Here is a 121,892-nt window from a genome sequence, read left to right as displayed (position 1 = left end):
CAGGTGGGTATCACATACAGATTGCCTTTTTTACCCTATGAAAGGAAGTGATGGGAAGGAACAGTTTTTAGCCAGGGTGTTCTTTCAAACAGTTGCACAGCTAACTAGACAGCAGCTAAAACCCAACCAAATAAAACAGAGACTTAATCCTGTGGATAAGTTATATTTTTTTGGGTTGTTTTCATTTTTCTGTGGTAAGACCTATACCATTTTCAAGAAGGCAAAAGTCCAGCTTATGGTGATCCTGCAGCAGCTAAAGTAAAAACAGTGAGAAGTTAAATTCTCAAGTGCACACAGTTTTCTTAAAGACTTTCAGGCTTCTATTAAAATCTGCTTTGAACGCAGAAAGCATATAAAGGCAATTGATTTAAATTTAATTTTAAAAATTTCATTGGACAATTGTGTACCAAGAACTATCACAGCAACATTCTCATTAAAGTTATGATTTACTGCCAAATTTTGGAGGAAATCCTGGATAAAACAAATTTTGCATAGGAATCTCTCCACTGCAAGTCTGAAGAGCAGTAAAACTCCCAAAATGACCACAGGAAGCCAGGTCAAAAGGCTTTTGAACAACTGGTGGTTTGGTTTGAAAGTTTTAAAATATCTAAAACCATTTTAAAATACAATTTGATTTAAAAATCCTGAGAAAAATGCTGTTTTGAAAATCACCCCTTAAGCTTAAGTTCACATGGTGTATTCAAAGCTGGGCTGGGCAGCCTTCAGTCTGTGAATCCAAGATGGAAGGAGAAACAGAACTTACAAATATTTTCAGAATGGCTAAAAATTAGTGCCGCAGTTTAGGTTCTGCATTCAACACAACAAATCATTCATGAATATGTCACCAGAAGTGAAAGCTGGATGCCAAACAACTGAGAAACATCTGGTGTGTTCCAAAAACATAGCTAGATGCACTTATGTCATCTGTAATTTTTCAATTTGACATAACTAAAGATAAACCTATTTTTAAAGAACTCGCAATAGCAGGCTTCGCTGAAAGCAGAGGAGCTATCAGCTTCTCAGATCTATCTTGATACTTTTTTTTAAAGGTACCTTGCACTGAAAATAGAAACACTACTCACTTCACACCACCCTGCTCCGTCTCTCTTGGTCTTGTTTTTCGGGTCCTTAAAGTCAGTCTTTGGATCACTTGGACTTTCCTCCTCTTCTCTTCAGAACGAGATGTTCTGATTGGGAGGGGAGTGAAGCCAGGAGTTTCTGTAAACCTCTGTTGAATTTTTGCAGGTTATGTCATTCTTCTCTTGCGGCCATACTCCACAATGTATGTATTTATTGCTAGTTTGCTTCAGATGTGTCACAAACTATCCAAAGTGACACATTTCACACACGGTCCTACTAGCAGCATTTTCTATTATGCTATTTGAATACTGGTTTAAAGTTTCTTTCCCTTCTGTGTCCAGTCAATTCAAACCCCTATGATAACTTCCAACCTCTATATCTAGCTAGGCAAAACTCTAATACAAGCACAGGACCTTACACAATCAAGGAGCAATTCTGAAGGGTTATATGCAAAAAATCCAGCATCACTGGATTATGTCTGAAACCTGAAAAACAAACAAACAAAAAAATTAAAACCATGCTTTAGTATCACTGAACAGCAGAAGCTAACACAGCATTTTGGATGTTAAGACTTCTACCCTTGTCAGAAGTTCCCAGATCATAGGAAAGATGGACTAAACTACTATCACTCAGCAGCATTAATTTCCATGCTATCAGAGCACTAGAACGACATGGAAACCATCTGCTGACCTTGGGGCTGTGAGTAGTATCAAGAGTGCTTACAAGTGTCTAATAATTTTTGACACCACTGCTTGAGGAAGCCTTTAAGAGACAGCAGAAGTGCTACTACAATTCATCTGAAAGCTGTCACTCAAAACACTCCTCCGGGATAGATTTTATTTCACAGAAACTGATGACTTGACCCTTCATATAATCCCAGAGACTCTAAACTGTACTCAAGACTAGTAATTTGTATTTTCAGAGTGTTTCAAAACAGAAGCTCATTTATCTAATCTCCTCTGCTTTAATGCATTTCACTGCTTTATTGCAGCAGTGCTCCCTATGAACCTTGCTTGCCTTTTGTGCATCACTGCCCAACACTTGCCCTTGCAACATCACCACAAACTCAACCCAGAAGTTAAGCATTATTTCTGCTGTTTCTACAGAGAAGATACTCACATGCAAACACCAAACACACACACTGGAGTAACAGAAAACATACCTGCTTAGCTACCTTGCTACAACTCATTATCATGTTAAACATCATAGAACATGCCCACCACATCTACAAACACTGTTATCTGCTGTACCTCTGTACAGCAGCACTTCAGCCATCAGCTTTAGACCCTTACAGCTTCCTGTAACTACACATCTGCAAGCTAGAAACTGTCCTTCCATGTCTTTCCCTTGCAATTAGCACCTGAAAAATTATTAGGGAGCTTTTTCCTTACAAGACTACTTGGGACTAGTCACCCTGATTTCCAAATCCTAGCATGTTAACACAAAACTAGGCTACCTTTACACACGACTTTTTTGAGAAGTCAGGTGTCCTACGATTTTAATCTTTTATGAAAGTACTGATCTATCATCTTGACAAAAAACATGATTAACAGTGCAAACACATGAACTTCCTTTTGTGATTGACGTTCACCTGTCAAAGTTAAATACAATAAGCAGATATATATATATAGGGATAAAGAAACTCTAAGCTTTTTACCAATGTTACTTGGAAGTTTTTAATACATGCTACTATTCTATTTCTAAATCTACCTTTAACTCCTAACTGCTCTGCATTGCATTATTTTACCTTTGAACAAAACAGAATCAGTCTTGAATTATGAGAGGACTGTTTCCTGTCAGGACCCAATTCCACAAGATTCATTAGCCATGGAAGTATTTCACTCCTGTTCCACAACTGTAAGTTCCCTTTAACAGAAATTCCCTGCAGTACATCAAATGTGTCTGTGCACCCAACCTGCTTGCAGTGTCAGTGCCAAGATGACTGCACTACTTCAGGCCTGCACAGTTTTCTTTAGTCACCTGTTGTGTAGTTGCACTCCAAGTCCCATCAACCACTTATTGAAGTTACCCCTCCATTTACTGAAGTAATGCATTAATTGACAACTTAGGACACTACTGGCCATAGCAAAGAAGGCGATGGGTAGACTCTCAACATCAGGACACATACAATGCTTCCTTTTGTGACACCCCTACCAGAAAGCCCAATACCATAAAGGAGAAGGATCCCCTTCCAGTAGCTGCTTCACCAGTGAAACAGCACTGCTTAGTAAGGAGGAGGAAGGAAGGGGAGAAAAGTGAGCAAGACCTGCCCTTTATCACCCACCCACTTCATCAGCAAAAGACTTGTTTAATATGGAAGAGGAAACAGCTGAAAAAAAAACACAAGTGCACCTGCTCTGTTACACACCAATACAGCTGCCAACAACGCAATACTCAAAAGCACATTATCCACCACACTGCCAAGGCAGATAGAGTCCAGATCACAAACTTCCTAGGATCACAGTAAGGGCTAAAGGAAGTGATTAGACCCAAGAGCACGGCACGGGAAGACCCAAGAGCACTGTGCTGCAGGCAGGCACTAATGAGTAAACAGGCCAATCACTATAGTTATTTCTGATTACAGTTGGAGATGATTAAGAATGGCAGGAAATGGTTAGATTTAAAAAAAAAAAAAAAGAAAAAAGCACGCCCAAGATTTCCTCACGCAATAGCTTCCTTGCATCAAGTCATATCTGGTTGCTCTGAACTTCGCTTTGAAACACTGACACTCCATTGATGCTCTTCTCAGCACACACATTTGCACTCCTGGCACCTGCAATGGCTCGCCAGCTTTATTTACTCACTAGCAAAGAGTTTTAGAACACTTGGTTTGTGAATGGGAAAAGCCTTTAAAACCAGGTAAGGTAAAGCAGAGATCATTCCAAGATACTCTCCCCACCATACACCACGCTGAAGTAACTGTGGAGTGGATATCTTCTGCCTGACCACATGCAAGAGAAGCCTAGTGCCAGCACATTATGAGTACAAGCTTCTCACACGTATTTTAGTATGTCCTATTTTCATGTGCAGGAAAATTTTCCAGAATTAGGAAAAAAGATTTTATTCTCCTTTCCTATACAACCTCTGATCTTTAGCTACATACAGCTTGCAACAATCATCTAGCAACTCAAGGAGAAACAGAAAGAAAAACCAAAAAACCCCCAAACTTTCTCAGCCAGCAGTGACCATGAGAATCACCAATTTAATTAGATGCACAAGTGGTTAAGATATGCAAAAACTATTAAGCTAAGCCATCTGCCCACATATATAAGTAAATATCCACAGCCTTACTATAAAAATTTTAGAACTTCGGCTTAGAAGAAAATGGTAGCTATATGCCCCTAAAATGCTAATGTCCCGTTCCTCTTGCACCAGAAGGCACTCAGGACAAAGATGGATGCAACCTGCAGCACTGTTCCTGCCTTTGGAAATGTTTGTGGGTTTTTTGTTTTCGATTCCCCCAAATGCTTCATAGAAGAAATTAAGAGTATTAAAGTCATTATATACTTTCAGATTTTTCTAATAGAGAATAGTATTACAGGAATTGCAGGGATTTTCTAATCACCATTCAAAATTAAACCATTTTGGCAGACAGTCAGAAGCGCTCTTCTGCAAAACTCTTCTTAAAACGTGGAGCTGTAACTCAGAAGTAAAACTAAATTCCCATTTCTTCACAAAAACGTTACATTTTTGAACATCTTGTGGTTACAATTTCATTGTCCCATTTCTAGCACTAAGTCTGCAAAAACAGAACTAGTTGCATACACAAAGCACAGTAGTTAATTTTTATTTTTAATACAAATTATTATGCTGCTGAAATGCTTTATTTCCATTGTGTCCCACAGAATCACAGAACTGTCAAGGTTGGAAGTGACCTCACAGACCATCCAGTTCCAACCCTGTGTGAGCAGGGACACAAACCGTGTCCTCTGAGAACTTTTTAAAACACTGTTTAAGAAAGTCTTGTGCTTGAAATCCCTGTATATATGTCATTATATTTTTCCAGAAACGATACTATTATGGTCTCTTCCCATACTTTCAATCTGGCACACTGATCCTTTAAGAGATGAGCTCTTAGAAGGCCAAGCACCTTATCAGGTCCCCTGCCACCCAAATCCTTACCCAAAGTCCTAGTTTCATCTCACCTCCATGATCCTGCTTTGGCATTACTCAAAGAGAAAATATTGCAAGTCAGGAAGCTTCAGGAAGCTTGCTTCATAACGACTGCTTCAGAGTTAAGAACAATGTTGTGCAATTTGTTTTCTGTAGAAAAAAAAAATGGCCTCGTATTTCTCATACCCTCCACCTTTCAAGTTGAGTTTCCTTTCTTTTGAAAGTTTGGGCCATTTTGGTGATCCTTTTTATAAGGAGGTTCACAGAATACTTCTGGAAAGCACAAAAGGAGCAGACTGTGGTGCAGAGGTAGAAAGTGTTGTGCCAGATATGTTTGTGGGTTTTCTTGGCAACAGAGCACAATTACTTATCATTTAACTATGCCCTCAGATGATATTTCTCACTGACTTGGGAAGAGTCATATCCCGGGGCTGGAACTTAAAAGCAAATCATTTAAATTCAAGAATAACTTGGTGCAACTTCAACCATGATGCAGCTGCCTTAATGAAAGGCTTGGAGTATCCCATTTCTTTCTTTGTTTTTTCTCTCCCCCTTCAAACATAAGGAAGGCTCTGGAAGGATCAAGAAGGAAAAGAACTATTCATGACTGACTGACTTTAATCACACTGCAACTTCAGTGGGTTTCCTGCAGAAACAGACACAGTAAACAATTTCTACTTGTGTTGTATAGACCTGTATTCAAAAACATTGTTCGTCCTTCCATTCTCTGCTTAGCAGTGGTTGAGGACAGTGCAGGTCTCCTGATCATTACAGCTAAGGCTTACTGGCAAGAGTCTCCTGTACAAGCCTCAGGGTGTAAATGAAGCCCATAACTAACACCCCAGTCTGTAAAAAGCGTCTATCTTCCCTGACACCTACTAGGAATACTTCTAAGCCACTGTCTTGGACAGTGAACTCTATCTAGCTAATAAATAATGGGAAGCCATAAGTTTCCTTCCAACACACTGAAGCAGGATAGGAACTTTCAATTAGTGCACGCTGGAAAGTAAGAAACTGTCTTATTCCCAGGCTGACATTTACAAGAAAAACAAAACAAAACAAAACAAAACAAAAAAACCAACCAAACAAAAACCTTTTACTACAGTTTTAGTACCTTTGCTTGAGGGATATTTACCATGTTAAATCAACTTCACTCTTTTTCCCACAGTTCTTGTACTTCACCCATGAGTGCAACAGAATACTTAGTCCTCACCCATCATCTACAAGCTTAAAAGAGATCGGTGTCTCAACTGCTGCCTGGTAGAAGGACTTGAACAGAAAACCACGAACTACAAATCAACACAGAAAATAGGTAATTACACAGATCTGGATTATACTTCATTGAAAACATATAATATCAAATCTAACTTTTTGTAGCTTTTGAAGCTTTAAAAACTGTCTTGTAAATTGCACCCTTCATTTCTGCTTTAGTATTCCTCCTGTAAACGAGTTGGTTTAAAGATTAATCGACTGGTAACAATTTTACCGTTTAATTTTTGATTAAAAGGGGGTTGATCGTGGAATGAATTTGGTGCTGTAGCGGCTGGAGCAAGCTAAAATACAATCCCCACCCAGCACAAGCACTGGCACAGGGAGGTGACGCGGTGACCACTCCAGCTTTGCGCCCTACTACCAATTTCGCCCGCTGGCAGCTGTAGGAAGATGAGCCACGATGCTCCCTGCAGAGATGCAACCCCACCGCATTTCCGACGCTGTGCCCAGATGATGCATTTTCAAAAACGCACCCTGCAGCACATTTAAGGCCAGTTAACATAATGGAAACGCAACCGCGAGGAGGAAAATAAAAGTTTATTTTTGAAGTAGCGGTAAGATAAAAAACGAGTGAGGTTTTTCAGGCCACCACCACGCGGGCGATTAGACACAGCCCAGCTCAGAGATTCCAGCTGCTTATCCCGCAGGCACGGCCGCTGCCACCCGCGGAGCGCACCCTCCCTCCCCCCATACCCTCTACACGCTCCGCGCCACCCAAGCCGCTCCCGGCGAAGAAACGAGGACGGACCCGCCGCGATGCCGCTACCCGCCGGCCGAGCTCCGGGAGCGCTGCTCTGCATCTTCCCCCGGAGACAGGGAGGCGGCCGCGGGCCAGCTCCCTCAGCGGGCCGAGGCCGGCGGGCAGCTGAGCGAATGAAGAACCGTGTAAGGAGCACAGCGAGCCAGGGAGAAAGGGAGGTGCCGAGCGGGGTGAGCAGGAAGACCGGAGACGGCAGAGGGCCGCGGGGCGGCCGTACTCACCCGGCGGGCCCCGCCGCGGAGCCGCGGCCCCACTTCCTGTGTGCTAGGAAATGAGCAGGCGGGGCGTCTCCGCCGCAGCCCTTAAAGGGGACGGCACCGGCCGCCTCCGGCCGCCCCTGACCGCCCTCGGGGCGGGGTCGCGGGCGGCTGGCAGTGGCCGTGGTGTGGGGGTGAGGGTGCCCGCGGCACGTGGCGCCGGTGCCCGGGCTTGCCCGCGGACAGAAGGGCGGCGAGGCCGATGTCGAGCGGGCGTTAACGCCGCGGGAACGCTGACAGGGAGGGGCCGTGGGGACTCGGCGAGGGTTCCGCGACCTCCCTTCGTCCCACCCTACCAGCGCCCCGGGGGGCCTCGGCCTGTCGCCTTCTACACACATCCCGAGGCTGGGGAAGGGCGAGAAGTACGTCGCTGAGAGCTCGTGTTAGGAGTGTAACACACACACGTGTCACTGCTAATAAGCAACACGCAGATCCAGCGGGAAGTGCTGCTCCCGGCAGGTCTGCTCATCCCCGCAGCGCCTCAGGCCGCACGCACCGTGCCCAGAGCGCCAGAGGTGTATTCGGGCACGCCTGGCCCCGAGCCCGACAGCGAGCGCAGCGTGAGGGGCTTCCGTCTGCCGCTGCCCCGCGCCCGGCTCAACGCCGCAGACGGCAGCTTTCGAGAGCCCAGCTGACTGTGGCCCGGCGGTTAGCGGTCTTGTGCAGCCGCTAGGTCCGGCGGCAGCATAAGGGGAGCTGACTCTTCGACTGCTAACAAAACAGCAGAGTTGCAATGTAGCGTTTGTGCAGGAGACGCAGGGTCCATAACAAGCATAATTTACTTGAAATTATTTTCTATTTGCTCCAACATTTATTTGCAGTTCTGTGGTTCCAGAAGAACATTTATTATTATTATCATTACTATTTTAACACTTTTCTGCAGGGCTTGACTTGAAGGCAGACTTAGGATCTCATGGACTCTTCATCAGTCTGCATGAAGAGTGGCCAAAACAGTTTAAAAGGCTAAAGTCAAAAGCAGTGTAGGAAGCAGGTGAGGAAGTAATGTTCTGTCATAACTATACATCAGATGTTTCTGTCCCTGCGCATCAAAAACAGTTGTATGCGCTCGAAAGCAAGGGAAGGCTTATTCTGTGAAGACTTGCATCCCCTACTTGCCATCACTGTGCTAGTTTGGTGCGGCTGCCCGCCTGCCAGAAAGGTCTGCACCAAGTGCTTTCTATAGCAGAGTCCACAATGGTCTCTGCAACAAATGCTCTCTCTGTCACATTGTTGCTCTGTGAAGGTCTGCACATCAACATTTAGCACAGAGCACTCCTTTGTCTTCCAGCAGACTGAAACATGTTCATTCATAAATAACTACTCCACACAGCCCGGAAGGAGGCTGGGTGTCCAAGTACCTGGTTTGGTCTGGTCTGTCTATATTTCAAGGCATCAGACAACAAAAGTCTTTCCACGGAATACTCTAAATGGTGATTTTTAAATGGACAGGGAACCCTTATTACCCTTTGATGTCAGGCTTCTCTGTTCTGATCCATTAACAGGGAAAGCACACTTGGCTAATATGACCAGTTGCCCATCAGGGCACTTTCCTACCCTTTGAAGCTTATCATGAGGCTGGATTTCAGGAATTAAAGGTATCCATTAAAAATATATTTTAAGAGACTTACAGAGAAAACAGTTACCAGTTTTTTAATCTTCACATACGCACTCCTGAAACTAGGTAAATATGGGTTCATTAATTTTTTTTCCCCCTGAATAGTTTGTAAACTTACTACTATTTTAAACATGACCCCATGTGAAGTTTCAGTGTTGCATATTACAGATCACTGTTGAGTACCCCTCAGCTCCTGCTTCTGTGTTGTGTTAAATGGGTAGGAGTTCACTAGACACCCATGTTATTTTACTGATACTGGAGACTGCACTGTTCTGTAGACATAATGTTATTTTGGAAGTACAGGAAGATAACAAAATGAAAATTACTGAAATTAGTGATTTTGTTAACTACCACTACAATGTGTGTCTCAAACAAACTCTGACAACCCTGCATCACTCACTGGTTGGTCTACAGAGAGCAACCAGTCTGCACGTTGTGCTTCAAGGCTTCCTCCACACTGCTTTTCTGCACAAGAGCTAGTTTGCCACTGTATGAGGGGGATCTCTACCATGCCTGGCAGGAGATTGTACACAGAGTACTTCTTTTCAGTGCCAGTTTCCTCTCTTTACCAGAGTTCTTTCACTTCCAGAAAGATTTTTTTTTTTCCAGGGTGAGAGAAAGAAAGAAGATAGCTGTCTTAAACTGTAGTAATAACAATAGGTATTCATAGTAATCTCTGTACAAGAGGTCTACCACAATAGGAAAAACATTTTTGCAGTGGTGTGTACAACTTCAGAGTCTTCTATCAGACTGAGCTATTCCAAGATTCCTTCATAACTCAGACCTACAGTTATGCTGACAGATATTATAGTTCCTATTTGGAGCTAGTCTTACAGGCCTACAGACGAATTCCTTTTTTTTTTTTTCTGTGAGTAATGCAGGCAATACAACATTTACCAAAAACCTGTGTTTTAAGACACAGTTCATTTCAGCCTGGGGATTCTCCTTAGGCATCTGACAGCAGTATGTGTATGTATATATATGTAACACAGCAGTTTTAGTAAACGGTACTCTTAATGGTACAGTTAGAAGAAAGGAAGTGGCTGGTAGGAGCTGATTCAAAAGAGTTTTCCAGAACAGCATTTGCTCCAGCCTGTAGTGGTTTCTTTTTTTTTTTTCCCCTTCCTTTTTCGACTTTTTTTTTTTTTTTTTAAGCATGTATGTGGGCTGGAGGTGAAGAAATGATAGAAAAATGACAGAAGAGCTGCATCTAGGAATGTGATGCTAAGTGAAGGAGTAATGTAAATGAGACCAAAGGAGAAAAAAAAAGAAAAGAAGCAATCATTCATCAGTGGGTATTTTTCGTATTTTTTATCCTCTTGAGCTTAAATGAAATGTGTATGTGGAACAAGAAAAATGGTCTGTTATTCTGCCTGAAAATTCAGAGCTTTAATTGCCAAACAGTAGTCATTAGTTTGCCTCAACACAGGGCTTTTTGTCAAATACCACAGCTCATTCTTACCGATAGCACAATTACAACATGATCTCATGTGAAGCCCCATTGTCCTTAATTGTTGCAAATTATAACAGATACTGAACAATGCAACCAAAAGCATAAAGAATTTTTAACAGCCTGAAATAAATCATCCTACAGTAGTTTAATAATCCTGATTTATGTTTTCTTCCCCTAAAATCCTCATTTTGTTTTTTTTTCTTCCAAATTATATTCCATAACCCTTTACTAGATTTACTGGTCTTATTCAACCATATTTTGTTGCTATTGGTTATGAAATAAGAGGTTATAGGAGAAGTAGTGCACTACAGTAGAACCAACTTATGCCTGGCTTCGGGAGTGCTGACTTTGACCTCAGGCACTGCTGACAACACTATAGCACCAGCATCAGCTAGGTCACTGAAAGGCTGACCTAGGGCTCACTCTCTGTGTACCCCCCAAAGTAAAAAGGACACCATCACTGTCTTATCATTATCATGGGGCATTTACGAGTTTTAGAGCTGCTCAGAAGGTCTTAGAAATTTTACTTCAGTGCTTTAGAGGCTGAAATAATTTTTTGACTTGCGATAGGTTTAGGAGAGAAAGCACAAATGTAAATTTACTTCATACCAATGTACCAGAGCAACTCTAATACAGTATCCTTCCTATATTTATTGTTTCTGTTCCCTCTATTTTGCATTGTTGTGAAATTTTGATTTTGGTAATGCTTAAACTTTTGGCTTCTACATGTTTCAGTGCTGAAGGACTGCATTTATATGCTTTGGTATCAAACAAATTCTTTGATATTGTACTGAATTTTGACCCTGGAGACATATAATTTCTATAATGTTATAGATTGTTAATTCCTGCTCTTTTGGAATCACAGTTGCTAAATTACTTCTTTTCAGAAATTTTTGTTAGGAAATAACATGTACAGACTGTATCAACTTTAGATTTATATAGAGTCCTTTCTTAATGCAGACTCAATAATTTTTATATTCATTCATGAAAATATAATTTTATCTTATTGGAAAAGGTAATCAATACAATCACAGCTGTAAGTAAATAAGACTTAATTTTATCTACTACCTGAAAAAGATATTTTCTAATACCAAAATTCTTACTATAGTCCACTTGTTTTTTCTTTTAATGTGATAATTTAGTTAGCAACAAGTTAGGAACTTGTTAGCAAGAAGTGTTTACTGAGCTCTTCCATGGTTGCATTATAGAAACATTAGGTACAAGTGCAGGTGTGACTGTGGCTTGTGCTGTGCAGTACTAGGAACGCAGGAGGGGAATTGCAGGGAGCTACGCTGAGTGCCTGGTCTCTGCTGCCTTCTCCAGCTGGGAGCAGCAGACAGTGTTCTGCAGCGGTAACTGATATATTTCTTGGCCACATAGGCTTATTTCTTCTGGCAGTCACAATGGGTCGTATGTCCAGGGCTGCACTACTCACTTGCAGCTGCATCAGGGTATCACACCAGACTAGTACAGCACTTAGAGAAAGTAATCTCTGTATGTAGTGCTGGAATTCTACATTGTTTTATGTCTTCCAACACACCTTCACTATATGGCTTCCATCTGATGACGCTAAAAAATGCTTTAGGCATCTTTCAAAAATGAGCAAATAATTTTGCTGCAAATATGAAACAAAGTCCAATCAATTTTATTCTCTACCTGGAACAGAAAAATTAGGAGGACTTTGACTAGAAGACCCAATAGTATGCAAAACATACCAAAAAAGGACAGAGTTCTTTTTTCCCCCTTTCTCCAGTATTGCAGAACTGGTAGCCTGTTAAAACTAAAAAATAATGTATCTAAAATAAATTCCTTTAAATTACTTTTTGAACTGTAGACTTCATTATCTAGGATGCAGAAAGAGAAGTAAGTTATATAATTTAATCCAGACCATCTTTCATGAGCACTCCTTGTCTTAGAAGATAACTATAAATTAGCAAGGTCTTTTGGATGGTTATCTGATTTGGTTCCTTTTTTGTATATGAAAACCTCATGAACCAAACCTCAAGTTATTCAGAGATCTATCTATTAAATACAGGGAAGTACTTGGACTTCCTTAATCTGAAATGCTTCTTGTTTTATACAAATTATTCAATATGTCAGTATTTAATATGCCTTACTGCACTTCTATGCACTGGGCCTGTCCAGCAGCCAAAAAGCCCCCCCACCAAGACAAAACTGTAGGGAAATACAGAGCAGAGATGATCATCCACGCTGATGGATTAGCAAACAGTTAATACAAAATTGATGTTCATTTCTTTGTACAACAGATAGAACCAGAGACAAAAAAACTTCCCATGTGTTGTCTCCATAGTGCATATTGGCCAATTTTTGGCAATATCAGTCTCTTCCGCTCCACTTTGGAGGGGTTTCTTGGTAGTGTTACCTACATTTTGTCACTATCCCAAAAAGGTCCACCTCCCTTTCAGTCCAAACTCCAGCCAGTTCATAAAGTAAGTTATGTTTATTTCTCTTATTTCTGGTACCACTCATTGTTGCATATCAAGAATCAAGAAGGTTGGAAGAGACCTCAAGGATCATCGAGTCCAACCTGTCACCCTACACCTCATGCCTATCTAAACCATGGCACCAAGTGCCACGTCCAATCCCCTCTTGAACACCTCCAGGGATGGTGACTCCACCACCTCCCTGGGCAGCACATTCCAATGGCCAACAACTCTCTCTGTGAAGAACTTTCTCCTCACCTCCAGCCTAAACCTCCCCTGGCGCAGCTTGAGACTGTGTCCTCTTGTTCTGCTGCTGGTTGCCTGGGAGAAGAGACCAAACCCCTCCTGGCTACAACCTCCCTTCAGGTAGTTGTAGACAGCAATGAGGTCTCCCCTGAGCCTTCTCTTCTCCAGGCTAAACAGTCCCAGCTCCCTCAGCCTCTCCTCATAGGGCTTGTGCTCAAGGCCTCTCATCAGCCTCATTGCCCTTCTCTGGACATGCTCCAGCAATTCAATATCTTTCCTAAACTGAGGGGCCCAGAACATATACATCATTAAAATGTTTTTAAGTGCAACATTTTCTTATTTGTAAACTATTACTTCCATAAAATGGCACATAAGTAATAATAAAATCATATTACAACATTTTATTACTAGTACTTTACCATCAAGGACTGAATAATTCCCACAGTGTTGAAACATCTGTGAAACAGTGTGAGACATCACTAAAGGAAAATAGGATGTGCACTGTTCCCTAGTCAAGAAGGAAGCCTCCTGGGTACCTTAGAATATCAACAGATAACCATAAAAAAAAAAAAAAAAAGAAATTACCTCAGTTAAGGAGTTTAAAATATTGTCTTTAGTTTTTCACAGAAATTGGCATCTGTTCCTGTGGTGCATAAAAACAGTGGCAACTTGTAACAATTGTTTTTTTTTTTTTATTAAGGAAAAGCTTTGCTAACAAGATGCTCACATCCATTGGTAAAATTAAACTCTAATTCAAAGCAATATTTTACATTAGAAATGCAATCATAGGAAATCTGACTAGAAAGACACTTTGAAATTCGATTGAATTTGTTCCTGCTCCTTCTCAAGAGCAAGGAAAATCTGTTCCAGCTTCTTCTTTCCTGTTCCTATATTTAGAATCAGAATGTGAGAGAATTCATCTGCCTGCACCCCATTTAAAGTAAGGAATATAAGGTTCAGAAGTATTTAGTAGATAGAACTGAATGTTTATAAATGACATTTCTATTCAATTTTTAATTATTTTTAATTTAAATTTCAAGCATGTCAGTTACCAGTTCTGTGACTGTGCTAGACAAGCAACGATTTGTACTACTTAAAAAACCAAATCTTATCTGTGACAGCATAAGCACAGAGATAAAAAGATTTTTAGATTGACTGTTTCTGCAGATCAGTCATCTTAGAGGCTGCGAGCAGGCTGTGTTAAGGTTCCTGACATACACTCAAAACATGAGGATGTTCATTATGAATGCAGACAAAAGCAAATTATAAAATGTGGCCAGTCTAGCAGGTGAAAAAAAAAGGCAGCTTAACCTGTGAATGCTAACAGACTGCTGTAACATTGTGAACATTGGTGTGGGGCCAACATCTGCAATTTTGATCTCTTGGTTGCAAGCCTGCTGCTTGATAGCTACAACGGGTACAGACTGGCTGTAAGGTTTGGCAAGACCTGGGCTAAACACAAGCAGCATGTCCTGAATTCTCCAGCTAATAAAAAGACAGGAGGCAGAACTGGTAATTAGGATGGTGCTTGTACCTCTGCACATAGGCTATTCACATGGAGAAGACCTAATGGGGCTGGAGCTTTAGAAAGAGGAGGTGGTGCCAAAAGGTGGTGCCTGAGATGGGTAACTGTCAGCAACACCTCTGTACAAACTGCCACTACATTTTTGCTCCAGCTTCCCAGGCCAACAGCAACCTCCCTGGAGGGAGTTCAGGGCACAGCAAACCCAGCGCTGTGAATGGGGAGCCACCAAGGGACTGCACAGAATAAGCAAGTAGGCTAAAAGTTCTAATCTCAGTTTTTAAACTCCAATATGCAGATTAACTAGGCACTGTCATTTACCTGTGACATGAGGTGCTGAGAGCAAGTGGTATTTTTGTGTGCTTTCTGTTGGAATGTGGATTATTACAGGGGCAGCATGATAGGTGCAGTACTGTACCTTCTCCTTCTGCTCCCCTAATCTATGTTTAGATTTTGTATGACAAGGTCTTTACTGTGTATTTGATGCCTTTTATAGCAATAAAGATAATATGTGCTATGCATATTACTCCATTTCAAGGTCTACCACCATGAATGGTGTTCTGTTATGTGTTGCCTAATGAATATATAATTTGAAATGGTAACTATGAATAAGTTCTAGTTTAAGCTCTGTTTCAAAATTTTCCTTTAGCATTTGTAAGATTAGTGAATACTAATGGAGGCTCAGTTAAGCAAGTCAGAATGATTCAATAAGAATAATTTCTGTTTGGTTAAGAAGTTGTCTTTGATGACCAGTTCTTGCAATCTGTCTGCTTACTTTATCCTTGTGCCTATAAAATGGTAATAAATGTATTTCAGTACAAATTAAAACATCATCAGTAACGCTTTTACAAAATCCCACGTGATCCATTTCTTCTCATTATTTAAGAAATTATCACAGTTCATTTTAACAAATAATCCTGGAAGGGCAAAAGTGGGTGAAGTTCCAACTCTCATGTTTTAAAATAAAAATTTTTATATTCAGCATAATCTTGATACCTTTCTATGCATTTGCTATGTCTAGACCAGCCCACTGTTCAAAAAGCTGGTTTTCCTGTGCAGAGAGGCTAAGTAAGCATCTGAATGATATGCTGACTCAAGGCTAAAGTCACTCTCTCCTGTTAGCAGAATCATTCTTGTCTTCTGCTGTCAAATCAATTATTGACAGTGCTCACCAGACAAAAGCTTTCTTAAGAACAGTGAATTCTGCTTCTTGCCGGCTAATTCTTGAAGAGCTGCATACATATTTACAAAATAAAGTATAAATCTGGTATTGGTCTCCTGGACATTTCCATAGGCTTTTCCCACATCTCAGTCTTTACACTATTCTTCCAAACCTTTCAGTCATCTTAAAATGATTTTACCAGCTTTCTTAAGGAATGAGAACAGCCCTCTCAAGCAGCCTCCTGGTCTGTAGTATCAACCAACATTTAACCTTGGATTCCACCCTTTTGACATGTTCCTTCCCAACAGATTTTAATGAATTTACTGAATTTTAATGTTTTAATGAATTTACTCTAGATCTCTTGAATAAATGTATATTATTCTTGTTAGTGGTAGCAATTTGGTAAACAACTAAGATCAGTGTATCCCACTGTTTACTGATTTTCACTGGGCTACAGCTTACTTTTTCATAAAATCTCAGAGGAAGTAGTTTTTTTGTTTTGTTTTGGGCTTTTTTTGCCTAAAATAACCTTCAAATTTACCTAAATATAGGCAAGCCAGAACTTAGCAAAGCAAATGCTTATAACACAGGTTCATTTGATTTCATTTTATTAAAAAAATTAAAATACTTCCATCCTTAAGCATAGTAAATTCTGACAGGAAATTGCATTGGCAAGGAGCTATGAAAATAGCACATTGCAAATGAAAATTAGTGCTCACATCAAACTCTTTTCAACTATGATCATGTCAGAGGAAAAAGTGCTGAACAGCTCAAAAAAGTTGTAAGGACTTTAACAAGTACTTGTGTGACCTGAGGAATGCAGAAAAATCAGACTGGAAACTGCAAAGTTTGGTTGATATCCATTCTATCCAATTCTACAGGAACTCTGTGGCTATATCGTGGCCTAGAAAATCTAAGTTTGGCAGGACAATTTGAGTTCTAAATGAAATATCTACCAGCACAACGCAAAAACCTAGGGGAATGCGCTTGCTTCATTTGTGTCTGAACACAGACTGATCTGTTTCATATCTCAGAAGCCCCTAAAGATACAGAAAGTTCATGCTGGCATTTCCAAACTTTCCTTTTGTTGCTGGGAATTTGTTGAAATTAAAAATGCAAACTTTCTGGCTAGTGATAATTGCATATTCAGAGAGAATTCTATAAACAAATTGATTAACAATGAGTACCCAGTGTCAGAAGTGCCAAGGGGTTTTAACAGCTACAGTTTTCTGTGGAAAGATGATGTGTTAGCTACAACCCCATGGGATGATCTTCAAGGTCTTTCTCAACCTAAATGATTTTATGTAAGGATAACTTTATCATAGCCTCAGAGCTCTTGGCATATACAATCACAAGCCACACTATGTTCATTAGGTATCAACTGTCTCTTAACATCTGTGGGTATGTCTACACATTAGCTTCTCAGTTTAGAGCAAGATTACACTTTTAAAGTGAAGCTTCATTCTGTAACTGCAGATTGCTTTTGTTACATTGCATGGTTTGTGAACATGAGTGCAAGACCAGACCTGTGTTGCTTGGCAAGCCTCCCTGTAAGATCTCATGCAGTATCTTCTGTGTGGCCTGTGCGTGACAGACAGGACAGTTGTCTTCTACCAGTTCTGTGTCTGCTCACACAAGGTTCCTGTCTCCTGACCATCTCAAATCCTTCTGTCCCTGCAGACTTCAGCATATGGAAAAGTCTCCTGTGGGTAAATCTGTTTATTTTTATCTAGATCAGATAAGGAGTAATAGACTAGTGAGGCAATAGCTGAGAAAAAGGGACCACGCTACTGCTCTTTGCAGTCATCTGTTGACTCCTTGTCCAATGATGTGGTGCTAGCATGTTATGTAGCAGTTCCATGACTATGTTTTGGCACCAGTGTTATGACAGATTAAAATAACATCTCCCTGCAATATTCACAAAATATTTTGAAAACATTTTTCTAAAACAAAGGCCCTAGATAAGTTGGTTTACATTCTCATCTACCGTCCACTTAAGAGAATATTATAAAACCCATAAAACCTAGTCTCACTACAATGGACAAGCTTTCCAGCCGGGGACATGACAATGCATTTCTGAAAGTAAGAAATAATCATAATATCTGTTTCTGTTAATAACAACCTCTTGCAGAGAGGGTGAGAAAATGAAGCTGATGTATTAGCTGCCCCCCTCCCCATGTTCCTAACTTCTTATTTGTATGTCATCTTTCAAATACAAGAGGAAATTTACACAAAATGCTAGGCTAACCTGTGTAATCAACATGAAACATCTTCAGATGAGATTTTTATGGAATGCACACTATTGGTTCAAACTAAGGAACTATTTCAGACAAGATTAAAGGGAAGTCTACCTCTTTGTACTCATGTAGGGAAAGTCTTTTTACTTAATTTCAGAACATTATCAGCAAAATAAACTTTCATGACAGCTAAAGAAATACATTTTTAGCAAGAAAGCTGTGTTGAGATACTATGAAGCCTTTTATAAAAGCAGGTAAAACCAAAAAACACACCAGGAAAACAGAAGAATTATTCGTCTTAAAATGCATTAAGAGTATCTCTCTCATAATTGGAAGATGCAAGTTGCTGTTGCAAAGAATGAAAAATGAGAAACAAATACGAAACACAGCTTGCATGAACAACTCATCTTTACCGAAGAACTTGACGAACACTGAAAAATATTTCACTCATTGTCTCTTCTAGATATAAATTAGGTATTTGAGCTTACCTGTCTTCTATTGTCTAGTACCTGCTTCTAGAGTCAAGTTATAGTGCTGTGGTAGACCCAAACTGTTACTACTTTGTACATATTTTGCTAATACATTTTGTAATTTTGCTAGCAGTCCATGGGGATATTTGATTTCTAGACCAACAAATGTCCATGAATAATTTATTCATGAATGATCCCACTAACTTCAGAGGGGCTACTTAAATTACAGAAGTTAGATGCAGTGGACCTGAACAATTTAGGTTTTTCTTATGAAGATTTTACACATACCTTTATCCATCTGTAGGCAATCATAAGGGTTTGCAGGTTTTGTTTTGTTTTGTTTTTCAGTAAGATAAGCGTAGGCTGAAAAAGCCAAACCATTCATTTTGCTATGGACAATCTGCAGCATGCTTATGGGGCATGCTTCCTGGTCCCCTAGGAGCTGCTACTGATGAACATCTTCTCTAGTATTCTATTATATATTTACCATTGTAGCTGCAATGAGAGACGCAGGGCTTTTAGGTGGCCTGAGTTTTGAAACAAAGCATTTGAAAATTGTAAGCAAATTTTTTTAACTTTCAAAAGTTACAGTAGAAATACTCTTTTCAGATGTATTTTGAGGATTGCGTTATTCATGTAAGATTGATTATACAACATCAGGGAACAGAAATTTGCTTTTACTATATGTTTTTGAGAATTACTTAGGTCCAGTTGAGTGTACCATAGAGATTCATGCACATTTTGCATGACAAATTGTAGATAAACCCACTTGATTTCAGTATTACGTAGACTTTGAGTTTCATACCTCTGGAACAGTTTGTAGTAACGCGTATTACAATGACTTCCTTGTGCTGCTGTAATGACTGGAAGGAACATGAGCTTCACCCTCTTCTTTATTTGCCACAACTGACAGCACAAACCAGGTAAACCATGTAATTTCTGTGGGTATTTACAAAATGCTGGCAGAAATGATTCCCTCCAATCTGGACGTTTAGGTGAGTCATTTGTACCCTTCACATTTGCTTTCCTCAGGGAAATCAAGCACATAAGTATTTCTGGCACTGATGTAAATAATAACCTGCAGTATCGTTTTTTTTCCCACACGGGAAGTACATTTAGTCTCTCATGGGGAACTGAAACAAGATTGTCACCATTCTGACTAATGGCAACATAGAACAAAGAGGAAACACTTCAAGGAAAATAGTTATAAAAATAGTGTGCACAGAAGACATGAATACTTGAAAGTAATAATCTATTTCTCACCAGCACTCATAAGCAGGAAGGGAGTCAAAATAGTTGGATTAGAAAACACTTGTTAAGAATTTTTCATTAAGCTGCACTTAATACAGGTAATTATGTATGACAACTATAATTATGAAATGTATACATTTTATAAGAATAATCTCTCTCTGGTAACATAGGTGACAATAACTATTAGTGAAATATTTCACAGGAGTTAATGGTTGAAACAACATTGACTCATACTGGAAGGCTAAAACACGGAGTATTTTCTGCATCTGCTGGTTGTTTCAGCATCACTTACTATCCCATTCACCCTCTGTACAGCAATGTTGTTGCAGGGCTTTTCAGGGCACCATGCATCTCTCAGCTGAATATTGTTGCTGAAAACAGCTGATAAAAAAAAATTCTTAATTTAAGGAAGAATTAAAGAAAGTGAAAATCTAAATGCCTTGATTGCTCAAGGCAAATAAAGAATTGCCATTTATAGACATAAAAAAACAGGAAAAGGATTGGACAAAGCAAAAAGTTACTGCAAATGCCATTTTTCTCTCTCCTTTTTTTTTATAGATCTTTCAACAGAAAAAAAAAAGCCCATATAAAAATGGGCTTAATTTTCAGTGCCATTTATTTTAAAAGTATGCATTCTAACAGTTGTGTCATGCCAGCGAAGATCACCATTGTATCACAACTGAACTCCTGTATACATAGCTGTATCTGTTCACTGTACACAAGCATTACACAACATGGCAAATGTTTGTACAAAGAAAAAAAAAAAATCACACTGCTTGGTGCTTGTCTGAAACCAGGACACGATCAAGTATGATATCCAACACTGAAGGTGTTTAAATTCCAATACAGCGCTTTATATCCCATTTTTCATAAGATGAAAATCTGTGTTCAGGTTTGGGCAGTTTGACTCTCTTGTTTCTGAAATCACAGACTTTAATGGAAACAAAGCTGATACACAAAACAACATTTGAAAACAGCTAAACTGGATTGTGACAGGAAAGAGCTCTGGTAGAACTTGATTATTTAGAACAACCATCACAATGCTAACAAGAAGTCATTTGGGATTTATGTCCCAACATTTGTAGCAAACAAAAAGTTATCCTTAATCCTACTAAATCACAAATGAAAACAAAAGTAGTGCTGATCATTTACTTGTCCACATAGAACACGTGACCCACATTCTGACCATTCTGCAACATATCAAGTCAGTGTTGTTAAGCACAACAGTTTTATATTTCAGCTTAACAAATTCCAATGACATTTTCCCTGTACAGTTTGATTAATAGCTGGGGTTTAGAACAATTTCGCTGTGCAAGTGTTGTTTACTCAGAAGTTTCAAAGTAAAAGGTTTATTTGGAGTTATAGCAGTGTCCTGTGCATGGCAGTGTATCCAACTTGGAGCTGAGAGGACACCAATTCACTGAACAAGTCTGCAAACAAAATCTCCTTATCTGAATTCAATCTAAATATGTTGTACATTCTATTTTGAACTCATAAGAGGAATTATGATTGTACAAGACTGTACATATTAGCATTAGTAAGATGTAGTTGATGGAAAATAAATTGTGTCAGATGAACATTCTTGATTGCCATCAGTCTGTACAGCTTATCTTGTATCAAATTTATCTTCATTGTGCTAAAGGTAAGAGAAGTTAAGACTAGTGAAACAAACTCTCTTCTCATTAAGACAATACATTTTACAAGACTTCAAATGTTGAATCTCAAGTCCTCTACTGAGTTACTTAATGTTTGCTTCCAAACCAGGATACTGGCTTTGTTAGTGCCAACATCATCGTAACACTTCTTATTTGATAGCAAGCTCAGTAATTTGGGACCACGTTTTCCCCCCTCCCTTCCATATATTGTTTGTGCTTCCTACATAGATCAAGTGGTTGTATGGAAACAGCCACTATAAAAGTAGCAGTTCAAGTACATTTTTCCACTCAAGAAAGCTGTAACACAGGATAGTCTGAAAAACAGCAAGAATGAAGTACAAGGCCATTTGCAGTAAGTTGCCAAATGGAACCATATGCAAAATGGCAACCTAGAAAGAAGTACTGGAACTACGACTCTTATCCAGCCTGATATATTTTCTGAAAGGGGAAATCACCAATTATAGTCTTCAGCATGTGTAACGCATTTTAGAAACTACCAATAAAAGGGTTTGCCAATTTAAAAGTTAGTTGTTGATTGCACAAAGAATGAGCCAGTGGACTTTCCATTCTTTGCATCTTTCTTCCCCTCAGGAGTCCGTTACCTTTCACAAAGAAAATTTTAGCTATCAAACTTGTCCATAAATTTTGCCGCTGAGTGTGAAACCATCCAGTTAGCATATACACTATCATTTGCATATCTTGAAAACACAGAGTTAGTGCCATCGAATCTTGTGAGTGGAACGGGGCTCTCCTCAGGCCAGTTCGGGTATGACATGCCTAAAAATGAAAACAGATAATTTTTTCTGCACTGAAGAACCATAACTTCATGTGCAGACAGTAAGGCCCTTGGCAAAACTCCCTTCAATATTTTAAGCCAGTCCACTGGATTTTGTCCCAAATCAATTCACATAAATGATGTTTCAAAATCCCTGAAGCACAAATTCAGACGTAGGCAAAACCCCAGAAAAAATAAAGTGCTTACTTGATAAAAAAAAAAAAAAAGTGCACGCACACACAGTGCATAATAAAAAACTAATAATTTTTCTTCTGACGAGTCTCCAACTTTCCAGAATTTCCTTTTTTTAACAATCGTGTAGCAACATATTGCTTTGCAAAAGGAAGTTCTTGCTGTACAGGAAGTGCTCCAAGAATTAATAAACTTGTTTGGGACAGGATCCAAAGTCCATTCCAATGACTGAGAGTATTTCCATTTACTTAAATGGGTGACTTCCCTTTGGCTTCAGTGAGTTTTTGGGGACACTCTCACACCCTCACCAAGGATCCCCTGCTTAATTTTAGGAAATCTGAGGAGCACAACTGAGTAAAGTCCAACAAAGTCCTGAGCACTCTTGTCTTGATTCAGCATTTAAATGTATATTTCAGACAGGTAATTATTTGCATTGAATCGACTAACTGCCTCTCAGTTTAGGCACAAGTGATCACTGAAATGAAAGCGGAGTGCTTAGTACCATGTTGATCCAGCTGTACAAGCAGAGAACCATACCAGGGTGAAGATTTTCAAAAAACAGAAATATGATTTTGTGGTCTATTAAGCATTCGGCATCTGCCAACAGCCTTGGTGGCAACTTTTTATGTTACTGCATTCTTTTTAACAATCTGGCCACTAGGTGCCCCAAGGTGAACATGAGATGAGGGAACCTATTAAAGAAAATTATAGCTAGGGTATAGATCAAAAACAGACTCAAAGCCATGTCTTGATGGCAAGTTTCAAGTTAAAAGATACAACTTTTCAAAAGTCATACTGCTTGAAGAATGAGGAAAAAAAAAAATCTAAGATGTTAGTAAATATCTAAAAAACATGTAGAATATTTAATCAGGAGACAAAATGTAGGAGTTTTGGCAAGAACCATTTTTACTGTCCATCTCACCATCACAATATGAAAGCATATGTTCTTTTTAAAAACACTTGCTACATCATTCAATCAAATTTTAGTACTGACATTTTCATACTAAATCAAAGGACGTGAAAACAGCTGAGAGTATTTTCAAAATGCCCATTGTTAATTAATTTTGTTAAATAACATGTTGATGCAGTCTGTCTGTAATACTTATATACAGTATTTGTACCTTCTGTATGTAATACTCTGGTTTCATTCTATGATACATTAACTAGACATTTCAGCTTATGGATTCAGAATGTATTAACAACAGCTGAAATGTAGAAATCCATCTAGATGAATGAAAGATGTTGCAGATGGGTCTTACCATTGAGCTATAGCAAAAAACAGTATTAAAAAAAAAAACCCAAAACATCTATTGCTTAAATTAGAGCTGCAGAATCTAACATACTTTAAACATTCCCAGCCTCCCTCAATAGCATAGTTGAATTAGATACTCATTAACATTTTTTATTTCCCCTGAGAATACTTCCCTGATCTTTTTTTTTTCTTTTACTGTATGATAGCTAGTCATTTCACTTATTTTCACATCCTTTTAAAAACATTTATTTTAAACACAGCTGCAAAATGACTAAAGGATGATCCTGATGCAAACTTTGACATTTACCAAAAGAAAAAAACAAACAAACAAAAAAACCCAAAAGAAGCTTCCAAGCAAATTTTGATTGGCTTCATTCAGACAAGAAACACTGTAATGGGGTTACAGAGTCTGAGAACAGTGCAGAAGAATTTTTTTTTTTTTGGTGTTGCTAGAATCTAGTAAATGCATGTGAAATTCTACCATAGAGTTTGTTTTCAATCCATGTGGAAGGGAGGGTTCGAGGGAGGGGAGCATTATTACAGTCCACGAGTGGTGTCTCCTCTTCTGAGAGCCCATCATCATAAAGTAAGGAATCAGAAGGTGTGGAAGCCGCAAGATCTAAGTAGTCCTAAGAAGTGAACACAGAACAAGTTGGGTTAACATGTCTAGCAGCATTGCTGGTTAGGTGTAAAAGTTAAATGTGCTTCTGGTTTCTTCAGCACGGTTAACTACAGACCCCACTGCCTTTGTCTTTTGATAGCACCTCTGGCTCTCCCTTTCTGCAGCTGTACCATCTTTGGAAGTGTCTGATTTGCCTGTGCACCAGACACACCCGAGACATATTCAAACTTCCCTTACTTATTTCTGCATATCAGTAAAACAACCAAGAAGTTGTTAAAGGGCTGTACTAACTGATGTATTTGACCTTCAGTTTCCTGTATTCCTAATATATATCTGTATCTGTACATACACACATCTGTATATATAGATACATATATAGAGAGAGATAGATACACATAAAATATGAACAATTCTATAGACATGTTCGCTTAAAGGAGAAGGTACTCAGATCTTCTTCTCATTGTACAAAAGTTATTACATAACCATGTATAAAATTGCCAAATAAAGCTTTTGTTGGTACTGTTCTAAACCCAAATATTTAGGTCAAGCTGTAAGAATTCATAGGTTTTCATCTATGCTGCTGAATTGCTTTGATGAAAAAAAGAAACGTGAAGCATTTTCAACTAATCTAAAATATACTTTTTTCCTTTCAAAATAGCTTTTCTTTTGGACATTTACTGATATTGATCTTTAAAAAGGTGAAGTTACCCAATTTTGTAAAATAAAAGATTTTAAGAATTTTTCATTCAGAAGAGCAAGAAGAAAAATGACTAATTAGTCAAGCTCTATCTTGGACTGACTTTGGGTTTAATTATGATTAAAATTTCAGAAACCTTGCCAGCCTCTGTATTACAACTCTGTCACTGGACATACAGATCGTTTGCATACAAATTCTCAGCAGCTGTAAATTTGTGGTTGACAAGCTAGTGATTTAATGTACAGTCTAGACCTTTCACTCTGCCATTTTCAATGAATGTGTTTTCATATTCTAAACAAAATTGCTTCCATTTCTTTAATAGTCCTTTTTGCACCCAGTGTAAATGCCACCAACACTCTCAAATCATAGAATGATAGAAGGGCTTAGGTTGGAGGGGACCTTAAGGATCATCTACTCCAACCTCCCTGCCACCGGCAGGGATGCCTCTCAACCAGACCTGGCTGCTCAAGGCGTCGTCCAGCCTGGCCTTGAACACTCCCCCAGGGAGAAGGCATCCACAACCGCCTTCTGGAGTCCCATCACCCTTGTACTGAAGAAATTCTTCCTCAGATCCAGTCTAAACCTACTTTCCCTCAGCTTAAAACCATTCCCCCTTGTCCTATCACTAGGCACCCTTATGAAAAGTCTCTCTCCAGCCTTTCTGTAGGATACCTTCAGGTATTGGAAGGCAACTATAGGGTCCCCCCGAGTCTTCTCGTCAGCTCCCTCAGCCTATCCTCATACAAGAGGTATTCCAGACCTTGGATCACACAAACTTTCAAAAACTCATGTTTTCATACACTTACCCTGCTCTTCACCATCATTTTCTCTAGCTCCTTGCTGATCTCAGCAAATGTTGGTCTTTTATCAGGTTCTTGCTTCCAACAGCGCAACATCAGGTTGTACCTGTGACCCGCCGCAAGGTGGGAAAAATCCCAAAATTGTTAGGAGTCATGCTTCTGCTTAAACAATTTAAAATACTGAAGTTGAACTGTGGCATGAAGGCCATCCACAAATACATCAATTTTTGTTGCAAGTAATGTTAAACATCCCCTTGAATCAATAACTGTCATTCACAAGAATGGGCTTTTAGTTTTACGAATTTTTAAGAGTTCAAATGATGATGGGTCTTGACTGTCTTTGAAGGATTGTAGTCCCAGGTTTCTTAACATTATTTTCACTTTCTCCAAGAGCCACCTCATGGGTAGGCAGCACGGCAGCTTTTTAATTGACTTTGTTTGCATATATCTTTGAATAATTTTGTGTATCATCACTGCTGTTTTATCAGAAAGTCTAACTTTGTTTAAACTCTGAAATGTTTCCGTAAACTTTTCTTCCACGTGAAGCCTATCCTGAGACTATTTGCATAAACTAACATTCGTTTGATTACTTCTATTGTTGCTACTTTGATTACACCCTTATTCTGTCTATAATCGCTTCTATAGCATACAGCATGGAAATGAAAGGGAGCGGAATTTAAGTTGTACAGTTGTGTGAATGTCAGACAGACACTGGCTAAGTTCTGAATGTGTAACTTTCCAATCTGTGTGGCTCATGTTTTTCTAGCTCCAAGTATTTTCCTGACTGATGTAGTCATAAAAGTGTTCTAATTTTGGAAATAGTTGGCTACAGGAACTATGGAAAACTGTTGGAAAGCATTGCATTTTTTGTCTTCATCCATGATCTCTTTCTTACTTGACTAAGTAAAGCAATGAATGCAATTGAAGAAAAACGATCCTTAAAATGGGATTTCGAAGCCTGTCAGAAAAATATTTTGAGTAAAACAGAAATCTGAGCCAGTCAGAAAACCATCATGTGGTTTGAATAAAAGAACAAACTCAGATATAGACAACTGACCTAACTTAGTAATAATCAATGATATAACATATGTTTAAAGAATTTTCTTGCTTCCTGTTGAGATGAATGAAAAAAAAATTAAATATTAAGTATTTGCTAAAGGATATTTTCCAGCGACACTTGTAAATTTCTACCTTGCACTAAATTCAGTACCCTTCTTAATAAACCTGACCATGACCAGGTAGATTCCCACGCTGAACATAAAATTATGCCTTACCTCCAAATGCATTGGAAGAACCCTAGAGAAGATATTTCACATTGAGTGTATTTTAGTAAATGAGCAAATAAAATATAAACTGTCTCCAAATAGTAAAGAAATTGTGATGGGTTTATCTAGTCATGGAAAGTTTGTGTCTCCTGGAGCGTAGGTTTCTCTGTCAAGGAATCACTTCTCCTATGTAATGCCAGGACAACTAATAGCCAATGAGCAGAGATGGAACATCTATCTCATTTTCAGAAAAGTACTGAAACATTTTCTTGAATATTTCAGGTAAAACTGTGTTTTATGAATTTCTCCTCCTCCCCCAACCCTCAAAAGTTTTCAATATTCAAACTGTTTTAATTGTTTGGCAAACATGTTATTCAATATCCTACAAATGGTCTGGATGTAGCTGCAAGAATTCTCTTGGCAATTCTCTTCTTGCACTTTATTGTTCACTAATTTCATCATATTCAAGTACCACGTATTTTGATTATCCCTCTGAGATACACATACCATTTATGTGCTATTTACTTAAACCCTTTTGAAAAAAGTATTTATTCAAGAGATATTTCCTAAATTTAATCAGGTCAAGAGGTACTTACATTTCTTCACTGCAGTTTTCTGGTCTCTCCATTCTATAGCCTGTTTTCAGGAGGTTAAAGAGTCGTTCAGGAGCAATACCTGGGTAAGGATTGCCTCCTAAAGTTACAATTTCCCATAGCAGAACTCCAAATGACCATCTGAAAAAGAGAAAATGAGGTTTTATTTAGAGTGGTATGTTTCAGGAGCTTAGTTTGGTTTTCACCCAACAAATCTCTTTCTAATGTTTTAAAAACCTGCTCAAATTCACGTGATTGCTGGGTCAGAGGGGCCATAGAACAATGCATATTGTTCTCAAACACTGCTCATGAAAAAGATTAGAACCAAGACAGCAGACATAAAGGATACCCTTCTTTTATTCATTGTGAAAGCTAACTGTATCCTGAGAAAGCCCTTCCCATGGTGGCCCAGCCCAAAGGCTTGGGTTTTGTGTGTACAGTGCTCCTGGAGATGTCTCTGTTTTTCCTTTGGCTACAGAAAGAATTTAACCTCCCTAATTAGCCCTTATAGTCCTTTTCAGAAATAACTGTCTAAATTTACACAGTGCAGCTCAACCAGTTACCAAGGGACTAGTTTGCTGTCTTGATGATGAGGTTCTGTTTCTTCATATGCACAATGTGTTTACTCCAATCATAAGTAACACCTTTGACTTCATCTAGTCTTTTGAGCCATTTCAGTCATTCAGGACTTCATTTTCTTCTTAAAGGTGATAAAAGAAGAGGATAGATTTTTGTCTGTAAATAATTAATGCCTTAAATGTAGGTTAACATAGAATGGAATACAGAAGACACTGTTTTCTGAAAGGAACAGAAGAACTGGTGACGATTTTAACCTACTTTATTGAGGAGCTTGGACATAAAGACCTTGCTCAATGGGTTGGAAATATTTTAGATACATAGATTACAATAGTCCATTTTTGGAGGTCAGGTCAGGAAAAGAGAGGCAAAAATGTTGTCTTTTCCTTACTGGAAGGCTTTTCAAGACTTGAAGAAGCTACAAAGTGCTCTGGATGTGTTCAACTGACAGAAATGCCAAAATCTGGGTGTTCAAAATGCAGGAAATCAACCAACACTGTATCGTTCAAAGGGGATATTCAATGGAATGCATCAGGAATCAAAATTACATACAGTTTATGACAAATGTTAGCTTTAGTGCTCTCCTCATTAGGTAATTTCTGTGAAAACTCCAATTCTAAGAAGATTTTGGGAAGAGTTATACATTTAATGCCAAAACAAGCAGCCTTGTGTGAAAATTCCATCTCAAAATGTTAGCCACAAATGCCACCTCCTGTCTGAATCCATTCCACCTGTGCTTCTCACATTTTAAAGACCAATAGTAACCCCCAAAGCACAGCAATAAAACTTCCAAAATTGGCACAGAAGCCATTGTCTCGCAGTCCTAAGTGCTATGCTGCCATTTTTCTCCTTAATGCCATTCACTGAATTAATGTTTAATCACCCTGTACATTCTTGAAAGCTAATGAATATTTATAGCATTTTCATATACTTTATTAATATACCTCCTCATAAGCTTTTTGAAGCCAATTATGCTCTACTATGAGGTTATAATTCTGTCCAAGATGAACTGAAATAAACTTTGTAGCATGGCAAGTTTTATTTTTAAAATACATCTGCTTAAGATGAATTCTACAAATATGGAAGGAGGGAGTAGATTAATAATTTCTTAATTAAAGTTGTTTACTAAATGGGCATATAATAATAGAATGCTGTAGAACGCTGCAATGATTTCAAATCATTATACAAATTAAACACTGTGGGAGGAAAAACGGGAAATGAAAAATTTCCCATTGTGCTGTATTTTTTACTGAATAAAAATGTGATCAGAAGAAGCCAGGAAATAAAAATATGTGAGAAGGAAGACAGTGGATAGCTTTCCACTGATGTCATCAACCTCTGAAGCAAAAAAGGGATTTTGTAAATGCTGGCAAGTGGTACTGCTATTAAGCTCTGCTAACCACTAACTATATAGGAAGGCTGGAAAAGAAGGAAGCAACAGCTGGAAAACAGAAACATAAGGCATCAGAAACAAAGAAGAGCATATTGGAATGGTTGTTGGGCATATTAATATATACGTTTACCTGAAACAGAACTGCATCACCACAGCTGCTGCTGAAATGGCATTCATGGAACCTTTATAGTGAGGGCAACAGAGCACTGGAATGGGCTGCCCAGAGAGATTGTGGAGTCTCCTTCTCTGGAGACTTTTACAACCCACCTGGATGAATTCCTGTGTGACCTGCCCTAGGTGATCCTGCTTTGTCAGGGGGGTTGGAATTGATGATCTCTGGAGGTCCTTTCCAAACTAACATTCTGTGTGTCTCAGTACTGTTCTGTAGGGACTTGGCTAAATTAGGAAGGGCTAGATAACACTTTTAGATTACTTCATGTGCAATGACATGAATAGTGAAGGTGACCTAACCAGTGAGTCAAAGGCACTGTTAGAAGTGTGGCAGACCTTTTATGCCATTGTGTTGAAACAGACCTACAAAGTGAAATGCAGTGCTCTGTTAAGAATACCTGAGGCATCTCCAAGAAAGCTGGTAAATCAGCACGGATTTACATGGAGATAAATCCAGATCTGGGAAGCAGTAAAGCTACACAGCACCAGTGTGCTGTCCAGGGCTCTGAACAGGCTTGCTGAATGCCAGCTGGGCAATCTTTGTGTGGTGTTTTATCGCATATACAAGAGATGGGCTCCTAGGCTTACTAGAAACCATCAGGAAAACAAGCAAGGAGGAGTGGTATAGGATCCAGAAGAACAATCACCGATCACAGAGGAGGCAGTTACATGGCAACACAACCTGCTCTGGCCCCAAACCACAGTGACAAATCTGTTTTGCAGAAAATGACGAAATTAAAAATACACAAACAAGCTGTTGAAACGATTTTAACATTTCTCTGGAAAAAGTCATTCTGGAGACACAACTCAGCACAACAGATACTCTGAGAAGGATAGAGACCCAGAAAAACCTCTAAATAGACCTAAGTAAAGGCAACATTCTCCTGAGAATTACCCCAATCTTTTTTTTTTTTCTTACTCCAAGTGAGTAAATGAAAATAATTTGGAAATTTTGTAAGGAGTTCCCAAGGCAAGAAATTGTTTGGGCTTTTTCATTAAATCTGCTCTGACCTTCAAAGAGAAGAGTAAAAAGTGAATGTAAATAATTTTAGAAGTACAAACCAAAAGGTTCCTATTTGTATGTACCGTAATATCAAAGTATTTTCCCTCAAAGTGAAATGTCAGATCCTCTTTCAAGGGTAGCCTGGAAAGTATCAAAATCCTACCTAGCAAAAAATCAGGCACAAATACTGAGGCTTTTGAAGCCCCTTAGAGGTTAAACTAGTTATTTTACAGTATCTGTGCTTTTTCCCCTCATCTCCTTAAGCAAGTACACAAACCATAAAAAATACAAGAATTTACACTTACACATCACTTTGTGTGGTATAGATATGATCAAACAGGGACTCTATGGCCATCCATTTAACAGGTATCCGACCCTAGGAGGGAACAAAGGAACAAAGCAATTACTGGTCTGAAAATTAAGTTTCCAAGTGGAACACCAGGGTATTTCAAAACAGGTACTCTATCCATACTCTAATATTTTCTGGTGGACTGAATGATTGGGCATTTCATTTAAAAAAAAAAAATTCAAAGTGAGAACAAATTCATTTCATTCCACACACTTCAGTGATCTAATTATGTACAATAAGGTATTGTGTTTCTTTTTCCCAGATGGCCACCAGCTTAAGTCAGATAAACTCAACTCTCTTCTTAACAAAGTGCTGCATCCAAAGAGTTATATTCTCCAGATATGAATACCTGTCCTCCCATTACTTTTGGGAAATGTGCAAATGCAAAATTATGGGGAATGATGATTAAAGGAGAAGAGCTGTCTTACGTGTATTAAGGATGATGTATAAATGCAACCACCTAGATGTTTAAGATATTTGTGGTTTCAGAACAGCATCTGAACAGTTATATTTGGTTACTGGCTACTAAACTGAATCTACAAGTTGATACTAGCAGAAACGGATTGATAAAATCTGAGAAGCCTGCTCCAGATACTCCTAAAAAAATCTAGCTTTCCAGAATTTTCAAGACATTTCACAACCATCACAAGATCACTAGCATTCACATGCCTTGATTCTTGTGCAACTGTTTTGGTAGGATTTGAAACTTATCCTTCTTCCTTCCACTTTTTTTTTTTTCCTTTTCTTTTTCTCATTTCCCTAGGCTTTGAATAATACTACAGTGACAAATGTCTCAGAAATAAAGAGAAAATTTTTCATCAACACCCCACCAAATAAAATGAAACTGCCTTTATAAAAATGCATCATTCTTAAAATACAGAGCAACTGGTACAGATCAGTGTAAAACAGAAACATCTAAACGAAGAAAACAAAGCCCTTTTATATATGACTATGTCTTCCAAATTTTTTTTCCTTCACAACTCATTTTGACTTATAAAATATTCATACGAAGTGACCTGAAAAAACAGGGAAAGCTAAACTGAAAATTTGTAATATTTATGGAAATACTTTAATAAAATTCTAACATTTTCATATGCAAAAAAAAAAAATCTGTTGACAGGCCTTTCATACTAAGTCATAGAGGCATCTGAACTAACACTACTCATCTTAGAAGTCAATAGAGTAGTGCTGGTGAACATCAGAGTCTGGCCTCGGTTTGACTTCTAGAAGTTCTGCAGATGTCAGCGACAGGTAGATACAGATAGGCAGAAAGCAGGATTTGGCTTGCTGTATTTAACAGTATTTTTTACATGAATAAATAATGACAAGCCTTAACTTCTCAGTCTGAAAGTTGTTAAGCTCAAGCATTTCTTTTCAAAGAAGGAGTCATGTGACTCAATAAACCATCTTTCCATCAGATTTCCTTTGCCCTGTCCTAGTAGGTTGCAGCATCACTGTATGCTGAACACTGCCAGCAGGAAGAAATGTATCCAGGCACCAGACAATAATTTACTGTGACAGGCAACACAATTACTTTAAATAACCTCTGACAGATAGTATTAGCTCCTAACCTACCCTGACTTGTAATAGACAATTTTGATTAAGATTTGGTATCTTTCACACAGTTGGAAGTATTTCCAGGACACCTTTGCTCCGAATCTTTTGCACAAATGTGACAATTCTGGAAATTAGGATCTTCACAGAAGTTATCTGAGTTTTTTTAAACTCCTTGGGATTTTAAATAACAGCAGATCTGTCCTTCCTTCTCTTCACTTTTCACAGGATCCCAGAACTACTGAGATGGACAGGAACCTCACCCCTCTGTTCAGAGAATGGTCAGCCACAGCAGTTTCTGGAGACTATTTCCAGACAGGTTTTGATTACCTCCAGGAATAGAGATTCTCTGGGCAGGCTGTTCAAGTGTTCAATCCCTATTACAGTTAAAAACAAAACAAAACAAAACCAACCCACAAAAAAAAACCACCACCCCAAAATTTTCTTCTTTTTAAGTGGAATTCCTCATATTTAAAATGGCTCTCATAGCATCTTGTCCTGTGACAGGGCCACAATGAGAAGGAGCCTGGCTCTGTTGGTTTTATTCCCTCCCATAGGTTATTCACATACATCAGTAAGATTCCCCTGAGCCCTCTTCTCTTCAGGCTAAGCAAACCCAGGTCTGTCAGCCTCTCCTTGCATGTCAGATGCTCCAAGGCCTTGAACATCATAGTGACCATTCTTTTACTTTTATTAACTTCTAAGTATTAGAAATAAGCCAGCTTGGTTGACAAGTGAACAGAAAGAGTTGGAGATGGTAAAGATAACTTAAATATGATACATGTTTTACAGACACACACACTATATATATATATATGTATATACATACATATGTATGGATGGATGGATGTGTGTGTGTGTGTATATATATGTATGTGTGTGTATATAAATAAATAAATATTACTGTCCCACTGATTAAGCTCGTAATTTTGCTTCATTTTCATTTCTTTATTATAGAGAGTTTTTCTAGCTAAAAATCAGCTACTATCTTTTTCTTCTGTGCTCAAGTCCTGCAGCATAAAATCATTCTCTTGATTAGGTAATAATTCTCACTACTGTTTTTAGTATGCACTGTACCTTGCTCCTCTTGACATATGAATCTTCTTCATACACGTCACGGGAGAGGCCAAAATCAGAAATCTTCATTTTGCGCCCTTCTGCCACCAATACGTTTCTGGCTGCTAAATCACGATGGACAAGCTTTTGGAAGAAACCAACAACAGTGTTTATGTTGCTTGTGGAGGAACCAGCTGCAGGCATGACCATCTATCACAAGGACATGCTTGGATCACTGTTAGACTGCCCTACCTTCATTTCTGCAAGGTACTGCATTCCTCGTGATATCTGCCATGCGAATGATATCAGATCTCCCATGGTTAAGGCTCTCTCATCAGGGTTGTCCAAATAACTTGAATTTCTGTTGCCATCACTAGCCACGTAGCTTGGTCCTACTTTTCTACTCTCCCTGAGGAAACTGCGCAAGGAGCCATATTTAGCATATTCCACAATCAAATACAGTGGGCCTGAAACGAACAAACATACTGGTAAGTAAACAATTAATAGATAAATGTTACAATTTTTTTTTAAGTCTCTGCTAATTGACACGGTGTTTTGAACACTCACAGGACCAGGTACCTGTGGTCTTTACATAAAGGGCACTAAATCAGCCATGGAATAATATAGTATTTTTAGTTTACAGCTTCTGCGCAAGATGGAGGATTTAGTTTCAGCCTAAATCAAAGCAGAATTTAGGCTTTTGCCTGTGTTCCCCCATCTAGATAATTTCAGACTGAAAAAGAGACAACCAGATCTGTGAAACAGCCTAACATAGAGAAACTTAAAAAAATAAACATTTAAATCACAGTGATTTTTGGAGAGTATGATACTGATCTTACAAATTATCTGCTAATCCTGGTGTTAGATTTAAGGTGCCTTTACAGAGCACTTAAAAACATTCCATAGGTTTCTTCTCCCCATTACTCACATGGATAACACCCACTCTGTGCTTTAATGCTGCTGTATCAAAGCCTCCCACCTCATACACTAATAAATTAAGTTTGTATTTATTAAAAGCCTGTGACTCAGAAACAATTAACTTCATTTGAGATGAAAAAATTACATTGTATTGAAAAGGAAAAAAAAAATACATCTGTAAACCCTGCTGGTTCATTACCTTACTAAAACACAGAGATGACTCAGTCCTGAATTGTATTCTCTGTCTACAAGTAAAAGTGTCACTTGCAACAGAACTGGGTGGGTGAAGAAGGCAAGCCTTTGGTCCAGGGTTGCAGCATGCATCGGTACAGATGCAAAAGGAAGAGGATGTTGCTATGCAACTTCATTTAAAATGAACAAAAATTATTCAGATCAGTTCTTATGCATAACAATGAAAATTTGCTTCATTGCCAGTTTGTAATACTTATGTCTGAAAACTGACCCCCTTGAAATATACTTTCAATGACTGTGGCTTTTAGCAACTATTTCAACAGTAAGAGGGAGACTATAATAGTTTTGTGACAGAGGAATAAAACTATTAATCTAACTATCCAGCTTTATTTTTAAAAAGGATCTGTAGTTGTCTGGGGTGGGGGTTGGAGTTTTGTTTTTGTTTTTCAAAGGGAGGTCTCTAAGCACTGTTTTAGTAGGAACAGTAACAACAATAAGGAAAGCCTGATTAAACTTTAAATATAACCCATATTTGAAAACACTTACTGACCATCAACATAATATTAAAATATAGATTGGTTGGAAAAGAACCAGTAGTAAATTAGATTCACAATCAAAATGTGTACTGAAGAGAAGCACAGGAATAATGCTTAGCTACACTGAATTAGCATTTCTTCATCCCTTCATACATTATTTTTCTTGTATGTCCCTCACTTTACCAACCAGCAGCAAATTTAAAAGGTACTCAGCAATTATTAAGCGATGGCCCAAACCCATCTCTTTATTTACTTGCTTGACATTCTGATCTTTATAACAAGCTTTTAATATTTACCATCTTGACTGCAGGCTCCATAAAGTTTGATGACATGAGGGTGGTTCACCTGTTTCAAGAGGTTGAACTCTGAAAGTAGATCTCGCAGCTCACTCTGGGAAGCATTTTCTGCAGGAAATGTCGAAATACACAGTTGTGGTTGGGAGGACATTACTCAAAAGTTCTCTACATAACATCTGAAGTATGAGATCAGCCACTTGGAATTTGCAAGAGGTTGGAAAACTCCATGTTTTCCCACTGGAGGGAAAATTTTCTGTCTTTCAGTCATTTATTTCAAAGCCAAGGGAATGGGTCTGCTGCTGTTCTGGCTTGGTAACCTGATACAAATGACTACAGAAGGAGTAGGTCAGCCAAGATTCAGGACCAGAGTCTCCAATGTCTTGAAGATAATGACATGAAAGTTTTACAGATCTTTTCTAGTGTTCTAAACCAACTTTTTACGTTAAATCAGTGCAACTGAAGTTTCAGAAGTATACAAAAGGCAAGATTTTATGTTGATCAGACAAAAAAGACTCACTTAGTTAACTCCTATGATATAGCTTTGCTCCTCCTAAATACATTTTTTGGAGTAGAATTCCACTAGTCTAATAGTTTACACTTGTAGCACACATCCACATGTAGAGTTCAGAAGCTAAACATACAGTTCAGATTGATTTTACTAAGAGACACATATACAAACTTCACTGGTATCATAGACAATATACAGCTCCTGGAGGCTTTATTAGGCTTTCAAGCATTTTGATTTTGCAGAATTCTTCTAACAAACTTAGTTTTTTAACACACTGGGGAAATCTCTCATCATAAAGACACCACAGGTCAGAGATAACCCTTTTTCTAACTCATCCTTAACCTCTCTGAAACACAGAACCTCCCTGGACAGTGCCTACACAGTGTCAATTACTGTGCAGCTGACAAGTATGTGGTCATCTTCACATAAGGCTAATGAAAAACAAGCTCAGCTTCTGCTCTTTGGTAGTGTAGTATTGTACCTTTTCCCATAACGGCTGTGAGCACCAAATAATTTATTTACATAGCCATTTATAATACATGTGCTAATAGTTTGCCCTGGTCATGACAATTTTTCATTCTGTTCTAGTATATGTTTGTATTGGTACTATGCTGGTTTTTGACGTATTATCTGATAGTCTGAACCTCCACTCAGACTAGAGTCTTCTGCTCCAGGGAGTGCAATATTGGCTGGTCTTCCACTACTGGTAGGGACTACCAAAAATATACATTTATGTGAAACAAAAAATAAACAACATCAACTTAATGCCTGTAAGAACATCCTATTTTTCTAGCTCCGAAACTCTTTAACGTGCAGGAACAGACTGAAGTTCCCCATATAACATATTTGTTTGTCTGCTGGAAAAATAACCTTGATGTACAAATGGAGGCAGTAAGTTTTGGTGCTTTATGCCCCTTGTTTTTACCAATGGCAAATAATAGCCATTTACATATTGGTTGGTGTTTTCCTTTTTATTGTAGTGAGGCCACTTGTATTGTGCTCGAGGTCAGATTTAATTCATATGAGAAAGGTGGCAATAATGGCCTGAAACAAATATTCCTCTGTTACTTTAAACCTCCATTCATATCTCTAGGACTACTTTGGCCCAGCTAATTACTTACTACTCATTGCTGTCCCTCCCAGTACATAACGTTGAATTAACAAAGTAGGGAGAGCCACACCCTAGACTGTCCTTAACCACACATTGTGCCCAACTGCACAGCTCAGGCAGGAGATCTCTTTTATGGAATACACAAGAGGCTTTCTCCATTAACATACTGGTATACATACCCTTCCTTTTTAAAGACCCGGCAGTGGGGAGGCCCTAATGCTTGGACAAATTACCGCCTTTGCATCTGTTACAGGGAAAGGATAGGTGATGTTGGCCTGATCCAAAATAACTGTTCTTTATACTTGCTGACAGTATTATGAAGACCACTGTCTCCTAATGCAATGTTTCTCATATTTGAGTTGTCATGTGTTAACAGTTAAGCTGGTAACAACAGGCAAATATTTGCAGGATGACAAATGTTCTTCACAGTCGAGTTGGAAAATGGAATTTCAGGTAACTATCTGCAACGCAATTTACGTTACAAAGGGATTTATTAGCGCCTGAAGTATTACTGCAAATGTCAGATCAGTTTATTAAAATTAGCTGCTTAAAATAAGGGGTTGGCCCTTCACATTATCAATTTCGTCAATTACTTCCTTCATAACAGCTGGGGAAAGCTGAATGTTAAATTGTCTACATGTAAAGCAACATTTTTATCACTAGGTCTTGGAATCTTAACACAGTCACATGGTGTTAATGAAAACGGCTAGAAAATGCAGTGCCACTAAGGGCACAAATAAATATGAAATTAAATCACAACTAAGACATGTCTATTGATAATGATACACAGGTTGTTAAGTATTACAAGCAATTGTTAACTAGTCTTCACTTCCGAAGACTTAGCTCCTAGACTTCCTCCATATGACCTTTCTTCACTGTACCCCTTGCAGTGCAGTCACGCACCTCACAGTGCATTCATTTCCTTGGTAAAAGGATGGGATATGCAGGATCTTTGCTCTCAGGCAGCAGCAGATGTTGCATTTTGTGGTGTGTTTTTTTTTTTTTTAAACAATTTGCGGTAATAAGTAGTAACATTTTTTTATAATTACATGTTTTTACTTATAAGCAGCAGTGCAAGGTTGAGCTCAAGGTCTCGTGTTATCATCTTAGTGTTCTCTAGACACTTTGCTCTCCCCAGCTTTAAAGTCTTAGGGAAAACTGAAGACACCAGCAGACAGCACTGGGCTATTCAAGCCAGTTTGGCAGAGCTCCCAGTAATTGAAGAGCAGATCAGAAATTATAAAAGTGGATGGCATTTTCAATCAGAAAAGTAACTTGTCTGTTCTGTCTCTTGATGTGATTTTAACTTTCTTATTTAAAAAGCTCTGTCAAAGAAAACTGGGTGAGAAAAAAAAAATCAGAAAGCTTTAACAAACTCTTGCAATACTTCCATCAATGTCAAACAAAGTTAAATATATTTGCTATGTTAAGACAAGCTTCTTGCACATCATGAATTAGAATTACTTGTAGAAATTACTTCCTCAATGAATTTGATACTAGCTCCTAAAGTCAGAAATCTGTAAGAAGAAATAGAGGCTGTGACACTGGTTGTTTTTAGCTGACCTTTTACATTTGTGTTAGCCCTCCTCTTAGAATCCATTCAGAGGTTACAACAAATAGTTTTCAAATCATTTCAGGCTCAGATGGGAATGTACCTTTTAACATTTTCACTGCTACAGTTGTATAGCCAGCCCTTCCCTTGAGTCGAAATGCTGTTGCCTTGACGACCTTTCCAAATTCTCCTTCTCCAAGAGTCTTACCCAGAACCAGGTTTTTCCGAGGGAATTCCCACTTTGGATCTTCCTGCAGGAGAGAAAAGAAACCCTATAAAAGGTGAAGCAAGGAAAGGGGTGGCTAGCTAAACTGAAAGCATCACTGTTCAACAGGAAACCATTCTTCAGGAACAAGTGTGCTGTAGCGTTCAATGACTGGTTGCTCTTTTTATCAGTATCAGTGTATTCCTATAAAAGCTTCTGAGTCTCTAGGTAGTTTGCCAATGTTTCTTTTCTGTTCTCTTGAAAACACCTTCTTCAAAACAGGCTGTACATGTAGTCTATGGATAATGGATTGGGAAATTGGATACAAAATGAAGTGTTTAACGATAAATGCTTCCTTTTAGAATAACTGTGAATATATGATCTTGGACTTCACAAGGAAGTAAATCAGTTTTACTGGTAGAATAGGGCTTCCCCTAAGAAATCATCAGAGACAACAATTCTCCTCTTACTAAACTAGTGTTATTAAGCCTTAAGGTTTCAAAATGATGACAGATGTACAAAAGAGATAAGAAATTAAAGCAACAGAGCAGAAGGTCTGTGAAGACCTTGGTATCTAACATTCAAATAGATTTGATGTTGCCAGAAATGTCATACAAAGCAGCAGCGTTTCTCTACCACGTTGGTTGATGAAAACACACCAGCTGGCAGGCATCTTGGGTAGTATGTGATTCAACACGGAAGAAACTGAAAGTAACATAGCATAACTGGGCAAAAAAACTAAAATGTGGGTAACACTCCCACACCAGCTGACATCTATAGTCAGTACATCAGAAATCAAGAACAGCTCTCAGTTAAGTTTTTTGGTTTGTTTTAAAGTTATGCTTGTAAGTACTCTGGCTTATCACGGAGACTGCAAACCTGCTGATACTTCATTTGTATTTGGACAGTGCTGAAGTAAAATCACACTACTGTCAAATGCAGAGTTATATTTAGAAAAAAACATCAGCTCAAATCAGACCGAAGATGTTGCATATATGAAAACATAAGAAAAGTGGAAGAAAATACTGGCTTTACAGAGTAAATTACATGGTTTATCCAATTACTCACTCAATATCTTCAGTTCCCTGCCTGTCCACATGATTACTGATGTTACTTGAGTTGGGTGTTTCTATATACAGATTGCATCTCTGTAATATTTTCTGCATGCATGAACAAGGTTTCCTAGAACAAGAGAAACATCAAAAAGAGCATACAAAAAGATACTTGGCTTACTGGAATTTTGAAAGTGTCTACTGACACCTGGTTCTCCATGGAATCTAAAGAAGGCCGGCGGACATTGGTTGAAGAGTAACTGATGGGGTAGGACTGGGCTGGGCGCCGGAAGGTCATTTCTGCTGAGGCAATCGGAGGTTTTGGAGAATTCTTGTGGTAACGATGGATGAAATAGGAAGAAAGCAGCACGGAGATGAAGAAGGACACCAGCACTGCCACTGCTATCACGGTCTTGCACATGTCATCACAAAGTTGCTCTGTGGATCAAGAAGAGCTCTTAGAACCTTGATTGTCATCTCCTAATTTGGCAGTGCATATAATGCACTCAGGTGTGACAGAAACAGAACTCTAATTTAAAAACCTAGAGGAAAATGTAATAGCTAATAATTCTCAATGAAATTTGAGAACTTGCAAGTCAGGCTACTGCACCTACCTACATTTTTGGGCACCAGCAGGTAGTTGTTTGCCTGTGTGTGTAAATGTAGGGATAGGTAGCTAGCCCCCATGTTACTTATCTTTATAGACATAGGCTACTTACCTTTTTGGTTTTTGGGAATTTTTTTGGTTATAAGGAGACTAGGAATATTTTTCCTTCTGTTTTAACAAAATAATTGTTTCTGAAAACACTGCTTAGCACTGTAACTGCTTCTAAAGTAATATCCCTGCCTACTACTTCCCATTTTATGGAAGTACTTTCAGCATTTTACTTTGGAAACTAACTTTTTTTAAGCGTAAGTGCTTCCAGACAGCTTCCGTAGAGAATCATTTCCCAAAGAAAACTGTGAGTTACAAAATAATGTCCTTTGCACTGTTCTTCATCAGATAAACCTGACTTCAGATACATAGTTATCTTAGCTACATCTGCAGGCTGTACCTCAGAAATAAGTGGAAACAGCACAATACCTTTTTGGAATGGAGAAGAAAAAAAAAAAGGAGAAGTGAAAAAAAAAAAAAAGATGTTAAAAAAAAGAGAGAAAAAAGATAAAGCAAGAAGCTTTAGGCTTCCTCCTTTTTGTATACTTAGAGAAAATCTACTGAAAAGAGCAGTTTGGTTTTAGAGATACAAAATACTTAATGTTACATTTATTAGGAATAAAGAAAATAATTAATCCCCCATTATTTAATCCACATCAGTCTCTGATTTCAAAAAACTGCACAGAGCTTTTGTGTTTAAATAAAGGTCAATGAAAAAAGTAATCCGCTCCCTCTCTTAACACAAAGGGTGCTGACTGTCTCTGACATTTCGAAACCAAGATTTTCAGAAATGGTTAGGAAGCTGGAATTACTTAAGAGTAATAGAAGCTGTTCTTCTAATTTTCCTAGCTGTCATTGCAAATATCAGGTGAGTCTCACTGAAAGGCAAATGCTGCTGGAAATCCAAGGGTGACCAACCTGTTTGTAGTGTAGTAAAGGATAAAAATGAACCTTTAGCCAAGGGTAGAAATGATTCCTTTTGGAAATTTTCAGGCTCCATAGATACTATCTTTTAATTAATTTTCTGTTCGCTTATTAATATGTCCACAATTTTATATTCTTATATATATAGATAGTAGATACATAGGAATAGATTAATGTGAGAACAACAGATAATGTTTAGACTTACCCTTGATATCGTCTTTCTCACAATAACAGTTCTGTTTTGGGAAGCAGTAACAAATCCCATGTCCTGACTTAATTCCAAGATTCCCAGTGCCTTTCCCATGACCACCAATAATGTTTCCACCTAATCAAATATAGAGACAAGCTAAGACTGTCACATGCAGTTAAAGGAAAAAAATAACAACACTCAGCATTTTCCATGGGTTTATTCTAGTATGCATCTGAAATTTCACAGTACAGCAATAATGACAGGGATTCCTGAGAATTAGAGGAGGGTCTAAACTCTGAAATTTCTGAGATCCTGAAATGAGGGGACCTTGGACTGCTTGAACATTAGACCTAATTAGCAGTTATTGCCACTATAGAAGAATCTGGATTTAAATATTTGTATAATAAAAAAAACCTTAGTTCTCTTTGCATTGCATAGTTGGCATACTTTCCTAATTTCCTGTAACCCTTAATATCCTACATGGAATCCCATTATTTAATGCCAAACATATACCTCAAATGATCATCTTGAGTCTGTCCTGACTCAGTTTCCTCATAAAGCATTATGGTTCTATATCAGAAGTCATTTTATATTTTAAAATTTTCCCTAAAACGTCTACTCTAGTCTATTTATTTTAGTTCTCTCCACCATTTTCTTAGATACTTATTTTACTCATGAGCTGTGTATAGACCAGCAGTCTACACACTTGACTTCCATTTCTGGTTCTGATGCAAATTTCTTCTTATCTTGCAGAAGTCAGAATACTGTTCTAGATATAATTAGTTCTATTGCCAAACGGTAAAATGCTGAGCAACAGTCTGGGAAAACACTAAGTGCCAAGTTAAGTGACAAAAAAAAGAATCTTTTGTTTTCTAAAAATGCATTGTTTAATATTGGAAAAAATCCCTACAGAAACTCATACAAAACTACTCTTGACTTCAAGCCGGCATTCTTCATGCAGAGTAATTGCAGCTGCATATATTTTCTGCATGTATTATAAAAATTACCATTAGTTGTGACATTTTTCATTTATAAATTGCCTTTAGTCACAAGCAGCATTGTATAGACAGAAACCAATCAAGTTCTGCAAATTTAGCTGCCTCTCAGAAAAACTGCCTAAACTATAAAGGGATTCACAAGATGAACAAGGTTTTTTCAACATAGACTTTTTATTTAAACCCATTTTCCTCCATCCCATCTATGCTGATAGAAGAGCAAACGACTGTTTCTTTTACCTTTCTTTGGATGTGTAACATGATGAAAAGAAGAGGAGGATATTTTTTCATGACAAAGCCAAATATTCTCTTTTAGAACAGGTGAAAAAGGGACTTAAGCATTTAAGCAAAATGAATTTTGACCATCTTTCTAGGGAGGCCACACCTACTAAACTGTAAGCAGTGCACACCAGTACACTGTCACTACAGGTGTACATTGGAATCATGAAGCTTTCTATATGCTTTACACCAGTGCACTGGTGGTAGGGAAATTCCAGGAGTTATCAATATTATTTTGAATTTTGTGATGTTTTACATAGTGCTGTTTTAAATCCACTGTTTCAATTGACCTGCAGTGGGAAAGAGCTTCCCCTGCTTCAAGGTCATTCAGAAAAAGGAAAACTTGTATCCCATACCACACAGAAACTTCAAAAATTGAGGAAGTAAAAACACTGGTTGGAGAAAATCAAAGATGACACGCAACTATCGCTGAAGACAGACATGCAAAGCAAAGTAGAAGCCTAAGCACTCTATTACTTTCCATCATGGAAAAGCCAAAGTTCAAAGGAACCTACAAATAGCAGTCATTTACAAATATTTAGCCAGATTCACAGACACAACTGGCCCTAAAGCAGTTACTACAAGAAAGTCTCTTGCTCAGAAAGCAGTTAGGTTGCCTCTATTTGCTACAGCTACAGCACCAGCTATTTCCACTGAGTGCCCCTGAATGTAATATTCCAAGCGTTAGCATGAGAAAGCAGTTTTGGGATTCAATTGAGTACACAGCCACCATAATAATAGATGAGTTTTAAAAATAAGTATTTTAGCAACTTTCTGTACTTAAGGAACATCCTTGATCATAACACATCTCAAGCTTTCTAGTTATGCTTCCCATTCCCAAAGAAATGCCCCCTGCCAGTAAAAGCTGATACAGCAGTACTTCTGCACTTCTGAGCTCCCATACCATACTCATTTCTTTGTCTGTAAATACACTGCTAACCTTTACTTCTTAAGGATGATTTGTAAACTTGCAAGTATGAGCAGGTATGTGAGTGGAATGTAGAAAGATTAGAAAGATGGGTTCAACAGAAATAAAACCAAAATTCTTTCATAAGTGCTGTTCAAATGAATCTCTCCCCGTATCTTCAAATAAATCAGGCATTGGATCATTCTGATAGTCACCTGTCAAATAAGGCCAGGTGTATTTCCCAAAATGATCCTCTCTAGGCACATTTATTTTAAACTGAAATTTGTTTCTTCCATGTTTAACCTGGAGTTCAAATAGGCATGTTTTCTATCATATTGTACCAAAGTTTGGAAATAGAACATTAACTTGCCTAAAACCTATACCTGTTTCATCAAATACCCCCACTGAAAAACACTTCCTGTGAATTAACAGGAAGCAGAATGAGAATTACTGAGAAAACCTCATCTTTCTGTCACTGTTAGCCAATAGGTCTCAGCTGATGGCTTAAAGAACAACATTAGTCTCTATAACTTTAACTCTCTTGTGTGATTCGAATGCAGGTTTGACAATCTGGAAATGGTAAATATGTTGAGCTTGTAAATGTTTCTGGAAGTGGAACTTCAACAGTAATCAGCAGACATACAGAAAAGTTCATGCTAAAACATTTCCATACTTGTGCAGTCCTGGGGGCACACAGATGGTTCTTTGCTCTCAACCACGTCACAGATGCCATCCGGACAAGTCTTGATACTTGGGGTGCATGTGGAATAGTTTGTGGTGATCCCTGTTAATACACAGACAGACAGCTGCACAAATACCATGAGGCTTTGAAGGAAAGCTTATTGCATCTTCTCAGTGTATGCTCACACAGCAAAGGACAGGTTATTTTTCTTACATCTATGACAAGCAAGACAACAACTAAAAGCCATTGGAAGAAATATTTTTCACTGCCCTTTGGGCATGTCACTTGCAGTTACAGTGAGTAGTACTTGAAAAAGAGCTAACTGACCATTTTGAGACTGAAGAGTAGCTTTCACAACTAAGGATTCCTCTACACATTTACACACATACTTGAATATGAAAGTCACAAGTAGTCAAGAAGAATCTGTGATGCTCACACAGTTTGGAGGGATAAAGTATGGTCACAGAAGCATTGTTCTGGAAGAGCCAAGAGTACTGTCACCCATTGAATCTGTGCTACAGACCACATTAAACAGAGACGCTGCTTCTGTGTCTGCTGGGACATACCTGCTCAGAGGCTCATAGATATGTTCCAAACTCAATTCATGGTTGCAGATTATCTTGCAAGCCAGAAGCCACCTGTTTCAGCACCTGTTCCACTGCTGCAAACCCAGTTCATTACCTGGTGTTTTACATGTCATGTTCAACATCAACAACAAGACCAAGAATGACCATTTCAACATAACCTCATTTTCCTTGATAGTGGATGTTTCATTTGGGTATTATGATTTAGTATTTTGGCCACAGCTTCTGCATAGTTCACAGTGTTGTCCCATCAGAATAAATTAGTTTGTATCTATAGAAATCAAATTCACAATTACAACTTGACTGAAGCTTGATTTCACACAACAGAAATGTACCTTTTCCACTTCCCTGTCTCCACTGGCATCTTCCTGTTAGCACTCCTAGGCCACCACACTCTTCACATTCAGCGTGGTGCTTGCTCTGAGCACAAGAGTCAGGGCAGTCCTCTTCTTTTTTTAAAACTGTTGGGAAAAGTGTTTGCTGTCAGTTCAGGACAAGGAGGATGAATACACAAGCAAGTCAGCTCAGATCAGAAGGACAGCTGCACTCTTAGGGGATGACAGGAAGGAAAGGAGATGAAGAAAGGAGTGAAAGACTGAACACTGACCCAACTATCAATAAACTCAGATAGCAATTAAAGTCCAGGTGTTTCTCTTCTGTGAATGAAAGATAAACAGCAATATCATGCATGATGGCATTCTTATCTTTACTTAAGAGCACAATGTCAATGCCTATAACTGTAGAAATGTACTAACATATCATGAACAGAAAAATGGAGACCATAAGTACTTACAGCTTCAAATAAAAAGTTGTAATTAATGGAAAACACTTAGTACTGGGGCTAATGCAGCAGTAGTCTAAAAAGACAAGCTAGGAATGCGTGATTTCAGATAGCACGAGGCTCACGAGAGAAAAAGAAGTCCATTGCAGGCTTTTGTTCCTTCTTTTTCAACCCATTTGCTCTTGGCCCAGGAGTTCTGATACAAAAGTAGGGAGCAGAGGCAATTATCAGGTAGAATGTTAAGGTTTTGCATAAAGCGGAAAGAAAGGATTGTTCAATCTCCTTACTAACAAGGACTGTAATCCTCCTCTGCTGTGGCTGTTACAGAGCATTTCTAATATTCTGCTCTTACAAACTCCTCAGTCAAATGATAGTTATGCAAAATATGTTTGTGGGGTTTTTTTAAAAGGAAACATTGGAGAGAAAGTGGGGAGAAAGGTAACTGAATAAATATACTTTGGCCAGAGATTTGTGGTTTAGTATTATACATGTATGCACACACACACTCTAATTCCATAAGAATATGTGAAATACAGCATAAAAGTCACACAGACAAACCAAAGAGATTCTTCTAAATCAAATATTATCACAAACATTAGGAACTGCATAGGATACACCACCTTTCTGTGCTTATCTGCCACAAGCAGTGCAGAATCACAACTCAAAATGCAAATATTGTAGTCTGTATCTTTTAGCTCAGACTCATTTTCCTTGTTAATGCCATCAGTTTATAGAACACCCCACTAATGCCTAACTTAATACCAGGAACACTCACAAACAAGTAAATAGCTTTAATTTGACTCAGATACTTACGAGTTCCTTCCAATACAATAGTGAGGAGAGTTTTGGCATGTTTCCTGCTCTGCTTGTCTGTAGCTTGAATAGTGTATTGTATTTCTTTGCATTCAGGTCTGCTCAGCACAGAGGAATCATTCACATAAAGACTTCCATACTTGTCTTCTCGGCCTTGAAGTATGCTGACAGGATAGCAGCTTATGTTGGGGGACAGTAACTTGTAGGTGATGTTCACACCACGGAATTTCATACAGTTTTCAATGCAGATTTTTCCTATCTAGGCCCAAACACCAACAAAGAAATCAGAGACAACAGAAACAAAACTGTATGTCAAGAGTATTCTGTGCTTCTCAAGAAACATATTACACCTTGCAGAGTTCAGCATTTATCTGGGGTTCAGAGATTTGATATTTTACTTCCACAGCAGTATATGAATGCTTCAAATGTGATTTCTTCTGAGTAAAAATGAGAGGTAAAAGCAGTACCACTGTGTTGTGGCTAGCAGTGCAGAAATCCTTGACCCAGAGACGCAGTGATATTTGCTGCCTACTGCAGGAAAGTGAGTTAAGTCCCTGATCTGTCTGAAGCTGATCAGTGAGAAAAACTTTGGTCTCATTTGAGAAAGTAAAGAGCTCAGCATAAATAAAGCTGAGACTCTTTTCAAATAAGGTAGAAATTGCCAATACATAATTTTCATAATATTACAGTTTCTGGCCAGCAGAGTTCTCTGAAAGCCTAAAAAGGAGTAAGAACCTCATCATTTCCCAGTTGCAATTTAAAAAACATTTTAATCTGAAATATGAAAATATGTTGGTTTCTCATATTTGAACTTCTGCCTACCAGAACATCTACACTGGAACACTCTTCAGTCTGGAACAATTCAGCTTAGAAGCACAAGAATATAAAGCCCTGTCTCTGGTTCAGCTCCTATAGGAACTGATCCAAAGCTCACTTTAGTTTGTCCATTTACAGGAATGGGATTTGGATAGGGCATAGAGCCATTGGCTTTCCTTGCAAAGAAAACCATAATGTGAAGGGTGGGGTGTTATTGAAGGGAACTTGGTGATAGATTCTTTTGAAGTGTTGCAGTTAATATGCGTTTTCAAGTAACACCACTTCTGGTAAACATTTTGACTTTAGCATTCTTATTAAAAACCGTAAAAAAATTAATTCTCTTTTTGTACTTAGGACCTCTTCCTATGAACCTGGACTATATAAAGTCAGAGAGCAAGTTTTTGTAGTCCTTGAATTATACTTTGTTATAGGACAGTCCCATTTAATCTAAACTTATTCCCATAAACTGACTGGTCATTTGGCACCATTTTTGTTGGGGTTTTTAGGTGGCAGCACACATAAAAAGACTATTAAAGCAACCGGAAGCTAAGCCATTACTTCTATGCCATCTCCTCTCCACAACATGCTGTGACTGTCAGGAAGAGAAGGAAGACAAGACATTACTTGTTCATAAACAAGGTCTAGACAGATCCCTTCTATAACCACCTCAGCTTTGGTGCCGGATTGCAACTGGCAGTGTTCTGCAACTGCTTAGATGGTGTTTCTCTGAGGGAGCAGGAGAACAGAATGATGTTCCATGGCATCAACCTTTACATAAGACTAAACATTCTGCCTGCTCTGTCATAACTACTTCTTCCAGGAACCTTTCTTAATCAACAGAAATTTCCTTGAAAGGGGATCAACAAGACCCCATAAATTCAAGATTTCTGAAGAGTAAATTATCCTTAGAGTGGCTTATAACCCAGCTTTGCTTTTTCTGTATAGTCTTTGGTGAACCTACCAGTATCTCTCTCAAGAAATTTCTATAACCAAGATGGGTTTTCTCTTTTCACTTGATTCCACTAGGGAAACCCCACACTTGTCACTTTGTGCTGTACCACAGGTTCTGGAGTCATCACAACTCTCAGATGCAAGAGAGCACAGCTCCAGGGGAAGCATGTAGAAGCAGCCAGTTCTTTCTCATGAGGGCGGTTAAAAGTAGCTTCGTAATCAGAATTAACATACAGGGGAGGCACATACAAAGGTGCATTTTGCAAGACTCCCAATAGTTAACCCAGAAATACCATTATCAGAGATAGGAGCCGAAAAATCCATCTTCTGAGGTTGAGAGTTTAATAAAGTCTGGATAATGATAATCATAATGTTCCTCTTCACTGAATTCCAGGGACTTTCGGACATATAACCTGTCTAAAAATCTCAGCCAATGTTATTCATCATTTGTCTCGGTAAATGTCAATAGAGCTTTAAGTCCTTTGATAAGTTAAATGCCACTGGGCAAGCCTGTACCATCAGGCCATGCTTCTGTTATTCAATTCATTTAGCTGCTCAAATAGACAAATGGCATCAGCCCAGAAGTTAATCATTTCTTAACGCTTTTGTGTTTTCCTTAGGGCAAGAGACAGTTCAGCCTTCATATTGATTTGGCCCAGTACTTTTCCTCACTGCTCTGGCACGTCACGGCCAGTTATGCAGGCAACTTTAATAATGTGAAGTGCTGGGGACTACATTGCTTACACTGACTTGTGCTCCAAGTCCAGCACACTGTAAATCCAAACTCATCCTCAGAAGAAAGTGGATGACACTTTAACTGAGAACATCATCCCCAGAGCCAGGATGAGTTTTGCATTTTTATAGGTGAGAATCAGAACAAAATCTCTTTGTGAATTTGGACTTAAGGCAGCACAAAGAAAGATCTGTTCCCACAGATGGGAGGGTTTTTTTGCCAGGAATAGTTTTCTCTGCTATTACTGCCACCCAGTGAAACAGCATAGTTAGTGAAGAGTACCATTTCCAAAAAGCCTAAAATTCTCTTTCAGGTTATTTCACTGTCCTGACAATACATAAACCCAGCAGCTTTAAAAGTTTTGAAAGCTTTAAAAGCAGCTTTAACCAGTTTGTTGGGGCTTTTTGTTGTTTTGTGGTTTTCTTTGTGCTTTGATTAGTTGTTTTTTGTTTCATTTTTATTTCATTCTGAAAAAAGAAATCTATATACTCCCAGACTTCAAACAAATGTGTCAAGCAATCTATGCTATGTGCAAATAAACACGGTTCAACCCAATTTAATTTGGAGCACAGTCATTCATAATGTTAGTGTATGCATACAGCTATATATAAAATGCATGTTTATATTTTTATATATATACACACACCAAAAGTAAACAATAATCAATTCATCTATATTCATACATACCGAACAGTTAGGTTTATACACTTTCTGCAATTACAGGCATGTGGCATACATAGAGGACCCATGTATAGGTGCTAAGAGACAGATTGAGTATCTTACACACCTATGCTATTATTTCTTTTAGGAGGAAACCCTCTGGTTTCACCCTTTCTCCAGGCAAAAGCTCTTTTATACTGCTGACAATAAAGCTCTCACAATCTGGTGCTACAAAAAATCCAAACCTAAAAATATTGTGATCTGCAAAAAAACAACAGAATATGCTCTCAAGTTCATAACAGGCTGCAAATCTAAAAGTTGCAACCACAAGGCATCTTAAAATGTTATAAAGAATTGGCCTAAGTGAGCCCACTATGTAAGCACACTTGGTATATTTGTTTTGTTTAGAATATTCCGTGCAGACAACTGTCCCTTGATGTAGCAGTAGCATTTTTATTGGTCACATAAGGCCTGTTCCATGCTCCAAAGAGCTATCAAGCCATAGTGAATTTAACAAATTAAATATAAGAACACACATTATATCTAACTTCCCTTTTTCTTTAACAATTAGCCAGAGGATTAATATTAATAAAACAGATTTCTTCCTGAGAATTCTTCTAATGAATTGGTTTTCTCTAGAATTGGGATGATAATGTTTTAGTCTCAGTTCTCCTCTCTGCTACAAATACAGCAGCAGTTTCATAGCTTTACTTAGTTACAGGGTATACTTTCCAGCAGCTCTCTCCCAAAATGGCTCATCACTGATGTTTTTAATATTCACTTTTATAACATTAATAAGGAACTAGTTCGATAACAGTAATGTACATGTTCCATAGGAATTACATTGTAATTTTCACTTGATTAATGTCAACCTGTTAGAAAGTGTTTCTGGAAGGCATTATTAATGGCAATAGTGGTTATTAAGCTAAAATGAAGGTTAAATTAGGAAACACATTAATTACTAACTAGCCATTATCTAGAGAAAATCCATTAACATACAAAATATGTAGAGCTGGGATTCCAGTAGCTGGGACTTTTTTTTGCCCTTAATATTTTTCCAGTTATTTATGCCTAAGCCTCTCATGGTTGCAAGTCCTTCTGTCTATAAAACATTATTTCTCTATTTAATACTTTCATGCATGGCCCCTCCTCTGTTATGATGTGATGGGAAATCTCTTGAGGCTCTGGCCAGCCTGATCTAGTGTGAGGTGTCCCTGCCCATGGCAGGGGGGGGTGGAACTAGATGATCCTTGTGGTCCCTTCCAACCCTGACTGGTTCTATGATTCTATGATCTAGCATCCACTCTCCTGCTATTCATTATATTCAGCAACAATATGATATTGATATCATATTTGTTATTGATTCTATTTAAAACAGCTAAGCCGACTTCTTTAATGTGTCTCACCTCAGTGATATTTCTACTAAGCTCTAACAGAGTTAAAGTATAATTATCATGGTTCTTACTTGTGCAAAGCGTTCAGCATTTCTGTTCACTGAGAACTGGTAAGTCATGTTTGGAAACTGAATGCTGACAGGGAGGATGGAAACATTGAAATGAAGCATCACTGATCTTTCCGGGCCATGAAATTCTGTGTCATTCACCAAAACATCCAGCTGGAATGAACGATGGTCTGTGACTGAAATATTTTTATTCAGTACCAGTTCTGCAAAGAAAAGATTAGTCTATTACTGATCCACATTATCTGTAAATGTACATTTTGATACTGCAATCCCAACAAAACTATACACATCAAAGGTATACATTTTCAAAACTATTCCCAACAGGAAACAGTTTGGGTTTAATACGAAAATATGTTCCTACAAAGTCAGGCTCTCTGCCATTCAAGATGTTTGGAGAGGTCCTCCTACCTTCTACCTACCATCCTGAGAAACCACCCTGATAACCCTTTGCTTATCACTATACACAACATCATTCCATATGCTTCCTATCCCTGAGATGCACAAACCCCATTGTTTTGGTACCTGTTTAAAACTCGGCATTTGCTTAACTTCGTTTTTTTCAGCTTTCTTTGGATCAGTATTACAATATGCTTGGCAAAGTTCAAGAGCTTATAGGTCAATTACTAATAGGCAACTTCTTTACTTGAAGAAGAAAAAAACCCCAAACTTACTGTACTCATGTCGAGTTCCCCTCACTTGGCTACCATTTGGGCTGAAGTGGATTTCATCAAAGACATGCTCTACCCGGAACGTTTCACTTATCCAGGGATCGTCAGTAATGATGATTCCTGTGTATTTCTTTCTGCTGCTTTCAAGGGGATAAATAGGTGTGGTGTCTGCATCATATACAATTAGTGTTGCAAGAACAGTTCCCTAGAAGGAAATAACAAGTGACACTGCTTAATGACCTGAAGCTTTCTTCCTCTGATATGTGTTTGGGAGAAGAAAATATTGGTCAGACAAACCATGTAACTTGCATTCAAGCTCACTTTCATTCAAATTCTTTTAAAGGTTCAGGTTATCACTATTTCATGCATACTTGGTTGGGTGTGAGTTAGAAGTTCAAAAGAAGATAGCAGTTAAAATGAACTTGTCATGTAATCATTTGACTCTATGTCCAAACACAGTGCTACAATTTAAAAGCAGGAAATGATCACACGTGCACTGCTCTGGCACCTTTTTGTTTTTAGTATTATCGTACAACACTACTGAAAAAAGGAGGTAACTAATTGGCGCAAGTAGATGACATGAAATACATTCAGATAGGGTTTCAGATTTATTACCTAAATGACAGTGGCCTGGGTTGTTTAGCTTCTGCTTAGTCTACTAAGATTGCTGTTCTCTACCTCTGAAGCCACAAAGCCTTTAATATTTTATTAGCAATTCTGGTGTTTCAAGTTACTGAAAGACTGGAAGTTTCATAACATTTTTTTTCCCTCTTCACTGCAAAATACCAGTGAAATTCACTACATTCTGAACATATTACAGGCATGTAGTTTCAAAAAGAATACTTTACTTTATGAAACAGTTTTATAAGACCTTTGCTTTCTATCACCCATAGCTAAATGAAACTCCCATATCTCAAAATTATCAAAAGTGAAAAGGAATTACTTTATGACCAGGCAAAAGAGAAGTTTTCATAGAGCTCTCGTCAATACTTCTCCTAGTCAGGAGGTGGCAGCAAACTCCCAAAAGCATTCTTTTCTCCTCCAGACAAATGTACTTTGAGGGGAGACACGACTAAAAAAATTGAACCACATCGTCGTTGTGGAACAGAAGTCTTCTCATGAAAAAAGTGCCGTCTCTAAACCATGGACTTATAAAAGATTATTGTTCTGGTGGAAGAGCCAAAGAGCCCTCAAAGAGCCCTTCTCTACTGAGGCAAGGTGTGCACACAGACACCCAGGAGTTCAGACCTCTTGAAAGCTCACCTTGTTGTGGTAAAGAAAAAGTGGAAGGGCACCATTCAAGTAACATCCTGAGGCTCTCCCTTAACAGCCTGACACTGGAAACTTTAATAGCTTTGCAAGTGCTGTGTTTGTCTGCAGAAGGCAACCACTCCTAGCTTTCTGTTACTGGTACACATCCTAATGCACATTCTGAATCTAGTTCTGGTATCTTATATAAATTTGCACATATAGGAAGGAAAGACACAAGCACTTGCTCCAACAACATGGAATTTCAGTCACCTAGGGGAGGCAACCCTGTAAAAAATGCATGGCAATTCTGATTATAGACTTAGCTATGGTGAACCTGCTCTGGCAAGGTGTGTGTGGGGGTTAAACAAGCTGATCTCCAGAGGCCCTTTCCAAGCCCTATCATTCTGTGATTCTGTGACCTGAAGAACTGCTCCATACTTATTTTCATTGTTTAATTCCTAGCCCAGTAAGGCCAGAATAAGATATAACTCAGGAAAAAAGAATCTAAAATCTCAGCATTTTACAATCCCAAGTCTGTACAGTATCTCAGAACAACAGAATGTGAGGGGTTACAAAACAGCTCCAGAGATCATCTAGTTCAACCCCCCTGCCAAAGCAGGATCACCCAGGGCAGGCCATGTAGGAAGACATCCAGGTGGGTTTTGAAAGTCTCCAGAGGAAGAGACTCCACAACCTCTCTGGGCAGCCTGTTCACCCTCACTGTAAAGCAGTGTCTCCTTGTATGGTGTGGTGATGTGCTTTTTGCTGAGATCCATTACCCAGATCATGGTATTTCCCAGTAATCATGCCTTCCACCACCGCACTCCTACTTCAGACTAGAAAAAGGAGAACATTACCTCTTTCCTGTTGAACTCCACGACAGCATCTGCAGTATCAGTGCCATTGGGAAGGAACGGAGGAGAGTCATCTTCATCTAACACATTCACCAGGAAGGGCACCTCAACCTGCATTTCACGGAAGCCGTCTCTCACGGTACACTTGGTAATCAGCTCATATCTCTCTCTCTCCTCTCGATCTAGGCGCTGTGTCACGCTCACGCCAGTGGTGTTCTCATTGTATCGAAAGGGCAAGCCTTCAGCTGAAAAACATAGCCACTGTATGAGAAAGGACAATCACTTCTCATTGTAAGACCCTGATAGTTTTCTTCCTTAATATGTTTTCGCAATCCAGTAAACTCACTGGGACATTGTGACTGCATGCTAAAAGGCAGGCTCAGAACTGAAACAGAAGAATGTTGTGGGGTTATAAAACTTGGAGAGATGGGAAGATTGTTGGGTCTAGAAGAAAAATTTAAAGCTCAGGATATTCCCAGTCCACTCTTAGCAGGTGCAAACTTCTAAAATCAATCTTCTCCTTAGAAGGGGACAGTCCTTCCTTCCCATCCCCTCTATATTTCAAAGACAAAATCTCCAGGCTCAGTTCACATTTGCAACAGAATTTCCTTTACAGAATCAGTCTAGAGGATCTACTACAAAAGAGATCTTAACAGTGCAGCTGTTCACATCTATTGCTGGTATATGAGTAGCTTAGTTCTAGTTTTACCTGCCAGCAGTTTGTAGGAAATGCTGAGATTCTGACACAGATGATGAACTGAGGGTAACTGAAGCTGATGAAATGTGCCAGGTGGTTTATTCTCCTTGATGTGAAAGGAGAGATCCATTTCTGTGAAGCAAAGCTGCCTTGCGGTCAGGGAACTGCAAACTGGTGCAGAAGCATTGATCAAGGAGAGGAAAACAGTGGTGCGTGTAGCAGAGTCGCACTCCTTCTCTTGGAAAGGGTGGGGTGAAAGGAAGACATACAGCATCACCTTTGATAATTGCATCAAGTTTCCTACAGCTTCAGAAAAAACACAGGAGAAATATTTTACAGGAGACAAGCCAACATTTCTGTTACTCGTTTTGTACTCTAGCCCATTATACCACAATTACATAGTTCTGTTATTAAACAATTCTTCAATACATCCTATCTGCTGGAGGGAAGACCTTAAGTCTTAGTAACCTTAGTAAGCCAAAAAAACTATAGCTGTTAAGACCATTTTTACATTGTGGAACCTCACAGAATGGTATCAGCATTCTGTCTGTAAGACACTGACACAAACCAGGTCACTACTAGTAATCAGCTTTTTGATGGGGCTATTTTTTTGGAGGGACTAGAACAGAGTCAAACGGCATCAGGGAAAAAGAGTGCACAAAATGGTACCAGATTCAAGACAGACCTGTAACTACTACAATTTAAGTCACAGTGTTCTCATAGTTTATACCAGTTGTGCATGGGGGCCAAATTGTTTATGTTTAGAGGACTGATTGCTTCATGATTTTGACATATAAAGAAGTGGTCAAAAGATAACGGAAGGTCAGCCTGTGGCATCTAATACACCCACAAGCATTTTGATTACCTTGGGTTGACTACAGACAGAATGATAATATCTCTGAAGCAGATCTAACTGACTTGAAATGATACTGTGGGTCACTTTGATCCCTATGAACAGAACAAGGCTCTCAAGCTCTGGATAGCTGTTCTTTCTTTGTTCAGTTACAAATAGCTCTATGATATTCATGAACTCTGAATACCAAAATGGGTAAGATACCAAGGACTCAGTACTTAAAAAAAATAAAGCAAAAGTATCTGAAGTTGGATATTTCAGTATCAGGGCACCTAAGTCAATGGGTAGCATTGATATATGGCTCTTACAAACTCAAGACAGTTATTACAGACTCTCTCTAAAAGCAGAGTTTCTGCAACTGATCACAGCAGTATGCCATTAACTCCCCAACCATTTCCTCCTCCACCACCTAATGATACCTAATTTCCTCATAGATCAAAATCACCAAAACCAATTTACTGCTAAAGCATAAAGGAAGGCGAAAAAACTTTCTACAGTTCAGTAAAAAGCTCCTCTAACAAAGCCAGATCTCAAGAGCAGGAGAGACACAGACTTCACCATTTCTCCCAAGAGCTGTTTGGTGTTATATGGAAATGTGCTGTGCAAATCCACATTACCACAGTTCAAGGACTGTTTATGTAGGAGTTTGAACTAACTGCACTGCTCTGGGCATTAAGCACCCAGCATTAACTAAGTGGAATTGGCTTAATTTGCCTCAATAAATGAACAAACTATAAATCTCAATGTAAAGCAATGACTTTTACAGCTGTGAAATGCAGAAGACGTATTTCAAGTAACGCAACTTTCCCAGCATATCGGAGTCTACAGTGTGAATAACTGGATCTGTCCCTGGTCCACATTTGCTTTGGCATATAGTTCCCTGCATTTACTGTGGGTTTCATTGGGACTGGTTCCTCTTTTTAAAATGGCAAATTTAAACATTTTTTTTAATTTGATGCTTATATGCAAATGGATAAATTTCATGATCTGAATGTACTTTAACAACAAGTAATTTAACAAGAAAAGCTTGTCTTCTCATACTTACACAGCATGTTAAAGTCTTCTCTATCCAAGCTTTTGCTGAGATGGAGAAGTCCTGTTTTCTCTCGGATTTGAAACCAATGATTTTCATGGGATCTTGCTCGTGAAATTACGAGGTTCTGGCAGAGATGGAAGTGGGCCACTTCCCCATGTGAATCCTTCAAGGCATGGATGTGCAGGAGTGGTGTACCTGCTGGCTGATCAATGTAGACATTCTCTGAATACTCTTTCCTGGGGAAGTAGAGACCAAAGGCAGCTGCAAAGGAAGACACACAAAAGAAGTGCTTCCAGTTAAACGACTTTTGCACTATCATTTTCTTAAGAGATGCATTTCCTAAAAGCCAAAGACTTAATTCTCTAAGGATTAAAGAAGTATGAACAAAAAAGGTAGATCTTCATCTCATGCAAATAAGTATAGTTTTGCTGCACTCAAGCCAGGGACAGAGCCACCAAAAATTTGGCCTTTTGTTTATGTTCAAGTTACAAAATCAACTGCTTTTTGAAAGCAAAACTGCTTTCAGTTGTAAATATGGCCCAGTTTAAGCAGAATCCTTAAGCTATGCTTCCCTAACGTAAGTTCTTATCCAGAGCTCTCTTCTGCAATCCCATTATATTCAAAGAAGGGAAAAAATGTTGATGAAATTGCACCCTTTGAAAACTTAAACACACTCTTTGTTGAGAGCAAACACAGAAATGTATCAGTGGTTCTCATACTTTCCCTTGGATTATACAAACCCTCTTTTACATAGGAGCCCTTTTGTGTTTCCCTCCCTTTCTGAAGAGACAGGCATGATACTTCTGGTACAGAAAGTCTTGTAAGTATTTTTAATATGACAGATGGGAAACTTGTGAGCTGACTTGCCTGAAGTGGGGAGGGAAATGTAGGTTTATTGTTAATATAGTGGTTGTGAATGACACATTGTTCTCCGATTTCTCCCCACCTTTACATTTACAGACATTTACATTTAGTAAGGGCTCAGCTGCTCCTTGATGCCCGTTTCTTCAGCTGATCTCATCTTCCAGGTCGCTTTGCAATGGCCTCTCTACCCCTTTCTAATGTTTCCCTTCCAATTATACTGCTTGCAAGTATAATCACAGAGCAATGCTTGATAAGGAAGGTACAAAGTGATGCTCATTGCACTTGTGTGTACTGAAATACTGGACCTGTCACTCTTGTTCTTCACCTGCAATGACAGTTAGTCACACAAAAACACCACAGAAACCACTGTACCTTGCAATGATTCATAACATCATCAGTGTGCCCTGGATGCAATTATGAGATTTACAGAGGCTTGTTATTTTTTTCTTTCATATATTGCAAGGAAAATGTAGAAGTGGCAAAGCAATACAGTAAGTGAATTGACTCCAAATTAATTCCTTTGAAGGAAGCCAACAATAAGCTTAGAGAGTGTCTTTACCTGTAAGAAAACTATTGTTTCTGTCTCTGGTGCTATTACGATCTTTTTTGCAAGGTAGATTCCTGAGTTTTCATACTAAATTCCAAATATGTTTCCAGTTCCTGTCTTTTTTTTTAAATGCAGAAAATCCTGGTAAATATGTAGTACTAAAAGTCCTAACAAACTGGTTTGTTAAGAGGGATAAGGCGATATCCAAACAGCAAGCCCAGTCCCAGTACAAGCAAATAGATTTCCTTAAGATATTTTCTATCAAATCTTTGGTCTAGAATTAGGAAAATTTCCTTGCAAGGAATTCAACACTGTAAATTCACTGCTCAAGACTGAAAAAAAAAAAAAAAAACACTTTTAACCCACTGATGCATACAAGTGAAGCTTATACAATGTAAGATACAGGACAGAGGAACATTTCCTTATTTCTAAGACTGGGGTGAACGTGACTGTTGCTGTGTCATCACAAACACATCACATGGTGCAAGAACTGGCACTGTAGCAGAGGTTCCAGTAAAAGAAGCAAATAGAAAGTAGGGTATATATAAACATTATGCATGTCTAAAGTGTGAAACTAGAAAAGGGAACAATTTTGGAGTAGTTATTATTTATTTCCCAATCTTGAACAATGTATTAGTCTTCATCTGCTTTCCTCTACAAATCTGGGCGCACACTGCACGTACACAGTCGTGTTTAACAAAGCACATGAATAATTATGATAGACATTGCCACATAAATGTCTGAAAATCTGTATGCAACTACACCTCAGCAGAGGTCAGCATTCTGACTGTTCTGCATTTGAAAGAAAAGTCTGAAATTCTTTGGCAGCAGTTCACAGGAGCAGTCTCTCTATTCTCAGAAGAAAAAAAAAGAAAAAAAATCCTGTAATACAGAAATTTGATTTCTCTGTAGCTAACAGAAACAGCAAACAATGCTTCGTATTTTGAAAAGGGAGGAGGATTCTTTCATAAAATAATTTAGAAATATAAAGGCCACTTAAAAATATCTGGAAAAGCCACTGTAAGAAATTTAAGTAGAAGCACAGGTTTTTTTTTTTCTCCCTAAGTCAAACCTAAGAGCTGATAAAATGACATTATTTCTTAGTTCTTAGGACAGAGCATACTTCTATATTAGGGACAACATCTAAGGACAGTTTTAAGCAGCACCAGTGGATATTACACACGTGCATATTTTTATTATAAGACAAGTATTTCAAGGGAAACACTAGAAATTTAGATGGCAAAACAAACAACAAAAAACTTTGATTTAGCCATGTAGCAAGATTCACTGAATGCTACTTGATCTTCCAATTATTGGGATTTTGTAAAGTGGTTTGTGTCACTGTAACTCCATTTCCAGTGCTGAAAGAGATAAGAGGTATGCAACAGACTGCCTAGGTCACAACCACACTGTGCATATAAATCTTGGAGGCTGATTTTGAAGGAGACCTTTGAAGTAGAAACGTAGCACCCACTTCTCTGAGCTGAGTTCATTCCCTTAAGCTCTAGTAAGTTAAAACCAGATTCAATAAACTTGCCATCTGGCAAGTATGCTACAGAAGGAAGAGGTTCTAATCCTGGCCACAATTCCTCGTGTCCTGAAAAGAAATAAAATCAATTTCCAAGGACTTGTGCAAGCTTCCTATGGAAGCCAGATGGAGTTTTTATTGAATCTGCCATTTAAATAAAGAGGAATTGAGGTGGTTACGCTTAAAACTGATGGTTAAAGTGCTTTTGCTTAGGAACTAAAAGCAGAGAAACATTTCACATTACAACCTTGAAATACAACACAAGAAGGTTTCACTCTGAAGCATACGTAAGTAACATGAAAGAGGGTTACTGAGCTATTTTGGAATTTGAACTTTTTGGGGTTTTTTAGAGGGCACTTCAGCACTCCTCTATTGTAAAATCTAAATGGGAAACACAGCAGGGTCTGATGGATGAGCAATGTTACGTGATAATAGCATATCAGTAACATACAGAAGAGAAAAGTGATCACGTCTAAGCGGATGTAATGCTTATAACCCTGCAGGACTAATAGCTCCTACAGGAAATAGATACAGTTATGACAGCAGTTTTCCAGTTCAGGGAGAGAAAGCAGATAAAACGAGTGGAGAAATTAGATTACATCTATGCTCAAGCCTTCATGACTGCCTTTTGAAATATGGCACTTTTTCATGTGGCATCTTTCAGTCACGAATGATTAAGTAAATAATGCCTTTTTTGATACAAAAGGATTCTTTCAATACAAAATTTGTTATAGAAAACTATATTTTTAGTACTTTTTACGCTTGCCACTATAGTCTTGCGTAGCAGTGGAATACTCTTGATGAAAAGTGTTAAACTGATTAGAGTCAAAATATGGTCATATCTATGGAACTACAACAGTGAATAACGTAATTTAACTTTTCAGTCACAAAATGAAGTGTCATGAATTTTTTTAGTAGTGTAGAGAAAATCTTCACTGTAAGACATTTTCCCAAGCAGTGTTTGTAACAATCTTTCAAAGTACAAATGCACACTTTGGAAACCTGTTTTTAAGTGATTTACCTCACTCCCAAGGTTTCCTCTGGGAAAGGATGCACTTAGGTTAAGTGGAAACATCTCAGCTCTGTGTGGGTCACTTGGGGAGTGTCTCAAAGCATGTTGAGATAAGTGAGAATAGAGGACAAATATCACACAGTGGAGTTACTGTTCAGGAACATCCCATCACCTTGGTCCACAAGCCAAGAGACGCATCCACATCATCCTCTTCTGAAGAGAAGCTGGTGCAGATTACAGCAGCCAGTGAACTACTGGTCAGTAAGACATAGCACCTAGCTCCTTCTCGAAGCTGGGTTTGACAATCTAAGAGCTCAACCCACAGGAACAGTGGGCTCTCCACTTAGATAAACCATTTGCCTCAAGCTAAGTAGGCAGGTGTTTTTTGTAGCTCATAGTGAAAATTCAGAGCGTAAATGATCACTGTTCACTTTGTCACACCGTGTATTCAAACAAAAGGCTCCTGATTTAAAGATCCAAACAAATGAAATCTAACATATCTTTTTATTTTGAGTCTCATTACTCGCGTAAGCTGAAAATTTCTCTAGTCTGAACGATTGCTACTTTACAGCTTCTTTTTACTAGTTTGTTTTACAACTTCCACTTTTTTCCAGTAGATGAAAATCTTCACAAATCTCATCATGCCTACTGGATGAAGATGCATTTAAGAACTGACTTGTGTTTTTAGGAAAAATGTAAGAAAGGCACACACAAATAAAAATCAGCAAAATGGAAATGGAATGATGGTTGTTTTCATCCAGCAAGTAATATACACCTACATAACCCCCAAAAATTACTCAGACCTCCTCAGCATTTTGGAGGATAATACAGCAATTTATTAAGACTGGCAAAGCCCTCATGCAATCAAAATCTGTAATCAAGAATTGACGTACATCTCCAAGGAAAAGAGTATGCTTTTAATGCTGTGATAGCCCCATCATTGTAACATAGAGCATTTAAATATAGAACAGATGAACATGGGAGTCTGCTGCTAATAATCCCCCATTTGTTGCACAGCATCAGATTTCAACAAGCAATTATCTGACTACGTTAGTTTTGTGCTCCTGAAATAATTATTTTTACTTTTGATGAGTAGCCATTATGTTGAATTACTAGTAATAATATAGCCAAAATTCAACTCATCAGAGAACAAAAGCAGCCATGCACTGGTATATTTCAAATTAAAGGACTTGCCCACTTAGAGTCCTTTTAGCCCCTACAGAATTAAGAAATAAACTCATCTTCATAAACTAAAAAGTCATTAATTTAGAACAAACCCCTGTCACTTAATGGAAAGGTAGCATGAAACAGCATATCTAGAAAAAACACTATGTTAATTGAACACCCTGAAAGGTAGTTAAGAAAATATCCACCATTCCACATGATCCATCAGAATAAAGCTCTTGCCAGCATTTAGAAGAATGTTTCTTCAGTCAGAGACAACAGAGAGCACAATCTCCACATTATACAAGGAATCACTCCAATCTTTCCTTCAGTTCAGCAGCATGGTTTCAAATGAAGTACACATTGCTGCACTGGCCCTCATTTACACCAGGACTCATCTACAAGGTAGTCACAGAATAACAATTATTTCCAATAGACTTGGCTGCACTTCACCACAGATAACCACTCAGAAAACTAATGTTCACCAGGGCAACACACAACCATGGTTTAAACAAAGCACCCTGAAAAGCATCATTTGAGCATCTCTGGAAGGGATCTGTCAACAAGGAATGGCTCTGGAGCTCAGCTCATAGCTGCACTTCATGGCACAGGACAAGCTAAGAGTTTCCTTTATGAAGGCAGGTTGAGTCAGAAACTGCAGGGTGGTGAAGAGCTTGTGCCATGTGGTACCACTCACTCATCACCTTGCTCTGAGGTCCTCAGCTGACCACAGAGTCACAGCACGCAGGATGGGGACACAGGAGCAGTGGTGGAGGAACCTCAGGTTTGTTGTGCACCCCTCTACATGCCTGCACAGCCAGGCACCAAGGCAGACCAGCCTTCTGACCAGACTAGGTCTACAACCACCACTCAGGGGAGACTGCTTCATGCACAAAGGCAATTACTAAAAACTTCTCCTGGCTTTATACAGAGAAGTCCAGTTAAATGCTGCCATCAAAGAATCATTTTGGTTGGAAAAAACCTTTAAGATCACCAAGGCCAACCATTATCCAACTCTGCCAAGTCTGATGCTAAACCACATCCCTCACAGAGTTTACGCTGAAGCATTAGTGCCTAGGTGTGACTCCTGGGGCATTTGAAGGTCACTAGAACAATGACAAATAGAAGAATTGGCATGCACTTTACTGAGCTGTTAAACACAGCTCAGCAGCATGATGTTATGTATTTTTAGGTGTGTTATTTTTACACTGATCATTGCAGAAATTGTAACAGATGTTACATGAACCAGAGAACATAAGAACCTGTATTAAAGTGAAAAAGAAATTCCTTGTTAATAAAGCAGCTTGTCTGGACCCTAGGTTGGGAAAAGACCACTGTACAGCTTCATACCAGGATTTTCTGAAAGAAGGCTCAAACTTTATGGGCTGGATAACTGCTAAGTTTCACCTGTTGTGTACATTTAAACGTAGCACAATTCTTAGAGAATGATGGAATGAATTTCAATAGCAGCAGTATCAGTGAAATACATGTGTTTTACAGAATATGATACTTCCAGAGGGAACAGGTCCTTACAAAGTGATGGTAAGCAGAAACAATACTTAACTAGAATATATCCCAGACCTGTTAAACAAGTTTCCTTTAAGTTAATTGCCTCTCTTGTGATTTTCCTCACCAGATTCCCATGCTCACACTGAAAACAACCCTGAGTTTTAGGCTGAAAACATAGAAATTAAGTAGATACAAATAGCAGGTAAAAAAAAAAAAAAACAAAACAAAACCTCAGTCACCCACCTGTATTAATCTGCCAGTAAGGAAAAGAACAGTGAATTCCACAAGATGTTAGTAATATAGAGCTGGTAAAGTCAAAAGATGAATCAGACAGAAAGCTTGCTTCCTCTATCAGGCATTTTGAACATAACTTTAAAAAAATCAAGATCAAAGACAGACCCTAAAAATACATCAAAATTTGTCAAACAATTTTCAATTGGATTTGGGAGAACTACCAAAATTTAAATTTTTGTCTTAATTCAAGAATGGAAAATCTGTGCAGTATACTATTTACCAGAGAACAGGACAACAGTTCTACTAATACTCTACTTGCTAGTTCTATGTCACCCAGTTCAGACCAAGGTCAAACCTGTGCCAACACTTCCCTTTCAGAGCCTCTACTTCTAGGTAAGTTTTAGAAACTCATTTCTGTAGGTGCAGAAAAGGTTAAAATCTTCCTTTCTCTTGCTGCATTCTTGGTTTTGTTTTGTTTGTGGGTTTTGGTTTTTTTGTTTGTATGTTGGATTTTGATTTGTTTGGTTGGTTTTGGTTTGTTTTACCTTAGCAGGAAGGCACATTTTTGATGCTTTACTGTTTTAAATACCAGCATTATTACAACTTAAGACTACCTCTCATGTGCACAGAAAGCTTCTGTAAGAGATTGCAGGGGTTTCTGAAATTTCTTCAGATTCTCATTCTGTCACCCCTACTTAGTGTTATTAAATACTTATTTTTTTAAGTATGGCTTAATTGGTTGAGAATAACTAGATGTAATTTTGCAGTGCTGAAATGGAAGATAAGGAGACTGCTGTATTGCAGCACAAATTACATTAATAAATATTTAATAGAATTTATTTACATATTGGTCAGATTAGAGTTTTACAAGGCAGCATAAAAAAAAAGGTGACAATGTTTCATTTTTATAGCACTCCACTTTAGCTTCGTACAGGCATGTTGCACACTTTTTTATTTCCAATGACCCTTCTGTATTTAGCTTTCACAACTAGCTCCAAGTTTACAAGCATCACAGAAGTGACACCACAAAGAAAGCCCATGCTAAAAGCTGCACTGATTGAGGGTTTGTTTGGGCTTATTTACAGTAGGTGACAGGTAAAAATCTTCACATGAAATACCTGAAGGTAGAGTGCACGTGTATACATAGATCATGTATGTATCAAGGTTAAAATAAGAAAAAAAACCCAACAGAATCACAGAAACATTCAGGTTGGAAAAGACCCCTCAGGATCACCAAGTCCAACTGATAACCGAAAATGATGCAAAATTCATCCTTAACCATATCCCCAAGCACCACATCCAAACGACCCTTAAACACATCCAGGGTTGGTGATTCAACCACCTCGCTGGGCAGCACATTCCAAAGCCTGAACAGTCCATGAAAAAATGTTTCCTAATTTCCTGTCTAAGTTGCCGCTTGAGGCCATTCCTCTTGTTCTATCATTAATTACCTGGGAGATGAGACCAGCACCAGCCTCTCCACAACGTCCTTTCAGATAGTTGTAGACAGCCATGAGGTCTCCCCTCCCCCTCCTCATTTTGAAACTAAACAGCCCCAGCTCCCTCAGTTGCTCTTCGTAAGATTTATTCTCCAGGCCCTTCACCAGCCTTGCTGCCCTTCTCTGCACTTGCTCCAGCACCTCCACATCTCTCTTGTACTGAGGTGCCCAAAACAGGACACAATACTCAAGGTGTGGTCTCACCAGAGCTGAATTCAAGGGGACAATCACCTCCCTACCCCTGCTGGACACAGCATTTCTAATACAAGTAATATTAGTAGGATTAAGAATTTGTGGAAATATACATGCACATATACATAGAACTACATTTTCAACCATTTCTTTTCTTTAAATTGTTCAGCAAGAGCAACCATCAGGACTATCCAAAGGTGACTCTGCAGGATCATAAAGCCCATGATCGTAAACAAAGAAATATTGACCCACCAATTCACCATGTCAAGACATTATTTCTTGGACTACCTAATCCTGGATTAGCATCTATGTAAGCATCTAACAATTACACAAACAACAAAAGAAACAAGGGTAGCAACAGGTTCAAATTGCTTCCCCCTTGCATACACTATTGAATCTTTTCCAACTTTAATATGGAAGCTTAATTGGAAATATTTTAAACAATGATTTTTCATTTTTGGATGAGATAATGCAAATCACATTTTTGTAACTAAATAGCATTTTATCAGTGTGAATCTGTCTAAAGCAAAAGGAACACTGAGAGAAATTAATTTTTAAAAATAGGAGCTCATTAAACTTTGAAGATAGACAAAGGTTTCAGCAGTTTCAGCATCAGAAATCAGGAAGCATCCTACTGAGATTTCTATAAATACTTCCCTATTGCTAGAAACATCTTGTATAGTCCTGTATACTATCTTTATCACTTTTTTAAAGGTAAATTTGACTAATAATAGTTCATACCATGCATCCTCTCAACATATTCCCTCTCAACAGAAAATGGATAGGGCTAGGGGTTAACCTAGCACTGCTAAAGACATACAAGTCAGATATTCAGATAATCAAAGGTTCCTTTTACACTTGAAATGGTCCCCTCTTTCACGCATTATATACAGGTTTGTAGAAAGGCAAAACAGAGTAAATATTGCAATATCTTTATAAACCCCCATATCTCTCACAGACAGGCTCTGCAACCACAAGGTCACCCTAATTTACCACTACTTTTTAGTGATTCTCTGGTTTCAACAACAAACCCCAAACCCCCAACACCTTTAAGGTTCATTCATGTTACTTGTATTTCTGGCAAGGGAAATTATTCTCCAGTTCGGACGGGTCCCAGACATTAAGAACATTCTGTACACAGCCGCGAGTGACAATGGTCCAACCTGGTGCTTATGGCAAAGAGCTCCACGTGAGACACGAGGACGTCCTCTTGGTTTCTGGGGTCGTGGCTACAAAGGCTCAGAGGCAAACTACACTCCAACAGAGAAAGAGATTTTAGCTGCTTATGAAGGAGTGAAAGCTGCTTCTGAAGTGATCGGAACTGAGTCACAACTTCTTCTAGCTCGCCCCACGTTGGGCGCCAAAAGTAAAAAAAAGTGTGTCGGTGTGAGCTGAAATTCCCTCCCCACCGACAATAACCAGGCTAGCCCAGTCTGGAAGCAAATGAAAAGCTGTATTTACAAGCAGAGTCTAAAATCTACAATGAAATGCAATGAATATGTACAAATACACAAAATTCACAACATTCACAAATATATACAATCAACAGAAAAGCACAACCGATCTCCCTTTGCTTCCCCCCAAGGGGACCCTCCCAAAGGGGGCCTCTCTCTCTCCCAGGAGCTTCCCCCCCAGACCCCCCTGGACAGAGAAGCAGAGTTAGTTAAGCAGAAAGTTGTTAACTTAGCTGCCAAGGTCAGTACGTGTTATCTTCAGCCAGAAGAGAAGAAGAAACAGCAGCCAGACAGCCCAGCAACTGCCCCCACTGCCGAACGCAGAATGTGCAGAATGCCTACTTTGTTTTGGGTAATAGTTCTTAAACATTTCTATCTATCCAATGGAAGTGTTTAGAACAATCGTTATTTTGCTTTCTTACACCCAATAGTGACTTATTTACATTCTTTCACTTTCTCTGTTCTGAACTTTGCAAGGAAAAATTAAAAAGACAGTTTCAAACCATCACAGGAGATGTCAAGACAAAAATGTAGATTTAATCTGATAGTTTATTTCTAATTTTTAGAATAAAGACTGTTTGTCTATTCAAGCTCTATGCGCACTACTCCTAGAATGTCTAGACTGTGCCCTCTAGAATATGTTATGTATATGCAGAGTTTGTGATAACAAGAAGCCAGAGAAGACCAGCGATGTATGCATCACTGTTCTATGCTACAACTGACACTAGCTGCAAATCTCAAACCCACAAAATCCTCCAATGATGATGTAGTGCCATGCAAGTACTCTAAAGGCTTGCTATACTTTGATTAGCTTTCACATGTATTTACCCTAGCAGTGCTGAACTCACATGTAAGGTAAACATTAAAGCAATGATTTGGAGAACAAGCTACTGACAACTAAATGTATTTGTTTCACAAAAAAGAAATAAATCACCAATCTTATCTGCAGAAATTTTTCAGCATGTTTGATAAAATGAAAGAATCATTAAAGATAAATACAAATAACCTTAAATTCATTATCTTAGTCAAGAGGACATTAGTATCAATACATTTCCTTCATTAAGATACAGATTTAGATCACCGTGCTGCTTCCTTAATGAAGTACTAAATTTTCACAATCCCAAGTTGTGAAAACGAAAACAATTAACTGTTGATTTATGACAGACTGGAACATGCACAAACTTCTGCTTTACATTACTACTTGAGCTCACATGTCCCCATTTCCGTTCTTCCAGATGCACTTCATTTTGCATCATCAAAATGAACTGCCATCTTCCCATCAATTATAAATACGAGTCACAGAGATCAGGGCTCACCTCCTGACACCTCAATGCAATTCGAATGCTAATGACCACAAACACCTCCATTTCCTATGCCTATGTCATCTTCAAAAGGCCAATATACTCAGGTGAAATCGTACCAATATTTCTTACAAATAGCTTTTTACCTCCTCAGCATCACTTGATTGCAACGATTAAGAAAATGGTAACACTTGACCAAACGGTAGAAGTATCAGTTTGGGATAATGTCATGATGTCTAATTCTTCCTGGTAACAACAGTGGCCCCTCTATCTGGGTGATGGCAAGAAGAGTCTGATTTTTGGAGAAAAGTTGCACATAGCACCTTCTTATTTTCTAGGGAGTGGACAATTTCACAGCATCTTGACAGATTCCTACTTTGGATTGTCCACTGTGGCACTGGAAAACCTATTTTCGATATTTAGTGCAGATGTGTAAAAATTAGCCTGATAGACTTCACATAGTAACAGAGGAAATAGATCAGCCTGGATATCTGATATATCTAGCTTCCTTCATTTTCTCCAGTTCCTGTGGTTCATGAACGAAACAGAGCAGTATCATTACTACCTTACAGGAGGAGGAAATCAATGAAAACTTTTGCTGGTGGTAGTTGAAAGTTCACCAGAAAAATAGTAAGGATATGAATGTCCACTTCTCAGAGGAAAGTGCTCTGTTATTAAGAGCTGCTATTCTCTTTCCAAGCACTCAAGGGAGCTATGAGCCCGCAATTCAATTTTTTCAATAGAGGAAGTGACATCTCAGTGTAAGTGCATTTATTTATTTATTTAAAGTTTTGTCATGAAGTAACAGAGCATTTTGATTTAGATCATTGTAATTTAGGTGTGGATTGTTATTTTTTGGGTGATCTCAGAAATTAAATGCAGAAGATAAGGTCTCACAGTTTTGATACTTTGAGCTTTTAATTTCTATTATGTCCTTCTAATGAATATGCATACATGCTTCAAATGAAAGTATAAAAAAAAAAAGGTCTAAAATACTGTTATGACACATCTGCATTTGAACTTCTAATTCCTTTAGGCACCCTGGTAGAGAATGCATTTTTCTTAAATGCTCTTGCAATACAGACCTACTTTTAAAATAGTTTAATAAAAATGTACACTGCACTTGCCATCATAAAAAAGAAACTAGACAAGAAACTCCTCTATCTCACCTGTTTTATAAGCCAGAACTTTTCCTTTGGGGACTTTCAGTCACTACTGCACAGTCCCTCATCATTATGTTGTTGTCTTAAAGCATATATGTTGTCAGCAAAAGGGTAGAAATTGTATTGACAAGACTTGGAAGCAGCCTGACATAACACTAATGATATGAATGTGACACTGCTGGCTTTTCTAGACAGCTCTTCTCAACTAACTTTTAAGATAAATAGGAACTGGACTGTATTCCTGACAAGTTACAGGGATGAACTAGAGAAGTCTGAAGAAAGTAATAAAAGCATCAGTTAAACCTGAAATAGCTGAGGCCTGTAAGTGAACTTCTGGGTTCTAGGCCAGCCCCTTGCTACAGGGCACGTCAAACAATCACAGATGCTAAACAACCCACCTCTGATTATTGAAGACTGAATTTGCTTATCATATTTCATAGCTATTTCATTGCTATTTCTACTACATCTGAGGTATGTTCCAAGTCCTGTGGTGCACAGATGCACAGAGATAGTCCTTGATATTCACATATATTCTGAACCGTAAGACTAACAGAGTAATCATTTGACTCACATTTTTGATGCATAAACAAAACATAAGTGACAGTCCCAGACTCAAATGAAATACTGTAATCATTCAGAGACTAGTCCCATGGCAACTCACAGAATCACAGAATGTTAAAGAATGCTGAAGCACAAAATTCATACATTTACATCCTTTTTAGATGGTGAAAATTATGTTTTCTACTCTGTCCAGCACAGCATCTCTATGCACATTTTATCAAGGCATTTTTTCAATTCTTCTCTGCCAAGGTGCTTGCTGCACTATTTCATCAAGAGCTCCAATTTCGAATTTCTGCATCAGCAAAAAAATCCTTTATTTCCTCTCCTTCCCCTGTTTGCTTATTGAGGCAGTAATATTCGCAGGCTAAAAGACTAGAACGCAGAATGAAAATGAAGGTCAGATTTCAACTGAATACCACTGAAATGTAAATTCAAAATTGCAGGTTTAGTTTCTCTGCTCAGAAACTTTCACCTGTGCCTTAAAACCCCCACACCAGTGCAAACACATCGGTATCAACAAACCAAGTAGGGTTTTCTGTCATGGCTAAGACTCAAGTGCATTTTTTTCCATGAATGCTTTTGCATGGAATAGCATCCCTGAATCAGGAATAAATAGCTGCCTGCCTTGATGCTTCCTGTTGTAAAAAACTTTAAAAAGCTTAAACTTAAGCATACACTTATTTATTCCCATTTTATCATTAATGGTAACTGCTACATTTCATCCCAAAAAGAAACCACAACATACAAGCCTTTATAATTTTCACATTTTTTTCTATGCTACCAGTGAACAGCTCACTGTACAGCATACTTTTCCTTTCATAAATCTTTTCTGCTAACAGGCTCAAGACAAAAGCTAAACTTTTCTAGAATTTGTGATGCCAGAAAGGGAAGAAACCAACCTGGGATTCTTACGCTACATGGGATTAACAAATGCTGGAGAGAAGGAAGAAGGAGGAAATAAAACAGGATCTGTGTAACACAATGAAATGTCCATAACAAAATGCTATGTGTTTATCTTTGTATTCAAAACTTGAGAGAAGATTCTTCTGGAAAAAATAAAAGTTACTTAAAGCATTATTTGGTAACTCAGTTCTTAACTGAAAATAACAAACTCAGTTTCAGTTTTAACACAAGTTAAACGCTACACGTATGATGCAAAATGCATACAAGAATCAAAGCCAGGTACCCATTTCAGGCTGCAGAATAAAATAATCCAGTGTATAAATCATCTTCATGTCTTGGATGTTCACTGATGAGTGCTCATGCTACTTCCCAGAGTGTCAACCACCACAACCAGTGGTTGTGACAACCACAAGTGTCACATTTTACACATATTTAGTGTGCATTTGTTTTGCTGATGCACTAATACTTTCCTGAGTGAACTACAGCAAAACGGACTGGATGACCACTCACTTTTCTAATGAGACTTCAGTCTGAGAAAAGTGTCAGCCGAGTTGCTTAAAAGTATTTTGTGGCTGTCCTGTTGCTCTACAATGAACATTGACTAGTTCTGCTGGCATACACTGGGAGTTCCCACACACCAACTGGCAAAAATGAAAGCAATCAGAAAGAAAATAAGTGTCAGTCCCCTGAAAATTTCTTCATGTTTAAAGCTATTACCAATTTAATAAACTTTGATTGCAAGGAAAGAAAATATTCTGGCTTTAGGCTTGCATGAGTCAATCCAAACGCACTCCTGTTACCAGGGACTATTGCTTAGTTCTTGCATGTTATTAGAAAGGGTCTCACCTCCTGCATTTGTCATGCACGGGAGAAAAAGTTGCTCAGCTATCTAATCAAATGAACTTCTACATTTGGAACACAATGTTGCATTTTAAAAAAAAACCTTGATTTCTGATACAAAGGAACTGCCAGTGAAACCCAGCACCTTCACACTACTCTGTGTATTCCTTTGGAGGTACTACTATGTAGGTCTGTCTCCATGTACTTGAGCATATCAGTTCCATTTAATGCTGCAAATACAATAATCCACTGAGACATGAGACAATTGTGGGAAGCAATTTAGAAGAAGTCTCTCTGATATGCTCCAGAAGTATCGTCCTTGCTAAAATTTGTAGGAATCGCATCATATATACATTTTTATACTGTCATAAAAATGTAATGTCAAGAGCACTGGAAGCACTCAGCCTGTGATGCAAAAAAATATACTCCCCTTACTGACTGCATGGCTTTGCATACTTGCATTAAAAAATGGATGTATCAGAAAGATGGAAAATAACCAATAGGCATGGGATACCTAGTTACATGAATTATAGCTGGCACTGAACTGAGGATGGAAATTTTAGTAGCAATATGAGAGGGTAAGATTCACAGAAACAGACCTACTATTTACCAATACTGTCCTAGAAACATAGAATTGTCTCAGTTGAAAATGACTCTAAATGACCTTGCAGCATCCTTGTCATCACATGACTAAAAACATTTACCTCTTATGGCTAAAATGCACATTTTGTAGAGTCATAGAATTGTTCTGGTTGGAAAATACCTCTAAGATTATCAGTTCCAACTGTTGCCCTATCACCACTGTGGCCATTAAATCATGTCTCAAAGCGTAATGTTTCTTGAACACCTCCAGAGATGGCGACTCTACCACCTCACTGGGCAGCCTGATCCAATGCTTGAGCACTCCTCCTGTAAAGAAATTCTTCCTAATATCCAACCTCAACCTCCCCTAGTGCAGCTTGAGGCCATCTCCCACTTCACTACAACCTCTTTTCAGGTAGTTGTAGAGGGAAATGAGGTCTCCCCTCAGCTGACTCTTCTCCAGACTGAACAATACCAGCTCCCTCAGCCATTCCTCCAAAGACTTGCTCTCTAGACCTTTCGCCAGCACTACTGCTTTTTTCTGGACACATTTCAGCAGCTCAATGTCTTTCTTGCAATGAAAGGCCCAAAACTGAACACAGTATTCAATTCAAGGTGCAGCCTTTTGACTAATTTTTAAGCTTGCCATCTCATTGGTCTTGCTGGAAGTGGGGGATCCTGAAAAACACACACTATGTCTGTCAAGTGTCAGGCTGGCCCCTAAACAACTGACAGACTCTATGAACCCCCTCTACCTTCCCAAAGGAAAAAGAAAGGGAATAAAAGAAGAGAGACTTATGAATTGGAAAAGAAAACTAAAGCTAAGTCAATGAAAGCAGTAATACTATATTTAAATATATACAAAATCAATAGAAACCCCAACCTTCCTGATGCCAATTACATCACCATCACCATCACCACTGATGCTGTGGCAGAAGACTCAGACTGAACACAGTGGCAGACAGGAACCAGATTCAGAAGCTGGATTCTGGAACTGGATTCAAGAACACATGATTTGGATCAAAACCAGAATGGACAAAATCCTCTTCAGATGCTGGCTGTTGAACAGAGTTTGACTCTCATGATCCTTCACCTTTATACTTACTACGATGTATATGGACTGGAACGCCTTGCTGGTCGGGTTAGGATGTGACTTTTTACTCTGCACCCTCAAAGCAGTACACATGACCTTGGTCTGCACACCAGTCCTTGGTACAGAAACACTGAGGGTTGTCACTGCTAGAAGCAGACACGGTCTGTGAAAACATGCCATTAGCTGCAGAAAGTCCAGTTATGCAGAGGACACTGAGCTGAAAACTAAAATGACTGAGCAGAATTAGTTGTGCTCTAACTCAGACTAGGCCAGTGTCTCTTTAAAGGATGAACAGTGGGCTCAGGGCTTTCCTTAAGCGCTTCAAATTTTAAGGATCAGGTATCTTTCATCAGCACTCTTGCCTCTTAGACTGGAAATGGTATGACAAGAGCTAGATGTAAGGTATAGACTAACTGGCTGTGCCAAGCCTGTCCAGACTTCACAAAGGAGAGCCTGGGCATACAGCACTTGAGCTCTCTTTCTCAGAGACCACAGGTTTACTGCACATGTGAGTTCATGCTACTGTGTAAATAATGCTGAGCCTGTATGGGCTATGGACTCCAATCAACTGACTGTGCAGGCACACCTTAAGTGAGTATCTGTTTTTAACACAATCACTGATCTGATCCAAACTTGCTAAGGTCAATAAGCCTATAGACTTAAAGCCTGAGATGACAAGCAACACTTTGCAAAAGCTTGCAGACAGGGTAAAACAACAAATTATAGTGTATCTGCAGTGACATAAGTGTGTGAACTTGGGTCACACCTAAGGACGGAAAGATACATGCTAGGGGAGTGTTGCATAAAAATATTCAGTCAAAAAGAATGAGAAAGTGCTACACTTCAAGAACTTATGCTATGGGCAACATTTTATTGCCTCAGCTCCTACTCCATGGGTAATGTTTTACCTTGTTTTAACTTCTTTATCCACAATTTAGGTTCAAAATAGTATTTGAACTATTAGCACTATTCTAAGTGTTTAGTGTGCTATTTAATGCATTTCTCCGTAGTTGTAATTCAGTAATATTGTTTCTAAAGTTGGACAATATTCACTTTTAAACCAAACTGAATGTAGTACATGAACTGTAAATCTTCAGTGATCCCTATCCATTTGAATGAATGCTACTTTATCAAAAAGCCCAGTGGAGTCACTCAGTCTGCATATTGTTAAGCCCACTATCTTTTAGTGAATGCCATCAGGACTTTGTGGACCTATTCTACTCAAAGCTCTTTGGCTGACCCAATTTTTCTGAAATACCTCTTTTTTTTACAAGATCACATTGCTCTGACTCTCAAAATGGAAAAGCCTAGCTGCATATTTCATTTCATATTCTAATTTATACATTTGATTGTCGAATCTTAGAAAGGATCTCACATGTTGCTGCAGTGATGGTCAACAATGTAATTTTTAAATTAGATTTACTCATTATGGGTTTAATTCACTTTTCCCTGAATAAAGGCAGAGTAAATCAACTTATATTTTGCTCATAGGGCTGCATAAGCCCCTTCTGGAGCAGGAGACAGAGAGTGAAGTTATATAGCAGACCTCCATGGTCATATGGCTGAGATTCAGAAGAGAATGGGCAACCTCCATGGCCATATGGCTTGGATATAGAGTGAAGTGGCTTGTTCAACTGCAGACTACATTTCTGTTTCCTCAGCATTACCCTAGCCATGGCAGATTAGTGGTAGATTGGTTCATGTTTGAGACACCTTGTCCATCTCTCAAACATAGCCAGTAATCAATATCTTTTCCACTTTAAGACGAAAATTGAGAAGGCACAAACAGATGGCACTTATTTTGAAAATGTTGTCACGTGCTATAGATTTTTTTTTAAAAAGAGTGAAACACAGAATACTTGAGACTGGCAGAAGCCTCTGGAGATCATCTGGCCCGATGTCCCTACTCAAGCAAAGCCAGCTAGAGCTACTTGTCCTATTACTTAAGATAATCTTTTTTACACTGAGTCCAAGAAAACACTACAGCCAAAAGACATTTTGATAACATAGAGACCTTTACTGTCCAAAATTACTTCCTAGCTTTTACCTTTGATTCAAGAAAATTTAAGAAGTTATATACCAGAGAAAGAGTACCTTCCCTGAAATGTTTCATTATCCAAAATGAGAATCATCTGCCAAAGATACAGCATAATGCTAAAAGATTGAAAGCATCAACTTTTTAATGCAGCTATATACTTGATTTTTATATATAAGGCATATATATAAATAAAATCCACACAATAAATATACATGGTAATACAAACAGCACTGCATAGATCTTAACTATAATCAGGAAAGAAATTAATTTAATTCCTTCTTTAAACTGTAATCGTGTTCCTTCTGGGGCAATTTGGATTAAATCTGTCTCTTAAGTATGCAGAATACCCTGTTTTCTGAAACAATTAATTTACCCTGGAAATCTCATAAGTGAAGCTGCTAGCTAACATTCAGCATATCAGTCATTACTGAGTCCATGTTTAAAACACAGAAACAAAGCAAGGACAAGATTAGCACTGTTCATATTTCTACTCCAATTTAAAAACTTCACACCTCACAGACTAGACTGTATACTCAGGTCATGCTCATTCATAAGCACAAGTACACATGTGGGTAAACCAACACACAGACTTTGAAGCCTAACCTTGTAGCTACAAACAACAACTGCTTAGGGTAATTCTCACATGCTGTTTCTAGAGTATTCAGACTATATAAAAATCTAACTAGCTTTTCCAATGTTAACTTCATAGAAGCCTTATTTTTCTTGCAGCTTCACACTCGTCCTAACCTCCTGCACAGCTTTATTTCCTAGGTTTTCTTTTTATTGTCACAAGATTGGCACCCACAGTGCTCCAGAGCTCAGGCAAATAGAAGCCTTCTATTTCCATCTGAACTGGACTTCTGGTTATCAACAGATAAACGTAAGAGAAATTGGATTGTTTCCTAAAAGAATGCACCACAAGGAAGTTTCCGGTCCTGAAAACACAGTTCATGCAGCTAAATATAAGCATGAGCAGTTCCCCTGAAGCAAAGGAAGTTACTCATATGCTCTATGTTGAGCTCATGCCCTCAGGCTCTGGGACCTTACCACCACAGACCTTTGCCTTTATTAGCAATATCAGCAAAAGCAGTTCTCACCCACATTTCATCTTTTCCTCTCCTGCACTGCTACCTCAGCTGTGCCAAGCCATGGTAGAACTGTGCATGAATAAAAGAGTGAGTCAGGCTTAAACTGGTTCTGCCCAGCAAAAATGCTGTATGGACAACCTAGATCTTTAAAAGCTGCTCTTCACAACCCACTCTGCTACAATAAGCCAAAGTATCCTGAGTTGATCACGCATGCTAAGGTCTTTCAATGAGGACTACATGCAAAATAGGTGCATTATCTGTCCCATAACTCAGATTGTGGAACATAAACTGAATCAGCTGTATGCGTTTTTATTTTATTTTTGCAACTTCTCTGAAAACTCACAGAAAAAACACAGCAAAACACCAATGAAAGATCTGATGGCTTTTGTATTTTGACATTACTTTACTTTGGGATGATGAACTTTCTCACACATTTGATTGATGTAACTAGCTTAACTGGTTAATCACTTTGCCTCCTAGCAGTTCCTTCCTGCTTACATCCAAGGAAACAGTCAATTAAGACTATAATTAATTCTTCCCCTCCTGATGGAGTAAATTTGGAAGGTTGTGACCACATGAATGCAGCTGGTTAATCTGCAACCCTGAGCATCATGCTCCTAATGAAAGAACTACAGCTCTTGTACTTCAAACAACAGACAAAACACAAATCCTCTACAGCCCGTTTGCATCCCTACAAAACAGCACATGGGGAAAACACAACATGCACTGAAAAAACCTTGAATGTGCTTTTATGTCAAAGAAGTATTAATGGATAACTCAACAGAAACGGTTAGAAACTACAAGACAAAACAAGATACTGTAAACTAGTAAACCACGATTAAGCACATCCAACTGCAAAGTGCACAAAGCCGGGGAAATGAGAGTAAAATTTTTAGCACAACTGTAACAATGGAAAATCTTATCTAAATATAACGCAAATTCTCCATCATGACTTTTTTACTGCCTAAACTCGTTGTGCTTCTAAAACAAACTCCGCCATAGCAACAGACCTTGAAAAGCAGAAATTCCTTCACGGAAACTGCAGCCAGAAGCTGTTCAAAAGTCAGGCTACGCAGCTACTGCACACCCTTCTCACCTTGAAGTAGAGGTGTTCAGCAAACATCCAAGGAGGAATTCAGATTATAATTGTAAGAGTGCATTCAACCTACTAAAATGTTTTAAACAATTTATCTATATTGCAGCCTGATAACAATGACTACAAAAAATTAGGTTATTTTGGTGAAGTAGTTTTTGAAAACATGTTCTAAGCATCTAAAAGTTATTGTGGCTGGTAAAGATCCTGTGAAATTTACCCTATGTCAAATATTTAATCTATTTTTATACTGAGCATAATTTGCTACATAAATCTGGTAAAGGCAAGAGACAGAGGCAGATTAGCAAACTAGTGGGAACAAACTTCCAAAATTACAAGTCAGCTAAAAAAAAAAGGAAAACTTAATTAAAAAAATTTGGAATGAGTGAAGAGGTGATAGTAAGTTCCATGCATACAAATTAGTTCTCAGAGTTACAAATCTGGTTTAGACTTTGACTAAGAAGTTTGATTTCCTGCCCAGATCAGTTGCAGAGCAATTTCATGAAATTACCACAGCTCAGGAGAGAGACAGACATGAAAAAACCTTAACCCCTCTTTTGTTTCAGCCTTAAAAGGATGAATTTACATACCGTTCAATTTGGGTCTCTACTTCGCTCCTTGTAACATCCCAGGTTCAAATATTGTTATTAACTTAATCCAAGTCAGCATTACCTCCAAACACTCAGCTCCTCCCCTTCTGGTTTTCAATTTTTTTGAGTTCCAGTGAAAAGAAAAATTGCTAACAAACGTGCTGAGTAAAGTAACGATTCCCTATTGCTCATCATTATTTACATGGAAACAGCAAATAGATGCTTAAAATAATTATAATAGTGGATTGGTAATTCAATTACAGATTCCAGATGACTTCCAATGTTTAAGGCATTAACCATAATAAAGTTTGATTGTTACATTTTTCTCTATTCTTCCATAAATAGAATAAAATTGTGTCAAAAAAGATCAGCTAGGTAAGACCCTGCACATGTAGAGACATGTGCACCCAGAAAAGCTCTGTATATACCTTTAATTAAAATCTCAAATATTTATTTTCAATCAAATAATATTTTGAACAACCACTTTGAATTAAAAAAAAAAAAAAGTAAAGTTAACCTCATGCCATTTTTTTTTTCAAATAACCAAACAGATGTCCCAATGAAATTTGCCATTATTCTTTCCAGGAGGAAAACAACCATGATTTTTCCAATAACTTGAACAGAATTCATTCCTGTTTTCCTGGACAACACACTAGGAAAAAATGGGAAATTGCTTTCTTGAAAACTTCTTATGAGGAAAATATCATTAAATCAATCTTCACCACAACATCAGACTGAGCAGGCAAGTGCCATAGTCTGCATGATACTCTACTCAATGAACTTGTTCTTCGCTTTTCTTAAAACTTTTAGGCAATGGCAAAGACTACTATTTTAGAGTAACATAAAAAAGACATTGTTCTATAGTTAGGTGGCCACAAACACAAATCATCAATTAATATGCTTAAATAGAACACTGTCTCTGTCATATCAGTATATACTACTCAGCATAACTGTTCCTCAATTATTCTGTATTTTCCTATATATTCTTTAAAATGTGGGAAGCATACTGCCAAACTCTTCCCCTTGTTTAGGTTTCAATCTCTGAACTAAATTTGTAATGATTACACATTTAATGATTACAAATTTGCCCATTTTTCACGTTAGGACAACTGCTACAGCTTTTCACAGAACTTGGGGGAAAATCACCAAAATACAACCACAGAAGTAGCCAACAGCAAAACTGAAGTATTATGATAGTTTGTTGCTATTGCTTAGATATTGGGGGGGGGGGGGGGGAGGGAAGAGGGTCAAAGTAAATTAATAGTTCATTAAAATTTTTGTCAAGATACATGAAGTGCACCGGAAAAATTCCAATATCAACCTAGACACCTTAGAAAATTAATGTATCTACTAATACATAGCTGTCAGAGGTGTAGGCTGAAAGCCTAGCAACTCAGTGTCGCCACTTTGAAATAAAGGAAGTCTGCCTCCTGCCAGCAATCCACAAAATGAGAAGCCTGCTGCACTGATCACTGTTCCATGTCACTGATCTAAAAGAAAAGGCTTCAATAGCTTGCGAAGCAAAGCCTGAACTGGGAGCTCTAACAACTGGTTGAAAAACACCCACTTAGAGTGGCCTCCTGGATCACTGTGTATTGTTGGCCAGATCATTTCAGTTTCTTTTCGTTGAGTACACTGTCAAGTGGATGAAGAAAAAAAGGCAAATCTGAGCTTAGAGGTTGTTCTTGCCCCAAGAATCCTCTGTAAGTATTCAGTATGCTAATTCTGTTCTCAAAGTAACAGTCATTGAAAGATGGACTTAAGGTTACCGAAAAAGTAAGGTTTCTGACAAGCATCTATGGGATACTGCCACTCTGAGGACCAAAATATCCACGAAGAATCTCACTGTCCAAGGTCTGGCAGTCCGTATTTCCTCCTGCTCAAACACCAATAGCATAAAATGATCCAATAGTCCTCATGCTGTCTAGATGCTTACCCCATGGTTTAATAGCATATGAACAGCAGTGATGTTTGTTTATGCATTCATATGGGTTTCTTTCATCCATTTCCACAGACCTTATGCTCTTTTCACAATACCTGACTTAGGACATTATAAGGCATTTCCAACACTAAGGTGATAAATATTTCCTTGCCCAATGAGAAAAGCACGTGGCAGTTTGAATGTGCAGATCTGTAACAGCTCTAAACTATTCTAAGATGCAAAAGGTTTCTTGTCTGTTGAAGGTTTTTATAGAACTAACACAAATCACAGAGTGTGGTTTATGTGTGGATTAGTATTCCCTTAAAAACATAAATAGTATCTTCTTGTTACAGAATCCCTCCCCATCACTGTAGTACTAAGTAGTCTCACCAGGTTTTAATGTATTCCCGCTTACTCCTTGAGTTGTCAAGAACTTTATCCCCATTTCACTCCAGGACAACTGTGGCACAGAAAGGTTAAGGACCATACTAAAATAGGTTTTGCTTGCAAAACTACGTCCATCAGGTAAAAATCTTGACCACAGTGTCTTCAGTACAGATCTAATCCATCTACAATCTGCGACTTGAAGGATATAATTTCCTTTGCAAAAATAAGATGGAAGTAGTAAGGGGGGTTATGATGCAAATGCAAAGTTCCTCTCTCTGAGTGCTTTGCACTGACAGTCCTAATACACTACATACCAGCGGACCCAGGGGGCCAAAACCACACACCCTGCTTTGTCAGTGGCACCTCATTTAACTGGGGTCTAACAAATAATAAAACCTTGGCCACAATATCATATCTTCTGTTGCTGTGATTCTTGTAAAACTGTACAAAAAATATTTTTTTTAAAGTCTCTTTACGAAAGCAGATACAAAGATTTTAAAACAATAAAAAGAAATCAAAGCATTACAGCAAGACTGCACAGACAATATCTGCTAAGGGCCAAGGCACAATCCACAGTGAGTGCTGTAGGTGTCTCCTGTGCAGCTGGAGATGTGAATGCCCTGCTCTCACACAGCACGTGGAAGCCACCTGGGGTCTGTCTGCAGGGTGCTTTGGGGCCACAAAGGCTCCTCTGGTCTAAGCGACCTAAGACCAAGGCTGCAGTAGGGGATACTCAAGGATAAGGACTGCAGGGCATACTCCACAGTTCCCTCTTGTGTAGCAAACATCATTTAATGCTGTCTTAAATGTAATGGATTAAGGCAATGCAACAGTGGTATTACTGAAATGGTTTTTAATTTGGCTTCTAGGTATCCTTGAGTTCCAAGAACTTGACTAATTTTTTTTGATCGACCAAAATAAGAAGGGTCTGATAGGAAATGATTCTCACAAACATCAGCAGCTGCTATGCATAGATGCTACTGATACAGAGACAGCTGGGTACACATTTCTGTGGTCATTTCCTTGATGAATAGAGAGTGCACTGTTGCACATAAAAATGGCATTGTCAGCCTCTCTGAGAACACCCTAGGTTCAACTCCAATTTGAATGACTAAGACTTGTCTTTAAGAGACAGAAAGACTCCAAAAGCTGTTAGTCCTTGTCCTGCTGGCATTCCACTCCTACGAAGACAATAGCTTTCACCAGCAACTCTCCAAGTTGCAGGACATGGGTATGATTCTGCAGAAGGTCACAACTGACAGTTAACTACACAGAGAGCAGAGGTTTTAAAAAGGATACCCAGTTCAGTCAGTTAGGTCGGTGCTCTGCCAGGAAAACATGTCACAAGCCCTCTGGGAAAACTGAACTGCTAAATGCTTTGGCCAGGCTATCCAGGACAATTGGCAAAACAACATATGAGTGAAAGACGAAATCTCAAAGGCTAATAGTGAAAGGGGGGAAATACAGGCATGCTGAAGCCTGCTCCTCAATGTCAGTATACAGGAGGTATTCTCCCCCCAGTCAGCTATCATTTAAAGAATCAACTAGTACTAACTAAGCCTGCTATTAGCTGTTGATATTCAATAATACAGGAACAGAAGCTATGGTCCTGGCCTTGCCAGGCCTCTTGATTAAGGGCAGCATTGTAAACAACAATGCCTTTGGCACTTAGACAGTTTCAGGGCACAGTTAGTGCACATTTCTGACAGGATTTGCACATCAGTGCTTTACTGAATCACTGACCAACTATTCTGAAAAGAAAAAAAAAAAGAAAAGAAGTAATTTATGGTTTCAGAAATTTATCAGCATAATTCTGACATTTTCCCACAAGGTCTTGCTCCTGACATTTAGTAGTAAAGAGCAGGGAAACAGCTGCAAATCTCAGTTGAATTTCTCCGTTGTATCAGGAAAACAAATAATCAGTAACTGATATACTAGTATGTCAATCAAAAAGTGCCTAAGAATGACTGATGCCCCACTACCCTGTGGCACAAAGGAGATGACCATCAGTAACAGAAAGCAGATGAAGAAAAACTTCAAGGCACTTCTAAATGACTGCAGTCTAAGTCAATGAACAGAAAAATCTGAGCAAGGACACAGTTCTTTCTGCAGAAACTACATTTATACCCTGTATCATACTCTGAATTCTTATATCATTGTGGATGTCTCAGCCCTCAGAAACTGAAGAAAAACACACACAAATCTTAACCTTAAAAACCTATCGTCATAAAAACGATCCAAGCTACAAAAATTTGGGAAGGATTAATCAACTACAAGCTTTTAAAGGCTGCAAAAACACAAGACCGAAACGAAGGAAAATCATTTTCCAAGCTTCCTTCTACTGAGGTGAATTAAACTACGGAACAGGCCCCATTGCTTGGAACATATTGAACCAAGTTGGACAGAACACTGGAAATGCACATTGCAGGGAAACTTTGAAAACAAGCAGTTACAAAGGTCTTTTCCATCTTTATCATTTATTATTCTATTATTACTCTAGAACTAACAGATCTAAATTATTATAGAATTATAGAGTTTCCACATTTTCAGTAAAACAAGGATAAGATATTTATCACTGCAAAGCTGCTTCTAACATGCAAACCACAGTAGCTCAAAGGAACAAGATAAAACAGTCAGATGTCAGAGCACTCCCGTTGAGTGCTTTAGTCTCAGTGCTCAGTTTAGCAACATGAAGATGTTTATGTTGGCTGCAAGAGGACTTCAAATGCCTTGTCTACAGAAATTACTTTAGAGGAATATTATACATGACATCATCCAACTACATTAAGTCAGTTCAATTACTGCTAATCAACTTAGACTATATCTGCGTAGTTATTTTTAGAGGTTTTGCTGAGGTTTGTTAGGAGAACATATTCTAGCACTCCCTTTATTAATATGCCATGATGTTCAGCTATTTTGAAAAAGGACAATTTGGTTTTTATGCCTTTTGTGCAGCATTTTGGTTTCTCAACAGTTTTATCCTTTCTTACACTCCTCATGGTTAGTTTCTTCTGAGGAGAAATGCCTGTTGATTAACAAAGAAAACATACTGGTTGCAGAGAATTTAATTAAGGCACAGATTGCCAGGTCTAACTATCAAGGAATTTGCTTCTCCCTTCTCAGTTGAAGCTCAAGGAAAATCCTGACAAACATCCAAAACAGGTATGTTTTTCGCTTTCAGAGTTTGAAATAACATATACTGTGCACAAGATAGTTCCAACAAAGCTCCCAATAAATTTTTGGCTGCTTGATGCTACTGGGATTCAGGACTGCTGGTTTATTGTGCTGAGAAGAATCTTTGTTTTCATTTGTGATTTACACAGACCAATGCCCTGGTCTGAAACAAGGCATAAAGCCCAGTTCTAGGGCATTGTGATGCCTGAGGATGCTTCAACTCTTCCCTGCAGTCCATGTGCCATACACCCACATCAGTAACTCCAGTGCACAGCAGCTCTGCACACCCCTGCCAGCACTGTGGCAAGGGCAGCAGCACGCCAGGCCTTGGCACTACAGACTCAGAACTGCTATTTGCTACTGTGCAAAAGATATTTAGCAGCACATAGGTGTGGCAGACTCTTCTACTGTACAGCCACTACATGGGAAAGCCTTTAATTGTTTTGGGAGCAGGTAAGGGGAAACCTTTTCTACCCTCTTCAGTTTTCTTTCTTTAGAGTAAGTAGATTTAGAAGTCATCTTCTGTTTACCTATTCCACATGGATCTCATGTTACTTCTCATGCCATAAAAAAAACCCAGGAGCGAATCTATAAAAATAATATTAAGCTAACATAAATGGAGTGAGGATAAATAAAAGAGAAGGCAAGTTTAAAAAAACACCAAAAGGTCACCCTCCCACTCCCTACTTTCACACTGCCTTTACACTAGCTTCTATTATTTGACCAAGGGTCTGTTTCGCTTTCCATACACATGTAACTCCCATTACTGTCAGTGGAAATTATGTATGCACATCAGCAGCAAACCAGACTGCAGCATGCTTAGCTCTGTAAGCTATACATGTCCCTCTTACAGGCATGTTTCAGGAGAAAATCCAACAAATGTACTTGGAATTCTGCCTTTAAACAAACACCATATTACAACAGGAACAAGTACTGCCTGATTCTTCTGAACGGAAGACATACTCAGCCTTTATCTTTTTCCACCATTTCCATGATGTTGCAGTGTCTCATGTAATGAAATTGATAAAAAATGTCTCTATAAGAGAAACAAATAGAGGTTTCTCCACTAAGCTATATACTGAAACAGTTAAAAATTCACAGCAATGCTTGAAAGCAAGAAAATTCTAGTATTTAGTTACTAGAGCTAAGAGTACTTTTCCATTCACAGACCACAAAGAGCTTTCACAATACTGGATCTCTATCACCATAAATTGGAGGAGAAAATAAAGGGTGAAAGGGAAGGGATTTGGCCAGGAACCGAAGTGACAAGCAAACCATTTTTCCTAACTCCTCATCTGACATTTTGTCCTCTGCAGCCTGTCAAGCACTTCTTGACAAGCCAGTGCAACACCCTTTCAGCAGCCAGAATCCCATGAGATCATGTACGTTATTCTTTTCCACATAAAGAATCCTGATATGCAAAAGCTCTGACAATAACCTGTTCATTCAAATTGTTATGATTTTCCACAATATGAACAAACCTCCCTTCAGACACTAGTTTTCTAAGGCATTTATATTCATGTGGGTAAGTGTTCCTCTGCTTCTAAGAGTGAAAAATGCAACTAGCAGCATCCTGTTCATCACTGTATGCTTTAAAATCAAAGGAAAGCATTTGATTTCCAGTAAGAGCATATCTTTTCATTCCACTGCTAATCATCTACCATTGCAGTGTTTTCCCTAAATCAACTTAATGTTTTTATTAAGAAATTAAATCTAATCATGAACACAGGGATATGAACTACAGTGTCTTTGGGCACAGACACCTATCCTGCCAAGTTACATACCACAGGTCTATAAAAGCAATCATGGTTTCTAAAACTCTGTATTTCCTCAATAAACTTCCTGCTCTCTGTGTGCCAAGTTAAATTGACAGGGTCTCAAAACCAACACAAAAGGTGAAATTTAACTTAATGAGAGTTTCACAGCTGAAATCCACAAAGTTTGATCTTATCCAAAGCTATTTCAATCCCATTACAAAGGCAAAATTCATAATAGACCTTAAGCTCCCTTTGAACACCTCTGTTTGAGAAAATAGATCCATATTAGCAGTATATTAGAAGTCACAAATGCTAGTCTAGACATTACAGCTATAGCCTCCTTTAATCTTCTCTGGCTCATATACATCTGCATGCACCAGAGGTTGTGCTTGTCTACATGGTTTTCTTGGCCAGCTGACTATCTCAAACACCTGGCCTGAAATTTGCTCTATAAATATCCAGTGCACTGGTTTTACTTATAAAAGTGATTAATTGAAGAATCTGAGCTGTTACTACCTTGAATAGGGAATAAAATGTCACTCAGCAAGCCATAAATCATGAAAGCTGCCAATAAAAAAAATGCTTGAACCATACTACAAGTCAGAAGCATGCAAGTGTGCTATCTGGAAAAAAAACCCAAATACATCCTTGCAACAAAAATATAATGATTACTTATTTTATTAAACAGTTTCAGACGATAACTAACTTGGTTCAAAATATCCTTCCTTGATTCATTATGATTAGTAAGTTTGTGGATGCAAACCTTTAAATTTAAACTTTTTTTTTTTTTTTTTTTTAAAGAAGGTGGGTATTAAGGATTGACCCAAACCCTCTGAAGGCAGCAGAACTTATCATAATATTTGGACAAAACTTAAACTCTTTTTGCTGGGTGTCTATCTTGTTTCCTACTAGTTTGGGGTTTTGGGGGTTTTTGGTTGGTTGGTTTTTTCTCCCCCATTAATCACTGCATCAAAGAACTACTTGATTCTCAAGTAACATACTGACTTTGTAAGGAGTAAGTGAAACAAAGTAATTAATTTAATAAAATTGAGTTGTAACGGAGCTCCATCTATTGTAACAACATTAATTTTATCAGGCACACTGTTGATTAACTTGTAAAGAAACACTGGAAAACAAAAGCAGCCTTCCTGGCACACTATATTGTTTTCCATAAAGTGTTAAATGGTATAACTATGTTATGATAACGGTTTTCACTGTAAATGTGTTTATTTCATTACTGTGGGGTTTTTTCCCTATTTTCAATAAATCTCTTTAGCATGTGGTAGCATAGGAATAAAGACCACTTTAAAAGGGCAACTCTTACTCTGCTTTACAATGACTGTGGAGGGATAATGCTGAATATTTGCTTTCTCTTTGACACAGCTTATATAGAGAGATGTATAACATGTTAAAATGTATGTTGATATTTTAACACAAGCAAGTTACCATGCTTCTCACTTTTTCACAGCAGGAATGATGTACAGCAATCATTAAGAGAGTTTGTGACATGTGGATTTAGCAGTTCTCTAATAAATCCAAAAGGGGTATCTTAAGTTGCATTGCTCTCAGGAAATTAAAAACAGGTCACGGTGCATCATACGCATCAAGAGTTGAAAGTAATTATACACATAGCCTAGCAAAACCAATCTACTTCAGAATTTTTTCTACTGTTTCAGCCTGTCATATCTAAGTACTGCCTAAGTAAATTACTTACAGCCATTCTTAATGTATGAAAGAGTATGGAAGTATGGAAAAGTATGGAAGAGACAAATCTAATCTTTGCCCCACCCTCAAACAGAACCTCAGAACAGGTGGTTGTTTTAAAATTTGTCTTGGACATGCTTTTCTAACCTTGTTTTTTTTTTTTTTTTTTTTTTTGCATTTAAAGAGTGGATTGCTCCAGTCTTAAACCAGTCTTTTCAATGTCCATTTTCCCCAGGAGCAAGCAGTCTTATCCTGAATTTTAATTTGCTTGCTCGAGGTCTTGCAAGACGACTTGCTCCAGAAAAAAAAACACAGTAGATCAAGGAGTAATGCTCTTGATACAGACTGAGGCAAACTTAGCAGGAATTCTTTCATGATCCCATCCCATGTCCAAAGTTAGCAACGCCATTTCTCTGAAGCAGCTAATGACAGCAGCAACAATGGGGTTGTCAAACAAAAACAACTAGCTTTTGCCTCTCAGAAGCAACCCAAGGTGATGAACAAGGAAAAATGGATAGAACTGCCATATGAAGAGAGCTGGATACAGCTTGTTTCTAAAACAAACAAACAAACAAAAAACCAAACAAAAAAAACCCTGTCTGAAATACCCTTCTATGGCTTGTTATTACATTAGATTTTCTTGTTCCCTTGCTGCAGCTGTTAAAATGAGGATTTAAAAAGGCAAACACAAGTGTTTACTCAAGGATCAATTCACCTGCTGTGTCGCCACTCCACCTGCCCCTGCCACCTCACCACCTGGTCCAGCTGTACAGCTGGGATGACTCATCTCTGCATGAGTACATTTTTAAATGATGTATTTTCAGGGGTTTGTTTCTGCAAAAGGAGAAGGAAGGATAAAGACTCCTCTTCAATACCACATCACTTATCTACTTTGCATCTCTCTTTTACCTTTTCTGAAGCAGCAAAACACAGTGGTGTTTTGGGCTTCTGAATGTCAGGCTAATGTGAAATTCACCCCTTCGTAATGAGACGCCTCAAAATTGCCAGGCATCTGCATCATCCTCCCCCTGAGTAACAATTTGCTGAAGCAGCTACAGAGAAAGAGCTTTCAAAGTTTGCTGCAAAATTTCAGATCTGTGTTTGAATGCAGTTGATGGATTTCCAGAAGCAGAGTAGAGTGATCTGCTTTGAATTAGCCGTTATCTTTTACATCCCTCCATGTTTCCTGTCATCACAAAAGAAGATGAGTTACCCTTTAACTTACTGTAGAATAATCTCCAACTACCAGCAAAGGGGTAGTTAATGCTCTTGGCAAGGATGATTTAGGAGACAATTTCAAAGCCCAGTTAACTATAAAACCAGAAGTCATAGTATAACAGTCTCATTCATTCTGCATATCAAGTATGAGGGAAGGCAGGGCTTAATAGCACAACTGCTGGGAGATGAGACAGTATGATGAGAAACAGTAGTTTCTCACTTCACAAATGTATTCAGCTTTGATGACAGGAATAGGCATTAATCAACCGTTGCTAAAATATTACATGTGAGGTATGACATCAGCGCCCAGAACTGTCCTGGACCAGATCTAACAGGCCTTAGTGTATGAAGAGGAAATCCTTACCTTATAGATCAAACTAATTAGTCCTTACTTTACAGATTTCCTATTTAAATAAACTAAGTAACCTGACAGCTGCAGACAGACCAGACAAACCTTCAGTAGTTACAAAAAGGCTGGATTCTGAATTTGTTTTTAAGCATACTTTCAGGCCTTAAGAACAGCAGCAAACAAGTGCCTTCAAGTCATTTGACAGTCAGAAGTTTTTGCTGGCTTTTGACTCTTTCTTTGTTATTCTTCCACCATTAAATTGAGGTTTTTTCCACACAAAACCAATCTCCCTACCACACAGGAAAAAAAAAAAGAAAAAGAAAAAAAAAGGGTAGCTATATATTCAAAATTGTTTATCAAAAATCCTGTTACAGAGTATCACTTGCAACAGGGGTTCCTAGCATTTTATATCACTATGTACCTCTATCCTCATCTTCTCTTTTACGATATGCATGTTTACCATCAAGATTTTAATTGCAAGTATTACTGGAGTAGTTGTTTAATGTGGCTTCTCAGGTCTTTACTATGGTTGACAAACCACCAGTAGCACAAAGAGTTCAAGAACAACCAATGATCAAAATGTAACATGTTTTCCCATGGATATCGAGCCGCCTGTGGCACTGCAGAAACACTGGCAATCACAGAGACCACCAGCATCCTTGGATCACGTATTGAACTAAAATAGGATTTAGGTACCACCACTCCACAGACAGTAAAACCAAATAAACTTGCACACATATATCTCTGTACTTGACAAGTTGACTCTTAATTTTATGAGACATTCCGACCCTTTCAACTACAAAGCACCTTGAATACACCCCATTCTCTTCCAGCATTTTCAAAATAACAGTAATGCCACATAGCATATTTATTTTCTAGTACACTCCTTTTCTGGCAAGTCTGCAACCTCCCACTTCATATATTACTATACAACATCTTTTTACTGAAAAACAACCATAGATATTTATAACAGACAGCCATTGCAAAATTTATGCATCTTACTCCATTGGTAAGTCTTTGAAAGGGCTTGAAGACCCTGTCAAATACTCATCTAACTCTGGTAATGATCATGCTGCCATGCTACTGGCCATTTGTTTCCCATAATAATTCAAAGCAGTAGGTTGTTTATCTAAACAGCTTTACTACAATGATCAGCAATGAGAGAGTTGCCAATGACCATATTTGAACAACTTTTTAAGACTTCATCGTTAATGTCCTGTTGAGATAAATGGGGAAATCCCTCCCCTTTATAGCTTTTACTCCAAATTAACTTGCAAACTCTGGTTGTTGTCATCAAATTGGCTTTCATTATTTGACATTGAAAAAAGTTACTGCAGTACATGGTATTGAAACTACTCTCAACATGCTCTCCAGAATCATTAAAAGAATAAAAACCTGCTATTAATAAAAGTGGAAATTTCATTTTTGTTTTAACTGTTTTAAAGTCTAAAGGTTACCTAAAAATCTAGGGTAAAAAACCCCCAAACAATCTTCATTAACCAATGCTAGAAAAGACTATGACCCCATTAAACACACGAACAAACCATTATATGAAAATATTGCTCACTCTGCTTGTGACGTGACTTTCTGCATTGATGGTTTCCCGATTTCCCATACATTTAGGTCTGTTTCTCTCCTAAAATAGTTCTGACATTAGAAGAAACACACATTTTAACACCAACTTTGCTGAGGTTTCCCCAAGCATGTTAGATAGGCATAAATGATGGAGTGTAGTATCAGACTTAGCATGGTTGGGGTTTTTCATTGTTGTTTGTTTGTGTTGGGTTTTTTTTGGTTGTTGTTTACTTGCTTTTAATTTCTTCTCTCACTGACAACTTTTTTTTAAGCTCCTTCTGAGCAGGGCTACATTCTGGAGATGTGGTCAACAGTAGCTACTTATGGAATTCCAACTAAAATTACAGGCAGGTATTTGCATAAAAACCTTCAATGTTGTTAACAGCTCAGCCAATATACTCCATGACACATGTGAGTATCTTTGTCTATTATCTAATGATACCTAAGGGCAGTCATAATTAAAGTTGCTAAAAGGAAGTGTCTGTTGTGAAAAGGGAAAATTAGGTGTTCTGAAGATCCGTCAAGTCAACTTCGTGACAATAATGCTCCTTAGTATCCTTTTAATTAATGAAAAAAGAGGTAAAGCTCCAGGTTTTCATTCTATTGTGAGACTGATAGTACTCACAAGCTATTCAAAAGCTACATGTGGGAAAAAAAAATTCAAACACAAAATTCCTCCCAGACAAAATCACATCTAAAAACATCACAGATGTTGTCACGGTGTCTGCTCTCTTTGTCAGGACATTTGGAAAGGTGATCACATAGCCCAGTGCAATTTCATGTTCAATGGCAGTTCCACACATTTGTAGGTTTCTGTTGAAATGCCAGAAAAAGTGACAAGGTAACAATTCTGCTTTAAATCAAGACTAGCTGGGATTGAATTCAGTCCTCAGAAAGGAGGAAGAATAGTCTCTCTTTTTCACAGTGATTTCTGCCTCTATCTTGCATTCAGAATGGGATACAACCTATCATTACACCATGCTGGCACGTATACGGTAAACAGAAGTCTCAGAATGGGAAATAGAGTGACATTACAGTATTGCACCATACTCCCCTGCAGTTTTGTTTTGTAAAATACTTTATCAGTTCCCTCCATGAGACCATTATTGACAACCTACAGCAGTTAGGTAGCTCATGCCCCAAACTGCATTTTACATCAAACCATTTAAACATAAACACTCAATTTGAAATTGTTATAGAATTACAATCAATGCACTACTGCACTGAAAGACACTAAGTGTGAAACAGAACCAACAACGAAAAAGTACAAGCTGCAGCTCTTCAAATACTACAATCTGGCAAAGCAATGCACGGGTAAAAAGGAGTATTAGAGGAGATTTCTCAACAGCAGAAGTCAGACAGATAAGTGGTCCTGGCAATTGCTGCTTAGGATTCAGGGTGGAAAACACTGACAGTAGAGTTATAACCCCATTGCTGATTTTTTTTCATGGCCTTTCTGCTATCATTAAATTTTCATTTAATAAGAACTGTCTACCAAACCATAAACCAGTTTAACTCTGTAAGAAAATCGGTTCTCAAATCCTCTAACTGAACAAATATTATCACTCTAATGCATTTCCCTTCCTGTCTGAAGAAAACAGCACTTTCTCTGTTGTTCTGGGTGACAAGGTTAGGCCAAAAGTACATAGACTTTTTCAAGTCCCTAATTGGAACTGCTTGGTGTCAGTGTGAGGTCCCCAACTCACTGCCTGGGATTTGAGGACACTGACTATGGTATTAGAACTTGATTTTTAAAAAGACAAAGACTACCACATATCAAATATATCCCTGGGGATATTCAGGAAGCCAGAAGCTCCAGAAGCTTGTCTTGACATAAAAGGCATCTAGGTCTTGTCTATTCAGCTGTTGACGATTAACAATATAAATATTCTCCTATCAGCTCTCAAAATTGCACTGACCACCAACTAAAGTTATCACCATCTCTTAAAGAGCCTCAACTAGTCAAACAAAGAATTAACTTCAACAGAAAAATGAAAGCTACATTTGTCCCATTTCTTACACCCTAAGCACAAAACCATAAGATGAAATCAAAAGTTTCGAACAAAAGTCATTTAACCCACCCAAGGTAGAACCAATTATAAATAAGCAACATCAATGTATTGCTGTCCCACTTGCTCTTAAGACATTCCCAGTGACATAAATCCCACAGTGATTGCAGACAACAGATTACTGTAGCTCCCTATTACCAAAACACTTCCTGAATATTACTTGCTATGGCATTAGCCCCACGTGTTTTACCTCCACCATTACATTTTCACCTTTATGCTCATCTTTTCAATCCTGCTGCATAAATTATAAAATTTGAACTCTCTGCTTTCTCAGTTGTCTTATATTTGCAATAAATATTGCCAATCATTACCATTTGCAATAAATATTGCCAATCATTACCATGTTTCTTCAAAAACTAAATTTTTCCTAAATTTTTTTTTTGTGATTATCCTTTGCATTCCAAGAATTATGAAAGCCAAACTGAACCGTTCAAAACTAGATACTGCCAGTCATCACCACCAAATAGGCTACTAGGCCAGATGGACTTTTAGTGTGATTTTAGTGTGATTACCTTATCACTACCACCAAGGCTTAACAGGAAAAAAATACAGAATACAAAAATACTCTTTTGCCAGAGGGATTTTTTTTTAGCAACAGAACACTTTACAAAATAAGTAGAAGACCTTGTTACCAGTTACCTTATTACTCCGACATATGTAGCTACTATATTCAAGTTCAACTGAGTTTGTGATTGCCAACCTTACACTGAAATAATATGCTGCCTTTCCCTTATGGTCTCCTAGAAGTTGAGTTGTAGACAAAAATTCTGAAAAGCTGAAGTAGAGACTTGGATAGATTCTTCTAATATGCTTTCTAATTTGCGGGCACTTAGGATATCTATGCCATGATGCCAAGGTGTCCTGTGGAGAGACAAAGGACAGAATGTTTTTGATAAAGTGGCACCATCTAACTGCATGGTGCCAGAAGGCAAGGCTTTAATAAATTATTGGAAAAATTATAAAAATACAAACAGAGTCTGTGGCAGCTAGATTTAAAAACTAAACAAAACCAAAAAAACCAACAACAACAAAACTGTTGAGGTGGGGGTGTACAAAAAAAAAACCCAGTAAAATCTTGGGCTTTCTAGTCTTACTTTCTTATAAGCACTTACTACCCTGGAAAAATTGGTCCAATTTTCATCTCAAATTTTATTAGACTAAAATCTAAGAAACAGCTGAAGACTTTCCCCAACAATAACAGGCTTACTTAAATGTCTCTAATATTATAAGGAAAAAAGTAATAATTTTTTCTTTAACACTTCTCTTTTTACAGAGATTTTATGGCTATTCTACTGCTCTCTTAAGATGATCCTGCTTGCTGTTGAATTTACAGGAACTAAGTTTTAACTGTGTGGGGTTTTCTCATTGGTTTGGTATTATTTGTTTGTCTGGGGTTTTTTGTTTGTTTTCCAAATAAAAAAGAATCTGGAAAAAGCATGTTAGAAACTCTCTCACTATCCAAAAGTCCTTAGCAAAGCAATTTAGGACAAGTCTTCTAACTTCACAATGGCAAAAGTGTATCAAATCAATAAAACTATCAAATGCTTTCTCATTCAGAGCAAGGCAGCAATGCTGAATCGAAATGTGCAATAAAATTTTTATTGAAGCCATATTGTTCCTCTCTCATTACTTTAAAACTTCTACATTAAAACCCAAAATTTAAACACTCCCATTACTTGTTTTTGTTTCCTAATTGGCACTGAGATGAGCTATTGTACAGCAGTCATCTTCCTCCGCTCTTTATTTCAATAACATCCACAAGATCAACTAAAGAAATCTCCACCCATAATTGCTCAAATGCAGTAACAGGCAATGATAATTTCTTTATAATTCTGTGTTTCCTTCCAAATATACTATGATTATCAAAATGCAAATGGAGTACCCAGCACATAACTCAAAGAGTTTAGAAGCACAAGCATCCAAGGCAGTTGAGCATTGGAAACCACTGCCAAATATTTATAGTTCACGGAAACAACAGATCTGTAGAAAGGTTTAAGGGCATATCTTACCCAGTCTATCTCAGGGAAGGTTGATAGACTATTAAGAAAGCTACTAAGTAAAACTATCCAGTTAAACAAACAATCAAATAAATGTACATACACACCATGCTTTCACTGCAAAACACCTCAATCACATAGTTTAATCACACTGAAAAAGTAGCCAGAAGCAGATTTTATGAGGACAGGCTGATGGACCTGAGATTGTTCAACTTGGAGAAGACTCTGGGGAGATGTGGTAAGTGGTCTTCCACTACCTGAAGGGGGCCTACATGAAGGCTGGAAAGAGAGTGTTTGCAAAGGCCTGTAGTGATAGGACAAAGAACAATGGTTTGAAATTAGAGAAGAACAGATTTAGGCGGCACATTAGGAGGAAGTTCTTTACCATGAGGGTAGAGGTTGCCCAGCAAGGTAGTTGAGGCCCCATCCTTGGACGTATTCATGGTCAGGCTCAATGGGGCTCTTGGCAACCCGATCTAATGGAGGACGTCCCTGCTCATCGCAGGGGTGTAGGACTAGATGACCTTGGGAGGTCCCTTCCAATGCAAACCATTCTGTGACTCTGTGACAAGGTAGGACAAAGATACCCAAACTAGCTCTAAACACACTAGCCTAGATGCTGTAAATCAAGGCAAGATGGAGCTCAGTGCAAGGCAATCTCACCTATGTTCCTGCATAAACTGTGCTGCTTCCGAAGTAGCCAGATCTTTGCAAGCACTAGAAGGTGTTTGAAATCTTACACTTACCTTTAATATGTTACTCTCACAACAGGAAAACCTGCATTTCGGAGCCATGACAATTGTTAGTCTAGGTACACATTAGGAACAGGGAAAGTTACACCAAAGTGTACCAGAGGCAAATCTGGGACCTGAATGCACTGCCACAGTTTTAACTTTGGGAACTCCCGTGCAATTCTTTACGGGGCTTTGATTCAGCAGTCCCAGTCTAAAATGCTCTTCTGATATTGGATAAACTTAAGCATATGCTTAAGAGATGCTCTGTTAAAGCACTTTACAAAACTATATTCTTCCTACTAGAGGTTCCAAAGCAGCATTTTGTTGTTAATAGTGTACACTGAATGCTTTCTGCAAAGTTTTTGTCAGAACTTCCCACAGTGCAACTTCACATGATAGTATCAAAACAGCCGATGCCCTCTACACAAATCCACTTTCATTCCCTTACTCCCAATTACAATTTTAATACTTTGGTTTTTGGGATTTTTTTTGTTTGTTTTTTCCTGGAAAATAAACTTCCTCTTTTTACTGGTATAACCAAAACTTAGGGCCTTTTCCTCATGAGAATGTTTGTATCCTCTCCTTTCCCCTCCCTGTTATTTAGATTTCATGAACCCTTTTGTCTTACAGTCATGCAGACCACAAAGAATGCCAACATAATTTAGAAAGATTTTTCCTATCACTTGTTAGTGTCTGTTTTTTTTTTTTTCTATAGGAAAGCCTGACTGCAGCCATAGATGCAGAGTTCAAAACCTGTCCTACTTTGAGATGGTTGTCATAAATGTATGTATTAATCATTCTGTACTGGATATTCCCATCCAAATATATATAATTCATTAAATAATAAAATAAAACAAACACAACAAACCCACAAAAAAACCCAACAACAACAAAATCCCCTACACCAGCTGCTTAAAGCCATAGGTTACAGTTATGGACTAAATTTCACTAAGCCGTAGCTTTACTTTGTGCTCCATTTTATTTGTGTTTATCTAAATTCTTTTTCTCCTCTATTAATTCTGTGCAAATCAGCAAGAACACTGATTTTCCTCCCAAATACAGAGCAGCAACAGAGCTACTTACAACTTGATAGGTAATTTTGGAGGAACGCAGTGGCAGGGCATGGAGAAGATAACCCACAGAATCAAATCCATTCTCACCAACATTCTGTGAAACATTCATGTTTCTTACATTGTCATTTTCTTTTGCACAGAAATACTTTTACACCACTAAGGCCACCACTAAAGGCAAAAGAATGCAGAAGCCAATCAGTGTAGAAGTATTCTCTCAAGGGAGCCAAAGGGAGCTGCTCTGCAACATCCTTGCTAGGAAATCAACCTGAAAGTCTTTGCTCTATTCTTCACAAAACCAAAGAGACTTCTCTGTCTTTTAAGTCACCGAGAGATTTAAGTCTCATTTAAGTCAGCTTTGGAAGACACTGGACTGCTGGATGCCTGCTCTAATTTAGTAGCAAAACAAGACTTTAAGGGGCTTCAGAAATACGTAAACATCTGGTCTGCTGATCGCAATATGTGTTTTGCCATTTCACAGATGAAAAGAACAGATAATGGAATTGTCCATATTGGAAAACTCAGTGTCTCTGAATCAGGAAAAAACCCTAGATTTAATTTTATTATCCAAGACTGAAATTCGTATCACTTAGAAGAAAGCCATAATGGACACTAAAAAAACACCCATTACAGCAACACAAGCAACTTTGTTATATCAGTTAAATATAATGTTTAATTAGTTTTCCAAATGCATAGACTGAAAAGCCATTAGACAGTCATTAGGAGTAATATATCCATTTTCTTTTTACAATCACCTGATTTAGTTAGCCAAATTTCTAAATTAACTCAAACAACATTTTTGACACTATTATGCCAGTAAAGTTTCCAATTTTTTTTTTTTTTCAACTGTGATCACTGTAATTTTCTCTTAAGCTCTAAAGTGCTGATGCTCGTCTTCATTTTGACAGATGTATAGAGCATTCCTTTTAGGTAAAAATGCACCTGGTATGTTTATGGTCCCATGTCAAGATCCAGAAATCCACAACTATTCAGCATTTTTTATGAAATAATCTTTAAGGAAACTCCTTTTGTGTTCTCCATATGTGGAGGAAAAAAAAGACAAAACACCTGAAGAATAAGATAGCTTTAGATATGTTGTAAAAAAAAAAAAACAAACCAAACCTTAATTTCCAGAATGAGCAAAATTCATCTGGCTATTCACACCTATTTACCATTTTAGTAGCAGCAAGAACTTTCTTAATAACCTCATTAATGAGCAACATAACTACACAAAAACTTGTCAAAAGGCATATGATGATTTTGCCACAACATTGGGAAGTGGTCAATATATGAAAGACAAGATTTCATTGTAAAAATAAGGTCTCTGAACAGATTTTATTCTACAGCTACCTACAGCTTCTTTCATGCTGTATCTTACTGATGCATCAGTAATCTAGAAGTTCTATGAAGTTTTGCAGTTTATTTTCCCCACTTTGTGTCAGCTCCAGTATGGTGCTACGTGACAGGCAACCAACAAATCATACAACATGGGAAAAATAATGTTAATTGATGGTTGTGTTTTACAGAAAACTAAGAGGAAGTGTGAGACAATTAGCAAAATCTAGCACAGCTGTTACCTGATCTAACCCAACTAACATGCAAACCTCAAATCTATCCTTCTCCTACAGTAATTGCTTTATTTATGCTTGCAATGTTCAGCTGTTTGCTTCCCAAAAAACCACCACCACCACAACAACAAAAAACAACATAAAAACAAAGCAACCAAAATCATCTGGAACATAAATAATTCCAAAGTTTCTTTTGAATAATTTGGTGAATTTTTAAGACCTGCTTCCGCCAAACTAAAGTAGAAAGTAAGAGCTAAGAACAGTCTCCACCCTGAACATGCCTCAATTCTGAAAGACCATACTCCTAACATACACCTTGTTCTGGTAGGGAATCACCATCTGTGTTACAAGTTTTGGAACATTACTAATACAAACACTTGCACCCAGTAAGAAGCGTTGGGTGATTTGTTACATTTCAAAACCAAGAGACAATTCCAGTCAATCACCAGCTGGCACTACATTTGGTTCTGCCAGAAGGCTGAAGGATGCCAAGGTAAGAATAAAGCAAACCCTCTCCTCACTGCAGATGGACTCTTTACACAAAAAGGCTCTCTAAAAAACACAAAGCTCCTATAGCATGGATTTTTTCCAACTTATGGCATATTTTGTGTTTGTTAGTTTGCATTATGGGGGAGACAATTCTTATTCACTGTTAATAGCTGTCTTAAATATTCAGCACACATAACACAGTACAGTTGGCAAATTAATACTGAGGGGAGAGTTACTACTTGGTTTCCCTCAAATCAGTTACCTTGGTTCAAACCCTAAAAAGACTGGAATGAATCATTACCAGCCTAAGCAGTGGTGCCAAGAATGCAAGTCCAGCAACAAGCTAAAAAAGTCCTTTCCCTCTTCCCAGGGCTCAAAGTAGGGGACAGAGTAAGAAGCAGAGAGTAGCAAAATACGGGTTTTCTCATCAGTCATGTATGCCATTTCAGAAAAAAAAAAAAATAGAAGACTATAATATGATGTACAGATGGAAAATTGAATGTGAGCATGCTACTGAACATGCACCATGTATTCAGATGCTGAACCATTGCTGTAATACCAACTGTTTATATTAATACTAACAGAAATCTTATCTGTTAATCAAAACCTCACAAATGAGGTTTATTAGCATTGAAATGCTGGCTTTTTGTAACCTTCACATTAATTTCCTTTACACTGTCTTTATGATAGTAATGAAACCTATGAATGAAGCCAAACACTAGGACTCTAGCAGAACTAAGCAAACCATAATTGCATATTGTCCTGACACATACCCTGAGAAGTCAGATAGGCAAACACAGGCATCTCAGGGACAGACACTGTGGAAAAACAAGTAGTAAAGAGAATTAAATATAACATAAATATGGATACTGTTAAAATGAGTTATTTAAAAAAATGTGAAACAGAAAATTCTGCAAGTTGTGAACTTCAATGCAAAATTTTGTTTGTGAAGGAACTGAAAGGTGATGGACCCGAGAATATGAATAATGTGAGTAAAGACACTACACTTAAAAAGCCACAGAGAGCAGAGGCACCTTCCCTAGAAATTAGCAGGAGTTCTGGGATAAACTCTACAATCTACTTTCCTGTGAGTGAAACAGCAGCTTCATGGTCTGTGCCAGCAGAAGCAGGTGACCAGAGTGACAGAAAATACTACCACCATCAGCAGGCTGTGAGGTGCCTGAAATTTCCTCACAGAACTCCTAGATCCTCTCCAAATAAGAGTCATATCATCTAATAAAGTGCCTCTCACTCTTCTCCCCATATTCGCTTTGCCCTTGCCTTATAGTCAGGGCTATAATCTAAAAAAAGTAAAATCAAAATTGCATCTTGTCTGACCAGATCACTGCCAAAAACAACAGGCATGCAAACAAATTCATGTCAGTCTTTACCCTGGTCCCTGACTCAAGCCAATGGTCTGTGTTGCACTGATCTGACAGCACTGTATTTATCTAAAAATATTAGTGCACAGGCATCTTTCTTTTTTTTTTTTTTTTTTTTTTTTTTGAAGAATCACATAGGTGTTCCATTCCTAGGGAAAACATTCACTTCTATTATGAAATGCAAATATTAAACAGACTATCTCAACTTTGGGGAAAAGAATGTCAATATTTGCAGTTACTGCAGTCTGTCCTTGATCTGGATGCATGAATTGCGCCAATGCTCACTGTAAATTGTAACCAATCAAAAGAAAACATGAACAGGAACACTAGCAGCATGAAAATGCACTGCAAGAATCAATCTTATACAGCACTTAAATGAGTATCAGAACTAATACATTCATCAGTACTTTCATATCACAGTCAATAAAATCAAGTCTGAATAATCTGTATTCAAGAGCAGATCTGTTGAAGTAGCATCTCTATTGTTGCCATGTAGAAGTAGGTTTCCCTTCCAATTTTACACAATATACATAGTATAATGCTTGCAAACGTCATTTTATTCACTGAAAAGAGATTATCTCTTCAAAAGTATTCCCTTTAGTAAGAAAAATTACTTTCCAGACAAGACAATCCTTCCAAGTCTTTCCCAAGTGTATACACTTTTCTACACTTAACTGAACAAGCTCCTTCTGTTATATCAATCAGCTTTAAGAAATGAATCAAAACTCCAGTGCCAAACAATGAAGTGCAGCATGCAACTAGATACCCTGAGACCCTACAACTGACAAGACGTAAACTTGTGAAACATACACATGCACACTCCATAGAATCATAGAATGGTCTGCGTTGGAAAGCACCTCCAACTGTCATCTAGTCCAACCCCCTCCACAGTAAGCAGGGGCATCCTCAACTACGTAGCTTTCTTTTTCACTATTTCTAGGCTGCTGCACATTAGTACCAGTGCCTGCAGCAGACTCATGGACTCACACATTGCTTATGATGCAAAAGCAGCAAGGCTGCAGCCTTTCTGCTTCAGAACAAATGTTCCAGTGTGCTTTTTGAAGCCTAACAATATAAAAGAACCATATATAATCCTTTTACCTAACAGCATGATCACCAGACTGACTAATCCAGTTTACTTAGTAAAACGCAATCTTGTTCCAAGTTAGAGAAGAACTATGGGTTTGTTGTGAGCATGTCTTAGGAACCACTAGCGTTAAGCTTTCCAAAACCCCCCAGTTAGATAAACCAATGATGTACCAACAGGAGTTGGGTACAAGGGTATCACTGCATGTTAGGTGCCCATTAAGAGTGGGAATAGTCTGTTTCTGAGGTGAGAGCGATTCCTTCACAACACCTGGCAAGAGCACTATATACTTACCATTGAAGAATATATCTTTTCCCTAGCAAACTGAAGTTTTACTGTGCTGCTGCCAAAGGACTGCAGCATCACATAAAAAGTAGCTCTTTCTAAGCTGGAACTCTCTGAACACGAGTATTTTGCTAATACCTCCAAGAAGTAACAACTCATCTTACCCCTCCTGTCACCTCGGCTTTTATTACATAAATAGGAATTGGTGTCACACACCTAAACAGTGTGAAACAGTGCTTCTCCAGCAAGAGTCACCCATACAACACTGCTAACATGCTAGACTTCTTGAAATAACTATGAATAAAATTACCCTACAGCATGATGCTGAGCGTATACAACTTTTCCTCTCCATAGTTTTAGAAAAAAAGAGAATCAACTATTAAATTCCCCCATCAAAACTGAGAGCATAAACAAAATTAGTATTTGCAATTATAAGCATAAGTGAATAGTATCAAAGTAGTCTACTTGGCAGTCTGTCCTACTCACATTAATTAACTTCTGTAATATCTCCTCCAAGCTATTGACAGATCCAAGAGTTAACAATTTATGGCCACATTTAATAGCAGAAAACGTTTCAAACTAATTCTTAACTACTTACGTCCAATACTTAAAGGATTTAGATGTCTATCTTGAGTGGAAAAAACACGGAGACAACTCTTTTTCTATCTGTGATTTTCAGAGTGAAATGAGTATCAGTTAAACATCTAAAGATAAATTCAAATGACAGTCCAAATAATAGGGAAGTCATCAAGGAAAAAAACCCAAATCACCCTTATGAGTAAGCATACAGAGTTCCAAGCACCAGCTACTTCAGTACATACAATATTCTGGGGCATCACAGCATGAAAAGGAGGAATTTCATCTGTCCAGCTTAATTGGAAATCACTGAAAATCATTTTCGACCAAACGCATGTGACTCATTTTGGCTAATGAAAACATACCCCTCAAACTGAAGAACTTAGGTAAATTATATTTCTCCTAATTCTGCCAGAAACATTAAAGAAAATGGATTTGCCAAAGATAAAAGTAAAGTAGACATGATAGATCATCCATTAGCAGTACAAGCATAGATAATTCTTCCTGACAGTGACATTACTTGGGATACAAGCCTTTTTTTTTTTTTTTTTTTTTCCTAAAATAAGTGTTTAGACATAGTATATCCCACATATTTTATTCCCAGACATTCTAGGTCTGTGTACAGTGAATTTTTTATGAAGGCCTGGCCTTAACAATAACACACCAAGAAAAGAAAGAGTAAGAACTACTTAATGTATTTTAGTATAGTAAACAAAAATTAAGTAAGTAAGAGAAGCTTTATAATCTCCACAATTCAGAGTAGTTTAAGATGGTGTGAACAACTACAATTAAATCAAAACAATAACTAGAAGGAACAAGTTGCACATTTTATGGATAATCACAAGTACACAATTAATACTGCACTTTCCTTAATACCAATCAGTGAACTACTGAAATGGTTTGGGTTTATGTTTTTTTTCATAAACGCATTTTGGATGTGAAAGTTTCTACTACATTCTCTAGCAAACAGCAATTTTGATTTATTTATGTAAACAACAGATATGCATTGGCAAACAAAGCCATATGGAAGAAAGAGACATAATGGATTTACTATTTGCTTTAGAGACTTGACATCTGTGGATAGCACCATCTAAGTTACAAGCCAGTAACTTTTCATATTTCGGTCATTTTGGTTTATGAATCCAAACCTCAATTTGATGACGTAAAAAGCTCTAGGAGAGAGATAACAGAAAAGGAATAAGGTTTTAGAAACTTAAAACAGAAATATGATTGAGTATTCTTCCCTTTCACATCATAAATTCAACGAACAAGGAAACTCACATCTGTTCTGACTTAAAACTTACAAAGCAAAGAAAAAGTATTGGGATTATTTATATCTTGTTCATATTTTGAGAAAGATTTTTGGAGCCAGACCCAACCGCCCCGCTCACCTAAGTCCCGCGAACTTCCCGCGGTACTTACCTCCGCAGAGGAGGAGCCCGCCCGCCGTCCACCCCGCCGAAGGCATCTTCCCCCAAGCCTGGGCTCCTGCCGACCCGCCTCGGCCGCCGGCGCTCCGCGCAACACCGGGCAAGATGCGGGCCGGTCCCCGCGGGTCTCAGTCGGGCCGGCCCATAGCCCAGGAAGGGGCAAGCCAGCCGCGACAGGACGTTCCAAAGCTAGGCAGGGACGGGACGGACCGCACCGGGATGCCGCCTCGGGATGCTTCTCCGCCGGCTCCTTCTGTCGGTCCTTCTGGGTCCCTCCTCGCTGCCACGAGCCGCGAAAAACCGCCCTCGTCTCTTCAGCAGTGCTAGTACCTCTCGGGCTCTGCAGGGAGAAGCTGAAGTCACAGGCGAAGCACCGCTTCACCGCGTCTGCCGCCAACCCCCGCCACTGCCCGGGCGGCGGCACCGCCCGGCTGGGACCAGCCCCCGGCCCCTCCTCCGCACCGGTCCGCTCTGCCCGGGCCGCTCGGGGCCGCCCTCAGCCGCCCCGCATTTGCCGCCCCGCCCGGAGGGCAGCCCCTGCTCCGCCCCGCCCGCGGAGCCTCCGCGGAGCGGACGCGTCTGCGCCTCCACCCCAAGCATCCTCGCGGGTAAGGTGCGGGGGGACCGGGACGGCTCAGAGCGGCAGCGCAGAGCCACCCTCTTCGGCGTCCCGCTGCATCGGCCCCCGGCCTTCGCGGGGAAGGTAGCGGGAGGAGGCTGAGGAGGGGAGGAAGTCACACGAGCCGCGCAAACACACCAGGTGCGAGACAAAGCAGGGACAGGCGCTGCGGCACCAGGATGTATCCAAGTGGCCGCCTCCCCCCTCGCCCCAAACACATTAAACGTGTTGAATAATTAATCCTTGGGAGAGGAGACAATTTTTGCTTGATGGTAGGAGGATGCTGTAAGAGATGAGCTCTACCTGGCAGCCAACCAAAGTAACCAGGAGCGCGAGCATCCCACTTAGCGTTGAAACGGCACTTTTAAACCGCAAGCGGGAAGAAAGGGAAAACGGAAGAAAAACAAAACAAAACAAACCCACAAAACAAAGAAAAAACAACCAAAAAAACCCCAAACACAACACCCTCCCTCCCCCCCCCCCAAACACATAATCAACACGCACGCCCCCTGAACCTAACCAAACCAAACCCACGCTTTAACAACAGGTCGGGGGCGCTGAAAACAGCGGTCCCAAAACGCCGCCGCTGACAAGCACCACCCGGCGCTCTGGGTGCGCCGCTTCCGTCCCCGCCTCGCCACCGTCCCCGGCTGCAGCAGCGGTACCGAATCTCGCTAGGGAGCCCCGGGACCGGGCGGGCATAGCGCCGCAGCCACCCTACCCGCGGAGGTTTCGCCGTCCCCGCCCGCCCCCAGGGGCCATATGGAGCTCTCGGCTGATGGAAAACCCTTCCGCTGCCCTTCACCTGCTGAAAGGAAAGAGTGAACCTGCTGGGGAAATACTTTCTCCTCACCCCAACCCTCCTCAAAGCTGCGGTTGCCTCGACCCAGCCGCACTGCTCCGAGGATCTGGGCGTCAGGATTCAGACGACAGCAGCAGAAGCTACATCTCTGGTCTTCCCCAGCCTTCACACTTGGAAATACGCAGGCAGGTGCAGAGAAACACTCAGAGCAGAACGCTGCGCCATGGCATTTTCACCTAGTAAGAAGTGCTATGGAGCACTTCAATAAAAATCAGACAGGGAATTTTTTTCTCTAGCCTGGAATGGACTCTGCTTAAAATATCCAACATTGTAAGAGGCAAAATATAAGACATTGTGCTACAGAACCGATTAATGAACTACCCTATTTTGTCTTCTTGTTAGATCTCCATCAAGCACTCTCATAGTCTTTCGTCAGGCTTAGGAAAACAATAAGCCACGTGCAAGCACCTGAAGAGGTAATAATGAATCTGAGATGAAGACTAGCAACTGCCATAACGTAATTGCATTTGAAGCTGCATGACAGAGTATAAATTAAACTTCTGACTACTTAATCATGTGCACTGGTGTTTGTGGGTCTTTCACAAATGCCTGAAAGAGGGAACCAAAAAAGCATATTTGGGATGCCTCTGTAAACCAAGGCAAAGCAACATATAAACCATTAACATTAAATCAATGCTTTGTGAAGAAATGTCTTACATTAAGTTGAGCTTTATCTTAAATCATATTTAAAAGCTCACACAGTATACAAATTAATATTGATGCCATCTAAAATACAGCACTATCGTCTGCACTGATAAATGCCAGTTTCCATCCAGGACAAAGTGACTTCTTGGAAGAATTTCAAGGACTTCCAATCTCTTCTGGCATCTCAGCAACTGAAGCCAAAGCTGTACTCTTCTGCCAGCTTCAGGCTCTGCTCCAGCACATTAAAACTGGTTTAAGATGCCATCGTGTTCGTCATACTAGGAACAGAAGTAAGGTCACAAGAATAATTTTTTCATTTGATTTCCAGGCTTTTAAGTTAAACAGATTTATGTCTTTTCAGAGGAGCATGCCTTACACACAGCACACATAGGAGAAAGTTGGGTGAGAAAGGGACGGAAAAATTGCTTTTGGTGTTCCAGCTACTGTGATCACCACTCTAATGTTAACGTAGTCACTATTCTTTCTGGAGCTGTTCTCCTTTATGTTCTCTAGCACACTGAAGCCTTCAACAAGGAGAAGTGATGCTGAGACCTCACCTGGAGTACTTCTTTCAATTCTGGAGCCTTTGGCACAAGAAGGACTTTAACCTGTTGGAGTGGGTCCAGAGGAGGGCTAAAAAAAAGTGATCTAGGGGTTTCCTGCAGCCTTTCAGTACTTAAAGGGGACCTACAAGAAAGGTGTAGACAGTCTTTTTAGCAGAGCCTGTTGTGACAGGACAAGGGGTAATGATTTTAAACTAAAAGAGGGAAGATTCAGTCTAGATACAAGGAAGACATTTTTTACTATGAGGGTAGTGAAACACTGGAACAGGTTGCCCAGAAAGGTGATAGAAGTCCCATCCCTAGAAACATTAAAAGTCAGGCTGGACAGGAGTCTGAGCAACCTGATCTAGTTAAAGATGTTTCTGCTTCCTGTGGGAGGGTTGGGCTAGATGACCATTAAATGCTTCTTCCAACCTAAAGCATGCTATCACTCCATACTGAGGAAACAGCCTACCACACAGAAGACAAAAATAAATGCAACATCTCATGGAAACTTGCAAAAGTCTATCAGAATGGAGGTATTTTGAATCTTTAAATTTCATTCAGTTTAAACTTAAGGAGGAAAACCCAAAACCCTTCCTGCCCAGCCTTGTTTCCACACCCCTAAAGAGGCCCAACACAGACTGTGAAGCATCTGCCCTTGAGTTACTGGAGAAATACAAGCCTACAACCACTTCTTCTTTCCAACAGCTAACTTCTGCTCCAATATGCAAAAAATGTTCATGTCATTTACTTAGTTTCTTTGTCTGGAGGCCTTTGGAAAACTGAATAAAAAATTCACTGTTAGTAAATGCAGAATAAAAAGCTAAGAACCTTAACTCTCCAGACAAGCTCAAGCTTTATAGTGACATCTTCCACCACTCTCCTAGCAAAAATACTTCAGAAATAAATTGACAACTTACTATGGCTCATACTCATTTTTTTCTCTTTTTTTTTCCTGTTTTGAGTCATTCATTTGGCACAGCAGACTGAGCTATTACATTATTTGGTTTCTTTTTCTTTCACAAAGGCACCCTGAGATATGTTGATATGATAATGCTTCCTGAAACTGATGTTAATTGATAACTGTTTCTTCATTTCATCAGAAGTCTTAGCTCATACTTATTTATCATGAATATAGGATACTTGAGGACTGTTCCACCTTCGTGTTTCCCAAACATTCATGCATGAACACCAAAATATTTTCATAGATGAAACTCCTCCTGAAACAGTGTTTGAAATCCAATTTTTCATCAGTGCAGTCCTTAAACACTTCATCCCTTATGCTATGAGGTCAGTGATTGTACAACCTCAGAGTCTGAAGTGCTATTGTTGATCATGCTAGAAAAAAATCATAAAAATTACTTTTTAACACCTAACACTACTTTGAGATCAAACCACCAAGTCTTTCATACAATTTCAACTAGGATGGCACTGTACAGATATTCTTCCTGAAATAGGTCTAATAGTAAAAGGTCAGTTCAAATTTTGATCCTGACAATGACAAAGAATTTATCTGCATGGCATACTTAATCCAAGTTGTTGTATATGTATTTTTCCACAATCCATGGGCTTTATTCTCTCATCGTTCTGCATAACCCTTTATTTCCCACTTGTTATGTACAGGTAACATTTAAACTGTGCAGTACCCTAATTTTTGTCCATTTCAGATCACTGCAATTGCTAATAGCACTCTTTTCCTGGAGTACTCATTCAGAAGTGTTATGAAATAGTCCAAAACACTTGTTACCATGAGAAAGCAGCAAACCTATGCTAAAGGCTGTCTTCATCACAGGATGTCAAAAAGGGAGCCAAGAAGATATTTCTTTCACACTAGGAAGAAAGAAATATTTCCTGTGGAGAAAGAATGCCACCAACTATCCTGACCACAAGAAGTTTAAGCAAGAGTTCAGCATTGTCTGATACACACATTTCATGGCAAACCCAGGATTCTTGTGTAAACAGTGACAAGGGACTGACCTAAGTGAAGAATGTGTGAAGGAAAGTGGAACAGATCATGAGCCTGGGCTAGATCAGGAAGAACCAAAACTGACAACCTGAAAAAGCTATCCACTCCTTCAACTGGCTGCCCTCATCAGACCTCACTACTACTCCTTGGCAGTAAGATTGTAAATGCCTCCAACAAAGAGCAGTTTGTGTCACTGTTGCTGGTGAGGAGTCTTGAACTCAAGTCCAATGAAGAATGCTTGGAGGAGACTGAAAAGAGAACTTGTGGCTATCTACAACTATCCTAAAGGAGATTCTAGCAAGGTGGGGGCTGGATTCTTCTCGCATTTAACAGGTGATAGGGTGAGAGGAAATGGCCTTAAATTGCATGAGAGAAGGTTTAGATTAGATATTAGGAAACATTTCTTCACCAAAAGGGTCATCAGGCACTGGAGCATGCTGTCCAGGGAGGTGGTGGAGTCACCATACCTGGAGATGTTTAAGAGTCGTTTGGATAAGGTGCTTAGGGACACGGTCTAAAGGTTATGTACAGGGAGATGTTAAGTTATGGTTGGACTCAATAATCTTAAGGTCTTTTCCAACCAAGTGATTCTATGATTCTAACAATATAGAGTTTTTAAAAAATATATTAAACCACAACAATGCCTGATTTCTGGCCATTGGACTGTTTTACCAAAAGCATAAAATTAACCATCTAAACCAACATATATTCATCTGTTTTCTTGGGCAAAAGAGACTTTAATGTCTGATGCCATCAAGAGGTTCAAAATAGTTCTCAGCCACTAATTTATCTGAAATTGCCACTTGCTTGACAGTGTTGCTGCAGGTTTATGTGAAGCACAGGATGGTGATGCTAGGAAGTTTCCGTGCAAGTAAGTTCTTCCTATACTCAGGAACAGTGAGTATTTTCTTGTTTCTTTTCCACTAAAGCTCACACTGTCTTGTACCTGTCCAGTTACTTTAGCTCTGAAAACTGACTGAAAACTATACCGCAGGTTATCTATCATTGTTCTAAAGACAGTCCTAGGAGTGCCATGAATTATATCTGTTATGTTATATCTGCTAAAAGGCATATGAAGTGTGTGCTCATTGTCATGCACACTGACACTCAACTGTTGTACATTCAGTAGCATGAGTTTTAGACCTGAGATTCAATCCATATCTTCATTTTGAACGCTATAGTGGGCCAGCAGGATTCCAGCAGCATGGTTAAATCAGGTTGTAAACCTCTCACTGTGGTGATGTGCACTATCCCATGCAGGAGAGCCTGTGATGTAGCAATGCTGATGTGCATGTTGCAGGGCATCCAGCACTGCTGCACTAGCACAGCTGCCATTCCATTACCACAGGAATATCCCCCAGCTAGTATCAGGGGCAGTGACAGGGCTGATGCCTCGTGATTATCTCATTTACACAGACAATCCATACTATTACATAGTCCCAGTACTTGCAACCCACAAACACCGTGGTGTTGAGGCTCAACATCTATTCCATTACTTAAGAGGCATTAATTTCTCTGAGGTATTAACAGATATTAGTATGACAAATCTCTCCACGTCAGTACGAGCACTGAAGTTCTTCCAAACTTTGAACACTGGATGTTTTTAGCTTTTTAAACAAACATTTAGAATCTGACTGGAAACATTATGAACGTGCATAAACACTCATCAGACATTCTCTCATCAGAATATGAATGGTAAGGGGTAGACACTTTTCCAGAAGTTACAGTACAACTAGTGAGAGAAATATATTGAAACTGGCAGCTGATGAATTAAAAACAGCTAACAAAATATAGAACATTTTTGCTGACTTCTCCAGGTCCATTTCCAGTAGATAATGTGCTACTATGATCATAATGATGAAAAGGTTATTTTCATCTTTATTTCTTAGAATTTGGTGTCAGCTATAATAGCTCACCTGAAAGATCTGAAAGCTCAATTCCCTACTTATCCATAAAGAACTTAAAGCTTGGGTTATCGCCAAAGCAAGCTTCCTGCTCACTGCCTGGCTAAAGTACCCCTATAGCAACCTGAGGAAGGTGTTAATGATTCTGTTCCATGTACAGTCATATCTACGTACCATGTAGCCAAAACCGTTTCTGAAATATGTAGATGACCCTAAAAAATACTTAATTACCAACTCTAATAAAAACAGTAACAGCCAGATAAAGCTGGAATTCTTTCTAAATGCCCAGTAAATACTTGTGAGCTTCAGCTTTATGTGTTCCTTAAATAGTACTCTTGGCTGCAGAGAACTTGAAAACATGACTACAGCATACCCTAGAAATTTCAAACCTGAAGAGCAAATTGAAGGAGTATTGAATATTATAATTTTTAAAATAAATAATCACAGAGAAGATAACTCAAAATGCTCATGGTTCAATATGAAATGGAATTAATTTGGGCTGACAAAACCGTATCTTCCTTGAGAAATATAAAATCCAAGTCACTTTAAGTTCAACAACCAAGCTCTGCAGTCTTTTCAGATTTTCCTTTGCCGCATTGCTCCTGTGAAGGGGCTTCACTGTCCTTGCAGACATCTTTGTGTGGGAGCTAAGAAAGGCTTTCTAGACATGCCATAGTGTCACTGGCAACATCACTCACCATCATGGTTGGGGGTCTCCAGTTCTAATGGCACACCATGGTGGGAGCCAGTTGGTTGGAAAAGCATGGTCGCTGCTGACTGAGATACCCATACAGATCAAACAAAATTCATGGCAAAACTTCTACAGAGCCCAGGGTCAAGAGTGCTATGCATGAACTCTCAAATCATTGTCTTTTATGAAAGAAGCCACTGCTATGATCTAGTAAATGAAGGGAGTGAGGGGTGACTAAGCATCTTCTGTGCAACACAGCAGCTTTATGATGAAAGCAAGTAAGATCCTTGGTTGTTGAAAACTGATAGCTTCAGGACAGAGTTACAATAATTCATATTACTGGGGGATTTTCCCTGATGTCATAAAGAGAAACAGTGATCTGGTAGTTTTCAATCTCCTAAATCATCAGGTAAAATTATGCTAGGGAAGAGCTGACAAAATCACAGCTGTTACTCAGTTATGATCATAAGCATGAAGGCATACTGAAGTTAATGAAGAGAAGATCACATTCAATGGAATAACAATTAATTTTGTTACTATAGGAATTAGTATAAAAATATCAGCTTCAGGACTTACAAGGGACTTCACCTCTAGGTTAACCTGTATTGGGTTAAATGGTCTACATAATCTGATTTACTTTCAGCACCATACATTACTAAATTGTAATCATTAGAAACCACAAAATATGATCCTAAGCTAATTCAAGAGATCTGTATTCATACTAAAATGTATCTTTAAATATATGGTATCATGGTTATAAAAGAGAGCACTCAGTCAGGTCACACATCTTCATTTGTACCATGGTTTATAGGGGCACGTTTGCCCCTGCATTCTATTGATCTACCAGGATGTGTTTTCTATTACGCATGCACACAGTCTCTACATTTAAATAACATTACATTAAAAATGAAGTCAAGAGTTTGCCTGTGAGGAAATGTTACAAGGCAGACTGTCCCATACATTTTTTTATTTGCTCATTAATGCCTTCCAAGTCTCATTCAGGAACAGCTAGAAGTCAGTGTCAGAACTAGTGCCGGAACTTGTAAATTCCAACTCAAACATTTGACTTCAGAACAGCATACCTGAGACTAACCAAGGACTCTGCTTTGTTCTTCCTGTACCAGTCCTCTAAATACAAGAATATACAATTACATATGCTCTAACTAATACTCTGCACAAAGGGGATTGAACTCAGATTGTGTGGTTAAAACTTGTTCCTATTTAGAGTTCTTAATACTATAACACTGCCCTTTAATGCAAGCTTTTCCAGTATGACATTTCCTAAAATCTTTTTTAAAAATCAAGATTTCAGGGTTGCATCATAATGGAGCCACATAGTGTTATGTAAGTTACCTTAGGAGCTTGAATTACCAAACCAAACAATTTCAAAGGAAAATAGCAGTCTGTTGGACCAGTCACTGGAGGTGGACATAACATATTATGAATATACAATATGCCAACCATATTAGTACAGCTCAGTTTTCCTTAGAAACAAAAACAAACCCCAACAACGACCTTAACATGAACACAGAAAAACCCCATGATTCATATATGCCCCTTACCTTTGGAGTTTGATCATAATTTGAGCTTAAAAAACTTTAAAATCATCATGACTGATAAAAGGAGAAATGGATTCTAAGGCATTGACATCCCAGAAGAGATCCACCTCAAGGCAAGAGGTCTGTGACCTTCTAAGGTCCTTCACGGCTCTAAGGCTCTGTGGAGCAGAATAACATTAAAGACAAATGGACCACTCTGGGGCGTTAGCAGAAAGTCGTCAGAAAGTGCTGGGTGTGCAAATTCCTTTAGTTAGAAATTTAACACAGTCAGATATGTGGGTTGTTTTTCAAGGCCATGGGAAAACCCCAGTCCTCTCTTCCCTTAAGTCCCTGTTCAAAATGCCAGGTCAAAATAAGTTTTCAAAGTACATGCTAGAAGAGCATTTCCTACCATTTATTTTAGGAAAGACACAGCTATATAAATGTGCAAAATACTGTATAAGTTGTATTTTGGGGGAAGGAGGCAGGATCTCTACCACAATTACCCATTATCTAGCACAACAAAGCTCTGACTGTAGTACAAACAGCAACAACAGCACAAGATAACTAGCTTCTGCCTGTAACACATATATTATAAAAATATTATAAAATAAGGGGGGGTTTTGTCTTTGTGTTGCAAATCAAGTTACTGAGGACAGTTTCATCTTTGTCATTCCCATATTCAGATGGAAGAAAATATTTCTGTTTTGGTGAAATTATGCCTGCCTTTACACACATGCGTAGAAATAACATAAGCCCTTAGAAGTTCATTGTACTATTCCTTTGTGCCTTGACTTCCATGAACTTAAAGAGAAGGAACTAGAGCCCAGGGGAGAAAGACGAGAGAAACTTGAAATGCCTAAAGCAGATAACCAAAAGTAGGTTACCACCATATTTTTAATTTATGCATATCACAAGATGAGATGACAGTCAATGTATATGTCTCCTATTATCAATGGCTAGGCAGTCTCTTTTTTTAAATTAGTGCAGTCAGTTCAGCCACTTAAAGCTATTTCTGCTTTTCTGGGCCGTGGAGCATCCTGTATTTTAGCTCAGAGAAATTTGTCTGGTTTGGAATTCTTCTGAAGGAGAATATATGAAGGAAAGGGTTTCTTGTTTTTAACTCGAAACTGTGTCAAAACTCAGAGCAATTCAACACAGTTGTTTTAGTTTTGTTAGCAAGTACAGCAACATGTAGCTCAACCTAACACCTCAGTGAATACAAGCAAGGACACACAGGTAATATTTGATGAGGGGCAATAGTTATAGAGCAGGTACACCACTCATAAATTGGAAGAGAAAATTTAGGATTGCTAGCTATTGTCCCTTAGACTCTGACAAACAAATTACAGAGATTCAATCTAATTTGCCATTGCACTTGCTACACTGGAACACCTATGAAAAACTGGTTTGACTGATCCAGGTAAAAAGAAATCAGGTAAATCAATTCTCTATCAACTTGCAATCGACTTTTTACAGTTCCAGTATTTCTAAGTTAAACCAGAACTTTTCAGCCCTCTTATGCTGTATCTCATATAAACTAGGCACAGCTGGTCTCCACCAATAAATCAGCTGTTGAAAGAGTAGCAAAATATAAACAACTAAGGCACAGACAGGACAAAAGATTGTGATTGAGAGACTACGCAGTGAACCTAAGATGTCGATTTAAAGTGTCTTAACATGTTTCATCAACATGTACTGAGGAAGTGCTCCCATGGGGAAGGTGGTTTTGTCTTCATTTCTTTTACGTTGGTTCTTCAGCAAATGCTTTGCATAAGGCATCTCTGAATGAAAAGGGTGTCTGCTTTATAATAAGGCTGCATTCCCTTAAACTACTGATGATGGAGACTCTGAGAAAGAAAATCCTAATGCAGAGAATTGTAGGGATGTTGACATACATGATGTTTTGACTTCTGCAGCCAAGGAATGCAGTTGCCTGCCACGCTGGCAGGCTGATTCTCCTGAGGGTGCCTCAAGTTGCAGTGGGGCCATGGAAGCTGTATGAACTGATAAAGACTCCCTCTATAATACAGTTTGACTCCCTATAAAATAGTAACTATTTCAACAGTATTTTGGAGGGAATTTTAATTGCACTCTGCTGATTGCATCCCAGCTCTACTGGGAAAAAACTGTAGAGGTACTTGTTTTTTTCAAGGAGTGCCCTTTTCAAGGAGTGTCTGTGTTGAAAAGATGGTTAATGTCAAGCAAAACTGAACAAAAAAAAATATCTATTGATGGCGTACACAAAAAAAAAAAAAAACCTGTCTGAAAAAACAAAGCATACATATCTTTCTGTGCCACTGGCCAGAAAACACAGAAAAGCACTGCCTAAGGGAACCCGAGACAGGCTGGTTAGTGTCTTTTAAGAAGCTAGATAGGAAACTTCCTTCAGTGAATCTACTTTTGTTATTTTGCGTGACTAACACAACAATTCTTAATGAGATTCCATAGATAGAAGGACACAAAATTAATCAGCTTGCATTGGAGTGCAACATTAGAAATTAATAGTCCCAGATACCTACCATCTAAGAGGCTGGTAGGAAACAGTGTCAGAATAATAAGACATTCACAAGAAAGAGCCATAGATTAAGACTCCTTTGCTTTGTTAACTACACTAACATAGCACTAGTTGTCACCTGCTGGCATTTTGTTCAGTGGAAAACTGAAAACAAGAATGTCTGCCTTGTGAGGATTGACCATTCACTGAGCTATCCGTGAGCCTTCTCAAGTATTCTGCAGGGGTTTGTGCCTTAATATGCCACAAACCTTGCCAGAACTAATTTCCTAGTCACCAGGGACTTGAATCTTAAATACATAGAAAATGGCAAAAGGCTCAAGCCCAAGCAACTGGAACCACACTATCAGATCACGAGATTCGTAATATTCAGCTCTCATGAGTTGGTGTTTAAAACATATTAAAGGATCTACTGCCTTCAACATCTTCCATCTTGGATTTCAACATTTTATCATCACCTAACACTGTCCCACATATCCTGAATTTCTTGGTCTTAGCTTAGGAATCTTTATCTAGAATATGAACAAAATTATTTGCTGAATGTTTTCAAAATTATTTCATTCTACGTGACCATTATTAATCCAAACTAGTCTTTCTAAATACAACCCAAAATGCTATTCTACCTAGGTCAGCAAAATGTTTATGATTTTAAACTTCTTGTGATTATCCATGAGATAGAACACCTGAGAACAGCTTTCCCTCCAGAAAATGCTTGAAATAAGGCTGAAAATAAGTTTCCCTTGATTATTGCCAGAAGAGACCTGTGGTGACTTCATAAAGATGATTCAGAGCATAGCTTAAGCAGGGTGACTTCATGTCATTACAAAATTCTACATGAATAGGAATTCAAAATATCCCCACTGTGTGATCACACCAAAAATGTGTCCTCTGAGCTTTTATTTTTAATACTTCCAGCTTCCTCCACAAACTTTAAGGTACTCTTTCTGCTTGTCTACATCTTAGCGTACTTTTCTCTTAGAACTAAGAACATGCATAACGGAGTGGTGAATACCATCAGGCAGGACAATCTCAGCCCTCATCAATGTCCTGTATCAACAGCCACTTTTCTAGCATCCACATTAAATGTCAGGATTGAGTTAAGGCTTCTCACCTGTGTAGGGCCCCCACTAGGATCAGTTTCCTGATGAAGTTAGAGTCTCAGGTACAAGTCATCTCCTGGACTTTTGTACTGGATGGCTGCAGACCATCTGCAGGTCACAGAGCAACGACAAAATGGCGCAGAGCCTGCTGATAGGGCTCATAAGAATGGCCTTGTTGCTCTAAGGTGCTCAACAAGCCTGGGAAGGTGATTTTGCCTGCAGCCTGGCGCAGTACAAAAACACCTGACATACAGCTCACATCAACCTGCAATCGACAGAGTCAGCATCTAAAGCCAGGCTGAGTTGTTAGAGCCTGCAACATCTGAGACAGGAGTGATGGTTGAGTTCAAAGACAAAGGGAGCATAATCAGGAAGTTTCACCTGTTCAAATGTATATTCCCTAGCACAGTGCAGAGAAGCAAACTCCACAACTAGGGAAGGCTTCATCAGCTACACTGAGCTCCAGCAAATAAACCCAACAAGTTTGTTGCCAGCCAGTTGAGGCTAAAAGCTTGGCTGAGGTAGTTGAACTGCATCTCCACTACGTGAGTGAGTGTATGTGCTCTGAAATTCAGGGTCTGGTAGTGCCAGTTTTCCTTTCTGCACATCATCTACTTTGCTGCTCTTGCATAATGGTAATCTAAAGCTCAGCAAATACTCATATCTGAAAATATTACATGTGCAAAGTAATTAGGGTAATGCTGTTTATTAGAAATATTTTGCTTTTGTTGTTACTATGTGAAAAAGCTTTTAATACATCTTTCTGTAATGCAAATCCAATATTGCTCATGGAAATAACTCACATCTGTTAGTTTCAGTGGTGCATGAACATTAACCACCTGCTCTGCATTCTCAGAATTATGTTGCCTATCTTGAAAAAGATTCAGTGAAAGCCACATTTAGTATTAGAGAGCACAAAGGTAAACTGTGATATAAAGTCAGTCGCCCAGAGTCAGTAGCATAGCTAGGAAAAGAGCTCAGAATTAGTATCTACAGATCAGTTCAGTGGACTATAGTAATTAACAGGCAGGAGGAGGCAAAGGGAAGTTTTGCCTCACTGCTGAGGTTGGTGGGGAGCCCCAGGTATGCTTACCTATGTACTTTCCTGATTTCCTGTGACTTACAGTCTTCACAAAGCACCCACTACTTAACATGGTAGAAAATCAGTTGCAAGGGTGCTTGATCTTGAGTCAGTTGGATGTTTCCTCTCTAAGCTTCCATTCCTTGAAAATCATAAAGATGTAATTAATTTTGATCCTGCAGGGGTTGGTTAGATTGCTAGGCCTGTGGATGAAGTGATGATAAGTTATCATCAGTTGGAGGACTTCAGTCACATTACTGCGTTCATGTTATGGGCAGTAGTCTAATAAAAAGCACATCTCAAGACAGAAACAAGTAAGCACGAACATTTTCTCAATCAAGAGAAGCATCCAACATGGTCAGTGACAGACTGGAATATAAAAGAAAAACACATTCACTGCTAAAACAGTATAAGTCACTGAGATGAAGAACAATAAAACTGAATCCTGTTCCATATGCCAGGAGAAATTGCTTTGCCTATCTGATTTGCTTAGAGTCCATGCTATTCATGGCTCACACCTGGTAGCCTAACATCCAAAGGTGCTACAACCCCACATGTAGTACAGCTCAACCCATTCTGCAAAAGACTGAGTTTAAGAGCTTGTTTTCTAAGTATGTATTTAAATTTCTAATATTAATTGCAGCTTAACTGCTCCGTGCAAGATGGATTGCTGCTCTTTTGGTATTTCCAGGTAGTTTGCAAGCTTGTTTTTTGAATATGTATAACATATTTGCCACTTCATAGAAATACCACAAGATATAATGACATACATGTGTGGAGAATCAGGATCTTATGAGCCAAGTCAGTGACATAGCTTGCTGTGGTGGGTCCTGCTAACTGCAGCCAAGCCTACCTCAGATTTATGATGAGCAAATTCACATGTGCATAAGTGCCTATGATAATATAGTTTTCCTATTCAAACCAGAGTGAATGTTTGTGTGTATATATAACTATTTGAATTGAGGTGTTAAACTGTAAATAAGCATTAGTTTATATATTTAGTAAATATAGGAGTATCTACAGATAATACAAGTAGCATTATTGCAGAGTATAGAAGAAGTGTTGTAGTATTAAATCCTGTCCCATTTCATCATTACAAACATGATTGATTTGTGGAAAATGGCAGTAGACTTAAAAAAAAAAAAAAATTTGTGGACTCTCACAACTATTTCACAGAGCCTCCAGGTAGTTTTTATCTGACTAATACTGATCAGTAGTACCTTTATTACCTTTTTTTTTCTGACAGATGTCAGTATTCATTCTCCTCTGCATCCTTTTACTCTTTCACTCCCTCAGAAATGATAAAAACTTTCTGCATTTTGATAAGATATTTAGTTCAAATGAAAAGTCACCTCATAATAGAGTGTTAGACAGATCAGTTAATCAATGAGGATTTTTATTAGTCAATCATGTAACTAATTAAAACCACTGATCGATAACAGAAAACACTGCAACAAAGTGATCTTACTCTTAAGCCAGCAATATGATCTGCCTGCTGCACATAGAGAATGGGATGACCTGCTTACAGATAAGTCTGCAACTGCTGACCAGTCTATTTTTACTTAGTAGTAGTATTTTCCTAGATCAGCAGTTCTGACAGATCACTGCTTTGCGTCTGAGACATTTGTGAACCATCTCTTTGTTAGTCACAAATAGCAAAGTGCACATCGATAAATCACACCCTTTGTCTCTTTCTTTTCCCTCCCCCACACAGTTGCTGCTTTTTCTTGTTAAACCAACCAAGGCTGAACATTCCTGAATCATCCCTATTAACCTGCAAGAAATTCTAAAGAACAGATCCTATGTAATAGAGAATGACCTCAAATAATTAACATTTTTGAAGTGGTTTTTATCTGAATTTTGTCCAAGGTGCATAAATCATCATTCATCTTTCCTCTTCCTGGCAGTGCACTTAGACATAGCAAGTTTTAAAATGATGACATCACCATCCTATGATCCTTCATTATAAGTAATTAAAGCAGTAATATGGCTCTTCTCATGCACTAGTCATCAAGCAGACTTAGTCATCTGAAATCCCAGGCATAGTGCACCTGAGGTGAATTAAGGGAGCACAGGACTCAATGTTTTTGGTGAACTGCTGGTACTTTTGTGTGAATTTATTGCTGCTGAGGGAGTAGTGCATGTTAACATGCAAGGAGACTAAATTCTGCTATTAATCCATGAGACAGGCACTGCAGAAATAATATTAGGTTTCCTATCCACGTACAGTATCAAGGCCTTGACAAGGAAGGAAGGAAGGATTTAGTTTAGTCTGTGCCTCTTCAGATTTTGGCTTTTCTCATAAACGTACTGGCAAAGCTATCAACATTAATGTCTGGACAATGTGTTCAGTGACAGGGACAGTACCCAACAGGAACTCTGTTAGACACTCAAACACCTTTCTGCAAAGACTAATGATGATGAAATCTTTCTTATGCCACTGAACAAGCTTTGGTCTAAAAGCAGTAAGCTAGATCAACTACCCAATAGAAGAATACTCAACTAACAAAGAGGCCATTACAGGTTTTAATCCATTATTGCATGAATTACAGATGATTATTTTTACTAATTACAACATTTCAAAACACTCACTACAATTTTCTACATAGCAAACAATAAAGCATTTGACTTCCATGGGCAATTTCAGCACAATGCATCATATTATATTTTAATTCATATCCCACATTATCTCATCTGTGTCTATTACCAATTGCATATATGTATCAATCCAAAATATGGCCCAGTTTGGGGGCTTCTTGAAAAGCTTTTCAGCCTTAGTTACTTCCACATACACTGCAGTTTATAGTCTGCCGTAGCTGTAATCATAATGCAAATTGTTCCGTGTATCTCTTTTTTTTCTGGCTCATTCTTGATTCCACTCTCTTGGAATCATCAACAGTATTTATGCTACTGAGCTTAGGTACTTATTGTGGCTGCACCAAATATTTATTGCAAGTAGACTAACCCACATTGACATTTTCAATAAGCATCATAGATATGCAAGGAAAAAAAAAAAGAAGACAAAAAAAGACATCTAAGAAATGAGAAAAACACTGTCAAGGAACTGTAGGGTTTTTTTATTGTTTTTCTTAGAACAAACTCACTCTAGATTGCAATTAAATGTTTTTATTACTTCCACAATTTACTGGATTAAATTATGCTCAGTATCCAAGAAATCTTGGAAGACTGGCTGCTCGGAACCTGATCACCTAGAACAACACCTTGATTTATTTGGCTATGGTGATTCAAACTACCTACACACTTGCCCCACACCTGCATTTCTCATTCAAGCCCATTTCCTGCCTCCACCAATCCTGAATCCACACAGTAGTGTTACACCACACCTGTGTCAAAACTGCCTAAACACCAGATCTTAGAGGTCAGCATATAAAAGAGAAGCCTTGCCAAAACTAAATGTCAGTTAGAATTTACCTTGCATCACGAAGTATAAATCTTCATTTTAACCTTCTCTCCATCTGGGCTATGCATAGAGGCAAATCTGAGCCTACAGGGAGGATCCAGGCACTACCGCCATGGTTCTGCAAGTATGATCAAACTTCTGCAAGGTCCATGGAATGCTTTTAGAAAAACCTGTTCCGTTTCATCTGGAAACAATGAAAAAAAGAACGGGAAACAAAATAAAATAAAACAGAACAAAAGAAACCCTTCCATGTCACAAAAAATTATGAGGTGCATACTGGCTTTCTCATCTGTCTTTTTATATAGATAATGCACGATTTCTTCCACACTCATTCTTCTAAAAAGATACACAGTCCCTGTTCCAGAGAAAGATCACACATGACTATCATTCTTGAGTAATAGTTGCCTACTTCTTTACAAAATGGAAATTCCAGAGCCTGGGTAGGATTTCTCTTCCTCATCATTAAAGCATAGAAAATATTTTTCATACCAAATGCAAAATTTCCTTACTGCAATTTAATCTATCTTGCTTTGAAAGCTGTATTCCCACCTATCTGCAGCAGATAAAAAGTATAGCTTTCATGTCTTTGTGCCTGCATTCCAATGATTACAGAAAAATTTACTATGGTATCTTAAGAGCAGAGAGAGAAGTGTTATAAGAAGAGCAAGCAAGCAAACCCACTTGTCAGCCACAAAACCCCCATCACCCCAAAGAAACATAACCCCAGTATAAAACACAATACACAAACTCCCCCAGACACCCCTAAAAATTATCATAGGAGTAATATTACCCAGAGAAATAGTGGGTTATATATAATTTAGGATTCAACATACAAGAATGGGATCTTTTAAGAGCATCTTCAACTGGGATCTCTTCTAGCTCATCATCCACTGTTCAGAAAAACATATTTCCGTAGACAGTTGTATTTCGCCACTACCTGCAAGGAAACATCAGCTAAGGAACATTTTACGTTTCTGACCAACAAGATACGTCATTGGTTTTTTGCCTCAATTAAAAAAAAACCCAACCAACCAACCAACAAACCCCACAAAAAACCACGAAACCTTTTCTTTCCTCCTATCACTATCATCTCTTAATTAATCCAGTATAAAGGGTTTCTTAATTAGTTAATTCTTCCATTTATTTAATCTATTTACCAAGCAGTATTTTTCATTTAAAAAAATTGACTACAGGTGTTAAAGTATTATGATGTCTGTAAGATTAATATGCATATTGATAAGATGAATATGCATATTGATAAGATGAATATGCATATTGATAAGATGAATATGCAATGCATATTCAAATGTGTGCTGAAGCTTATAGATAATATTTAGAAAATATATATTCCCTAATTATAATTCTATTCCATTCCTCTCTGTGTGAAAAACATTGAATATTAAAAAAAAAAGTTTATACTTTGTTTGAATGATCACTCAGTTACAGTTCTGGTTTATTTGTTCAGACTGCTGACATTTCCATGGTCTTTTATTAAAGACCTTATTAACCTGCAGAAAGAGCATGATGTTTGTACAAAGCTTATGTTCTCTAAGCCTACTTCACACCCACATAGTGCCTTGTGCTAGGGAAAGACTGGTAATGTCAGCATCCCATATCATATGACAACACCTTCAGAGGACTGACCCTTCTGTCAATACAGCACAATCTATAACACTAGGAAAAAGAATATGAGTAACATCAGAGTGTTAGCCTGAGCCTTTGGTCAGCTGTAGCACTGCTACTAGGCTCTGGACGAGCAGGAGACAAGTGACCATGCAGCTCTGCTGACGCCGTTATCCACATTGCTGTCCACTCTGCTATCATCCAGTTGCTGTAATAATCAACCTTCTCGCAGTAGGTTTTCTATTTCTAGACAAAAGTATTGGCTTGAAATAACTGAAGCACTCTGCATGGGATTCTTAGATGTGCTGAGGATAGTATTCTTCCTGACTTGGTGAATCTTTCCAAGGTTTAGAATTTTT

At 38.5% G+C, this 121,892-nt stretch overlaps 1 protein-coding gene across 1 annotated transcript; it reads right to left on the bottom strand.

Moving 5' to 3' along the window:
* Positions 1-22,156: 22,156 nt before the first annotated feature.
* On the bottom strand, positions 22,157-99,067 carry RET (ret proto-oncogene). Its single transcript, XM_054382700.1, has 20 exons — positions 99,037-99,067; positions 57,006-57,257; positions 55,120-55,413; positions 54,414-54,655; positions 52,309-52,510; positions 51,641-51,840; positions 47,016-47,274; positions 45,757-45,882; positions 44,829-44,939; positions 41,990-42,109; positions 40,387-40,643; positions 39,052-39,199; positions 35,778-35,885; positions 34,088-34,302; positions 33,857-33,979; positions 31,182-31,252; positions 27,737-27,874; positions 25,882-25,981; positions 24,238-24,385; positions 22,157-22,314 (listed from the first exon to the last, which is right to left on the bottom strand). The coding sequence occupies exons 1-20, from the start codon at positions 99,065-99,067 to the stop codon at positions 22,157-22,159; spliced, it is 3,303 nt and encodes a 1,100-aa protein (XP_054238675.1).
* Between the last annotated feature and the right edge of the window lie 22,825 nt (positions 99,068-121,892).

Source organism: Indicator indicator, chromosome 7, assembly GCF_027791375.1.
Source record: "Indicator indicator isolate 239-I01 chromosome 7, UM_Iind_1.1, whole genome shotgun sequence".
Lineage (NCBI taxonomy): Eukaryota > Metazoa > Chordata > Aves > Piciformes > Indicatoridae > Indicator > Indicator indicator.
Note: the sequence above shows the minus strand (reverse complement) of the source record. Positions and strands in the feature narration are given on the sequence as shown.

What these genes read in the sequence shown, in the direction of transcription:
- RET (XM_054382700.1), bottom strand. Translation starts at nt 99,067, where the DNA reads ATGCCTGTGTTTGCCTATCTGACTTCTCAGG. An exon ending in GTGCCCCCAGGACTGCACAA is followed by an intron (nt 42,110 to 44,828) that starts GTATGGAAATGT and finishes ATATTTGATTAG; the next exon opens with GTGGAAACATTATTGGTGGT. An exon ending in TGGAGCCTGCAGTCAAGATG is followed by an intron (nt 34,303 to 35,777) that starts GTAAATATTAAA and finishes TGTTCGTTTCAG; the next exon opens with GCCCACTGTATTTGATTGTG.